This window comes from Muntiacus reevesi, chromosome 7, assembly GCF_963930625.1.
Source record: "Muntiacus reevesi chromosome 7, mMunRee1.1, whole genome shotgun sequence".
Lineage (NCBI taxonomy): Eukaryota > Metazoa > Chordata > Mammalia > Artiodactyla > Cervidae > Muntiacus > Muntiacus reevesi.
In genome coordinates, this window is record NC_089255.1 from 42,045,143 (window position 1) to 42,172,875 (window position 127,733).

A 127,733-nucleotide genomic window follows, 5' to 3' on the forward strand; every position below is an offset into this window, starting at 1 on the left:
GAAGCTTCTGGGAAGAATTCACATTTACAATAGTTTTTAAAAATCTGGGTTTATTAAGTTTTAGAAAAATAAATACTGTGGTTGGTTCTACCCTCCCCATCCACTTTTCTCCCCTTACAAATTTGAGCTTAAGAGTTCAGGCTTCTAAAAAGCAGAAGAAAGCAAAATAGAACAATGTAGGTTTTATTATTCACATTTTCCCTTTCTAAGGGTAACATATTATCAAAATGGCAAACTTGATTCTCTTTCCTTGAAATGAAGATCCTATCTCCTAAAACTAATTTAAATAACTGTTCTTAAGAAATCAAATGAATTTAACAACCAGTACTTTCAATAAACTAGGAATTAAATGCCTATAAAATATATAACATGATTTTAAGGAGTCCTATTATAAACTCTGAAACCAAAATCTAAATATTTAATAGTTTAAATTTAATCTCTTTAAAAGTTTTTTAAAAGCTGTAAGCTATATTATAAATTGCCAGTTAAATTCCCACTCTAGTCTACAAAAATAATCTGCTGCACAAATATATAAATTTAAGGTAACTCTACTTGTGATCTTTCTTCCAGTCTTATAAGTTCAGTAAAACAAAAAGTAAGCACCTAGATATTAAATTAACTTTCATTTGAGCAGCATTTTGATTTTAAAGGGATTCTAAATGTAGTCTAAAACTTTCCAGAAGTCATATTTACACTCATTGTACAGCACTTTATATACATATAAATACAGATTTATAAGAAATAAACAAATTAACCTATACTTTTCATAATGTAAAAAATAAAGATAAAAATACAACATATGTGATCATATGGTAAGCCATCTATTTGAGAAATACGCTTGGTGTTCAGTTCTGATGGCAAAAGCCTTGAATAACTTAAAGCATATCACATAAAAACACCACAGGTGCTTAGTTTATTTAGATCTTAACCTAGGCCAGGCTACAGTTTTAAGTGTTAAAGTCAGTGCTGCATAAATAGTTGAGTTTAGTACTGTCTGCACTGGAGAAAAATGATTATGGAAGGTATGACAGCAGATATCAAATGTTTTTAAATATAACTATAGGGAGGGATTAAAATTAATTCTTTTCCGGGGGGAAATCAGGAATTTCTGATAGTAGAGCTTTTGTTAGCAGTTTGCTTTGCCTTTTGTTCCTGCCCATAAGGTAGTGTTTGATTTTGCTGTGATACCTCTTATAAAAAAATTGATGGACTTGACTTTCCTGGAATACAGCAGAGTGAATTTTTGTGATCTAATTACCCTTCCACAAAAACAAATAGGTGGCTGTGATAAGGTCTGTTTGTGTCCCACACACAAAGTTCTTTACCAACCAATTCCTGGCTGCAGTAGGCTAGAAGCAGGGATTTTATCTGGGGGAAAAAGTTATTCAAAATGTTTACTGTTCTATAATGTTCTAGTCTTGAGACTGATTGGAAAATCCTATTTGGTGCTCCTTTACCTCAGAAGGCATGCCAGTTCTTATTACAGTAAGAAATTCTTATGATCAGATTCAAGGTACAGAGGAATAGGAAGCATGGAAATTTTGACCCACATTAAACAAACAAGCAAATAATAACTCTTCCGTAAGTTAAAAGAGGTTTTTAACTCTAAAAGCAAGGCCCTTTCCCCAGAAAAGTAAATTCATTAAAAATGTAGAAATAAAAATCCCATTATGGCTCTAAATATACAACAAATAAATAAGGTCACATATTTTATACATTTCAAATTTTTAAAGAGCCCTACAGTATTTCAGGAAGATGACTTAAAGTATTGTTCCCTGAGTTCTTGATGCAATTCCAAATATAAGTTCATGAACTCCAAGACCTTAAAGAGAGAAAAATCGGCATGGCTTGCTTCCTCTCTCTTTTAGGATTAGCTGTTTACTCCAAAGCAGTTTGTTCAGTGCTTACCCTATAGTTCAAATGCTTTAAGAATGTGGCTTTATCCATTTCTTAGAAGACAAACTCCCAAAGAAACTTCTAAGAAGGAAAAAAAAAAAAAAAAAAAGACTGTTTAAAGAAAGTAAAGTTTTAACATTAGTTTACAGTGCAGTTGAGTAAATGAGTTTTATATCTATAAGACATCAAGAGTGGTAATACTGTCATAGGTATTAGAAGGTAGAGTTCTATGAATTCTGCCTTTTCTGACCTCAGTGGTTATTGACTCTAGTTTCTGTTACCAAACAAAAAGTCTAACAATTAAAAAAACCCAAACTACTAGAAACAGAATGACTCTTCCATATTTAAGTGTATGAGAAGACATACATTTGGTTTTAAAATAAAGATCAAAACAACCAATTAATAATATCTCAATTTAAGAAAATCTGCAATTTACATAACAACTTGTACATAATAGTAATTTTGAAAAACTCATTCAAAACTGGGGTTTTAAAATTCTTGAATTGTTTTCATATCACCTTCTTGATGGTTATTAGAATATTTTTTAAAAATTCAAAACTTGGGAATAGTTCAGTGAAATAGATATTTGTTTGCAACTTCCATTACAGTCTATTTAGAAAAACTAATTACAGTGAATAGAGACTTTAATTCTGTTCCTGGAAGTTTTAGGTTAGGCTTAACTCTAAGCCACTAAAGGTTTCTAAGAAAACAACAACAGTTGAGAGAACATCTGAAATGTCCCATCCATTTCAGTAAAGTGCACAATTAGGAGTGTTCATCCTTTGGCTTGGCTATGACCTCAAGGGAGGTGTAGAAGTCAGTGGTGCTGGTGTCAGATTCCTGACTATATTACTGAGGCTGGCAATCTTCTCCTCTAGGAGGTAATTTTTCTTCTCTGCTGTTTTTTGTCGCTGTTCGGTCATTTCCAGAGCTTTCAACAACTGGGCATTTTCCACATACAAATCCTTCACTATTGCATCTGCTTTCGTATTCTTGCAGAGCTAGAAACAGAACCAGAAACATCTTGACTCCATTTCTGTTATTCTTTTAAAAGATCTGACATAAGGACAGTTGTTTATAAAGGCAAATGGCTTCTATCAGTTATATTCTTTTATTTTACAACACAGCTTTAATATCAGACCTGGTACCAGGGATACAAGTAAAACATCCACTTATTCCAGGCTGTTTCTTTGCATAATTTGTTTGTAGAAGTCACTAATAAAAGAACAAATTGACATTTGAGGGTTCAAAAGTGAAGGTGTTTTCAGCCTAGGTATTATTTCTTTATTCATTCTCTAAAAATATCACAATACTTTTATAATTTAAATTTCTGAGGTTGTGAACTGCATCTACAAGTATGAAGGTTTAAGGTAATAAAGAAAACTTAAGGCTTGGCTAACTAATTTACATAATAGCATTTCAAAGAGCAATGCTAAAGACTATCACATGGAAGCCCAAAACCTAGGTGACTAGCAAGTTTAACATAAAACTAACATTATTAAAAAAAAAAAAAAAAACTAACATTTTCTATTAAACTGTTTTAGTGTATAACTTTTCCTCTTTCCCTTCTATTAAAAAACACTTCAGTGACTCTTATCCAGTACACAACAAAATCCAAACTCCTGTGACTTAGCACTAAGACCCTCCACTGTCTACTTTTCCCTTCTCTCATTTCTTTTGCTTCTCCCAGAATAGGATGAACTGTTAATGCCAAAGTGTTTGTAGGTGTCCACATCCCATGTTACCCATTTTCTTTGTTTTTGAACTGCTACTGGAAGTACTGCCAAATGGTCAGTACCATGTAGGTGAACTACACTCCACATGGGCAGGGATTTTGCTGTATTTCTAGTACTTGGAACAGAACCTGGCATGTAGTGACTATGTGTTGAATAAATGAATAAGGGACTGAATCAATAAATGTACGTACAGGACTTTCTCTTTCTCTCCATTCTGTGTATTAAGATTTAGGACACAGGAAAGTTCCTGTCCACCATTCCCTTGGGATTATTCTTCTCGGATTCTACATGTCTAAAAATCCAGGTTGGGCAGTTTCCACCCTCCTACCCCTTGCCACAGTTTGTCTCAATCTCAGGTTCCAGAGAGGTTATAAAATTCCCTAGAAAGTAATCCTTTCTGTTATGTCTCTTCAGTGGATGCACAAATAATTTATAAGCACCAGGCCACACTTGCTGCCAAGAAGAGAAAAAGATTAGCCTACTTGGTGATCCTGAATTTGAGAGTCCAGATTCTGATTCAAAACACAGCCTTTTGGGGTCTGGCTATAGCCACAAGTTAGATTTTGAGGCTGTCATAGTTGTTGCAAACAAGAAAGCTAAAGTTACACTTATTACCCCCCCCCCCATTTTTTTTTTAACAAATATAAAATTTCTGTTTATTTGGGGCAAAAAAAAAAAAATCTATAAAAATTCAATTTGGATTGAACCTCATTAGAAATGCTTTAGGTCCACGAGTCACTGTTAGCAAATATACATTTAAAAAACTGTAGACAAACATATGACTCAAAAGAACTTGAAAAAACAATGTAGAATACAGAATTTATATTTTTGAAGGGGTATGGGAAACAGTGACTCCTAAATTCTTCTAATTTAGGAGTTTATAATAGAGTTTGTCTTTATTAGACAATAAAAGTAAGTTAGTAGCAATAAAGGAAAGTAAAATGGGAGTTAAAGCAGAAGGTGAGATGGGTGGGTAGAGATGACCTGGGAAGCTCACTTGTTCTTTGAGCTGATTCACTTTCTCCTGAAGAAGCCTTTTCACCAGTTTCAATTTCTGTTCAACTTCCAACATTCGTTCCTCCATGACAGTTACCAGGTATTCCTGGTTTCCCTGAAGGAAAAGAAAAAAAATTGTACTGTTATTTGAAAATCATGCCATGGGAAAGCACCAGTAGTTAATTTTCCCCATAAGATGCCTAGAGAAAGGACAGCGAATGTTTGCTTTTGAATAGCAAGGGTGGATTTCTGATGAAATGGGAGTTCTGAACACTGCATGGGTTGCACAGGTTAGAAAGGTAACCCTATCAGAGAAAGAATCAAAGATAAAAAAAAAAAAGAATCTTACCTGTGCTACCACCTTCCCCCGAGATAAAGCAAAAGTCTTAAAACCAATACTTAAGATCTCTGTGTACTTATTATAGTAAAATAGGTATCCAAAGTAAATTAAAAGATGGTTATCAACCTTTTATCTGTGATTTGGGTCTTTGCAATACTCTGGGACTTTCAACAACAAAATGAATAAAAACTGAGTTTATTCAGGATCACCTAACATTTCCAATCAGCTTGCAGTATGTCTGTCTGTTTTATTTTCGAAATGGCTGGTTACTGAGAGGGTGTTAGTGTTTCTAGTAGCCTCTTCCCACTAGTTCTTCTAATTATTGGTTTCCCAATTTGACTTGTCAATGTGGAGCAAATACCTGAATTGGAGGATGGACTTATCATTAGAACATATTTAAAACTGAAAATTTTCTCCCCATAAAGAGCTCTTAGATGAAACAATAGGGCAGAAAAAGGATGCTGGCTTCTCCTCCTCTCCTTATACAACAGTGATGGATTAAGATGTGTGTGGGTTTTGGAGTGCAGAGGGACCTAGAACAAGATTTAGAGTGCAACTGACTGCCCCTTCTCCCAGTCTACCAAAATGTTCACATAAAGAATTTCAGACTTTAAAAGGTTCTTCAAATGTTTAAGCAAGACTCAGGTGTTAGTAGCTGATGGCATAACCTGTCCTTAAAAATATACCTCAAAGTGTCCTTTAAAAAACACAAAGAATGACCAAATGTGAGGTGAAAGCCAACATTTGTTTGTGTGTTAAATAACAGCATTTATTCAAACATAAAAGAAACAACTAAGCCATGCAACTAATTTAAAGATAAAAACTGTAGTAGGCAAAAGATGAATGCAGAAGTTTCAAGAAACCACGTCCTAAGAGCATCTAAAAATCCTAATATTTTAAAAGGTATAAAATTCAAACATAAATGGAAAATGCCAGATTTTCACTTGCCTTAAAAAAAAAGAAAAAGCAAAACAAAGCAAAAAACTTGATAATTAATTCAAAGAACATGGGGCATGGCAAAAGAGTGGGGAAAGAGGAAAAACAAAAGCAGTCATATATTTAAAATTTATTTTATTTCATCAAAAATTTCCTTTTTCCTGTCAAAAAAGTATTATACATCTTATATAAAACAGTATAAATAATCCTGATTTTCTTTAAATTCCATATATAAAAGCAGTATCTTTTGTTAAAAATATTTACAATGTATGGAATGAGATAATATATAGAATACATCCTTTCAAGAATCTCAAATCCACACTCTTTAGATGGTATAAATAATTAAGTGCAACAGGCTGAAATTTGTGAATTTGATTCACAAAATTCACATCCTTTCAAGAATCTCAAATTCATTCTCTTTAAGTATAACAAGCTGAAATTTGTGAATTTGATTCACATAAATAAGAAACGTAATACTGCAAAGGCTTAATAATAATAATAAAACTTAAAAGAGCACTTGTTTCCAAAACATTTCTCAGCTTATATGTCTATATTTGTGTGGTGTGTGTGGGTGTGTGCATTTGAGTATCTGCCATGGAAAGAAATGCCATCAATAACAGCCCAGTTTTCACAGGTGCCCAATCCTTCTGTAGGAATCTGCGTGCACTGCTCGCTGCTCCGGTAGCAAGGCCTAGAGAAAGAAGGCAAGTGGTACACTTCACCCTGATGTCAAGATTATGCTTTTGGGGGGAATCTAAATTCACACATTTATAATGCAAACAATTTTTAAAAGCACACTTCAATACTACATATGCAAGCAGAGCAACACAAGGCAGACGAAATCACATCACTCCACACACAGAGACAACATGCAGATTCTAACAACATTCTGTATTCTTAAAATCGGTGTCAGCTCAGTTACCAGAAACAGAGAGAGCCTGCCAGCACCTTCTCGTGAGAGCAATAAGCAGTCCACTCTGCCATCTGGCTGGAGATATTCTCTCTTTTTAAATACAAAATCTTAACAGTTTTTGTCTATCTAGTCCTCAAGTAATTGAAGTAAAGGGACACTTTTTACTTTTAAACACTGGTAGGTGGGTTGGGAGGAGCATGTTTTAAAAGTAGTATATATGAGAGAGTAATGAGTAGGATCTTAGTTCGATCATTTGATTTAAAATGTCCATTAAAAACTGAGGTCAAGTTTTATGATTCACTTCTATAATGAAGAGTTGAAGCATCTGTCCAATACCTACCATCACAATGTTACTTCTGGAATTAACTTTTAGTATTTGGAAATTGAATGTAGGAAGCTTCCAAAAACATGGATTTTAAGCCTTTGTTAGAAAGAACAGATGATGACTACATCATGCAAAAGATAGATATATACTAGTAGGCAAAGAAAACAAAATTGCTCCAATGTACAATTATGGTGTCAATATGACTTTGCAAAGCAACTGTGACCAGATTACAGAAAGAGTTGGAAAATTCCTTGTCAAATGTCACCTGAGAGGCAAGGTAAATTTTGAAAACAGAAGAAGAGTTATCCAACCTAGAATTAATTAATCTAGAATTCTGCAAATTAAGGAGTGTTTTTAATTTTATTCCTAATTCTGAGGAAGAATTAAGAGACTTCTGAAAGAAGAGAATCATGAATGAAGCACTAAAAAGAAAATTTAACTATTTGAAAACTTAGGTAATGTAAGATTGTGTCTGGAGGTGAGCTAGGATAATGCTAATTCAAAGGGAAGAGGAAGATCTTTATTTTCTTAAAAATAGTTTTTCAAACTAGATCATTTAAAAAATAAGCTAAATGAATTATGTCAACTTAAAAAAGTCACCGATGACACATTCTACTTTAATAGTTGTGAAAAGTCCCCATTTGTGAATTCCAAGGAACTTAGCAGGCCACACCCCTCTAGTACAAGAAAACCCAGGATGCTTTGTTAGTAATACATATCCTATAGTTGCGCTTGAATTCTGTAACATTTTTGGCATCAGACAAGAATGTTAGGTCAATTGCACAGTATGCTCAAGTGAGCCTGACACTTCATCATCACTTAGCAACTTGCATGAGACCCAGAACTCTTAATTACCCAGCTTAGCAGCTGAGAGCTCAAAAGTAGCACTGCAAAAACCAAGACCAAAGCCCAAACAGCACTGCACTTCTGTGGATTTGTAATACAGGTAAGGTGTAACTGACAAAAGACAGATTCTTCATCCCCACCTTTGAACTGGTGTAACTTCCAAATAGGTAGAATTAAACTAGGTGATCTGTGTTTACTATTAGAAAAAGATCATCATACCTGTGGTGTGTTGGTTTCAGAAGTCCTATTTTCAAGTTCCTCCTGCAGGCACTGGTTTATCCTTTCTGCCTGCAGCAGCTGGTGTTGAAGCTGCAGAAAATGCTCCCTGGGAACCACTGGACAGGCCTGCTGCTGGAGCAGCTGCAGTTCCCAAGCATGAGGGGATGGGCTAAGCATCATAGTGGACCTCAGGTGCTGCATCTGGAGAATAAGAGCAAAGCCCTAGTCAGCTACCATGCCTTCAGTCACAGAGCTGCCTTGAAAGTAGCAGGCAGAGAGAAAGGAAGTCTACGGATTCATTAGTGGCCTCTCAGACTTACTGATAACTTGAAAACAGGCAGCACATGATCCCAAGTAAAAATAAAAAATCATTTTGCTTAGGAGGTAATACATTTAATGAATAAGCAGGCCTTAAAAGTTTTAGACTTACACTGTACTTCCTCAAGCGACAATAAAACATGAGGTACATGGTGCACGTATGTCTGGATTTTCCTTTTTTCTTCCTACACTAGAACATTTAATTATCCCTCTTTAAAAAAAAAAAAGGTGGAATAGGCAAAGGGTAGAAAGAGGTTATGCTTTAGAGTTTTGCCACTTACCATTCATAAAGATTCTTTTAAAAAAAAAATTTATTTTTACTTATTTGGCTGCATAGAGTCTTAGTTGTGGCATGTGGGATCTAGTTCCCTAACCAGGGATTGAACCCCGCCCCCTTGTATCAGGAGCACAGAGTCTTAGCCACTGGACCACCAGAGAATTCCCCATAAAGATTCTTAAAAGCAGTTCAATGACTACTTTTTTCCTAAGTTAGCAATTTGTTTTGAGAATCTCATCTTGCATATCAAATTATTTTAATCTATCTTAGTTTATCAGACAGGCAATTCTAGGACATAAGGTGATATTCCAGAATATTTGGGAATCGAAGTACATGGAATGAAAGGATTTATTCAAGACAATGAGGAAATGGTATGTGTATCACATGCCAATCAAATGTGGGGCAAGGGAAAGAAGACACTGCATTTGGTCAGTGAAGCATACCACTTCACCTCTGTGGACACATTCAGCAGACACAGAGCTCAATGGAAGACATGCAACAAATATAACCAAGTACTAAACTCATGAGGAAGCATCCGCAGGCATGTGAGAAGGGAAAAAGGCCCTCTAAGACAAAACTAGAATTAAATGTTATCATGAAACTTCAGAGCCACTATCCATTTCCTTAAATTTAAATTTCTGAGGTGGGGTATTACCCATTTTGAAATATTTCTAGTTATAGATTTAGAAAACCCACCACTTTATGATCCCCTGATTTTCTATCAGTGGGATGATTTTCTTCACCACGTCCTTAAATACTGAAGAAAATCCTAATGGAAATGTAAACAGATAAATTCCAGAGTTAAATGAATTTGAATATTGGCTCTTAAGTATGTATTAACTGTCATAGTAGTAGAAATGATTACATGAATAAGGGGTTTAATGAGATGTCTCCATGCTATGAAATTCATTGAAAGAGAATGTTCTACCTTCACACACTATCTCAGGCAGAGAACTGCACCCTTCTCTGCTAGTTCCAACCACAGAGTTCTAGGTACAGGTTAGCCACAGATAAAACAAAAAAGAGAATTGCAGGAGTTATAAAAGAGAAAGAAAATATGAGTTATAAAGAGAAAGAACAGCACAAAACAGGGTATACTACATACCTTAACACATATGCTGTAGTCAGTAGGAACTTAAAAAGACCAACATTTACAGTTCTCTGTATATATATTTTACAGATATTAAAATGTCAAACAGCTCTTAATTTGGCAGCCACTTCCTCATCTATTGTAATTTGGTTGGTTTATGAGCTTGCTTCTTTACCTCCATTCATTCCAATATAATAATTCAGAAGACTTCAAGTGCAGTATGGAATAGACCTGATGTTAAATACCTTGGCTTGTGGAGATGCAGGATATAAACCATAAAGCATTTTTGTTGTTCAAGTGTCTGAACTATTGGCTATCAGAGGTACACATCAGACTGTAAGAACTGCTAACAGTCTGTAACTTTTTTTTTAAGGTGTTCAAAACAAATTGTTTATAGAACTTTGCCTCATATAGTTGAAAAAACCATGGAGTGGGAGGCAAATTCTTCCATTTCCTGGTCTAATAATTTGGGATCTTTAATTGCCCTGGGGTAAGGGTATGTGTTATATTAATCAGTGATTTTAAGCTATCCTATAGGGATGAGAAGAAATTCCTTCCCCCAAGAGAGTGCATACATCAGATAGAATCACCTAGAAAGCTTTCCCTAAACTCGATACCAAAGATTCTGATGTAGGAATATCTCCCTGCCTGCCTATTGCCCCTCCCCCAAACCTGATGAGAATCCATGCTGGAGTGAGAAGAATGTACCTATCCCCTGATGAGCTGGGCAAAAAAAAATGGTGTGAAAAACCACTGAACGTCCTCAAATTTGGCCTAATCTTTAGATACCACAGTATAAATAAAAATCCAATTTATAGGTCCAGTGGGAAGGGGAAATGAAGAGTTATTGCTTAATGGTTAGAGTTTCTGTTTGGGGTGATGAAAAGGTTTTAGAAGTAGTGGTGACAATTGTAGAACATTGTGAATGTAATTAATGCCACTGAATGCCACTTAACAAAATTTGCCATTTTAATCATTCATCTATATATATTTCTATGTATATATACACACTTAGTATAAATTAAAACACGTCATATACCCAAATCGCTGAATTAGATACTTTAAATGAATGAATTGTGTAGTGTGTGAATTACATTTAATAAAGTTGCTAAAGAATTGAATTATATGTCTGCACAGAGTTCACAGCTCAGTCTTATTTCAATGGAAGTTTCATTAGAATAGTGTATGAGATGTTCTTTACAGTGTTCCAATTAAAAATTCACGCTTTTTCTTTTTTCAGCTCCAGTGCCAAGAACACTCAATCTCCCTCATCCATTACCAAATATTTACTACCAGATCAGGGGAAAAAGTAATGAGGGGAAATTGCTTATGATGACTAATCATGTGACATATGATTGGGAGAGAAGGGGGCATACGAGGCCAAAGAGAGCAGGTGGGAGAAGGCACAGCCTGTTGGAAGAGCATTGGAGAGGATCTAACAGTGATTAAGTATACCCTGTTACTTTCCAGTTGGGTACTAGACATGTCATGTGTGGCTTCAGATCTCTCATTCATTAGAGTATATAATTATTTCATCAGAAAAGCGTATCTACATCTAAACACAGACTGCAGCTCAAAGTTTTAATAAACACATTTATTATATGCAGAAGGAAAAGCAAAAATGGTCTGGATTTCATTCTTTATAGTGTCACTAATCTCCCTATTAGTAGATAAATCAGAGAACATAAAATTGACAGAAATCTTAGTGGTCATTTAAATGTTAATGCGATATGTTTGCCCATATTTCATATTTAAAAACCAAGCATCTATTGAAACTTATCTTTGTATATGTCCAGCTTCATGAAAGAAAATACTTATATATCTCTCTTCCTATAATTCTGGCTTTAAAATATTTGTATACACAGAACTTTTAAGAGCACAGAAAGATTTTCTACCCATACCTCTCTACCTTATATAATGTTACAGGTCATTAAATGCTGGACTAACTAATATTTTTATTACCCAAAGTAAAGTACCTCAATGAAATTTTTACTTATTAAGGGAGATTTTACATAAATTGTTTTACATCCTATAATTGCACTCGGTGTTCAGAAAGCAATCTATTAGACTAGAAACTCAATGTCCAAGAGGACAAGTTTTACAAATCCACTTTTATATTTAACAGATGTACCTCTCCCAAGGCAGTGCTGAGTTACAAATGTAGAAATGAACAATGGCAACACTTGAAAATTAAATGTCTAAATGCTAATGCTCTTAAACTCCCTGAATGGACTTCCTAACTGAATAGGTTATAACAGAGCACATCACATCTATAAAACACTACACTGGGGGAGGTATCAGGAAACTATTAAAATCACAGCATTGGTGAAAGAGCTCTGAACCTCTTGGTCAGTACTGTACAGAGTCCCTGCCACTTGAATTTGTTGAGGCACAGGTCCTTGCATTTTAGGATGGCCAACATTATTATTATTATTATTATTATTCCTTCTTCTGTGAAGCAGTATGTATATATTCCTACAGCTGTGTAATTAGCAAAAATATCTATCAAACTTGGTAAGACAAACCAAAGAATCCAGCTTGGCAATGTACTTAGATTTTCACTGTTTTCATAATAGGAATTTAATGCTATGCTAGCCTCTCTCAACAAATGGGTCATTCATGGATTAAAATATTCTTCATAGCTAAGGTCATTTGCCTTAAAAACTTACCTCCATTAGCTGTTCATCCAGTTTTACTTGTTTCTTTTTCAGGCCTTCATTTTCCAGATGAATTGTTTCTAATTCTCGTTCAAGGGATTTTATCTGACTAACCTGTTGAAAAACATAAAACTCCCTTAAAAAAAAAGAAAACAACCTGAATTGCTCTACTTTTTTTGACAAATTTACACTAGTCAGAAATCTCTACTCTTGGAAGAAAGCTGAGTTCATTCATCAAGGGAAAAGAACAAATAATTCAGTGCACTGATTATATTTAAGTAGTCTAGCTTTAATCACCACTCCTCACATAGAACAGAGTCCTAAGGCAGGTAGTTTTCAAATTTCAGTGCCACTCACTGTACAAAATACATTTTATCTTGCAACCCAGTATATCCACACACCCCCACATGTACATATACATGCATAATCAGTTGTAAGTATATATCACTAAAAGAAAACTTCCATGTAATAATACTTATCCCTACTATAAGCCACGCACTCTGATATTTTATAGTATATTTTATTAAAGATGTCACAACATTGTAAAGAAACTATAATAAAAATGTTTTTAAATGCTGGTATTTCACTAAACTGATATCATGATCATCTACTATGGATCTGTAGTAGGGAAAAATGTCTGAAAACAGAGTATACAAAACCTGATTTATTTAACTTTTTCCTCAATTTTAAAGAGAAATTTGAAAATTTTATGAGGATCCACTTTTGGAATTCTCTTTGGTACAGGATTTTATGAGAATCTAATGAGCTAGAGGACACTCAAGGATTCAGAATATTGCTAAGTAGAAAACATATGATACAATTCTAGAATGCTAATCTTGGCCTCCATCAAAAGAGCTGAGAAGAGGAGTAAGAACTGTTAAATGGAATTCAGTATACACTTTCCAGGCACACTTAAATTCATTGTTATTTTAAAACCTATCATTAGACTTTCCCCTTGGTGAGCAGCTGGATGAAACCCAACGTCTTTCTGAAAAGTTTACTTGAATATAACCTAGACTTTAAATGACATAATTACGGAACCATAATTTTATTTGCACTGGGAAACTAAAAAATTTGTGTGACTTACTTTATTGTGGTTGTCTGGAACTGAACCCGGAATATCTCCAAGGTGTGCCTGTAGTGAAAACTCTTTTGAGTGTTAGTTTAGAAAAAGAAAGGAAGGAAAACAAGTAACAAGAACTCCCACAATAACACCGGTCTAGAACTCAAACTTCATGGAACAAAGAATACAAAGCAAATGGAATCGTGTTACAGAGGTTTAACCATGTGGTAGCCAGCCAGCCTCTAAGCGGGTCCCCGGTGATCCCTATCTCACACCCTTGCCTGGTTCCCTGCCCCCACTATACCTGAGTTAGTCTGTGTGACCTATAGAATACAGAAGTGATGTTGTGTGACTTCTGAGATTGGTTTATAAAACATATTACAGTTTCCATCATGGTCTTCTGGAATCTCTCTCTTTTATCACTCGTTGACACATCCTGAGAAAAGGCCCCGGTAGTGAGGAACTGAGCCTCTGGTAATCAGTCAGCAAAAAACAGAAGCCTCTTCCTAACACGTTATCTGAATAAATCTGGAAGTGGATGATCTCTAGCATCAGTGAAGCCTTCGGATATTGCAGCCTCAGCTAATATCTAAACAGCAACCTCAGGAAAGACCCTGAGCCAAAATCATTCCATTAAGCTGCTTCCAAATTCTTGACCTATAGAAACTGAGACATGAATGTTTTGTCTTTTTATTATACAGCAATAGTTAGGCAAATTAAAATGTTCCTAATATTCAGGTATATATGTTTTACTAATTTACAAAGGCTTATATGCTAATGAAGATGATTAACCATCTTCTTTATGAAAACTTAAATTGCTCCTTTTTAGCAGTCACTCAATCAAAAAGGACTATGATACTGCTTTGACAAGATGACAAAAGTGCAGATAAAAGGAAGAATCAAAATATGCCATTAGTCATTTCCTTGGAAGCACACAGGGGAAGAAACATACATTTAGGGATGCATCAGAATCAGCATATAGGCACGTGGTATTAACTCAAAAACTCACCTTCCTATTCGTAGGAGATCGCTCCTTTTGAAACTGTTCACATTCTCTCTTTAAGCTCAACTTCTCCTGCTCTGTGGGCTTCACAGTACCTGATGAGTTTAGATATTTTTGGTGCTTAGGAGAAGGAAGGTTGGATTCCAGCTGACGGACCTAACAAGAACCAGCATAAGGGGAAGAAATGCTAATATAACCACCCAGTCAGGAAAAACAAAAAGCTAACATAACGAAAGTTTTTATTCAGCACTTGGGTTTTGTTGTATTAAAAAAGCTTTTTCCAGTCAAGTCTGCCAATTTTTGAAGCTTACTTTTTTGAATTTCAAAAGATCCTTCCTAGGTTAATCTATTTTTAGCCTGATCCAACACTATAAGCATCAGACAGGCAAGAGGGGACTTCTGGCTCAGCCAAAGCACTGGGAGTCAACAGCACTGTGGCCGCCAAGCAAGCAGACGTCATCTGTGGGCACCTGTGTGCCTACATGAGCGTAACTTTTAGGAGTGCAGGGGGTGACAGTTCCTCTGACTCTGTACAGGACTGCTCACACCTGAACAGTGCCTTTACATCAGCTACGTTCCATGAAGACAGCGACCATGTGTAGTCTTGTTCACCACTGCAACTTTAGTGATGGCAGAGTTTCTGGCACAGCGTGGCAGTTCTAGTGAATATCTGGGACTCCTAAGAGTTCTTTCTCAAAAGAGAGATTTATGCATAGGTTACAAATAGTTGCTCATTTATATTGATGTATGGCAGAAACTAACACAATACTGTAAAGGAATTATCCTTCAATTAAAAATAAAAAAAAAAATTGCTTGACTACTCAGCAGAGGTAAAGAATTTAAACATCAGCTGAAAAAAAATGATCTTTAAATACCATTCTAACCTTGAAATGCTGCGTCTTTAAAGAGGGGCAACTTTTCCTCTTACAAGGAGTTAAAACAACAAGATTTGAGTTTAGTTTTGCCATTTTTGTACTACCAGTCTTGGTGGCTAGCCTATTTGAATGAGGAATATATGGTTAACATAATTTCCATTTATAAAATCACAGATTTAATATAGAACTGCTTATACAAAAAAATAGTATATAAACATATCATGATAAAATTATATTGCAAGTAAACGATAAATTATACATTCTTAAAATAAGTCTGCCACACCAGAATACTCAAATCCTTACCCTAGAATCACTGCAATCATATCAAACATTGACTTATAAACCTAGGCTACCACGTGCAACTTTTCAAGTTACCTTCTCCCGGGAGAGTATGAGTTCCGGTTTGGTGTTCTGTACCATGGTTGGGACTCTGTCATTCTCTCGCCAAAGTAACTGTTGTTCCTCATTCATCAGGTGATCCAGCTTGTCCCAGGACAGACTTTGCTGTTGGTTATGGAATCCTGATGGATGGGTGCCTATTTCTGGGGCCCAGTTCTTAAGAGAGAGTTAACAGAAAAGCCTTAAAAAACAAGCTGATTTCTTTTTTGAGTGTCTTCTAATGTGAGTGAGCATTGGTATATATAGATAAAAGTAAAACAATATTCTTGAGTTTTTATTTTTAAAAAAGGTTTGGAAATTCTGTTTTAAATGGTCTTTGGCAAAACAGCTCTATCAAATCTAATAGCAAAGCTGATTGTAGGGCAAGTCCCAGTTCCATATAGGACCCAAGCACATAGAGACTAGTGTCCTTAAAGATTACCTCATTCTTATGAAGTTATGCTTTGAATCCATATAAGCATTCTTTTGGTTAACATAGGACACAAAGAGAACTCTGAAATGCACGGCTAACTTGAAAGGGTTCACATGCCAAACTCTACTTTCATTTTCACATATGCAATCATATCCTTTTTTAGAATCCAAAGCACGTATCATCCATATAATTGAGGCTTGAACTCAGGAATATGCTTTAAGCTACCACAGTGATTTTTTTTTTTGATCCTGAAAGGTGCTTTAAAATTTTTTTTTTAGGTATCACAACTAGATAAGCCTTTTGCTTTTCAGGCCAAAACATGAAAAAGAAAAAAAATAGTACAGTCTCATTTTGAAAAATATTTCAGCCCAAAAGTCATTTTTTAAAATGGAAACAACTATTATTAAAAAAAAAACACACAGCTAAAAAAAGTATTAGCAAGAGATAAAGTAGCTGAATTTAGCACCAATTTTTATGGTAGGACAGAATCTTAACATCTACCCAAGGCTGACATACATCAATTCAGTTCAGTCACTTTGTCATGTCTGATTCTTTGCAACCCCATGGACCGCAGCACACCAGCCTCCCTGTTTATCACCAACTCCTGTGAGTTTACCCAAACTCATGTCCATTGAGTCGTTGATGCCATCCAACCATCTCATCTTCTGTCGTCCCCTTGTCCTGCCTTCAATCTTTCCCAGCATCAGGGTCTTTTCCAATGAGACAGCTCTTTGCATCAGGTGGCCAAAGTATTAGAGTTTCAGCTTCAGTATCAGTCCTTCCAATGAATATTCAGGACTGATCTCCTTTAGGATGGACTGGTTTTGGATCTCCTCGCAGTCCAAGGGACTCTCAAGAGTCTTCTCCAATATCACAGTTCAAAAGCATCAGTTCTTCAGTGCTCAGCTTTCTTTATCGTTCAACTCTCACATCCATACATGACTACTGGAAAAACCATAGCCTTGACTAGACAGACCTTTGCTGGCAAAGTAATGTCTCTGCTTTTTAATATGATGTCTACATATATTGTTCTTAATTTATTTGCAAACAGATGAAGCAGCATTGTGATATATTAAAATAAGGCACTTTCTATAATATCAAAATGTTTTTACCCATGGTCTTTTGATTTGCACAATATAAAAAATTACCTTGTCACTATGGTTCCATTTATGTGAAGTTCAGAAACAAGTATCCCTAACCTATGGTGGCAGAAGGTAGAGAAGTCGTTCCCTTGGGGCTGTCAACTGAAGAGGACACAAGAGAGCCTACTGGGTGCTGGAAATGTTCTTTATTTTGAGCTAGAAGGTGGTTACACAAACACAAACATACATACACACATTTCTAGGTAAAATACACATTTATATATAGATGCATATATATGTGTAAAAATAAGTTATAAACTGAAATGTGTGCATTTTACTATATAAAGTTATACCTCAATAAAGAAAAGAAATTACCTTGTCACTGGCATTCTGAAGTTGCTTGTGTAGAGACATCACTTCTTGCTTTAAAGCCTCCTTTTCCTGCTGAGTCACCCGTAGATCAGATTTAATTCGGGACATTTGTAGGTTTACATTCTGAAGGGTGTCTTCTAAGTTCTGAACCTATGTTAGGAGAACAAATAACAAATCTTCATGGTCTCACCTATAGCATCTGCATGTATGAATGAACTAAGACAAAGAACTCCAAAGTCTCTTCTGTTTCTACTTACTATATCCAGCTCTTTTCAGTTGCTCAGGGCAAACCAGGATATTATGTATCTTTACAGGATGTTACGTTATATTTAAGAGAATAATGAAATATACCTTGAGCAAGGTATTGCTGGTCCAGTCATCTGGTATATTACCAAGTGATATCTTACAGAACCAGGCAGTACCAGCTGGCATCACAATAGATAATTTTACTGAATTTTGTAGAAATTACATTTTAGACTGTCGTGTTGTTTTGCAAAGGACCTCTCAGTTGAAAATAAAACCATATCTTTGTAGAACCCTACTCCATGCTAATATCTCATTTATATTTCAATTTTTCAAAATTTAAATTGGTAAATGGTATGTCAATAGATATCTTTAACTATAATAGGGCATGAACTTGTCTTAGAAATCCTAATTCTAAATTAGAAATAAGAAGTCATTTTTGTGCACTATTCTTAAGCTTTCATAAATAAGTAATCTCACAATGATGAGATAATCTCATGGTTAATTCATAATAATGAACTTTGGGGGAAACACTGTTCAAATTATTTTATTATACTGTAACATGTGTCAAATATTAGTTAAATTGAATCATTCTAAGGCCCTTTTAGACCACATCCACTTAGAACATTGTTTCCTGGAGTTCTTCTGGAAGATATAGGAAAAAATTAACTATGTGGATGAAACAAGAACTGTCCACCTACTTTTTCCTGTGAAGCCACTAGTTGTGACTTTAAGCTTTCACTTTGGTGTTCCCAAGACTTCTGTTCTTGCTTCATAGTAGCAATTCTGTGCTCTAAAAGACTTGATTTTGCCAACTGTTTCAGGAAAAGAAAAGAGGTAACAGCATTTTTGTAAACATGTCTAGCCTCAACTCATATGCCTCCATTTACACCTAGAAGATCAAGTACCATCTCTTTACATAGTAGATTGGGGCACGGTAAAAGACAAATGTTTCCTTGACTCTCTTTTCTACTTTAATTTTGAAGAGTCTCTTTTCTTTGGGGATTTCCATTTCTCTTTCTCATTGCCTCATGTTTTATGGGTGAGACATGAAGGGCTGGAAGGCAATTAGAAATCCCAAGAATGTGCCACAACAGGAAAACAGTGCCTATTAAGGCAGATGTAACAAAAGCAGTGTTTCTGGACTTGGCATGGAAAATATAGTAGGAAAAAAAGTGACTATGTAATGGGCTTCAGATTGTTAATTTCTGATTATTATATTCATATTATATTCATATATATTCATATATATATATTATATTCATAATATTCATATTATATGTAAGTAAGCTAGTGATATATTTAATATATTTAGCAATAATTATTAAAATGAGACAGTCTTTATATTACTATATTTAATAATATATATATTAAACAACTAGACTCCTGTTAAACTCATGGCTTCAGTAATCTACAGATTTAATGTGATCCCTATCAAATTACTGATGACTTTTTCACACAGAACTAGAACAAATAATCCTAAAATTTTTATGGATTATAAATACACATGTGGTATACATATACACCATGGTATATTATTCAGCCATAAAAAAATGAAATAATGCCATTTGCTGCAACAGGGATGGGTCAAGAGATTATCATACCACGTGAATAAGTCAGACAGACAAAGACAAATATTACATGATATCACTTATATGTGAAATAAAAAAAAATAATACAAATGAACTTATTACTACAAAACAGAAATAGACTCACACATAGAAAACACACGGTTACCAAAAGGGAAGAGTAGGGGAGGGATAAATTAGGAGTATGGGACTAACAGATATATACCACTATATATAAAATAAATAAGGATTTACTATATAGCACAGGGAATTATATTCAATATCTTGTAATAATCTATAATGGAAAAGAATACAAAAAAAGAAGTACACACACACACACAGCCAAATCACTTTGTTGTATACCTGAAACTAACACAGTATTGTAAATCAACTATACTTCAATAAAAGAAAAAAACTAATGGCTTCAGGAGCTCTACGGTCACAAAATGCCAGCAAAATGCTGTTCCAGGAGACCTTTAGGCTAACACAATGGGCCCATATGCCACTGGCATTAGAGAAATGTTCATTACGGTACATACCATATGATGATGGTAAAGTCTTATTTTTATTACCTTATCAACACAGATATTTAATTCTTCACTTAGAGCTTCCTTTTCTTTCAGCAGTTTTTCGTTGTGGCTTAGAATACTAGAAATTTTTTGCTGGAAGTCAGAGAGATCAGGACATCTGCAGAGCTGCAAGGGATAAACAAATGAGCCCACCATCACATCTCATGAATGTATTTATAGACAGGACATTTTCATGGCTGCTGCCATTTCCCTATCTATTTCCAAGGACATATAAACTCCAGGGGACTATAATTAACTTTGACGAAAATGTTCCCTGCTTCTCTCAATTCTCCAATTGACTGCCTAAATGTCTGCTCAGGCAAAATCTACCAGACATTGTTAAGTAATGGTCCCAGCCTTCTGTTTTACCTTCAGGATAAAATAAATAACATATTGCCATTCTGTCATCAATTTAACTTGGGTACATATGACAAAACATTTTCCTCATTCTTTTTTAACTAGAAAAAACCCTTTTTTCAATCAAGAATACAGAATTGGCATCAACCACATATAATGTATGAACCAACACAAAGGCAAGTTTAAAGATAAATCAATTCAGTCTTTTTCAGCTCATTTTACATACCCTTCACTTTGGGAGATGCTTAAATTGACTGGCTTAGGAAAATGTTGCTGGTATGGACATACTTGCTTCTTCCTCTGCATTTTATGGAATCACGATAAACCAAAAACTTTTTGTTCCTTTTCATCACCAACTTTAGCACGACTGACACTCAGGGCCAGGTAATTCCTTGTCATGGGGGACTGTCCTATGCACTGTAGGATGGTTGACAACATCCCAGGCATTACCTATTAGATTCCAGTAGCACAACTCCCTGCTTCGTATACCCAGTGTGGAAACCAAATGCGACCCCAGATACTGCTAAACATCTTGGTGTGCGGGAGCAGTCTCCACCCCCCACAAACGCTGCCTTAAAGAGACTGATTGTTTCTTACACTGTTAGAGTTTATATGTTTTCCGTTTCCCTCTGCTTCACCTGGCTTTCAATTTTCAGTTATTTACTGTCATGATTTTATGGCCACTTTTAACATTTTACCTGAAGGTCTTTTGGAACAGTATAACAAAACAGACGTTAAAGATTGACTCTTGTCTTCAACTGGCAACAAATTCAACATCATTTACAAATCTAAACAAGTCAGAAAGATGAAGGAAAACCTATGTACCTGGGCATTGGTTAATAAAGGACTTTTCTCCTTTACTCACTATCTTGCCTCCCTATCCCCAGACCCTCACAAAGCCTGGTACCATTTTGGATGTCTACAGACTGTCATGTGACTACTGCTGATGCTATTCATGTTTCTTTTCAGTGCAATAAATAATACAAACAAAACTGTTTTGTGAACAAGAAATTATTATGTCATACAGAGCAGCATATGCTTTCTAGGTCCAACCTGTATGGCAGCAACAATGGGCTGACACCATCCTACTCCTGTGATCCAAGAGTCCTGGGACCATGAACAACTTCCTACCAAAAGCAAAAGGGCTCACATGCAAGAAAAATGTGCCAAAATGAGGTCCTGATCATGCTGCTTTACTCTCAACTCTGCTCCTTTTCTTTTTATCCCTAGCTTGGCAAAATCACAGCACATACATTTCCCATGCTTGGGCATGGGATCCATCATTATCATCTGAAAGGCTGAACAACAGAAAAAGAAAAAGGAGAAAAGTATGCCCAAGTTAATTAGGATAGATTTGGTAATAACAGTCCGGGAATACTTATATAACACAGAAGGGTCTTTTAACTGGAGTGTTTATATGGACTGACAGCCTCTGCTATGGCAGGACAACTATACCTTTCATAGCAACATCTGACTGGACAAGGTTCTTATAAAGCACCTATTAGGTACCTGTACTCTATTAGGCACTGGAAGAGACACGCATTCCGAGTCTACAATCTTATTAGGAAATCAAGACTTATGGGTGTCAACTAGGGATCAACGCAAACATAACACGCCCAATGGTACAGACTATATTTCAGCATTCAGAGAAGGACACCTTTATGCTCATAGGTTGGATAGATACAAAAGGATTTTATAATCTAAAGATATCATGGTATTAAGGTAATCCTTCAGTGAAACAAATAAAATGGAAAAACTAAATTCTCCTATTATATATCAAGATTGCATAAACTGAGAAATTCAGGTACTCACTGAAAAGTTCAGAATAAAGAATAAATTGGACAGTGTTCAGCATATAAATTTTAAGGTGGACTTAAAATTATACTTAAAATTAGGTCTTTGCTTGAAACTTTGAAATATGTTTTTTAAAGCCAAATTTATAGGTGAGACCACATCCCTCATAATGCTCTAGAATCTATTCTGCCCAAGATAAATGCCTCAAACTCACTATGAGAAAAAGGGAGAACCTGGGTCTCACAAATCTGGGTGAATAGTTATTAAAGTTATTAGCAAGAAAGTCACCAGTGTTTTAGGCAAATTTATATTACCTAAACACCTGGCTGGGCGAAGGAAGAGCAACACATTTCTTGAACTGAAGTGGCTGGGATTCATTTATAGTAGTATTAATAGAATGTCAGCCTACAACACACATAAGTTATATAACTAGAACAACATTTGGAGAATTAGTGATAGGAGCTCTTATAAATTAGACTTGTATTGCAAGCCCTGAACTTCACTAAGCAAGAAGCTAGTTAACAGCATTCAGTAAAAGGGACTCTCAATAGCAAAAAAAAACCCCAGACAATCTGGTACATGTTATTCTATGACTCCCACACGTATCTCCTTGCCCCCATGTAAGCTGCATATAGTCTTACTTGTTTCATTTTCTCCAATTCATCTTTTAGAAGGAGGTTTTCCTGTTCCACAATGTGAGTCTGTATTTTAACTTCAGAAAGTTCTGCCTCCAAAGAAGACACTAAAGTGGAAGACTAAGAAAAAAATTTAAAAGTCAAAATAACATACTCATTTAGCCCAGGGAAACTTAATAAGGTCATAAAAGGCAGCATTAAGGAAAAATTAGTACATACTCAATGACACACTGTTTTAAGATCATTTGTCCTTATACTCAATGGAACTAACCAAAACTATCTTTTAAAAAACTTCCCACTAAAATGGTATAAACATGATTTCTTAAGTTTGCATTTGAAGATTCTCCACTGGAAAGTTACTATCTTTCTCTGGGGGGCAGATGCTTTGAGACCAGACAAACTGTGTTTTCCCTTAAGCATTTGCTTATTAATTTTAGTGTCTAGGAGTGGATTTTATCGACAACAATTACTACTTTGGTATTTGCCTAATGAAGACTTGCTATTTCCTTCCTTCTACATTTATTAATTGGAATTCTATTGTAAGGACAATCTGTTATTTCTCTCCCCTTTATTAACCTATTCCATTATAACATATGGACCTATAGATATTCATTTTATTCTGTATTTTATAATTGTGCTTATTTTGTGCTATGCTTTATTTTGTTGATCAAAGTATTTCACCTTTGGCCATTAGGAGCTTCTTCAGGTTGTGTCCTGTCCTTTTGACATGCCCCATTTTTTTTCGGGGCACCTTTTTCTTTCTGGCACCATGAGATGTTCCAGGCTTATCTTGAATTGACTCTTCACCAGCCTTAAGATCAATCATCTCTTCAAGAAGCCCGGGTTTCTCATATAGGAGAACAGTGTTCAGAAACCAGTATTGGGGTGCTCCATTCATATACACACATCTACATTTCTGTATCTGCCTATATACTGAACAAATAATGAGTTTATTCTATTAACTCAAATTCCAATCCAACATCAGAAGGTTCATTTTAGCCTTCCCAGTTTTCCCACTTCCAACCTTCCTGTCCCAAAATGAGAAACTCAGTTCTTACTATCTACAATATATTTATTTATTTGTTCAGTTCTGGTATACAGAGAGTAGTTCCAGAATCACTAACATACACCCACATGAGAAACACATTTAGTGACTATTGTAGCATTTATGTACACTTCCTTTTGTCTTAACCTTACCATGTACAGTCAAAATACTAATTTCTAAATTACTTATTTTCTTCCACATCATGGTTATGTTATCCACTCATAATACTGTTAGGTTCATTTGTTAGTGTTTGTGTTCCATTTAGTTCCCCCCTCCCCTGATCTTTCTTTTCTGGATTGGTTTTGCTTGTTTATTTGAGGGGATATGTGAAGAGTATGTGAAACATGACTATGGTTCTAAGCATCATAAAAAGGTTCTCAGAAGTGTCACTGCCTTCCTCATCCCTGCGATCACATTCCCATTCCTCTCTTGCATTCCTTTCCCATTTGCCCCCTATACGGAAGCATCTCTTTAGTTACCTGGTTTATCATTCCTGTATTTCTTTTCTAAAAATTCTGTATTTCTTTTACACAAATACATGTGTATTATCTAATATCCCCTTCTTTCTTACATGGTTGGAGACATACTAGAGAGACGCTTAGATATGCTTTTCAGCTTTTCCTTTTTCACCTATTTCTAGTATGTCCTGGAAATAATTTCATACCAAGAGATCTTTCTCATTCATTCTTTTTCTTTTTTTAAAACCTGTATAATACTACTCCATGGTGTGACTCCATCACATTTATCCAACAACTCTATGTGTGGGCATCTAGGCTGTTTCCAATATTCTGCAGTTACAAACAATGCTGCAGTGAATAACCAACCCTGTGCATGTGAATTTTCATATTTTTGGAGAAATATCTTTAGGGTAAATTCCTAGAAGTAAGATTGCTAGCATAAAAGTAAGTACATATATAATTTTGTTAGATATTGTCAAATTTCCTTCCAGAAATATAGTACTAGTTTACATCCCACCAGCAATGTATGAAAGTGCCTGTTTTTCCAAACTTTTGCCAACAGAATATGTTGTTATATTTTTAAATTGTTGTCAATCTCACAGGTGAGAAATGAGGTATCAGTGTTGCTTTATTTGCATTTCTCTAATTCTGAGTAACTTTGAATATTTTTTCATAGGTTTGAGAGCCATTTTTTTCTCTTTTTCTTTGTGTGTGGCTATTTTGTTCATGCATTTTTCCCATTTTGCTATCAGATTTTGATCCTAAGTTCTTTGATTTTTAAGAGTTCTTTACATAGTAGGAATATTAGCCCCACTCTTTGTGGTATGGGATGCAAATATTTTTCCCCCCAGTTTATGAGCTGTCTTTTGACTTTAATTCTGAATGTCTACTGAGTTGTCCAGGCATCACTTATTAAAAAGTCCACCTGTACCCCAGTGACTTGAGAAGTCATCTTTGTTATATACTAAGTTTTCATTTGTATCTGGGTCTAGTTCTAGACTTTCTATTCATCTCTCTACTCATGTGCCAACACTACACTGTTTTAATTATTAGAACTTAAATGTATAAGAAATTAAACATAAGCATTTCTTTTTTTAATTGGGATTTCCTCCAGAAAGGCTAAAGAGTAGCTGTAGACCATACCTGCAATTTACAGTGTTCCAGTTCTTCTCTGAGATTAGACTTTTCTTGTTCCCATTCCTCACACGCACTGTGTCCTGGCTCTTTGTCCTTCTGGCTTAGCATTTCTGCCAGACGTTGATTAAGTTCTTGTAGCTCTTTCTGATTCTGAGAATTCTTTTGGCTAAGCTCCATATTTTCCAAATCCAACTGTTGGTTTTTGGTTTTTAATTCTGAAATCTAATTAAAATTGAAACAAGTGTTTAAAATTTGTTATCCTACTTCTGCTAAAAAAGCTTATTTAGCGATTAGTTGTTTTTACCCTCTCTATGTAGATAAAGTTTATACACACACACACACACACACACACACACACACACACATTTAATAGCAGAAACAATACATACTCATTATTACAAAGTCAATTAGATACTCTTGTCCAATCCCACTCAATAGGAATAACCACTGTTCACAGATGGATGCATCCCCCTCCAGATTGTTTTCAATGCATATACAAACCCATATGACGGCTTCTCTGATAGCTGAGTTGGTAAAGAATCTGCCTGCAATGCAGGAGACCTGGGTTCGATCCCTGGGTTGGGAAGATCCTCTGGAGAGGGGAAAGGCTACCCACTTCAGTATTCTGGCCTGGAGAATTCCATGAACTGTACAGTCCATGGGGTTGCAAAGAGTCGGACATGGCTGAGTGACTTTCACTTTCACAGACACATGTACACATAGTGTTTTTCTTCTTTAGATCGAAAATTTGCATAATTTCAGATATTTGGATACTCTGCTTTCTCCACTTATAATATCTTATAGACTCTTATCTTTCCAAATCAGTGCATTCAGAAACTGCCATATGCTATATGTTTATGTGGCTGTGAGGTATTCCATGTAGCAAGACATTCCATATTGCATTTATCCATTCTCATACTGACAAAAAAACAATCTTTTGGAAAGTTCATTTATACACAGTGACATTTTGTATTTAGCATCTCATTTTTGGAAGTGGGGCTACTGGGTTAGAAGGTATGCATATATATTATTGTTATGATTGACATCCCCAAAATGTGTTCTTCATAGCACTACCAACTTATAGTCCTATCAACAATGTATAAGTATATTCATTTTCTCACTCCCTTTTAATACTTGACGAGATAAATCTTTAATTTTTACTGATCTGATATGCAAAAAAAGGAAACATTTAATTTGCCCTTCCCTAATGAATAATAAGGCTAACTTTCTTTTTATATGTGCTCTTTTTTCTGACTTGACCATTCATATCAATTATCCATTTTCAATTGGGTTTTGCAAGTTGTAAGAGTACAAAATATATTTTGGATGTTAACACTTTGTCTATTTCAAATACTAAAAATACTCTTTTCCCAGGATGTCCTTGTCTTTTGACTGTTTCAGACTGATTCTCAAATGGCCTTTCTTCACACAATTGCACATTGTTGAGATTATACAAATTGGGCATTGAATGGCACACACTATCTAAACTAAATCATAATTCTGTGAAAATATACATGGACTAACTAGTATTCTATATCTGTAAAATTCTATTCTTAACCTACTGCTTTTAATCATGCTGAAGAAAGAGGAAGGGGTTAACCTAAATGAAAACCACATGAGGAGCTGCAATCATTGAGACAGTATAATACTGGCACAAAAACAGATAAATAGACCAATGGAACAAGATAGAAAGCCCAGAAATAAACCCAGGCACCTATGGACATCTTATCTTTGAAAAAGGAGTCAAGAATATACAATGGAGAGAAGACAGCCTCTTCAATAAGTGGTGCTGGGAAAATTGGACAGCTACATGTAAAAGAATGAAATTAGAACACTTCCTGACACCATATACAAAAGTACACTCAAAATGGATTAGACTTAAATGTAAGGCCAGAAACTATAAAACTCTGAGAGGAAAACACAGGCAGTACATTCTTTGACATAAATCATAGCAAAATTCTCTCTGACTCACCTCCTAGATTAATGGAAATAAAAACAAAAGTAAATAAATGGGACCTAACAAAACTTAAAAGCCTTTGCACGGCAAAGGAAACTATAAACAAGATGAAAAGACAACCCTCAGAATGGGAGAAAATAATCGCAAATGAAGCAACTGACAAAGGGTTAATCTCCAAAATATATAAGCAACTCATATAGCTTAATATCAGAAAAACAAATCAAAGCAAATCAGAAAGCCCAATCAAAAAATGGGCAGAAGCCCTAAACAGACATTTCTCCAAAAAAGACACACAGATGGCTAATAAACACATGAAAAGATGCTCAACATCACTCATTATTACAAATGCAAATCAAAACTACAATGAGTTATCACCTCACACCAGTCAGAATGGTCATCATCAAAAAATATACAAACAATAAATTCTGGAGAGGATGTAGAGAAAGGGGAACCCTTATGCACTGTTGGTGGGAATATAAACTGATACAGCCATTATGGAACACAGTATGGAGATTCCGTAAAAGACTAAATCTACCATATGACCTAGCAATCCCACTATTGGGCATATACCCTGAGAAAACTAACATTCTCAAAGACACATGTATCCCAATGTTCACTGCAGCACTTTACAATAGCCATGGAAGCAACCTGGATGTCCACTGACAGATGAATGGATAAAGAAGTTGCGGTACATTGACACAATGGAATATAACTCTGACATAAAAAGGAGCAAATCTGAGTCAGTTGTAGCGAGGTGGATGAACCTAGAGCCTCTTATACAGAGTGAAGTCAGAAAGAGAAAGACAAATGTTGTGCATTAACACATATATATGGAAACTAGAAAAATGGTACTGATGAACTTAGTAGAGAATGGACTTGTAGACACAGCAGGAGAAGGTGAGGGTGTGATGAACTGAGAAAATAGCATTGACATATATACACTATTATGTGTAAAACAGATAGTTAGTGGGAAGTTGCTAAATAACAGGGACCCAGCCTGGTACTCTGTGATGATCTAGAGATATGGGATAGCGGGAGGGAAGGGAGGCTCAGGAAGGAAGGGATGTATATGTATATATAAAATTATGACGGATTCATGTTGCTGTATGTCAAAAACCAACACAAAATTGTAAAGCGATTTCCCATCAATTAAAAAAAGAGAATGGACCAAACACATAAGGGATAGAGCTAGTTTTTCATAGGTTTGGTTTAGAGATTATCATCTCCCCATTTCCACTGATTATACGGCTTGTATTAAACACCCAGAGTCTAGAAATAATGTATACACATTTTGAAAATAATAAATATATTTTCAAAAAATAGAAACTGAATTTAGAATTAGCATGAGGTAAGTTTCCATTTTGAAACTCAGAATTACAACCTTACCATTATTGTTAAAGAAAAAAAAATTTTAGAATCAGGAAACATTGAGAAATACCTCTTACCTGTTTCTTTAAATTTTCAACCATCTTCTGAACTGCAGCTTTTTCCTGTTGTACAGTTTCTATTTTTTGCCTAAAGGGACAATAAAAATATAACTTAAGAGTTAGGCTTTAAACACTGAATTACAACAGTTTTAGTCCTTGCAAAAATGCCTTCAGCATATTTAAGTATATATCTTACCACATTTCTTCCTGAGATCCACTTAATTTCCCTAATTTCAGGTTAGAAATGCTGTCTTCTTCATTTAAAGTAGTAATTTCATTTCTCAAAATAGAATTTTCCTCTTGAAGCTTCTCAGATTCATATCTGCAGTACAGAGATTTTTAAAAAATAGTTATTAAAAGGCCATCATCTGGCATCTTTGGAAAACACTTTCTAGTAACTTCCAATTAAACCCATATTCCATACCAGTTAAAAAGAAAAGCCTAAATTAGTAGTCTCTTCATACTTGGAAATCAAGCTATGACAGACTGACTCATTTCTTTTGGGAAGTAAGAATTTTACTAAAAGACATTAAGGAAGTGTGACTAAAACACTTAAGCACTGAGACAGAAAAAAGACTCAGTACCCATCGCACTTGCTGACTTTCTCATACTGCTTTGAGCAAATAACTCTGTATTTCAGTCTCAAGTCCTGCCTGCTCCTCAAAGACAAAAGCCGTATCACGAAGCTTTATGAGCTTTAGTTTTAAACCCCAAGGTTACCTAGAGAAAGAAAATTCACTACATAAATGAAAGGGACATATCAAAATATGTACACTAATGGTTACCTTCTAATTTCTTTCATCTCATTATGATTTTTGGAACTAAGAACAGTCTAAAATAAAAAGAGGAAAGACTACACCTAGAATTGTTTTTTTTTTTTTCATATCATTAAGACATTTCAGACATGATGTAAATTCTACAATTTTTTGAACCAAATTTGTTAGAAGACTATTGCTATCATATTTTATAAAGTCAAGTGAGCAGTGGTTCAAATTAGTATATTTGTCTCTGTTCTTTCAGCACATTAAAATCTGATAGCTCCTCAAAAAATTGTATGTTCTAAGGTGAATTTCCAATATCTATAGAATATCAGCATGCACTTTAAGTGATGTAAGTGACAAACCATAAGCCATGAAACACAACATTTTCCCCATATTAGTATAAGAAGAAAGTTCTTATCTACCAAGTGAGTTAATAATACACAAAAGGCATTCATTCTCATATAACTTGTTTCATCAAAATGATGAAAATAACATTTAGCCAAAGGAAAAAAGTCTGCCCATCCAAATGAAGTGCTAGAAAAGAGTTAAAGACGACATACAATGAGGACGCACATGGTTAAACAGTGAACACTCTCCGTTATGAACTTTCAGTCCCCAAATGAACAACATTTATTTCCCATAGAGGAAGGAGTGCCTCCTAGGCTGGGTTATTCTACTTGTTAATACAACACAGAAGCAGAAGGGAGTCTAAAGTACTGCTCTCTTTTTGAAGACTAACAGGTTAGTTTCTCTAGGCACAGCAAGCAGCAGAAGTTAGATCTGGTGAGGTGCTCTGTGAGGCTCCGTGAAGTGTAGAAGGTACATACATTACCTCAGAAGCTCAACTTTCTGCTGCATCTCACTGCATGTGATTTGCAGGTCATGCATCATTGCCTTCAGCTCTTCCTCCTTTTCTCCTTGAGAAGGTACATCTTTTTGCTTGACTAAAGCAGTGACTCTTTCCCTCAACTTTCTAGTCAGCTCCTGCAGCTTTTTTTTCTCCCGTTCTAACTCCGCGATGGTGGCCTGGTGCTGAAAATGCTTGTCTTGAAGGCCGAGGAGAGCAGTGTTTTCCTCCAGTATAACTCGGTTCTGTGCTCCAGGCTTGTCTCGATGTGTCTGGAGTGTTCCATGTAGCCAGGCAATTTCATGTGCTTTTACTTTCTCTAAGAGCTGTGTATTCTCCTGTTCTAGGTACTGGTTTTCTTGATACAAATGTTCTTCTATAATATGGTGCACACTCATAACATTTGGTACCTGCTCATCTAGTGTTTGGTTTCGTTCAAAGACCTTTTCATCAGGTCCGACTTCCAGGTTATCCAAATGGGCTTCCCATAAGGAGAAGCAGTCACACTGCAGTGCTGCTCTTTCTCGTAGCTTCTCAATCTTGCCTTGAAGTCTCAAAACCAGAACATGCAGTTCCTCGTTTTCTCTTTTGATCTCATTGTAACTCTTTTCCAGGCTAAGGAATGTGTCAGTCATTTCTTCAACCTTCTTTAGCTCATCCTGTAATCTGAACATTTCTGAAGTGAGTTCTTTGTTACTTTCTAGTGCTTCGTCGTAGCGCGTCTCCATCATCCTCAGCTCTTCCTGAAGACATTCATTTTCTCTACTGGCATCTTCGTATAACAGTTTATACTTGGGGGAAGCTTCAGGAATTCTTTCAAGCATCTTCAGTTTCTTTTTTAGCACAGAAACATCAAACAGCAGGTCCTGTTTCTTTTCAGACGCTCGATCGCAGTCTGCTCGTAAGATCATTAACTGCTCCCGAAGCTGGCCGACCTGGCTCTTCAGGTCCCAGGTTTCAGTTCTGGTCTCCTCACTATTTTCAAGCTCGGAAAAACTCTCTATTGATGCTTCAGACTCCTCTACTCTGACCTGTCTCTGACCAGAGCTCGCCCCTGTACTTTCAAGGTCACGGACCTCATCGCCTTGTAGGTCATTGAGAATACACTGCATGGTTCCACCTTCTGCTTGACTGAGTTGGTTTGGCTGTAAAAATGGCTCTGTTTGTTCCACTGAATTTCCAAAGAGCCCAGTGGCTGGTTCATCTAAACAAGAAGACATTATTGACTCTGGTTCTAATTTTTGCAGCTTCTGCTGCAACCTAGAAATTTCAGTTGCCATTTTCACATTTTCCTTCACTGCTCGTTCATGGGCTCTTTGCAGGCTTAAGAGAACATCTCCATTCTCTTCCAACAGCTGTTCTCCTTGCTGAAGCAGGGACATGTCGCCATTTTCTTCTGCCTCCTCCCCTCCTATCACCTGACAGCTATTCTGAAGCCTGGAGGGAGGAGGCACTACCTGCTCCATCTCCTTGATTTTTTTCTGGAGCCTGGATATTTCTGTGCTCATCTCAGCCCTCTCTCGATCTGCTTTCTCACAGGTTGCTCTGTGGACACTCTCCAGGACCAGAAGCTTGGACATCATTTCCTGCGTCTCCTGGTCATGTTCCCTTTGCAGCCGTTCAAGCCTCTGGCTGGCCAGCTGCGCTGAGGTGCCCGCCTGGCACGGGACCTGCTCACGGTCCTTCAGCTCTCTTTCGTGATTGCTCTTCAGCTCAAGTATCTGGTTGGACAGGAGACTTTGCTGACTTTCAGACACGTTTCTCAGATCTTCCAGGTCCTGTAGCAGCTGCTCTCTCTCAACAACCATACTATTCAAATGCTCCTTGTATGTCTTCTCCAGCATCTCTCTCTCCTGGGTGAGGACCAAAGAGGTTGCTTTCTCCCTCTGCAGAGTCTCTTTGAGCTGCTCCTGGGCTTCCGCACATTCCTGGGTGAGCTCGTCCTTCTCGAACTCCCACTGGGACCTCTCCTCACACTGCTGGTCCAGGAGCTCCTTCAGCTGTTGGCGGTAGTGCGCCTCCAGACTCCGCAGGGCGTGTTCATATCTCTCAGTGACTTTCTGACAGTCAGCCTGAAACTGGCCTTCTATCTGAGAGGTTCTTCTATTATACTCAGTTTCCATTTTTTCCCTAAATGTGGTCAACATACAGCATTACTGAAACTGTCATCAACTCTAGAAGCAAACAAAAAACATTTTCCCATGCATAGAAGCAGCCAAGCAAACAATTTAAATATTTTCTAAAAAATGGTCTTCACTTATTTCTATACTCAGAAGGGATCTCATTTCTGAGCACCAACACTGGCAGCCAGAATTAATTTAAAAGACTCACTTACCTCTCTCTGCATTTAAAAAGAAGATTTAAAAACCAAATTCTCTGGCATACTCCCAGATATTTATGGATTTTTAGCCAAAAACTTACAGAGCTTTCTCATTAAATGTTCAAATACATATTACCCTAAACCCTAAATGGGAAATACATAAAATTCTTTTGTTTTAATTACGTATACCCTGGTGCCTCAGATGGTAAAGAAATCTGACTGCAATGTAGGAGATCCAGGTTTGATCCCTGGGTTAGGAAGACCCCTGGGAGAAGGAAATGGTAACCCACTCCAGTATTCTTGCCTGGAGAATTCCATGGATAGAGGAGCCTGACAGGCTATAGTCTGTGGGGTCACAAAGAGTCAGACAAGACTGAGTGACTCTCTGTCTGTCTATATGTAGTTATATAAACCATACATATATGTTTTGCTTTCTATTTAATGAAGTACCACCAAGTTAAAGTATGAAGCACCAAAGCCCTCAAAAGCACCTGAGGTTTCACATGAGGAAAGTAAGCACAAAACAGTGTTTCATAACTCTGGGAGGAAATGTAACTTTGCCCAGAATCTAATCACTTATAAAAGGCCTTTCTAAGAAAACAACAGGACTAAACAAAAAAGAAATCACATTTGTGATAATCTTATCCTCATCTGGTACCTTAAAAAGTACATGTCTGATAAAAAAAAAAAAACAACTTTTCTCTTAAAAAAAAAGTTTCAATAATCCCAAGGTAGGCTTATATCTAAACAAGGACAAAACAAGTTGAAAAACTAAAAAAAGAATTCTAGTCAGTATGGGCTCTTACACCTTCTGATTTTTCAAAGTCGCCTTTACTGACTGGGACTTGCGGTGCCCCTGAGGACTGGTGTCCCCTCCTCTACTTTTCCCACTTTCTTACCTTCCCTCATGTAGTTCCCTTTGGTGTTTTTCCAAGAGCTCTTTTTGCAATTCCTCTTTCTCAAGAATGTGTTTCTCCACCAGGCTTTTCAGCTGCTCCTGGTGAGCTTGTTCTAGTTTCTGAGTCAAGCCCCTCACCTTCTCCTCTGTCCAGGCGCCATTTTGAACAAGTTTTTCCCTCTCTCTGTTAAAGCCTTCCTCCACCTGCTCCAGCCTAGCCCTGAGGGCCATCTCATGTTCCAGCCGCAGCTCCTCCTGCACATGAGTCTTTTCCTCATCCCATTTCATCTGCAGCTGTTTTTTCTCCTCCTCATGTCTGCAGATAGCCATGTGTTGTGCCTCCTTGAGTACTTCTGTCTGGCCCTGAAGTTCTGCAATTTTATTTTTAAGGTCACTTATTTGTTCTTCTAAGATGTGTACTTCATTCTCACACTTGAGCTTCATGTTCTCCTGCTCCTTTTCAAAGGCAACTTTGGTTTCATCTAGCTGCTTTTCATAATAGTTCACCTAAAGCCAGAAAGTGAAACCACCACAGTGTTATTCAACTCAAGGCCATGGAAAGGCGATGGGGCAGTAAAGACTTTTTTCTTACAAGACAATTCTCAGTTTTCCTATTTTTGTTTTAAAGTAACAATTCAAAACACATTAAATATTTTCTAGTCAAGCATGGTTTGATTTCCTTTGTAAATTGGTTGAATGTTATTTGTTTCTAAACAACTCTGTTAAAACTAACTAGACCTTCACACAGACACTTTATTTCTTCACAGGCATCCTTTCCAACTGCAAACTGAAAGTCTTAACATAGATAATTATATTCAAGTATTTATTTGACACCTGTCAGGTACTCTGCAGGCCTCATGGGAACACAAGTTGGATAAGACATTGCTCCCTCTCTAGACATGGTTATGACAAATATAAAGAAAGTGTACTACCAGTCAGAATAAAACATATAAAAACATGTATAGGAAAAATACCTACAATGTAAGGAGGTGAAAATCATGTTTGGTTGGGAGAATTCAGGGATATAAGAGGTAGCATTTAATGTAAACTCTGAAGGTTAAGTAGACTTTCAAGAGGTAGAAAGAAATAATAACATAGCATGTAATAGCATGAGCAAAAGAGGACAGTTTGATGAAGAGCAGCAAACTACCTGGTTTGGCTGGAAGATAAAGTAACTCAAAGGAATGATAAAAGAGAAGACTGGAAATATAACCTAAAGTAACATGGTAAATGGTTTTGAAAACCAAAATTGAGAACTTGTACCTAATTTAGGAGGTAATGCTATATCAAAGGACTTTTTAAAGGTTTTTTTTAATGAGTTGGAAATAATGTAATGACCTTTAAGCTCCATGCTGGCTAGGACTGAAGATATTTCATTTTTAAGAATCTCTCTCCTACAAGGAACAGCCCTTAAAGGCCCCTTGGCCTGTGAAAGCATCCTGAGGAAGTGAGTTCCTGGTAGCCACCCAGACGCATGAGGAAATGTACAGAAAGTGCTGCTCTGGGAGAAAAAAGAATGGAGAGTGTCGTACATGCAAAAGCCTGTCAGAGCTCAAAGAAATCAGAGAACAGGATTGAGAAGAAAGTCTTACTTTATCTTCAAGCTCCAGTCTTAGGTGACACAAGTCCCTGTGATGTTGTTCTTTCATCTGTTCGATGACCAGCTCTGCCTCGATGCTCATATTCAGTGGATTGCATTCTTCAGAACCAAGCCCTGAAAACACATGGGATCTGTTGACCCGGCTGCAGGTTCTTTCAATAACACAACTGGTATTAATTACAGAATCCTAAATTGCAATAGATGATATCTACTAGGAAACAGCAGAATCCAAGAGTGGTCTCTTGTTTTCAAGCATGAGGGAAAATGAGGAAAAACAAAGACAACAGATTTTCCATGTACAGGCAGTGTGTCAAACCTTACTAGAAGTCAATAGGACAGGAAGTGGGAGCAGATGGGGAAAATGTTGCTTAAAAGTGACCTCCTGCTAATGAAAATGCTGCAGAGTGAGGCAGTATGATCAAACCAACCAGCCTTCCTGCCATCCAACAAACACTGGGTGCCAAATCAGCAGAAGGGAATGTGGCAGGAGGATGAATGGCCAGGATACTTACTATGCTTTGAGGTGTTAACTTCATGGATCAAGAAATCCAAGCCACCACTCAACATTACAGAAGACTGAGCACTATAATGCTAATTTCCTGTAGTGCAGGTGGGGCCTCATCTTAAATTATCAGCTAAAGTTATTTAAAAGAATGGAGCATAGGTTAGGAACCTGGATATAGGCAGATTCGGTAGAAAACTATCAACTCATTTCATAGGAGTTCACCTCTGCAACTGCCCACGATGGTGACTGAGACAAACATTGAAATGTGAAGCATACGCTGAGGGCTGAGCTAGTGCACAGATGAAATGATTACATCTAATACTAAGGCAGGGGATTAACATTAAGGCAGGGGAATTGACAATTAAGGCAATCTGGAATTGACAATCTTTGGGCTTTCTCTATATCTGTGATGGCATTCCCCATCTGAGAAGTGATACCTGGGGTGTAAACCATCCCAAGATGGCACAGTCTCATGTACTCCCAGCCCTTGCTCATCTACGGAAAAGCCCAGAAAAGCTTCTGAGATATATCAGTTGGGCTCCATCCTTTTACCATAGTATGGCTACAGAGTACAGACTTAGAGGAAAAGTATTCAAGCCTCTTCCTGTTCCCTCCTCACTCCCTTATTTACTGTAGAATAAATAGGTAAGGAGAAGAATAAACAACCATTGTGAGAACCTGTACTCCTGTTCCAAGTAGCAGTGGGGAAAACTATTTACAATGAAGAATTCATTATAAACCCTTTCTGAAATTCATATTCAACACACTGGAGGAAAGAGGCAGGATATGAGGAGGGAGGAAAAGAGCTGATAACGAACATAGGAGGGTTCCCAAACAGCTCTGCCTTCCAGCTGTATTACTCAAAATCCTCCCCAAGGCACAGGCACCAACATTTATTTATCTTATTTGTTGTTTTGCAGGCATTAGCACAATCAACGTAAGGAAATCAAATTCTGGGGTTTCTGGCTGGCTCACTCTCCAAAACATTGTCACACCAGTTAGGCACTGCTTTAGAAAGGGAGGATTCAGCAATAACTCAGTGACTGAATTCTAACACTCCCAAGGCCTGGATTTGCAGACTCATGGCCAGTTTTTTTTTAATATCCTTGTGGTTTGATTTTTCCATTTCTTTGTTGATGTGTATCAAAATCAGATGGAAATATTCTCATAAAGACTTCAAGGACAAATGAAAAAAACATACCACAAGTGAAACAACTCAAGAAAATAGCATTGCCAAAGTCTTTTATTGGGGGGTGGGGGGTGGGGTAGTGCTGTGGGGGTGGAGAAGGCAGGGTTGCCAACATTTTGCAATTTTACATTCAACCATGGTTTTAAAATCAAAGTCCTCAGCCCTTAAAAAGAATTCATTTGACTCAGTTCTAATGAGATGGATGAAACTGGAGCCCATTATACAGAGTGAAGTAAGCCAGAAAGATAAAGAACATTACAGTATACTAACACATATATACGGAATTTAGAAAGATGGTAACGATAACCCTATATGCAAAACAGAAAAAGAGACACAGAAGTACAGAACAGACTTTTGAACTCTGTGGGATAAGGTGAGGGTGGGATGTTTCGAAAGAACAGCATGTATATTATCTATGGTGAAACAGATTACCAGCCTAGGTGGGATGCATGAGTCAAGTGCTCGGGCCTGGTGGGTTGGGAGGACCCAGGGGAATCGGGTGAGGAGGGAGGTGGGAGGGGGGATCGGGATGGGGAATGCGTGTAACTCTATGGCTGATTCATATCAATGTATGACAAAACCCACTGAAAAATAAAAAAAATTTAAAAAAAAAAATAAAATCAAAAGTCAAAGGCACAAACTCTGAAAAGATGGTGTCTGAATGGCTTACCCTGGTCAGGCTCGATGCAACCACTGTTAATATCAAGTTCTTCTGACAGTGAGTTCTTCAAGGGAAGCCTGAATACTTTGCCTTGGGTACGATATTCTTGCAGTTCAGACTGGAGTTCGTCTACTTGGTCTTGTAATAGCTGGAGTTTGAAAACCAATATAAATCTTAGATGTGATGTCAAAAACAAGCAACGGAAGAAAAAACAGATAAACTGTACATCATCAAAATTAGAAACTTCTGTGCTTCAAAGGATACCAACAAGAAAGTAAAAAGACAACCCACAGCACGGAAAAAAAGAAAGTTTTTGCACCTTATATATCTGATAAGAGACTTGTATACAGAATATATAAAGAACTATTACAACTCAATAACAAAAAGACAAATAACACATTTAAATGTTCAGCAAAGGATCTGAAGAGATATATTGACAAGCACATGAAAAGATACTCAATGTTATTAGCCATCAGGGAAATGCAAATCAAAGCCACAATGAGATTCCACTTCATATCCACTAGGCTGGCTGAAATAAAAAGGACATAGAGTAACAACTGTTGGCAAGGACAGAGAGAAACTGGAACTCTCATACTGGTGGGAATGTAAAATGGTGCAAGTATTTTGCAAAAAATTTGGCAGTTCTTCAAAGGTTAAGCATACAGTCATCATATGATTCAATTCCACTCCTCAGTACATACCCAAGAGAAATGAAAGCATGTGTCCACACAAAAGCTCACACACAAATTATTCACAGCAGCCCATTATTCACAATATTTGAGATAACTCAATGTCCATCAACTAAGGGATGGATAAATAAAATGTGGTATGGCTATGTTATGGAATATTATGCAGCAATAGAAATAAAGTACTGATACATGGTACTACATGAATAGAGTTCAAAAACAATATGCTAAATGAAGGAAGCTAGTCACAAAGGTCGATATATTGTATAAATCCATTTATAGGAAATGTAAAAAATAGGCAAAACCAAACAGACAGCAAATAGAGTATTAGTTGCCTAGGGCTGGAGGTCATGGGAGAGATTACAGCTAGGTGGACTGGGAGTTTCTTTGCGGGTGATGAAAATGTTCTAAAATTTATTATAGTAATGGTTGTACAATTCTGTGAATATACTAAAAGAGACTGAATTGTATACCTTAAGTGGATGAATTGTATGGGTATGAAAAGCTATTAAAAAATAAATAAGTGGATGAATTTGGGGAATTTTTGGAGGTGGAGCTGACAGATTTTACTGATGAAATAACTGAAAGCATAGGAGATTAGAGACAAGAGCCAAAATTTGTACTTGTATTTACAAAATTTGTATTTGTAAGAGTGACAAATATTTCATTTCTTTTCTCAAAATTTGCGTGTTTATTTCCTGAGAAGGCAGACTATGAACAACCTCATAAGGAGGTGATTGTTTTCTTCATTTTTGCCCAAGTACTATGTTCATCTAAAGCAGGCTGAACTCAGTTATGTTCACCATGTTAAAATACACAAGAGTTTGTGGTTTTAAAAGAAAAAAAATCCCAGATTCCTGAGTTTAGAAGAGTTACTTTTCTAAAAAAATCAAAGATTCTTATTTATTAGGATGTTTTTGTGTCCTCTAGTAGTAATGACTTACTACTTAAAGACCTGAGTGGTTTCTGCTCTATTGGCATTTTGTAAATAAAGGAAGGAATGTATTCAGGAAAAATCCCCACAGAACAAAAGCAAATTATATCAGAGTAGGCCTGCACTCAGGAAAGGCTGGTTTTGGAATAAGCATATCAACATGACCACAGTTTCCTTCTCTTAGAATAAAACTTTATTTTCCTCTAATTGCTGGCAATTTCTGACCCAGATAAAACAAACAACTGCAGTTTGCAGGACTCTCTCATATGTCAGGATACTAAATAATAACATTAATAGCAAGCACCTAGGCTTGCTCAGGCTTGTGTCTCAGGCTCTGTTCTAAGCGCTTCACGTGTACTTCCTGACTCTCCACAACAACCCTATTTTGTGGGTTCATTTATTTTTGTCACCTTGAAGATGAGGAATTGAGATACCCACAGGTTACATTTACCAGTCACTTGGCTAGTAAATGGTGAAGCAGGATCTGAACCTAGGCACTCCTCCACTAAGTTAAATTCTCTTCAGTCACTCACCCGGCACTGCTGCTCATATTCATTTCTCATCTGTGTCAGCCTTTCTTCTTGCAGGAAGAATTCAGCACTGCTGGGATCAAGGTCACCAAACTAGAAAACGGGAAGTGCAAAGTTGTCATTTTTCCCAAGTGTCCTTTTTTGACCTATAAAATACCAAAGGCCCCAGTTTCTGGTGTTCACTCAATCTCTTAAGTATGAAAGGAATGTGACTTTTGAACAGAAACACCATCCACTGTATGATGGAAAGAACATTCTAGAGTGATGTGTTCAACTAAAGCAGAGATCCTTTCTCAGTGCCATGCAAAGTTTTCCTCGTATAAATTAAATCCCTGCAAAAGTTGACAACTTCCTTTAGTCACAAAAATAATTCCATAATAGACATTTTCTTAGTGGCACTGCTTCTGGTCTTTTGAGTAAACTACATTTTGGGGTTACCTTTCAGGAAATCACATTTAAACAGATTTACCTTTTCTGCCAAAACATTTTCCAAATTTCGCTGAAGTTTGTTTGTCAGACTCTCATACTCTGCCAACTTCTCTGCATTCTCCAGAAGCTCATTTTCTAGACGACTGTTTTCCTGAAGAAATTTGGGGAAATTACGTGGATTAAAAAGGGAGCTATTGTACCATTTTATATGATGCATAAATCAATGCTCTAGATTGAGAAAGTTTCAGTATGTTAGATGAGAAAAAGTAAATATTAAAAAAAACAATGTTTATCTTATAAGCCCAAAGCATGCCTCTTCTTTTTCTTGATCCTACAGAACCATGCTATCCAATAGCAGGCACTAGCAGTCCCAAGTAAAGAGCTGTGAGTATGAAATACTCACCAGATTTTGAGGATTTAGAACAAAAATGAAAAAAAAAAAAAAAAGCTCAATAATAGGTTTTCTATATTAATTACAAGGCAAAATGATAATATTTTAGAGATAACAGATTAAAATGATTTAACATTAAATTCATCTGTTTCTTTTTACCTTTTAATGTGGCTGTCTGAAAATTTGAAATTACATATATGACTTGCATTGTACTTCTATTTGACAGCTTTGCAATTGAAAATTTAATGACATGAAAAGTGTTCTCGTTAGGATGTCAAATAAAAGACTGATTGCACAATACCATGTTTATTTGACAGCAAAAGAGAACTAGAAAAACTACAAAAAGGAGAATATCTCCAACAATTTTCATTTAATGATGATATAGACATGGTTTATATTTAATTTACAATTTGATTTTGGTTTAAAGATATAAAAGCTGCTGCTGCTGCCAAGTCGCCTCAGTCATGTCCGACTCTGTGCGACCCCATAGATGGCAGCCCACCAGGCTCCCCCTTTCCTGGGATTCTCCAGGCAAGAACACTGGAGTGGGTTGCCATTTCTGTCTCTGTCTCTAATGCATGAAAGTGAAAAGTGAAAGGGAAGTCGCTCAGTCGTGTCCGACTCTTAGAAACTCTATGGACTGCAGCCTACCAGGCTTCTCCGTCTATGGGATTTTCCAGGCAAGAGTACTGGAGTGGGTTGCCATTGCCTTCTCCGATATAAAAGCTATACATACAGCTTTTTCATAATTTATGTTTAAATTATTATAATAACATGTCAGCCTAGGTCCACAAAATGTGGGTTTTTTCCTATATATTTTCAAGGCATATCTTGCCAAAATATAGAGATGATATATTTCTTTTTAGAAAACTTTTTATTTTATATTAGGGTATAGCCAGTTAACAAAATGCTGTGGTAGTTTCAGGTAAACAGCAAAGGGACTCAGTCATACATATACATGTATCCATTCTCCACCAAGTTCTCCTCTTATCCAGGCTGCCACATAACATTGAGCAGAGTTCCATGTGCCATACAGTAGGTCCTTGTTAGTTATCTATTTTAAATCAGCAGTGTATACATGTCCATCCCAAACTCCCTAACTATTCTTTCTCTCCTATCCTTCCCACCAGCACCCATAAGGTCATTCTCAAAGTCTGTGAGTCTGTTTCTGTTTTGTAAGTTTATTTGTATTAATATCACTTCTTTTTAAAAAGATTCCACATATATGGGATGTCATAAGATATTTTTCCTTCTCTGTCTGATTTACTTCACTCAGTATGATACTTTCTAGGTCTATCCATGTTGCTGCAAATGGTACTACTTCATTCTTTTTAATGATTGAGTAATAGTCCATTGTATATATGTACCACATCTTCTTTATCCATTCCTCTGTCAATGGACATTTAAGCAGAGCCAATGTGTTTTAAATATATTCTTGTTCACACCCTTATACAGTTAACATGTAGTGAAAAAGCATGTGCTTGAAGTGTTTAAAAAAGAAAACTACCTTCCCCCCAAATGACAACTCTAGAATTCTAATCTTTCAAAGTATGTCTAAATTTAGATGCTAAAATAACCAGGAGGAATATATGTGAACTGGGCCTGTGTTGGTGCTTTGGAAACTGAGAAGTCAGCTTCTGCTGCTGACCACAGGGAACACACAACTGGGGCCATGGCAGGGGAGACAGATATGGATACAATTACCTAAGATGTGATAGAAAACATGCTATCTTCTGGCAAGAAAAAAAAGTAAGTGTAATGGGAACGAATAAGCAATTTGGCCTGCAGTGTCGGAGAAAGCAGTGAGGAGCCTGAAAGCCCACCGAGAAACTGAAATCACTGACAGCAGGTGCAGCAGAGGTCGGGCGTGGACTTGGGGCTTGCTGGCAAGACCTGAGGTTAGGAAGGTAGGAGCGTGAACCCCTTTTCAGGGCCCTTCAGTGCTGCCAAACTGCACTTTTACAAAGGGTATAGCATGATTTTTAAATGTTCTTCAGTAAGATGGCACCCCACTCCAGTACTCTTGCCTGGAAAATCCCATGGACAGAGGAGCCTGGTAGGCTGCAGTCCATGGGGTCGCAAAGAGTCGGACATGACTGAGCAAATTCACTTTCACTTTTCACTTTCACGCATTGGAGAAGGAAATGGCAACCCACTCCCGTGTTCTTGCCTGGAGAATCCCAGGGACAGGGGAGCCTGGTGGGCTGCCGTCTACGGGGTCGCACAGAGTTGGACATGACTGAAGCGACTTAGCAGCAGCAGTAAGATAACTCTGGTGACCAGGCGGAGGGAGGCTGGATAGATGGAAGAAAGGATGCACATAAGTCAGTTGAGAAATTGTGATGAATTCCAAACAGAGGCTGTGGAAATGGAGAAATGGGATAAATCTGAGAAGCCTTTCAGAGCATCAGCAGGACTCAGAAACTGAGAAGGCAGGATGACCAAGGACGGTGACTTCTATGGCTTACAGCACAGGGTGGTGATGGAGATTAGGGTGAAAATTCAGGAGAGGAAGCAGTTTGATGGTGAGAGAGGTAGAATTGGCTCAGTTTCTGATGTGTGGAGTTTCAGGAACCTTTCATAACCTCAACAAAACTAACCATTCCATAGGTTCTTATTACTTTCAGATACAGTATATGTAGCAACTCATTCAATCTCCACATGAATGCTATGAGGTAGGTATTATGATGGTCACTCTCCTGTACATTAGGAAACAGGCTTGAGTAACCTGATCAAGGTCTTCTGTAAGTAGTGGGATCCAGATTGGAACCAGGCAGCCTTGCGTTCAGACCCCTCCCAAGACCTGAGAGGGTCCCGCCCACCTTCAGCTCCAGCTGACACTGTACCACATAACCTGATGTCAGAGCTCCATAAAGAGAAGGATCACTTCCTCTACTGAGGCACAGGAAACAAGAGGAGGACGTCCAAGGGAAAAGGCAGATTTGGGAGCAGAGAAATAAAGTGGATGGTCTCTATGTGGCAGGGGAAAAAAAAGCCATCTGCTAAGGATGAGGAAGGGGACAGCATCAACCAGGTATCAAACAGGCCTGAGGACTCACTGCAACTTCAGCAGGTAAGAACAAGATATGCTGTTGGCAAACCAGAAGCCTGGACATCCCTGAAACCTGGATCCCAGTGGGGCTCTACTATGTCCGGGTGTTGACCCAGACTTAAGAGCCCTGTGCAGACTTGTCCTCTTACAGAGCTGTGGTTTTCCATGAGGTGTTCCCAGAAGGCACACAGACCATATAACTAAGAGGATAATTACCTTCAAAGAGAGGGCGAGGCGGTCCCGGATGTAATTCTCTTCTGTTTTTGCCTTTTCAATTTCTTGCTCAAGTTCCAAACGCTGCTTGCCCACCTGCTGCAGGATCTGCTCTCTCTCCTTTCGAAACTCATTCTTTAAGGCTGCTATTCGCTCCTTGTACTCTTCATCCAGTTTCCTGTGAGAAGGAAAGACTGACAGGCTGCCATCAAGTCCCTGAGAGGTCCCCCTGTAGAGTCACCAAAAATGGAAAGAGTATAGAGATGGGGAGCTCCTTGAGAAAGTATCCAGTGAGCCTTGCTTTCCTGTAGGCTTGGCCACACCTAAGTCACCCTGGCCAGGTGCGGCCAAGCAGGCAGGCAGGCAGGCAAACCCCACTGTTCGGGGCCAGGGTGGTGGGAAAGGAGGGCCCTGGCCCCACCCGTCACACCTGAGGTTGTACTCATTCCGCCGCTCTATGGCTGCGTGGTGATCGTCCACCTCTGAGGCCATTAGAGACTTCAGCTTCTCAGCTTTGTCCAGATCAGACCGTAGCTTCTCTTTTTCTCTGAGCATCTGATCAACTCTCTCCCTAGAACCAGAAAGAAACAAAGTTATAAGGGAGACTGTTACTAGGCAACAAGTAGACCCAAAAAAACTCTCCTCTGGCTTACTCCAATACAAAAACAAAACCAAGACAACCAGAACCTTCCCAAACACAAAGACATTCCACAGTCCTTTTCAAAAGCCTACATGCAGATCTAAGCTCTACCTCACTTTCACAGAAGTGAGATGATAGGTGATTAGCCACCACTGCCTTCAGAATGGAAGAATACACGCCACAGGCATCTGAAGGACTTGCTCAACAAGTAGGAAAGGGAACAGAGCAGGTGAGCTTTCTGCTCAACTCACAGCAAATGCCGAATCTCAGCCTTAAAACTGGCCAGAGCTGCCTGGTGAATGCTGTTCTTGGTGACCAAAAGTTCATTTTCAAGAGCCAGTGTCAACTCTGTCAAGTTGACATTTCCATCCAGGCTAAAATCCAAAGCCTAGAAATCAGAACAAGTTCAAGATAATCATAAGTTCCATCTTTAGAAAGCAGAAAATGTGAAGGTTATAAAGACCTGGGGAACTGAATTTATAATCTACAAACTGGATGTTTACATTTCTTTAATAATTGCTTCGGAACAATATTCAACCTACAGCATAACTAAGGTCTCTCTAAGGAAAACATGATTATTTACGTGTCTTTTAAAAATGCTGTCTGGCATTGTAAATAAACACAATGGCAAAACTCTAATCTTTACCAACCAGAGATCAGTTAAGAAATTTCTTGTCAATAATTTAGGGGTTAAAAACATGAAGTCAGCAACACTCCTGGTTAAAGGGGGTAGGAAAAGTTATCTCTTATGTCTGAGATCTTGTGAACAGAAGAATCATTAAGGAGAAATCAAATCAAATCACAAACAGAATTTTTCAACCCTTCCCAACTTGTCATTTGCCTCCCACTTCAGTTGCCACACCTTCAGGATCTCCTGGCTGTTCTCAATGCCTTCTTCCTGCCAGGTGTCAAGTATCCTCTCCACTGATGCATAGCCCATCCCATCATCCAGGCAGGAGAAGACCCGGAAACCAATGGTACTCATCATTGCAGATGGGGTGGTGGTCCGTCGTCCACTCTCATCAAAAGACTAGAAGAAGAAAGAGACTTGAGCAAGCTCAGGCATTGCAACATGATGTTGGCCAAGACCAAACGCAGTCAGTCCACAAGGGGCACAGCCATGCTTCTCTCATTTATACTGCTAGGATAAAAAGCCATGCGCCCCTTTAATCTTCCTTTCCCAAGTCAGTCAAGAATGCAAAGCTGATCAACAGCTGACCTGGCAGAGAGAATCCTGCATACAGATGAGATGCATCTCTACTTTAACATCAGGTTCCTTCTGGCCCACAGCTAACAAGAAGGGGCATAATTAGTGGTCTTCCTACTATAATTTATGGTCATTTCTCAAACCCAACTTCCCCAGTGGTTTAGTCTTTCTTTTCTCCTCTTCTTTTGCTTCTCTTTCTCCTCAGTATTTTTCTTCAGACAGCAGATTAACTCACTAGAAATTATTCAAATGGATGTTAACTTTACTCCCAAAGAATCCACTTCCTATTTATTTCTTACCTGCATGGAGATGTGCCTTTTCAATTGTCTATATGGCGTAGATGCTGATGGTGTAAGAGGTTTTCCATTTTTGAACAAGCCATAGAAAAAATCTTCTACACTCATCATACCATCAGGATCAAGATTATGGAAGACTTCTTCAAGCATCTAGAAAAGGGTAACCATATATCTTAACTATTTCTCTCAAAAAACCCCCACGAAGTCCCAAGTACACTTCTAGTCCCAAGTGGCTCAGTGGGAAACAATTCACCTGCCAATGCAGGAGACGCCAGTTCGATCCCTCAGTCTAAGGAAATGGCAACCCATTCCAGTTATTCTTGCCTGGGAAATCCAATGTACAGGAGAGCCTGGCAGGCTACAGTCCGTGGAGTCACAAAGAATCGGACATGACTTAGTGATTAAACAACAAAGCCAGTAGATACTGGCACCACTCTTGATCCCAGGGCTCCAGAAATATGACATGTCCTTTTATTCTCACTTCACTAAATATATTCTCCTTTCTAGTAATATGTCCTCCCCCCTCACAGAAACTAAATAAAATTCATTTTCAACATCTTCATAACTTTATGCAACTTAGAAATTAACTCTTTTCTCTTTTGCTCATACTCTTAGAACAGGTTATCTTTAACGTTACTATGCATTATCTTGTGAGTTGAAGAATTACTGAAAAATATAAAGATATAGCTTCCCAGTGTTGTAACAGAAGAAAACAGACATTCATTAAGCCATTATATTATGGGGACTCCACATGATATTTTGCTTATATGAAATTTTGGAAACTAGCATAATTGGGTCTGGGACAGATTCCAATGATTTAAGAGCTTGGGTCTGAAACCCATGCCTTGGAATTTAGAACATTACTTGGAACCACACTGCGGTGTTTGGGGTTTTTAATTTTTTTTTAATGCTTTTGCACAGCAGAAATGAGGACTGGATAGGAAGAATTTCACGTGTGTGCAATAGAAGTGTTTCGAGAGATGTGAAGAGAAGGAAATTCTGCCTGACTATTGTGCCCCCTCTGACAGTAATCAAGTGGTCCTCATCTTACGGAGTCCCTTCTAGAGGCGTGCCTGGGAGATGGTTTGTTCCCTAACTCACAGAGGAATGGAAAAGGGAATAAAGCAACATGAATCACAGACACCACAAAATAGGGAGGGAAAGCAAAGCCCTCCATTCTCACAGTCAGCTTCCTATCTGGGGGGGCTGAAATTTTTCTATAGGACATGAGCCCAGTGTACAAAACAGAAATCACCTAAGGATCTTGTTAAAGTGCAGACTGATGTAGTTAAATCTGGGGCTGAGGCCTGGGAATTCTACATTTCTAAAAAGATGATGCCTAATTTGCTGAGTAGCAAGGAACTGAATAAGCAACAAACTTACCATTAGTGCCTGCAACTGGGTCCCTTCTAACAAAAGCCTCTTTGTAACAAATCCTCAAATTTTCAATATTTATTTCCTAACTCTGGACTATTGCTAGGACTCCTGTCATCTCCTCATTGTTGATTCTATCCCTCAGCTAAGTGCTTGCAGCATTTCTTTTATCTTGAATGCTTTTTTTCCAATTCATATCCAATGGGAAACATCTGTCTCTCTTCTTATTTTTCTACCACTTCCTCTGGAGAGGATTCCAAAACAAAACCATTTTAAAGGGTGGAAGTCTTCGGAAGAAGCAACAATTCCTATAGAGAATCATATGAAGAAACAGATGGAAAGATATTTTGGGCAAAATTCAGAGGTTGCCAAGCTCCGTTAGATTCTCTGTCTCATTTTTATCAAACAAAAGAACACTTTCTTAGAGGACTAGGCTTTCAGGACTGTCAAGCCAGAAGTCACAGTAAAATCCAGCAGTGATGACTGAAGTTAGCCAGCATATTTTGCCTTTAACCTTAGCTCCACATTGGTTGGCCCTGTGACCTTGGCCAAATCAACGTACAGCTTCCTGACTGCCTAAACACCCATCACCTGATCCATTCCAAGTGGTGGAGTAAAGAGTCCTGCCAGTTATTAGACCGGGGGAGGGGGGGGGGGCAGTGGTGAGTAAATGAATGTGGATTCAGAAGAGGACAGAGGGACTGGGTTGGACTGATAAGAATGCAAATCAGTGGGACACACCCTGCAGTCTCTGCAGGAGCTGAATCTAGAGCCCTGAGGACATTCTTCCTCCCTATCACCAGGTCTTTCCCAATGTGTAAGTTGGAAAATAGCCAGAGGGGCCAGGAAGGTGATATAAATGAATGGGGCAGGATGGTCTTGAGACATTTAAAAGGCTACTTGGAAGTCTTTTAAAGCAGTGAATGGAACATCTGAGTGCATGCCCTGTCCAAAGGGGCGAGCCGCTTCTCATTACCAGAAAAATGGAGCCAAGTCTTCTGATTTTCAGGGGAAAAAAGTCCCGATTTTAAAAAGTATAGCAAATAGTTCAATTTTTAAACATTGTGTAGACCCCATGGCCTTTGGATCACATCTGGCCTCTGGACTTCCCAGGTGGCTCAGTGGTAAAGACTCCTCCTGCCAAGCAGGAGACCCAGGTTTGATCCCTGGAGAAGGAAATGGCAGCCCACTCCAGCATTCCTGCCTGGAAATCCCACAGAGGAGCCTGGTGGGCTACAGTGCAGGGGGCTGCACGAGTCAGACATGACCTGGCAACTAAAAAACAGGGTGACAGTCTGCTTTCACTGCCCTACAGCCATCCTGGCTTCTGGAAGGCAGGGTACCAGCTTCAGCTATAAGGTAGTCAATCTAGTTTCCCTGATGATGGCAACAGGCGGCAGTGACCTCTTTCTTTATTTATAAAACATGGGGTGACTAAATCTAAAATTGCTTTCCGTTGTAAAATTCCAGGATTCCAAGCTGTGTGTTGGTGAGGTCATCATGAACTTTCAGCTCCTCAGTGGTCTAGAGCTAGCAGTACAAAAGCAGTACAGTATTTCATGATTTTGGCAGGGAGGAAAAACACTAAGTAAAAGCTACATTCAATTAGCAATCCTTCACTCATCCTCACAGCAGAGGAGAATAAATGTGCTGCTGCTTTTCCTGGAAACTCCCACCACAGAAGAAAATGCAGCTCCCCATAAACAGCTACAGTTTATTCCAAGATTTGTTCTTAGATAAATAATCCAAGTTTGTGCAATATTTCTTGGCAAAAACAACCCAAGGTTCTGTACACTGCACTGATTTATAATTTAGGAGGATGAATTTGATTTTATGACTCAACAGTCACCACTGATTAATAAACGACTGCGGAGCCATTAAAAGGCAGTCAGAGTGTGCAATGGTCACATACCCAGGGAGGAGGAGGAGGGAGAACTTTTCTGCAAGCTAGGCTGCTTGGAAGCTTTTGATAATAAATCTCATTCTGGTTTAGGAAAATAAAACCACTTATCCTCTGAGCAAGCAGATAACATGGTTTCGAATACCATTATAATAAAAGTTTCCCAAAGCTTGTACAACTGTTTAGCCCTAACCTCTAAGTCCCTTCAATCCTTATTTTCAACTCTTTGAAGACGTGTCTTGGAATTAATTACATTCTTTTGTTTCATGGCTGTTCATGCACCCAGTCCTGCCATCCCTCTTAATTTTTTAGACAATGTAAAGTTGAGAATTTTACCAAGTAAGAGCATCTTGGGGGCTTCTTTCTTGTACCTTTTCAAAACCATCAACCTACTTTTTTCCACTTCCTCATGACCAGATTATTGTGGTGACTCCTGGCTGGTGTCCTAATCTATGGCTCTCTTTATACCTATATACCCCATAAAAGAAGTTCAGACCACCCTTAGGAAGTAAGTTTTTCCAATATATTATGTAATCTGCTAAAGAAACCAGGGATAATAGGGAGATTGTCTCTCCAAAGACTAAACTTATCAGCCTGGGCTTCAAAGTATTCACCCAACTCAACTCTCCTGAACTCTGCCTTGTCCTGCCTCCACACCTTTCTCACATCTGACTCTGTGAATGCCACATCTACAAACAGACTGACATCATGGCTACAGTGAGCTGGTGTCTAATAATAATGTGGGGTAACATGCTTAGCACAGTGAGATACACACAGTTTGGGTTCAGTAATTATCAGCTATTGTCAGTTTTGGTTTTTTTTTCCCCACGACAAACATAAGTGCCTCAGAGACAGAAACGTGATGGCTGACTTGCCAGGAAAAAAAGAGCATGGAGTCTCTGTAACTTGCTGCAGGAAACCAAAACATGGCTGTTTCCAGCCTGTGGCCAGGTTAGCTTGTATCACAATTACTATTCCTGAATAAAAATGCAACGCAAAGCTCACCTCTCCATCGACATTCTGCAAACCATACTGCTCGCAGATGGAGACCAGCTTCTTTCGGTTTAGGTGACCATCACGAGTGATCCCCAAATCTTCACAAACCTCCTGCAGTTTCTCTTCTATCCAGTCTTGGGGAGCCAAAGACCCACTCTGTGAGGCTTTCAAATCATCTGGGTTCCAAAATCTTAACTGGCCTAAAAGAAAAGCATATATTATATTGTCCCTAAAAGAACTGCACAGAGAGAGCACCTATACTCAAAGAAAAATATGCTTTTTGAAAATGAGTGAGTGAGTGAGTGAAGTCGCTCAGTCATGTCCGACTCTTTGCGACCCCATGAACTGTAGTCTACCAGGCTCCTCCATCCATGTGATTCTCCAGGCAAGAGCACTGGAATGGGTTGCCATTTCCTTCTCCAGGGGGTCTTCCCGACCCAGGGATCGAACCCAGGTCTCAAGTGTTGATTTGATCCGGAAGTTCAAATGAAGTAGAACCATTGGTTCTTAGGCTGCAACAAAGGCCAACAGGCACTCTTTTGTTCACTGGCAGTTATACCCCTATAAGAAATATTCCGGTGCAGTTATGTCAAGGTTCTAGATTTGTTTTATTTCAAAGAAAAATGTGCACAGGCTTAGGCTTTGGTGTGACTGAAAGAAAAGGCTGGTTGAGGGCCATTCTAAAGAGCTTTATACACCCTACCTCAACTATAGCTACCAGACTTTATTGTCTCTACTTTCTTTCTAGTCTAAGCACTGTTTTACTGAGAAGGAAATAATTTCATGGTAAATATCATTAAATAATGATAAAAGTCTCAAGAGTAGCCTGTTTCTAAATCTTTACACATGAATATTCTGACCTATAAGCAAACTAACTTAAAAAAAATGGTTGCAAGTTATTAATTATCTGTATATTAAGGATAGTTAATTACCTGGTGGCTCAGCGGGTAACAAATCTGCCTGCAATGCAGGAGACCTGGGTTTGACCCCTGGCTCAGGAAGATCTTCTGGAGAACAGAATGGCTACCCACTCCAGTATTCTAACCTGGAGAATTCCATGGACAGAGGAGCCATGAGCTTCCATGGGGTCGCAGAGAGTCAGACACAATTGAGCAACTAAGCACATATTAAGGATAAATTCTACTTGAGGATACAAGGATCAGCCCACTTATTTAAAAATAAATATTTATTCTCTATGAAAATTTCTCACTTCTAGTTAAGATTTCTACTTTCACATCAGAGATTCTGTCAAGTCATTACTTAAACATGAGCTAATTATTGGCATGATACTGTGTGCCTGCAAGAACCTTGGAGGGCTTAGAAGAGTATTTAGTGCTACCCCTACTATTTATTTTAATAAACAGACATTAAGCCTATTACTGCTGTGTCTTTACAGGTTGGAGACCTAGAGAATTTGTAATTACACTTAAGTACAGTTAATCCAGGGTAGGCTGTGAAGTGGGCGGAGATCTGTCAGCTGAACCACAGTGCCATCTGCTGGTGAGGACATCACCATGAAACTTGAATCAGTAAACCGTTTAGGATGGTTTATAGATTAATGTGAAAGTCTACATAAGACAGTAATTAACCCATAAGTGAAATTCCACATCTCAGTTGCCATATCTTGCATGATGTTAAATGCAATGATTTAAAACTATGAGCTATCAATTGGGAATGAATTTTTTTGTTGTTGTACTTCAGGTTGCTTCTTAGTGGGCCTCCCGCAGGTAGGACTGTAAGGAAGGAGGGAAGGGCCTTGGGAAGGGGTTGCGGAGAATGTCCTGTGAATGTCCCAGGCTGGCCCGGCACACCCTCAGTTCCTACCTTCCGCTTCATACTCCTCGCTGCGCTGCGTCTTCCAGTGCTAGAGGAGGCAAGAGGAGGAGGTTAGTGTGCTTCAGAACTAACTGCTCTTCTAAGACCAGATACCTCTCTGGCTCTGATGTCATCATCTGAGTAAGTCGCATGATTCAGGACCTCTAATGCCTTTATCCAGGCAGGCTCTCCTCAATCAGTGAGCCAACAGAGAGCAGATGCCTAAGAAATACCATGCAGCCTTCTGCAGCATCTCACCAAGGATTTGCCTTGTGAGCTGATGTCACTTATTCAATAGCAAAACCTAGCACAACCAATAAAATCAGGCCAAAGCCAATATTCAGAATCCATCAACTGAGAAGAGTTTATACACATGCATTTATGAGTTCTTCAGTAAATGTTTAATAGGTGTGAGGTATTATGCTATGTCTTTGGAAAACAACCATGAACAGGAAAAGCATAGTTCTTCTCTCATGAGGTTTCTATGCTGGCAAAGTCATGCAGACAAGAAAAGAGAAAGCGCAATATTGTCGTGTATTGAGTGCTACTGTGGGGAGTTCAAGAATGGCTACCTAACTAGGATATCCTTCAGCCTCGGAAGTTCAGGGTAGACTTCCTGAAAGAAGCAAGATCTGACTGAGACCTGAGGGGTAAGCTGGAGACAGCCAAGGGGAAAGAAAGGAGCACTGACTGTTTGCTGACCCGTGAGACAAGAACGAGACAGGTGTGCTTGTGGCACGAGGAGACAGAAGTGCAGCCCCAAACAGGTAGGCTAGAAAGCTCACGTTAAAAATGTACATTATCAGTGAATTACTACATTAAAAACAGTGAATGGATCTGCACTGGATCATTTTGCCCCTTATCCTGCTATGTTCTACTGAGTCTTTTCCAAGTCACAGCACACAGGTGTAGCCTGTATATTACACAAAAGCACCCAGACCAGGGTACCCGTCAGAACCAAAATCCAGCCCTTGCTCCACAAGCCAAGCATGGCACAGATCTGCGTCCAACCAGTGGCCATGAGAAGGTACACAGTGATCTTTGGCCTCATCAGCAAGCTTCCTAATTACTCCTTAGGAGGTTCCACAACCATCGCAGTCAGGTAACCCTGTTGAGAAAAGTTTATCCCCTTTTAAAACCTGCTGCTGTTTCAGCAAAGATCCAGCTTTATGAGTGAAGCTCCTTTGATAACTACCATTGAAGCTACCTTTGCAAAGAGTCGACTCATTGGAAAAGACCCTGATACTAGGAAAGATTGCAGGCAAAAGGAGAAAGGGGCAGCAGAGAATGAGATGGCTAGACAGCATCACCAACTCAATGGACATGAATGTGAGCAAACTCCACAGTGGAGGACAGAGGAACCTGGCATGCTGCAGTCCCTGAGGTCGCAGAGTCGGACATGACTCAGTGACTGAACAACAGCCTTTGATAACACGTAAATAACCAGCCCACTCTCCTTGGTGGCTGAACCGCACAGGGGGAACTTACTTCTTAGATTCTCGAACTCAACAGGAAAACAAACCTAATTACTCTCATCTCCAGAGCTTGGATTTCTCATGGCAGATAGTGCGCAATCTAAAAGTCTTAGGTTAAATGTTGATTTCTTTTAGTAACTTGCTCAAGTTGATATGAGTTGAAGTTCCTGCAGCCAACTATTTTGCTATATCAACTAAGTTGATATGAGTTGAAGTTCCTGCAGCACATCTATTTTGCTCCTCTCTTCTTAACTGAAGGACAACCATCTACCAGGATTTCACAGCTCCATATTTCACTCAGAAAGATACTGCAGAGAGCACTGATTTAAAGAGCTCACCAGGATTCACCACACTAACCTGAAACCCCAAACTGACAGTGCTGAGATAAGTTATTCTCGCCATAGACAGACATTCAAAGGCTATAATTCAAAATATAAAAGCTCACTACAACTCACAGATTACAACTCAAAGTCACTAAAACAGATGATAAGTCTATGGCCTGTGGCACAATGTGATTTTTACTTGATTGTGATTACAATTTTATTGGCCCACATTTCCACACCGCAAACCTGACGAATGGATGATGTGTTAGGGGGTGGGGAAGGAGCAATGGAGGAAACAGACCTCCAGATTTTTCTTACACTATTGTTTCTAGGCAGAATTCAATTGTTTTTATTTGTAAAGTATACATTTTTATGCCCCCCCAATAAAAGCAGCCTGCCTGTCTATCCCTCCACATTTATTTCTCAACCAACAGACTAAATGACTTAAATGCTTATATTATTTGCAGCACCCAAAATGGTGAAAATTCATCATTCAGCATGTAAGTTGGAAACACCCTAAAATGAAATTTATTCAGTCCACCTGAAACAAATAAAGTAGGTTTCTAAACCCAGGCTTACCTACTGGGTTTGAGCTTGAACAAATTTCTTAATCTCTTTTGCCTCAGTTTCTCCATCTACAAAATGGGAATAAAGTAGTACATATTTCACAGAGCTGGGTAAAAATGCCTAGAATTGTGCCTGGCACTAAATAAGCAAACAAAATTTGATATTATTTTTCTTGGACATGTGTTTATGTAGTACATGTTAAATTTATATTTGCAGTTTCTTTTCATTCCCATGTTTAAACTTAAAAGATTAATTTGATTGCCCTTGGGAGGTATTGGTTATTTATATAAATTTGTAAGAAAAATACCAAGTCTCCAGCAGATATGCAAAGAATACAGACAATTCACATAAGAGGCAACCCAATTAAATATGGGAAAAGGTTCATTTCAGTAGCAATCAGAGATGCATAAATTAAAACCAAGCAATCATTGTGTTCCCATTAAATTAGCCAAGTATTTAAGATATGACTCCTATTACCAACAAGGTTATGATTTAAAATAGGCCTGTTTGGGAAAGAAAATAAAATAGACCTGTTGATGTTATTGGAAACAATACAAATGAATATTACTTTTTAGTAAAGGAAATGACTTTATGTATCAAAAGCCATGAAAATGTTCATGCTTTCTGATCCAATTTCATATGCTTTCTGATGGTAAAAGTAAAATATTGAAAACAATTTAAAAACAATGGGGCATAAAGTATAATAACACATCGTAATGCAGTCATTATATAATTATAAAACCATGTTGGAGCATGAAATACATCTGATGAAATGTTAAATGAAGGACCACAACAAAAATGCCATCAACACTATGCCACTGGAAAAAAAACATTTATACAATTAGACAAAGACTGGAAGGAAACAGAGACAATACATATATATTTAGTTGAGGGAATGTGGGAAACAATTTCATTTCCTTTACTGTTACAAATGTTGTTTATACCATATAAATAGGTACAACTTCACTACTTCTTTTGCCCACCTGCCCTTGAATTCTCACTGAATGAATTCCCTGTGACCTGGGGGTGGGGGGAAGGGAAACTTCTGCCCCCTGGGTATGTACCACTCTGCTAGTCAGCAAGGTCCTCCCGCGCTATGACTTGTGATCCAGAGACCAGGCTCAGTGGGAAGTCCAGGCGCTTCCAGGAGGGTAAAAGCCGCTGCTGCCAATGCCTCTTAAATTCAGCAGCAAGTAGGAAGATCAGGGACACTCATCTGAGACCTGCCTTGGGGACTGTGACCAGAGTCATCCAAAGAGGCCCTCTTCAGACAGCCTAATCAATAGCATCAGGTACAGCAATTTAAGTGATTTCACACAAACTCTTAGGGTGAGTGGTGACATGGTAAGGAATAACTTATTTTAACATCTCCAGGGGTAACGATTTTCCAAGTATTTCTCTACAGCCCTGTGTAAGAAGCACAGATCCAGCTAAGACCAGCCCTGTTAGAAGGGGAAGCAAACTTATCCTAAGGGCTACATTTTCATCCCAAGACCACTTCAAATGGAGATTGAGTTTACCACCCAGATGTTTTGCTATGCTTCTTCCCAGTCTCCCCCACAGATCTGTTCCTTTAAGGGGACATAAACACATTACATAGAGGCTGAATGTTTGTTATTAAATTGCAATTTCAGGCGGTGAGGGTGGGAGGGAGCAGAGACAATTCATTCACAGCTCATTTATTTTCATTCTCACTGCCTGGAACCAGTAGTTCCAATTTAAAAGCAGGGGGAGAGAGAGGGGAAGGCAGGTTAGAAGGTGGGGTGGCTGGGGGTGGGGGGTGGTGTTGGGATTAGATCTCTTGACTACAGGAATACCATGAATAAAAAGAGCCATCACTCTGGAACCAGGTCCTTTAATCGCTGATGCTTTCCCCAGCAGTAAAGCCTGGCAGGTGGCTTCCAGACACTGGTCTGCCCTGAGTGTTGAACACCTCTGCAAAAGTGGGAGAGGAAGGGGTGGCGATAGATGGGATGTGTTCTCCATACTAATTAACGAAAAAAGATTTTCAACTTCTTTCCTTGAAATTTTACAATAGCCTCTCACTGGAGAATGAATAGATATTAATAAATTAAAAACAAAACAAAACAAAACACGTCCTGTGGGATCCCAGCTATTCCTGACTCTGGAGGCAAAATGGTAGCTGGCGGAGACTGCCAGGGAGAAGCTCTGCCGCTCTGTCTGCAGAGTGGGGCTGACCACTCCCTCCCACAGGGACATGGAGGCGCTTGCCTGGGTCTTAGGAAATGTTAGCACTTGTTAATATTTCAGCAAGAACAATGATGTGGTAAAGGGTTTAGGCTCCAGAGACGGATTCTTCCCTTATGGGCTATGCAAGCCTGGGCCAGTTACTTAATCCCTGCGTGCCTCAGTTTCCCGAAGGGTAAGTGAATAACAGTACCTACCTCTGAGGATGGGCTAGTATTTGGAAAGCAGTTGAAACAGTGAATGCTACAAATTAAGTGCTGTGTCTGTTAAGTAAATGCTATAGTTATTATTCCTACGACCTGGGTGTGCAACGCTAGGACAAAGGCAGAGGAAAGAAATAGCAGACAGACCAGCATCAGCTTGAAGAACAAACCCAGAAGAGACTCTGTAGAAATGACCGCTTTGAGCGTGTTAGTTGTGATGAAGCAATCAACCTTTGATTCAGCAGAGGAGGGAGGCCTCCTTGGGGGGCCTCTGCACACTCTGAAGAGTGTCCCCACTGCTGGCTGGGCTCAGCAGGTCATGTGTGCTGGCCAACAGCCTCTGTGAGAGCGTTCAGAGGGGAGGTGGTCAGAAGCTGCCTGGCCCTAAAACGGCTGCTGCAGGAAGCAGCTCCCGCCACCCCACACACACACTTGAGCAGACAAAGGCAGTCCCGCACCCACCCCGTGGGCCGTGCAGCTCAGCCACGCTGGTCACTGCGGTCAGCTCTCAGGCTGTCCTACAGCTGGATGAGGCTGCCCCGCACACGCAGGCCAGACAGGGGGCCCTGCTCTCAGGAACGTGTCTTTTGGAGGGACACCTGCTTTGCTGGACTGCGGAGCAGATGGCCCGAGCTTCTGGGATCCCGGAGCTGCTAGCCCTGAGGCTGGGCCGGCATCAGCAGCCCGTGGGCCTGGTGTGGCCCCTGGCCACGATAGCCCAACCTCAGCCCCAGCAGCCATCTGCTCGAGTGCAGACCTCTGTGCCCCTCAGAATGTACGGCTAATTAAAACGATTATTGCGCACACACGGGGCTATTCTTTCCCAGCAAAGGTTGCTGAGCTGAGCCGATCTCAGCAGACTTAAGCAGATTTCTTTTTTTTTTTTGGGGGGGGGGGAAGGGGAAAGTCTTGCAAGCCCAGAGAGAAGAGAAAGGAAATTTATTAAAGTAACAAAGCTCCCCCGAAAAACTGAGCCATAGTATCCATTTTACAAGAACAGCACAGGAAGTCTCTACACAAAAACAGGATCAGTTTAGGAGAATATTTATGATGGAAACCTTAGCATTTTTAAAAGTGTGGCACCTATGGCCTATTTAACTAACAATTCTAAGTATTTATAAAGCCATGCTCTGGGCAGGTACTGGAAGCTAAGTGTGCCCAGCCAGGCTGCTACTATCCCTGCAGGGACACACTTTTGAGAACTTCATCTCTAGCTTTCCAGCATCTGAAGGTGAAGGGGTGATGAAGGGCGCCCTGACAGCCCCACACCCTAATTCTCTTAACCCAGGGACAAGCTGCTCAGTTGCAGGGCTATCACAACTAGAATGCAAATCAGTTCCTTTATCTATAAAAGCAATTAAAAGCTACAAGTAAGTGCTGGGGATAACAAGAATTAATGTATGATTTTTAAATGCATGCACATTTAGATAAGTCCTGCTGCAATGCCAAACAGCCTGAGGCACTGCCAGTGTGAAGAAATGCTGAATTTAAAGGAGTCTGAGCCTTAAGCCTTTTCTACCAAGTTTGGGGACTGGTTTCAGTTCACTGGATTTTAAAGTCCTTAAAGGAAAAGGATTCTTTCATACATCTGCTTGCGGTATCCTGCTCATCCGTGTCGCTCTCAGATAGTGGATACTGCTTTCTATTTGAAAAATACTTTCTAATGCTATAGTTGGACAAATATTACTATTATCACTTAAATTAACTTGTTAATTTTTTTTGAAGTGTTGTCGATTCTATTTTCTAGTTAGAAAATAAGTATTAGAAATTGTTGACCTGGCAAGAAGTGAGAATGAGGGCTGGATTCCAAAGGAACCTCCTCTGTGATGACTTATCAGAACAGCAAAACCTGAAAATCTGAAAGCTGTGTCTGTGTTACAATGAAAGCATCTTATTAGCTTTGAAGGGGTGTCTTTATATCACTTTTATGATCTATATTTGCATCTTGAATGTGTGTTTCATCTCTGAGAATAGCCAGATGATCTAATAATACTCAAGAAATATGAATGGAATCACTGGAATTCCATGAATAAGGAAACCTCTCCTGATAATCTCACATCATTTGATGGAAGCAAATGGCATGTAATGAAACTGCTTATTTTATCTTAGAACAAACAATTTAACAGGCAAGGAACTGAAAAATAGGTTTGACTACAAAAGCTCTTAGCAGAACTTCTCTAAGTTATAAGAAGTTTGCTCCAAAATTAAATATCTGCTCTATACAACACAAATGAATAATTCATGAAATTCGACTACAAAGTTATGCATATATGAAAATGAACATAAGGAGAATTTAAGTCACTTTCACACTTCTTGAAGAAGTTTGATTTTATGGAGGGTAGTAAAATCAGTGTTGGGGTTCTTCATTTCTGCTTTTGGTTTTAAACAACCACCACCACTCATCCTCCTACTCCCACAGTCCTGACACAAAAGCTTGATTTAACGTCCATTCTCGGCCGAATGAAGCAATTGGCTTTAACTTTTCTCTCAGGTCCTCACTTAAACTGCAAGGTTTTGACTTACACTCCTATTGTCTGCAATTGAAGAAATCATTGTTTAAAGCCTCTGGCTCATGATAAGAATCTTATTAGACCCGATTTATACCCTGTGGAGGAAAACAGTTAACAAGGTGTCCCGTGTTTTGAATGAGGGCAGAAAGCAAAGTGGCTCTGCTCCAACTGTATTAATTGTCAACCTTTTCTACTACATCTGAATAATACAGAATAGAACTAAGAATTAGTTTTGTTTTTCTCCCCCACTTCCAGCTACTCTTAGGAGAAAAGTGAATATAAAATTCAAGGTTAGTTCAGTAGCCACTGCATATGTGCATATGGGGGGGAGGTGGGTATGTACTCTTGGAATCTAAAAACTCACCTGTTTCTTCACAAAGTAAAGCAAAAACTACCACCACCAAAACCTTCTCATCAATCATACCTTACGTTGGAATCAAGAAAGTGCCCTTTGTTAGTCTGGATTAATTCAGAATAGAACGTCCAACTGAACTGCCTTGAGTGAAAATGATCCTACGAACAAAAAAAAGTCACCATTTTCCTTTCAATACCCCAGAGGAGAGGTAAGACTCCCAAGGGATCTATTTGTCAGATAAACTCACTAAATTGAAAGGTGACTGCACATCTCAACCTGATGGTGGAACCTACCATCACTTGTGAACTAGCACGTTTTGCCTTCAGGGTTTCTAAGTGAAATTCTAAAATATCATTTTAGTGTTAAAAAACTTAGCAAGATTACAGTGGTCTTTCCCTGTGCAATGGCTTTATGGCCTTGTAAAGTAAACTTGGTAGGGGAGGTATGCTTAACAGTTAGGCTAGGTGTTTTCTGCTTCATCAGGAAAGAATCAAATTGCCTCATTGAAACTGGGGGAGGGTAGGATGGAGATGATTAAAATGTTGACAATTTATGTTAGGGTTTTACCTTATGTGAACTGAAACAAAAGTCAAACACAACCCCAAACACCTCATAACAAGGTGTTATAACTCACAGAACTCAAGTATTCTATTCAAAGGATGAGGCCAAAATGTGATCCCATAGTCATAACATGGGTTCTCACCCAAGGCACAACACACAATGGTTGGTGCACCATGAATAGTCATGGGAGCAGTTTGGATCCTCGCATGTAACTTATATTAAAAAAATTTACGTGCTTGGAAGCAATCTCTACCATAACATCAGGCTTCCCTGGTAGCTCAGACCTTAAAGAATCTGCCTGCAATGCAAAAGATCCCTGGGTTGGGAAGATCCCCTGGAGTAGGAAATGGAAACCCACTCCAGTATTCTTGCCTGGAGGAGGAGAGGAGCCTGGCAGGCTACAGTCCATGGGGCTGTAAAGAGTCAGACACGACTGAGTGACTAACACACACACTACATCATCACTCTCATTTGCCAGCATCTCTGTTTTCTTGGGTGGGAGGAAAATGGTGAAGTTACAGGTAGACCTCAGAGAATTGTGGCTACTGAGAATTACCTATAATGTAATTGTACATATGGGAAAAGGCCTTCCAAATAAGGATGCAAAAAGCATACTGTGCATAACTAAACCAAGAGCCTAGGAATGAAATGTCCACCCTTAGCAATATCCCTACTCTGGAACAACCCTAGAGGGAAACTCTGTGTGCGTGTGTATGTGTGTGTGTATGTTAGTTGCTCAGCCATATCTGACTCTGCGACATCATGGGCTGGGGCCCCACTAGGCTCCCATGTCGATGGAATTCTCCAGGCAAGAATACTGGAGTGGGTTGCCATTTCCTTCTCCAGAGGATCTTCCCAACCCAAGGATTAAACCCGGCTCTCCTGCATTGCAGGCAGATTCTTTACCATCTGAACCACCAGGGAAACAGGGTAGGGATTATTGTTTATCCCTTCAGATGACTGTTTGCTAACATAGCTCTATAGGATGAGTTCCTAGAAGGAAACAAGCCACCCTGAGGTTATCATTTAGAGGTGACTTGTGACACCATGGCTTTACTGACTTTGCCAAAGCCTTCAACTGTGTGGATCACAATAAACTGTGGAAAATTCTGACAGAGATGGGAATACCAGACCACCTGACCTGCCTCTTGAGAAATCTGTATGCAGGTCAGAAGGCAACAGTTAGAACTGGACATGGAACAACAGACTGGTGTCAAGACTGTATATTGTCACCCTGCTTATTTAACTTATATGCAGTGTACATCATGAGAAATGCTGGGCTGGAGGAAGCACAAGCTGGAATCAAGATTGCTGGGAGAAATATCAATAACCTCAGATATGCAGATGACACCACCCTTATGGCAGAAAGAGAAGAAGAACTAAAGAGCCTCTAGATGAAAGTGAAAGAGGAGAATGAAAAAGTTGGCTGAAAGCTCAACATTCAGAAAACCAAGATCATGGCATCTGGCCCCATCACTTCATGGCAAATAGATGGGGAAACAGTGGAAAGAGTGGCTGGCTTTATTTTGGGGGACTCCAAATTCACTGCAGATTATGATTGCAGCTATGAAATTAAAAGACGCTTACTCCTTGAAAGGAAAGTTATGATCAATCTATTCAGCCTATTAAAAAGGAGAGACATTACTTTGCCAACAAAGGTCCATCTAGTCAAGGCTATGGTTTTTCTAGTAGTCATGCATGGATGGGAGGGTTGGACTATAAAGCAAGCTGAGTGCTGAAGAACTGATGTTTTTGAACTGTGGTGTTGGAGAAGACTCTTGAGAGTCCCTTGGACGGTAGGGAGATCCAACCAGTCCATCCTAAAGGAGATCAGTCCTGAGTGTTCATTGGAAGGACTGATGCTGAAGCTGAAACTCCAATACTTTGGCCACCTGATTCGAAGAGCTGACTCATTTGAAAAGACCCTGATGCTGGGAAAGATTGAGGGCAGGAGGAGAAGGGGACACCAGAGGATGAGATGGTTGGATGGCATCACCAACTCAATGGACATGAGTTTGGGTAAACTCCAGGAGTTGGTGATGGACAGGGAGGCCTGGTATGCTGCGGTCCATGGGGTCACAAAGAGTCAGACATGACTGAGCAACTGAACTGAACTGTGACACCATTCCATTCTACTGCCCACCTCTCCAAACTCCTTAAATAAAGGGGATATTTACTTGATTCATCCTAGAGCTGATAACTATTCTCCTGTTAGGTAATAACAGCCAGACTTCCTCATTATTGAACTTCTGATAACAGATTCGGGTTCTGTGGTCGTCATCAAAAAAAAAAAGAAAAAGAAAACTCTCAAGTCACTTTAGAAGGAAAAGTGAGGATTGTCTAAGGACAGGAAAAACTTCAGTCTAAGGGCAAGCCAGGAACCCCTGAGCCAGGGCCCAGGAGTCAAAGAAACCTACAGCCAAACCAAGCAGGCCTGTCTCTAGCTCCCCATCTGACTGCTCCTCATGAAATAGTCATGTCACAGGAGACCCAGCCTGCTCCTGCCTTTAATACTGCAAAGCCACATGGAAATATGAATCCCTGATAACAAACACACCCAAGGAAGAAATTCTTAACACCCAAGGGCAGGAGACAAAAGGGCCAGAGGCAATCAAGAGGAAGAAAAAAGAAACCAGTAGTACAATAAAGAACTGCTGACAGAATGGCTATCATCAAAAAATCCACAAACAACAAATGATGGAGAGGGTGTGGAGAGAAGGTAAGCCTCCTACACTGTCGGTGGGAATGTAAATTGGTACAGCCACGATTGAGAACAGTATGGAGGTTCCTTAAAAAAACTGAAAATAGAGCTGCCATAAGATCCAGCAATTCCAACCCTGAGCATATATTTGAAGAAAAACATCTGAAAGGAAACACGCACCCCAGTGTTCACTGCAGCACTGTTTAAAACACCCAGGACACAGAAGCAACCTAAATGTCCATAGACAGAGGAAATGATAAAGAAGATGTGGTACATATGTACAATGGAATATTACTCGGCCATTAAAAAGGATAAAATAATGCCATTTGCAGCAACATGGATGGACCTGGAGAGTGTCATACTGACACTCACTGAGTGAAGTAAGTCAGACAGGGAAGGAGAACTATCCTATGACATCCCATATAGGTGGAATCTAAAAAGAAATGATACAAATGAACTTACAAAACAGAAAGAGACTCACAGGCTTAGAAAACCAACTTATGGTTGCCATGGGGAAGGGACAGTTAGGGACTTTGGGAAGAACATGTACACACTGCTATATTTACAATGGATAACCAATGGGGGACCTAATGTATAGTACATGGAACTCTGCTCAATTTTATGTGCCAGCCTGGATGGGAGCGGGGTTTAGGGGAGAATGGATACATGTATATGTATGGCCGAGTCCCTTCACTGTTCACCTAAAACTCCATTGTTAACTCCATTGTTAATCAGCTATACCTCAATACAAAATAAAAAATTTAGTTTGGATTGAGATGCAATAAATTCCATTTATTCATGCAGAAATCTGCAATCTGGCTGTTTGTATAAAAAAAAAAAAAGACCTCCTGACAGATATTGAACTTGGAAGGGAAGAATAAATAAATCCCACAGATCATTGAGAACATTGCCCTCCCCGTCTTCCCCACCTGAGGGCCACTCTAGAATAGGGAAGATGTCCCAATACTCCGAGGAGCCCTAGATAGCTTCTGTAGAAGAGACAAGGGTGTCTAGAGCAAGCCAGTGCTGCCCAGAGCATGAACTGAGTTGACCAACAGAGTGGCTTTCGATTGCTGAAATGACTACAGAAACTGGTCAGGAAACCGGAGTGCCGCCTTGACACAACCGGATGCAATTAAGACCAATGGTGACGAAACTAGGCTGCAGATCGTGAGGGCAGTGCATGTGATCCACAGCCAAGGTTAGTGCATGAGGCGTCTCACTGCCAACAGGAACATCAAAAACCTCACACATCATGCTGTAAACATTGTGATGAATCGATCTGAAAACCAACAGGCTCCATTCAGTTCACAAAACACTTCATTTTTAAACAAGAAAGCAGCTGGATGAACTCTGAGCCCACTTTTAGCAATAAATAAAGAGGGAGGTAAAAACGTGTTATCTGATTTGCTACAGGTTTTCTGGTTGGGCTGTAACAGACTCTCGAAGTCAAGGCAGGAGAGTCCTTGGGGAGAGCAGACAGAGACAGATGACTTTCTCCAGCCCTCTATTTGCTGCTCTTTGATGGTGGGCTGTTACACCAAAGCTTCTACATAGTGTCAAAAGGTCACACCTAAGATGTTTCTAGAGGAGTTAGGGAAGCTGAAGTTTATCAGGGGTGAAATGATTCTCCCTTGTACTAAGATATAAGCAGCAAGATTTTGCCCAGACTCTGGCCTCAACCCTTAACTTTATTTACACATAAAGCCAAAGTTGCACTTTTTAAACAGTAAATCTCACTGGAAATCAGTAGCTGAAATTAAATAAAGACATAAGAAATATCCTGCCAGCAACAAAATCAGTTCTGCCCAAGAACTTTCTGGGTATCCCCAGGTGATAACTAGAAAACTCGCCTCACAAAAAAATAAGTAACCATTTAATTTCTTAGCACCAAATAACAGTACCTCAGTACTGAAAACAGTTGGAGAAAGGAGATACTAGACTTAAAAGTGTTTTTCAAATAAGAAAATCTTCCCCTATCAAGTGTGAAGCCCTATTTTAACCAATTATTTTTTTCACAGAGAAATGTCTCAGATACATTCCACACTAGTTAGGGCTATGAAACAGGTTTAATGTTGTAATTTTGATACCCTTCCTGACAGCAAGATAAATATTACGAACACTGCAGGAACTGAAGTATGCAAATTACTTGCTTACCGGAAATAGTAAACGGAACACTTGTGAGTGTGAGTCTATGTGTTTTACTGTGGAAAGGGCCCTATCTAAATTCTCAAAGTGACCCAAGAGAGGGTCTGAAGCCTACTGAACCAAGATGGGTAGAGGTCTCTGCCCCAGACCCATGGGCCCCCAGTGCGGTGATGTTTCAGTAGCATCCTCGTTGCTTCTCACGGTCTTTATGTTTTTAGCCATCACTTCTCACCCACACTATTCACACCACTTTTGTGGTTTCTATTTGTCTTACCCCCTCTAATTGCTTTTCTTTCTCTCTTCTCACTCGCATTTCTGCCACTGCTCCTTCACTTCTATTGTGAGGACAGGTATCACTTGATTCTAAAAAGCAGTGTGATCCTCTTCTGGTTAGCAGACCAGTCACATGTCTTCTAAATTGCAGCACGTGGGGTTGGTCTCATTTCTGCTCAATACTGGGACTCTCTCTGGTTACCTTTGGGTTTGTGGGTATTCTCGAAAGTTGAAGATGTCGGGTATCTGTTTGCTGGGGACATTATTGGAGCAAGCTTCTCCTAGATATCAGCAGGCTGAACATCGAAGTTAAATGGCAACAAACACATGCTCCCTGCTTAACCTATGATCTACAGATGGCTTTAAGGAAGTTGAGGCTCTTTTGTCTCTTTTCCAGCTTATATGAGCATCTGAAATATCTGCATCCCCAGACTAAGCTGGGATTTGCAAGAAATATTTAGAGCTTGCTCAGCATGGCACTTTCAATCATGTTCTATAAATGGGACACTGGTAAATGAGCCATAAAGAAAAAAAAAAGAAAATGCTACTGCTTCTCTATTGGTAGATTATAGCAAAATGTAAAATGAAAAGAGGGAGATGAGGGAAGCAGAGGGATCTCTGATTGCTGGGGAGTCAGATGAGCCTGGGGGCGACAGAACTGGTGAGAATCCTGGCAATTGCTGAGCCCTGTGACAAGGATAGGGCTTTTGCAACAAAGTTGCAAAGCTGCTTTACCCCACCACAGAAGATAAGATGCTGGCTCCTGAAATGCCTGAAAACTGCTTTCACTTCTTACCTGTCACTGCAGCTGTTTTATAGTTTGCGGGGAGGGAGCTGATTAGCTTTTTACATAACTAAAAATGACAGTGCCATGGAGGAGAGAGATATTCCCAAGAAGAGCTAGAAGTGGCAGACCTCAGATAATATAAAAAAAACTGAATTAAAAACTGTATATACATAAAACATGCACAGAAACATCAGCTCTTCAAAAGCTGAAACAGAGATGAAACATATAAACAATAGAAAAAGCAGTTATAGATACCCAAAAGGCAAGTAATAAGATTAGCATATAGTTGAAAAAAAGTGGCTGAGAAAAGCCATAAACCCCTCAGTCCTCCTGCGTTTGCACTACAAGGGTGTGGGTACCCACAGGTCTCCACACCTGTGGTCCAGATGGATGTGTCTCTCCAATTTCTTACCTCGCTGCGCTCACTGGCTGGGATGTGTGAAGGCTGTGCTTCTTCATCGAGTGGCTCGATGACGGTCACCTCTGCAAACTCCTCCACGGATTCTTGAAATTCAGGTAAAGATCTGCGTCCATAACGCTTCCCACCTCTAACATATTTGGGCTGAGCTTCGAGAGTGCAGTCTGGGCAAGGAGACAAGAGTTGAGGCCACATTACAAGACAATCTCAGTCCCTATCTGACACTCCCAGCCTTCGGACACAGCCTCTTATATACCAGCCCCAAAATAAACCACCACCATTTGCCAGCTGCAGTGGATGTGGGCGTCCATGAGCCAGCAGGTCAGATGCAGAACATAGCTTCTAATTCCGAAAGATTTATAGTGCCCTGAGTAGATCTCAGCATATGGTGGGAGAGATGCAGAGCCCACAGCGAAGAATTTGCTTTTAACTATGGAATTAAGATCAGGACAAAGCAAGCAGTCATATTTGTTCTTCTGTTTATCAAGCTCTGCTCACAGACAGAGGGGAAGGTAGAGGGACGGATGATACCACCAAAGAGACACATTGGAAAATGATGATAAAATGAACACTCTGTCAGCACTGTAAAGGTAGCATTCACACCAATTAGTCTGGAACACACCCCTCTTGTACCTCAGTGACTCCTTTGTTAACCATCCCACTTTCTGATCCATCAGACAAGCAAGACGAGAGAACAAAGAAACTGACACAGTGCATCCTAATCAATTAATGACAGCTCATTGCTTACACAAAACTTGGCATCAAAATCTCATTATAAAATTAAAAGCTGTGGAATAAAACAGCAAATGCAAAACTGCATTAAGAAAATGATATATTCTTTTCTCTTCATGAGCTTTGTGTATTGCAAAATAAAAAAGAATGTGCATATAAGGGGAGAGTCACCTCCTGGCCTTGAAGAAGGGCTTCAGCATTCTGCAGGACATGTCTCAGGTTCAACCTTCACCATCATCCCCACCTTCACCACCACCAAAACCATCACCACACCACCACCATCACCACACACTAATCTTCCTCTACAATGGTAGCTTTAAAGCAATAATACTTCACTCATTACGAATGTCAAATTAGAGATAGACTTTTTTTTTTTTAGCATCTTGAACACAATTAGGAGAATAAAATTTTCCATTAAATATAAGACTGGCAATACTTAGATTTCAGTTCTTATCACCCAAACAGACACACTGTCTCTCTGTGTTCTGTTTGAACATGACAGTTTTAACAAGGTATGTCTGAACTCAGACATGTAGATTTTTAGGTAAGGGCTGTACACATATCAACAAAATTAGGGTAGATGATTAGACAAGAACTAAGAAAATAAAACCCTACTCCTTAACATGAAAATGTTAAGGGGTAGCCGTTACTTTGAAGCTTCCCTGGGAGGACTGGTGATCCTATGTGACTGACTGTCCTCACTCCCCCAGGCCCTTTTCCTGGGATAAGCTCTGATTTCACGAATGTGCTCAGAAACATCCTGAAAATACTCAGCAAAGCTCAGAGTGAAGTATTTATGCTTGTTCTATAAATTCTAGCGATATTTATACCCAGCTTTTTCAAAGTCCCAGCCAAGTCACTTTATTAGGTTGAGTGATTCTCTTACACAAAGTGTTCAAGCATACAAAATTTATACTGAAAGGCGCATGCATATCTGAAGGTACCTTTTATCAGAAGAGATTGTGTCAGCTTGTGAGCATTCAGGAGCGGCCCAGACACCCGAGCTACTTGTTGGCAGCTGACACCCACAGATGCTAGTCAGATAAGAGGCAATGTAGAACCATCCTTAATTTATTACATATTCTTAAATTTTAGTGGAGGACAACAAGATACACCATTTAGTGATGATGGGGGCTTAGAAAAAATTAAAGGGAAAATGTAAAACATCGGAAAATGGAACATGGGATTTTTCCACTGTGAGGAGATAGTCACGGTCTGGGGAAGGAAGTGACAAAGAACTCTTAATATACGCTGTGCTTTTTCACAGGAAAAAAAGCAATGGGACAAAGCCACTGTTTGAAACAAAAACCAAAAAAGTCCCACTGTGATTTAATCTAAAACCCATCTGTGGATAAAATGGTTCCCTAGTTAGTGAAAGTGTTAGTCTCTCAGTTGCGTCTGACTCTTTGTGACCCCGTGGACTGCAGCCCGCCAGGCTCCTCTGTCCATGGGATTCTCCAGGCAAGAATACTGGGGTGGGCTGCCATTCCCTTTTCCAGGGGATTTTCCTGACCCAGGGATCGAACCCAGGTTTCCTTTATTACAGGCAGATTCTTTACCATCTGAGCCCCCAGGGAAGCCCTAGTTATTTACCACTAAGTATCTCATGCTGTGTAGGGAGCAGGGTTAGGTTTGAAACAGTTCTTTTCCTACACAATGAAAGGTAATACGTAGATTGTGAAACACTAGGATCCTTTGGTGTTTTATTTATCTACTTACTTATTTTTGCATTGCCAGAAACTTTAATTTTTAAGTTAATTTTATATTTTAATTATACAAACCAATTCTGAGTAAACGCTAAGTTAATATCTTTCACCGACTGTACCTACATCACAAAGTTAATTTCTAGAGAAATCTATTAAAATATAAAATCTTTTAGGAATAAAGATATTAACACAGCAAAGGAAAAATGAAGTATTAAAGTTTCCTCATAAAAAATTTCACAAATCATACAATAAAGTATCAGACTAATCACATTAATTAAAAATAGTTACATTTTAGACTTACATACCCACATATTCTTTTTCTGTTTAGAGCATCAACCTCATCGTACTTACAAAATAAGAAGGGGAAGAAAGACATTAAATGTAAGGAGGTCTAGAGAGAACATTCATGCCAACAGTCACTGCTGTGTTAAGGGTTTGAAAACGCCAATATTCTCCTTATTCATCTCAAGCAGGGCTTTACACTTTACAAGTGTTCAGCAGCAGTCCACCAAAAAGGAGGCCTTAGTGGGGGTTTCAAGACATTCTTGCTCACTGAAACTAAAGAACACCTTGCCCCTTCCTTACCATGCCCAAGAAAGACTTGCCAAACCACAGCCCTGGGGCAAAGTTTCTTTAGGAGCACATCTAGATGTGATGCACGTAATCTTTTCTATGTCAGATAATACACGGTCATTTAACCTATTAAGAAATGAAATTATGTACATATAGCTTCCTTTAACCTAAGTGTAAGTAACTGCTCCAATCATGAGCTCCAAGGAGGGACATAAAATATCAGTGGGGGCGCAGGGGGTGGGGGAAATAAAGGACTGCTGTTACTTTCAGTGTTTCAGTTCCTTGAATGTGTATTTATGCTTCTACCTGGAGTGTCAAGCTTGTGAGCCATTTTCCCTTCTTTCCTGTTTTCCATTTCCCCTATTTGGCATCGCTACATAAAAGTACAAGTGAGCTTTGAAGGAAAGCAGACAAGCCCACACTGCCTAGAGGAGTCTGGGACTCCTGGAGCTTCTGGAGAGCTCACGATGAGATGTAACAAGAGAAAACTCCAGAGCTGTGACAATGTTCACTTTCCAGGATCAGGATGAACCACAGTGCATACCTTTAATGTGACCAGAAGATCTTGTGCTCACAATAAAAGAAAGATTGAAATACAAAGTTAATGAGAATGACCACTTGGAACAGGCTAGCTGCAGGCAGGGAAAACAACCAACAGCCACCCACCCTCACTCCCTTCTCCCTCTGAGCAGGGCAGTGTTCATTCTGTGCTCTCCCCCAAAACTGCCCCAGACACCTGTGTGATGCGAATGGCCACTTGGAACACTCAGTTCTTGCAATGGCCAAAGACAAAGCAATGAGGACCCAAGAGTAAGCTGAAATGGTTACCCAAAAGCCTAAACACTATTTATTCCATCAATACTTTTCATGAAAAACACAAGCTTAGGACCTGGGATGAAGTACCATCCACAGAAAAGTATTAGTCACACAGTCATGTCTGACTCTCTGTGACCCAATGGACTGTAACCATCAGGCTCCTTTGTCCATTGAAATCTCCAGGCAAGAATACTGGAGTGGGTTGCCATTTCCTTCTCCAGGGGATCTTCCTGACCCAGGGATTGAACTCAGGTCTCCTGCATTGCAGACAGATTCTTTACCATCTGAGCCACCAGGGAAGCGCAGCAGCCACAGTACATACATGGGAAGTTAAAGGAGAGTTTCAGAGACGGACTCTAGTATTAAATACCAGACACCAGCCGTGGCAGAGCATTCTGTTGTAGTTGTTGAGGGATAAGATGGCTATTTTATCACTTTTTGATTCAAACTTCCCTTTTCCCTGAAATGACCTGAGGATATTTCCAGGATGAAGAAGAAAGCTATGCCTTTGTGGTGCTGACCTCCTCATTTTGGAATTTCTCCTGCAATCCCTGGCTTCCTGCCTCCTTAACCTAGGAATTCATTCCCAGAGACCCCATCCCTTCTAATGGACCTGGGGACAGGGGGATTGTCTGAGACCCTCTAGACTACATTTCTGCTGACCTCACGGAATTCCTGAAATCACTCTTTTGAAAATAAAGCAGGTGTAAACCTCAGGACAAGCCTCCCCCTACCACCCCACCCCACAAAGCTTCCCGGGAAGAGGCAGTCGTGCAACAAATGAGCACCCCCACCTCCACCGTGCATCCCACCTCCTCGCCCACTCTGACACATTACTGCATAGGGATCACACAGTCAGAGAGCAAATGCACATCCGATACTAAGGAAGAGAAAAGGGAAGAGGAGAAGCAAAGTGGAGAACCACCCAGAGAGAGGAGACACAGAGACAGAAAGAGAACCAACAGCAAAGGAAGCGGGAGAGGGACAGAAGCAGGGCGGAGAGTGAGAGGCCGACGGAGGGCTGGGAGAGCGGAAGCGGGAAGAATTGATGGGCTGGGGTCCAACAGGCAGAGGAAGAATGAGTGAGAGGCCAAGAAGAAGAGGAAAGGAGGGTAGAGGAAAGCGGGAGAGGTGGGGGGAAAAAAGGACTGGAGAGGGAGATGTTCCAAGGAAGGGAGGGGGGAAAAAAGACAGCTGGAAAGCCTTGGGACATTATATCCATCCCTTCTGCCTCCCAGCGCAACCCCACCTCTGTGGAGACCATCTGCAGGCAGGGTTCTCACGCCCCAGTTTTGTGTCCACACAGCCCTTTCCAAGGCAGCTGCTTCCTGAGCCCTAGTACCCCACTCCCCAATCACGCCTCTCCTCCAGCATCTTCACACAAGATGCAGCTTTAGTGTCCTCCCCGGATGCAAACCTGGAGAAGGAAATGGCAACCCACTCCAGTCTTTCTGTTTGGGAAATCCCTGGACAGAGGAGATTGGCAGGCTACAGTCCACAGGGTTGTAAAGAGTCAGACATAACTTAGCAACTAAACAGCTGAATGCAGACAAAATTTTAGGAGCAGTCTCCACAAGTTCTTAGCAGTTCAGTCTCCACAAGTTCCACTCAGCTCTTAGCAATCCGAGTGATGTTTCCTGCGGGAACACAGGGGCTTCTGTGCACAAATGTAATGGGGTGGCTCTGATTAGCTTTGTCTGGAAGGGAAATGTCAAGGGAAAGGTTAGCACTCTCCCCAAGGGTGCTGAGGATGGTGGATAGGTGTGGTCTAGCAACCCCCAGGGTGGACTGGTCTGACCAGATGATCTATCTAAGCACTAAAGCAGGTGAAGACCTGTCAACAGGAAAAACTCTTTGAGTTGAAAATGATGATAAGATTGTTCCCCAACCTTCTCCTGGGAGGCTCAGCCTTATAATTCCTGTTAGAAGGCCCTGCTGCTTGAGCCATTTGGGGGAAGAAGCCAGAGATTCACAGATCATCCAACTGAATCCTCCCCATTCTTCAAGGCTCAACTCAAAACTGACTTCTTTCAAGCCTGGTATAACTTTCATGGGACCTTTTTTCTCCTGTGAATTCAGTGCAACCCATATATTGATTGCTCCATGCTTAACACTGACCATGGTTATATTTTTCTATAAACATTCTACTTGTTAGATTTACCTACCCAGCCAGACTGCATGCTTTCCAGGGCAGCAGTGCTTCATGGAAAGAGCCCATGGGCTTTGGAGTCAAAGAGACCTGGACCCATAGTCCTTATTGAAGTGAGGAGTTCCTAACATCCTGAGGTTTGGGGGAAGCCACAGGAGCTTTGTGGGGCAAGGGCACTATCTGTCAGGTAGCTTCTGCCTGGGATTGGGTCCTCCCACCCACGATCCTGGGGGTCAGCGGTGGCCTGGAGCCCATGCAGCAGAGTCAGGGAAAGCCTCACAGCCCCAGTCCTGCAGCACATTCCTTCTCCTCATGTGTTGTGACAGGTTAAGATTACTGGCAAACGCAGAGTGACGGCATCCTGTCTGTCTCAGAAACTGAAGCCGCCTTCATCTCATTCGTGCCCTGATTTTCTCCTCCTTGTCATCCCCTTTCCCTTCACCACAGCGCTGACATGAAGGCATGTGTGTTAAATCACTTCAGTTGTGTCCAACTCTTTGTGACCCCATGGACTGTAGCCCACCAGGCTCCTCTGTCCGTGGGGATTCTCCAGGCAAGAATACTGGAGTGGGTTGCCATGCCCTCCTCCAGGGGATCTTCCTGACCAAGGGATCAAACCTGAGCCTCTTACATCTTCTGCACTGGCAGATTGGTTCTCTACCACTAGCACCACTGACATGAAAGGACACACCAGTTCTCTAGGACTCCCTGTCATTTTCATGTCCCTGATTTGGAAACCATCACATACACTGGAACTGAAATAAACTTAGGTCAGCACAACTTCCAAACAAACTGTTTCATTAGCAAAATTCTCACCAAACTTATTTGTTTAATTTTAAATAACAGTAATGTCCTTTTTGCACATATACACACACATATATATTTTAAGTGCCTTCTTGCTCCTTGGAAAGTCATAACAATAAGTATCCTTCTAGAAGACAACTGAATAGCTGCCTAGTCTTTGATTATACAGGTACAACATCTTGCCTAACCAAAATACACTGTCAAAAATTTCTGCTTGAGGGCTTCCCTGGTGCTTTAGTGGTAAAGAATCTGCCTTCCAGTGCAGGAGACATGGGTTTGATCCCGGAAGGTCCCACATGCCTCAGGGCAACTAAGCTCATGAGGCACAACTACTGAGCCTGTGCTCCGCAACAAGAGAATCCACTGCAATGAGAAGCCCGTACACCACAACTAGAGTAGCCCCCGCTCTCTGCAACCACAGAAAAGTAATTGTAGCAATGAAGACCTAGTGTAACCAAAAATAAATACATAAAATTACTTTCAAAAAAATTTCTGCTCAAGATATATATAATGAGTATTTTAACTATTTTAAATGACTCTTACACACACATAATTATTTCTATAGCATAAAATCTGAATCTGGCATTGATTGGCCAAAAACACTTTTGTAGTTTTTGATGCTTATTGTTTTATAAAAATCCAGGAATGTCCCACTATTTTACATGACCACCAGTGGATGTGAACATTTCTAGTTCCCTCTGATCTCAGGAAATGAGTCCTCACACTGTCTTTTGATGGTGGTGGTGGTTAACGGTAGTGCCTTTATGTTGCTTTTAATTTTTGAAGAAACTTTTTTGGTCCTCACTGATAGCATCCCATATATACCAAGGGAGCCAGGGGCTAAGTTCTTAACTGAAGAGAGGACAAGAGGACACTCCTGCTGGCCATCTGTGCATATCTTCTAAAAACAGGGCCCTCAGCCAGAGTTTAGGGCCTGGCCCACGGCCCCTGAATACAGCTGCAAACACAAATCTTCAATCCCTGCAAACTGGGATCTAGCCTGCTGTCTGCTTCAATGCACACTTGCCAAGTAAACGAGGAGGTATTTGTTTATTATAGTCACAGCTTCTCCAAAATACAAGGAAAATAATTAGAAATAGGGAAGTTTCTGGAGTGAAGAATGTTTATTACCAACAAAACCAAAAAACAAAAACCCAATCATCTGCCTTATTTTTCTAACGGTTTAGCTTTTCCAAACCTGAGATTTCCCTCACCAGATAAACAAAGGAAAGATATTTACATTAACAGTATGAGGGGAGGAAGCACTTGCTGCGTCATGCTAACATCTACCACAGAACAGAAACCTACTGCAAGATGCATCAGACAAGGACAAAAGTCTCTGGAGAACAGATCCGGCCAGTGTAGCCATGTAACTATGCAGCTTACATGGACCATGTCAGCATCTCCGTTACCCAAATCCTATAATCCATAAATAATAATTAAGGTGTCCCTCTCTCACTCTAGGAAAATAACTTGAAAATTAAGCTGCACACATAGATGTGGGGGAGCTCTGCCACCAGTGATGTTAATCAGTTTGGAATCCACAAAGGACTCCCTACATCCCCAACCCATTTTTCTGACTTCATCTGAATTTTAGTACCTTCATTGCATTGTTGAGGTTTTAGGGGGAAAAACTCTCTGTTAAGAGTTTTAGAATCATAAACATCAGAGTTAAAAAGATGCTGCAAATCATCTATACCTTCTAATTTTAAAAATAAAGACAGTGTACCTCAGAGATGTTAGAAATGGCAGAACCCAAGACTGTGGAAATCATGACTTAACTCCATCTCCTCTGAAATCTTATTATAGCTCTGTTTTTCTATTCTTTATATATAGCTGTCTTTTATTAGAAGAATAGAAAAGTATGAACTGTACTGGGTATTTACTGTCAAGAAGTTGACCTTTGTAGTGTCAATTTATTTTGGGTGAAATTTTACAGAAACACAGAGCTAGTTTTTTCATACATGTAGATGTCATTTAGATATTAGGAGACAACACAGCTGAATCCTGGAGTTGAATGGATTTTAAGTATTTTCTAGTATAATTACCTTCACATATGAGGTAACCAAAGACCTCAGAGGTTTTAATCTATCAGTCCAGTTCAGTTCAGTTCAGTCGCTCAGTCGTGTCCGACTCTTTGTGACCCCATGAATCGCAGCACACCAGGCCTCCCTGTCCATCACCAACTCCCGGAGTTTACTCAAACTCATGCCCATCGAGTCGGTGATGCCATCCAGCCATCTCATCCTCTGCCGTCCCCTTCTCCTCCTGCTCCCAATCCCTCCCAGCATCACGGTCTTTTCCAACGAGTCAACTCTTCGCATGAGGTGGCCAAAGTATTGGAGTTTAATGTATAAGGCCACCCAATTAGGGGAGCATGGGGTGGCAGAGAGTTGGTCACCACTGAACACACATCCCAGTATTACATAATTCCTGGTTCAAGGGTCTCCCTACCATATCAGGCTGGATTTTCCATATTATAGTCAGGTGCAGCACTGGATATTTTTAATTTATAAACATCTTGGATGTTACAAAATATCAGTTCATGACTCATTCAGTGTCAAAGGCTGTGCACTATGGCCCTCCTATTTTTACTAATTTAAGAATAATTTTTCCTCTCAAAGTCCAGTAGGTCCATTGATTTCAAAACGTAAGACAAAAAGACCACAGCCCTGGCCCCTTACGGTGGAAGATGAACTAAGTGGTGAACAGCCAAGTGATGCTGAGGACATAGACACCCCTGTCACTAACGATTAGGTGAAACTTGCTCTTCTCTGCTCCTTCCTTCTGCTGCTGGCCACTTGTCAAAATCTTTTTGGCCAAGGTGCACTGACTGAGCCTGCATTGCCCCCAGCTCATCCATCTGATGGTGAACACCCTTAAACCAAAGCCTCCTGGACTCCCATCCCTTGGTGATAACAGTGTTAGCATCTTCCTCTGCCCCTATCTGTGAGACTTCAACTAATCCACATCCCTCTTTGAATCTCAGTTTGCTCACGGATAAAATGGCAGCATTCACTCTAGCCCTGCAGTCATACAGTCTATGACTTAAGGGATTGCTATGTTGATAACAGTTCAAACCAGTCAATCCTAAAGGAAATCGGTCCTGAATATTCATTGGAAGGACTGATGCTGATGCTGAAATTCCAATACTTTGGCCACCTGATGCAAAGAACTGACCCACTGGAAAATACCCTGATGCTGGGAAAGATTGAAGGTGGGAGGAGAAGGGGACAACAGAGGATGAGATGGCTGGATGGCATCACTGACTCAATGGACATGAGTTTGAGCAAGCTCCGGGAGTTGGTGACGGACAGGGAAGCCTAGCGTGCTGCAGTCCATGGGGTCACAAAGAGTTGGACATGACTGAGTGACTGAATTGAACCGTGTTCGTAAAGGGGAAAGAGGGGGTGAACCCAGGGGGCCTCTTGATATACAGCATTTAAGTCCTGATCCTTCTTTCTCTGTCTCTCTCTAGCCAAGCCAGGCAGCCTGTAGGGGTGGAGTCACATATTTGAGTGGGTGGAAGAATGTTTGAGTGAAAAGAAATGCTTGATCCCCAGAAATGACTGGAAGGCCCAGGGAGTGACAGGCAAAAGTCAGAAAAAAGCAGAGATGCTCAGGAACAAATAAGGAATGACTCAGCCTCAAATGAGATAAAACACTCTTAAGGCAAGGCTCAATTCTAGATTTTATCCTTCCAGGTCAAATGTTTGGGAAGTCACATACATGCTGGAGGAAATGCTGTCAGTAAGTATTTTGATGCTTTAGTACACTGACTTGGGGCAGCTCTGTAACAAAGGTTTGCTATAGTCCACCCAAAGGATGGAAAACACAGTCAACTATTAAAAACCCCTCTGGAAGACTTGTCCAAATGATGCCTCCTCCTGCCCAGCAGTGAGGCGCACATATAAATATGAAACAACTGACTGCAGTTGAACTTACAAACCTTTCTTTCAAACTGTTACCAAGCTCAACCAGACACTGTCTACCTCCTCATCCTACGATTCAGATCCCAAGATGGTACAGATCTACAGGGAATCCTTCACATTTGTGGTCTGTATATTTATTATGACAATTTTCTGGCAGGTATCAAGAACAGGTTTTGAAGAAAGAGCAGCAAAAGGACGAGAAGCAGAGCAGCCTATTCCAAACTGACATAAACACCCATTATGGGCAAAGAGAAGAACATTGAGCTTAAGTGTATGTTACCTATGCTCGCATGAACAATAGATGGGGTGATGTCATGATAGTTCTAGTTAGGGTCCCTAGATCTTACACTATTTTTATCAAGATGACAACCTTAAATAAGTAAAACTACTAATAAAATGTGAGAACCCGTAAGAACAAAAGTCCAGGTTCCAGCACTGGGTGACCTACAGAAATTCTATTTTTAGTCTGGAAAACCTCTAGGATGCAATAAACTCCCTCCCAGGCTCGTTGGGGGCTTGTGGAGAGCTCTGGCAAGCCTCAGAAATAATAATAACCTTAATAAAAAGGCGGAGACTCAATCCAAACCCAAAACACTGCTAACCGCAGAGTTCATACATATGACACAAATCTGGAGCATTTCAGAAGGTCTTTTGAACTGGATCACCAGTGAGGATAAGACAAGAGTTCCCACCTGTGCTTCCAAGTAGGTCACACTGAATGACTGCTTGTAGCAACAAAATGTTAATGATCTCTCCTCACTCTCAAAACTGGACTATATTTTTAGTGTTCTCTTTTTTAAAGTCAGCTTTATTGAGGTATAATTTACATAGAGTAAGTTTCACCTTTTTAGAGAGCAATTCTGTGGGTTAGAAAAAAACTTATAAAATTTGTGGCCACCATCACAATAAAGACATAAAAATGGTTTTGTCACCCCCAAAATTCCCTTGTGTGACCCTTTATAATGAACCTCTAACCCTAGCTTCTGATTTTTAAAAAACCAGACTGTATTATTATATAAATTTCAACACTGTTTACACTTTCCCTTAAATATTTACCATATGTCACTGATCCTAAGATATTACCCCCAACACACACACTCCTAGATTTGAACATTCTCAAATTATGATGTGTCTTATAATCAAGGGCATTTTACCATTTTAACTGAGAAAAAATTTTCTTTTTAGGAGTATATAAAATAAGATGTGCCATAATCTATAGTGCCTTAAAAAAAAAATCAATGAAGTATAACATTAAGTTTTCATTGAATACTTAGAATGTGCTAAGCATCCTACCGGGTATTAAAAGTACAAATATGAACAACATGGACCATAAAGAACTATCACTCGAGAGGAGAGAGAAAAGTAATTATGATGTGGTCCTGTCTGTAACACAGGGCTATCCACTCACTGGGACTAAATAAAATTATCCACCCTTCTTTCAGACAAAATTCTGCCCCAGTTCATATTGTTTCATGTTTACAGGCAATGAGGAGGGAAGAAGGACCATTCAGTTCCACTCTGCTCATTCCAGGAATGAGTTACAACCACACCATCTGACAGATCTCCTGGGAACAATCCAGTGTTTCTTCCCTAATTCACTGCTGCGGTAGAGAAGACTCTTCCCAGGGTGCGACAGCTGCACGCCTTTTACGACCACGTCAAAAGACAAGTCACTCCAAATAACTGCTCAGTCTGAGGGAGGCAGATACTTCGAAGCTTTCACACACTGCCTCAAAGTCCCCAGATTCTCCCCTGGACAAATTTTAAAGCAAAAGGAAAAGAAGAAAACTTAGCGTCCTTACCTGGTTCTTGAAAGTGCTCTTCATTTGATAGAGTTCTAGACAAGATAAGTATTAATGCTTCCTTAAACTGGTCAAAATGCACCTGAAAATAGACAATTCAAAATAAATTAAAAATGTTTTCCATAGCCTTAAGGAAGCTAACCCATGTACAAGTTTCCAGAACCATTTGTTAGCATCCTGACAGCCTTGAAGTGAATCCTAGAACCTGTTTTTGTTCCTGCTTCTTCTTTTCTCTAAAGCATTAAAGGGAAAATGGGAAGATCATTTTACACACCAGAGCCACCAACACCAATATCAACATTTGTCCAACCCTGAGGGGGAAAATTACACAGCAAAATCCTCTTTATAAACTCAGAAGAAGATAGGTTTTGAACTCAGTTCCTTTTATTTTTCTGAACAAGACCAGAAGAGAAAGATGTTAGGTTAGACCCTAGAAAAAATTTCCAAGTAAATGACCCTTTTAAACAATGTGCCAAAAATGCTTTCATCTCTTAAGATATTCTAAAAGGTAAACTACCTTTCGAGGATGACTTGAAATACAGTCTTGCCTCAGGCAAGTAGATGATATTTATCTCCCAAGGCCCCTAATTCTATAAACAAGTAGAAATCAATAGCATACACAAAGGATAAAAGAACCTTGGGAAGCATTCTCCCGAGTTCTTAAAAACACAATTACCTTGACTGAAGTAGGACGGAACCTGAGTTTTACTTAAGTAAATACTCAGAATTGGTTATTGACACTTTATCTAATGTTTTGCAAGTACAATTTTGCACCAGTATCCTTATCAGTTTCCTTGGCACATAAGGGAGAGTCCCTCTTCTTGGTGTGGTCCACAAAGGGAACTGTTGGTATCATTTGGAACTTTCATTATTAAAAAGAAAAAAGGGGGGGAGGTTTGTACAATTCTTGAAAAAAAAAACAAACAAAGTCAGAACTGGTATATTAAAGGAGTAAAATGGTTTTCTTTATAGCCAAATATATTATTCTATAACTTAAATTCACATGATCTCACCATGGGGCAGAAGTCAGAGATGGTATTTCTTCTTACCATAATTATAGCTTAATAACATGACACCTATTTATACAGAAGCCCATATGTAAATACAAAGTTGATAAATTCATAATGTGTGCTGCTGTGGGTCTCTTTGGGACATCATTACAAAACACTGCCTAGGAGTTTAAACATAGGTGACAGATAAAAACCACTTCTGAATTAAATGTGGAAAAGCAGCAAACCTCATTAGTTATCTAAACAATAAAGGACAACAAATCATATGTCTCATTCATGCAAATCAATGCAAAGGAGAGGAATCCACTGAGATTCATGTGTCATAAAACTGTATATGCTTGCAATTTACCACACTCCCCCAAAGTGCATGTGATTTCTCTACCACATTCATTTTGATTACTTGAAATTGCTTTCTAAATCATATTCCTTTAGATCACACAGACTAAAAATCAGCATATTTATGGAGCCAGAGCAGAAGTCTATTGAGGAAGGGCGGGCATCTGCTCAGGAGCCAGTGAAGGATTAAAAGATCATAGAACTATAAACTGTGCTCATTAGGTTTCATAGCTGACAAATCACATAAATAACTGGGAGAGGAAAGAAGGCCAGCTTCTGCCAGTGTCAGATGTGCTTCAGGCACTGTGGCATCCAGCTTCAGTTAACCAGGGGCAATACCATCTTCCCAACCAACCAGCTCACAAACATCACAAACCCAAGCCCCTCCTACTCAGGGCACCTCCCAAACTGGCTCTACTACTTCCTACCATGATCATGCCTTCCTCTCAGGGTGGGCAGGAGAAGGGTGAGGACTGAAGGCTCTATGTGCCAGAGCCAGCTGGCCCGAGGTTCTGACTCTGGCTCAGCCACTTGCCTGCTTCTGTGAAATGGCTCAATTACTAAACCTCAAGCTTTCGTCTGCTCCTCTTGAAAAGTGGGGCTATGGAACAACTAATTTTTATGATTCATTCAGCAGATATTTACTGGGCCACTGCTATGTGCCAGGGCCTAGGGTATGACAGAGCCTCCATATTCTCAGGAACGGTTACAGGGAGTCAGGCAGGTACTTTGCCAAAAGCATTGCATGTATTGTATGTTATGTATGCTACCGTAACCTCCCTGATAACAGCTTTAGGGAGATAAAATGAGAGTTACATAAAGTGTCTCAAACTTCCTGGGACTTGCGCAGTTCAGTTCAGTCACCTAGTCGTGTCCATCTCTTTGCAACCCCATGGACTGCTGCACCCCTGCCGCTTCCCTGTCCATCACCAACTCCCAGAGCTTGCTAGGTACTCAGTAAGTGGTAGTAGCCACTCCAATAGGACCAGTAATGGGGTGACTATTTTTACCACTTTCACAGAGAAATGGCCATGTTTTCCAAGCAACGCGACTGACCATGAGAGTGACCCAGCCAGTCAAGTGCAGGGTGGGGTGAGAGCAGGAGATCCGGGAGCCTGCCTCCCCCAGGATCTGCACAGCTGCCCAGCACCAGAAAAGCAGATCTGGTCCGCTGTGTTCGGGGACCTCCCACTCCATGATTCTACTCTCTCTCAGGGAATCAGTAGGCATGACCAAAGGAAACTGGAGTCCCTCGTTGCCACAGTTAGTTAATGAGCTGAAGAGAAGGAGGCTCCTGTTTCAAAAGGGTGGTTCCTGTTTTGAGACTTTCACATCCTTTATACCTGACTCTGCGCGCCTCCGCTGGGTCTTCTCAAGGTGGCAGTTTTGATAGAAGTCATTGGAAAGAGCCCTTCAGAATTTCGTCCTAACGTAGTTCGACCCAGTGAGCACTAGCCACACAGATGACTCAGGGGTCTCTGCATCTCAAATTTACTCCCCAACCCCCACTGCTAAATGGGAAAGAGAGTCAGTTACCAGAAAGTTATTTTAATGCAAGTCCTGGGGGCATTACTGTAGGCTCATTCTATCCTGCACATTTAGCCAGCTGACTCTCACAACATCCAGGAGAGACAGACCCCAATAAGTATGTTATGAGTCTGTTTGATAGTGTCTCATAAGACCCTTCTGTTCTCTATGTCTGTCTTTTGCTCCTGTGATTAGATGAATTTTACTGCCCTATCTCAAGGCAGGCATTGCTCCGCTAAATTGAAAGGAGGGAGGCTCAGAGAAGGCGTGTCCTTTCCCAAGGCCACTGGTCTTGAAGTGATAGAGTACCAGGAGAACTCAGGCCTTCTGCCTGGACTCATCAAAGTCCAGCTCCCTGCCCGTCCCAGCCCCCGCTTCACTCCTGGTCTGACCTCTCGGGGAGATCCCTCTGTTGCTCCAGGTCACATCCTCAACTTTACACAATGTCACCAGGTATAAAGCCAGATACCGAGGCTTCAGGACACAAAGCCTGTCCTGAAGGATATGAAGGCAAGAGTATACATAACCTCTGCCCTCAAGTGGTTTACCAGCTACAGTCCAGATTCTAGAGGGTGGGAGGGGGGACAAGACAAGAAAGTCGATTAGCAATTACAAGGCTGAAACTGGCAAATGTTTTGAGACACAAAATAATGAAAAGAAAAAATAATTCCACTGTATGTGCGTGATTTTATCTCTTTCTCTCTCTCTCTCTCTCACAACTTCTTTATCCATGGACATGTAGGTTACTTCCATGTCCTGGCTATTGTAAACAGTGCTGCAGTGAACACTGGGGTACATGTGTCTTCTTGAATTACGGTTTTCTCAGGGTATACGCCCAGTGGTGGGATTGCTGGGTCTTATAGTAGTTTTATCCCTAGTTTTTTTAAAGGAATTTCCAGACTGTTCTCCATCATGGCTGTTATCAATTTACATCCCCACCAAGAGTGCAGAAGTGTTCCCTTTTTATTCAACCATATAAAGGAACAAATGTGAATCAGTGGAACTGAGGCAGATGAATCTAGAGCTTGTTATACAGAGTGAAGTAAGTCAGAAAGAGAAAAACAAATATCGTATATTAACACATACATGCGGAATCTAGAAAAATGGTACTGATGAACCTATTTGCAGGGCAGGAATAGAGACGCAGATACAGAACAGACTTGTAGACATAGTTGGGGGCGGGGGGGAAGAGGCTGGGACGAATTGAGAAAGCAAGACCGACATGTATACTGTGTAAAACAGCTAGTGGGAAGCTGCTATACAACACTGGGAGCCCAGACTGGCACTGTGTGGTGACCTAGAGGTGTGGGTGGAAGTTAGAGGGAGGCTCAAGGGGAAGGGGACATACGTACAGTTATGACTGAGTCATGGTGCCGTATGGCAGAAACCAACACAACACTGTAAAACAATTATCCTCCAATTAAACAAACAAACAAATAAATAAACAATCAGCAGCTCTAAAAAAAAAAGCTGGTAGGGGGATCTGATAAAAGAGTATGTCCTAGTAGGCCAACAGGGAAAAGAAGGACAGTTTTTTGACATCTGACTTCTCCAAGATATTCACAGGTAGAGCTTAAAAGTTTCCAAAATGGACTTAGGATGTATTGCATCAGCTACATTTCAGAAGGAAAAAAGTTTATAAAAGACTAAATATGATTATTACTTTGGCCACCTCATGCGAAGAGTTGACTCACTGGAAAATATCTTGATGCTAGGAGGGATTGGGGGCAGGAGGAGAAGGGGACGACAGAGGATGCGATGGCTGGATGGCATCACCGACTTGATGGACATGAGTTTGAGTAAACTCTGGGAGTTGGTGATGGACAGGGAGGCCTGGCGTGCTGCGATCCATGGGGTCACAAAGAGTCTGACACGACTGAGCAACTGAACTGAACTGAAACATGATTATTAACTCAGGGGTTCTTCATAATCCAACATTGTCTGGGCACAACTCAGAACCAAAAAACGTCTATTGTGAAGAAATGCGCATCCAAGGGCTCACTCAACTCAGTCCCTGTAATTTTTAAGTACCATTTTTATCCTCCCAGGGAGCTTCACTATTGTGTCCTGTTAAAATTTACAAGTCTTCAGAAATAGTCAATGTAATTAAGTCTCACATGGTAACCAGCTTTGATAGCCATGCATACCTCGGTAGGTACCCCCTTATTTGAATAATAATTGCTGCTACTCATTTTACAAGCATCCCTATATCTTGTATGCCTCAAAGGACAGTTTGCAGCAATGGGGAAATTACATGACTGACTAAAAACACACATGACATTCAAACTAAATAGGAAACTAGTGAAGCCTGATATTTTCTGTCGTGTGTCACCAATATTTAATAGAAATTTACTTCATCTTTCTTCCTCTCCAAATTTCATGGGAATGCTTTTTGAGAAACACAATTTGCCTCTCTGAAAAAAAGAATTTAAGCATGGCATAACAAACAGATGCTATTTCAAACCACACACACAAAACCCTGCAACAGGAAACAGAATGAGGAACTTAAATTGCATAAAATTATCTCGTGCAATCATGGAGATCAGATGCACACAGGTTTCCCCATGTGAGCAGGCAGCACTTCAAACAGACCCGAGATGAGAGGGCTTAAGCCAGCATTCAACATAGTGCACTTATTAGACCAAAGGCCTATGTGAATCTCATCATACTTAGGAGGTTTGCATCTATTAATACAAGAAGAAATCAAAGAAAGGAGTTTCAAAACATTAAGTGTTAGCTGAAATGGGTATAGAAATATGGACTCACCAGAAGGTTGATGTAGAGGAAAAAACCATTGACAGCGTTATGCAAAAAGAAATGACACAGAAGAACAAAGAGACCTGGTTTCGTAATGAAAGATTCAGTTACAAAATATTTTCTTCTAAATACAGCACTTGGGCTACTGCAGCTTAAAAGTCATTTACCAAAAACAACGTGGAGAGAGGCCAAGGCCATTTTAAAAGGTGGGTTTGTAAAACCTAAAGCAATCATATAGTTTTACTCCAAGACAGTTCCAAGGAGTTCTGCCTACAGATGGAAATAGATACAAACCACTGCCACTCAAGGGAGTTGCTAGCGATTCCACTCTCCACTTGAATGAGCTTTCTCAGAAAACCATTCCTGGGAAGTTATCATATATCAAAAACCTACGGGATAGAGAGAGTGTAAAGAGAGACATAGGACACAGTAGTTACCTCCTTGCCTGGTTCCAAAATAAGCTTCTGACACATACAATCTAAGTCAACTTCATCACAATCTAATAAGGAGGATATTACTTTTTCCATTATACAGATGAAGAAACTGAGGCTCAAAGTATTTAAGACAATGGGTATACATGGCTAAAGAGCAGCAGGAATCAGTACCTGAATTCAGGTCTGATTTAAAGACTGCTTCTACAGCATATGGTCTCCATGTGGTGGGGGTGAGGGGTGGGAGGCGGAGGGTTGAGAGGTGGAAGGTGGGGGGTGAGGGATGGGAGGTGGGGGGTGAGGGCGAGTTGCAGGGGATAGAGAATGAGACCCATATTTGTATACGTGGAGTCTGAGGAGAGATGCATTCAAACTCAGGGACTGGAAAATCTGGGTTCCCATCCCAGGACTGCCTAAAATGAGTTGCCTAACCTTGGACAAATCATCATCCTTTTTCCAAGTTCTGGGCTCTAGGTTTCTCTGTCATATAGATGAACACTGAAGTGTAAAATCTGTGCTGGACACTGAAGAACTTTAAGTCCCCACCATCCAAACAAGAAGCTACTCATAGAAGTATAAATGGAATACTGTAGAAACCTAATGACCATTCCTGATCATATCACTATTTTCTCTGGTGAGACTGATGGCCATAACTGAAATAGAGTAGGTAGAAAAGAATAGCTATTTAGCACTTGCTCCTGCCTCTTGTTGAGAATGGAAGGTCTTTCCAACAGGTTTCCCTTTGCTCTTACTTTATGCCAGATTAATGCTTCGCGAGGGTCACAGTACACAATACCAAAGGCAACTTTGCGGTGAGGTTGATAAGAAAGTATTAATAAAGAAAAGTAGCAAGTCCTGTAATCTCTTAATTAGGTCTTCTTGTCTATAAATGTGAATTATAGATCCTTAGGAGTTCAAATCAACCCCAGATGACATGGTTGTAAAGGAATGGAGTGATGGTTTACATAGAGTCACAAGACCAAAAGAGAACCAGAAAATATCCTTCAGAAGTACAAATTATCACCACCAGAAAGTACTGCTGTACTTCTGATCCACTTTTCAAATGGTTAAAACGTGTATTGTTCTTTTTTTTTTTTTCCAGTGGGTTTTGTCATACATTGATATGAATCAACCATAGAGTTACACGTATTCCCCATCCTGATCCCCCCTCCCACCTCCCTCTTCACCCCATTCCTCTGGGTCTTCCCAGCCCACCAGGCCCGAGCATTTGACTCATGCATCCCACCTGGGCTGGTGATCTGTTTCACCATAGATAATATACATGCTGGTCTTTCGAAACATCCCACCCTCACCTTCTCCCACAGAGTTCAAAAGTCTGTTCTGTACTTCTGTGTCTCTTTTTCTGTTTTGCATATAGGGTTATCGTTACCATCTTTCTAAATTCCGTATATATGTGTTAGTATACTGTAATGTTCTTTATCTTTCTGACTTAAGCCAGAAAGATAAAACGTGTATTGTTCTTGTTGTTCAATCACTAAGTTTTGTCTGACTCTTTGTGACCCCATGGACTGCAGCATGCCAAGCTCCTCCATCCTTCACTATCTCCTGGAGTTTGCTCAAATTCATGTCTGTTGAGTCAGTGATGCTATCTAACCATCTCATCCTCTGCTACCCGCAGTGAAAGAAATCTTTAAAAGCTTAATGAAGTGGAAACAAACAAACCAGCAGATCACCATATAAAATTAAACAAGATGTTTATAAAAGAACTCCAAGCACTTGAAAATGAAAAGTGGGAAAACTGAGTAGAATTATATATTTGTACAGTTATCAAATTTTAATACAAAAATTCCAAAGTGCCTTTGATGACCAAAGTCCACATACGTTTGGTACTCTTTGGAAAGCAGGGATAAGTTCTGCTACCACATGGTTTGTTCTGATTCTAGAGAGTGTCAAGGATGTGAGATGTTAATTCTTTATCATCCAGATTCATATTAAAGAGGACATCAGGGAAACTGAGGTGGCAGCTTTGTCTTAAAGTTAATATGTTCCATGAGGAAAAGAAAATGTATTTTTAAAACTGGAACTAACTAAAGGCTTCAACAAAAGCAAGGTAAATTATCATCTTTATGTTCTGATTTCTAATAAAGGAGGTAGAGAGGTATGTGGAAATCCTTCATTTAAAAGACAATAAACAGGAAGCACCTACAACTGGAATCAACTGCTTAGATGAAAACTTGGTTTAATAAGTGAACTAATATGGTTCTCTTTCTTAAATGTTTGTAGCACTTACTCCCAGTACTATTCACCTACTAGGAATGTTACCTAATCAGTCTGTAAGTTCCTCAGTATCTTGAGGAATCCCTTGTCTTGGGGTCTGACCCACCTGACAGGTGCTTACCTGATAACAAAGATACAAGCAGAGCTCTTTTGATAACCTAGTAGGAATCACCTACCAGCAATGTCCTCTTTCCTTTAAACCACTGATGCACAATCTCTGGGCATTTCAAACACTTAAAAGATAACTACCAAGTGGCAAGCTAAGTTGTTTCAGTCATGTACAACTCTTTGTGACTTACAGACCATCGCCTGTTAGGTTCCTCTGTCCATGGGATTCTCCATGCAAGAAGGCTGGAGTGGGTTGCCATTTCCTCCTCCAGGGGATATTCCCAACCCAGAGATTGAACCTATGTCTCCTGGATTGGCAGGCAGATTCTTTACCACAAGCGCCACCTGTGAAGCCCACCCGGTCAGGGGAATATGGCTTCAAGTTATAAAGCAAGAGTTAAGAGGGCAATATGAGGGCCAATTAATAAAATATATAAAAATGGCAAGTTGATTTAAGTTCGTTTCCTTAATAACTATCAAAAGAAACATTAGGCTTTAAAAAAAAAAGAGAGAACAAGAAGTTACAAAAGATGAATCTTAAGATAAAAAAGAAACAGATAATATTCATATTCTTAGGTGAGGGGGGAAATGCTTTTTATCATATTTCTTTTTCAAGAAAAAAGATTAATTCAGCCTAATTCCAAAGGAGGCAAACTTATTTTGTTTTGTTTAAAAATTATACTTGGAATTCTCTGGCGATTCAGTGGGTAGGACTCTGCACTTTCACTGTCAAGAGCCTGGGTTCAATCCCTAATCAGGATACTAAGATCCTGCAAGTCAGGCGGTGCAGCCAAAAAAAAGGGAGTAAATGCATCAGTTCTTTAAAAAAGAAATTATATTTGTTATGATATAAAAGACAAAATTAAAACCACAAGCATGCAGGAAGCTGATGGATATTAATGTACTCAAAAGCCAAATTTGTGGAAAAGTCTACAATAAACATAAGTTGCACCCATACCACAAGGCCATTAGAATGCTGACATATGGGACACATACAATACATATTTGTCAAATTAATGAGTAGATGAATATACTTAGGTACATTCATGAATATATTCATGAACATACATAGGTCACGCTATTATTCTTTCTCCTTTTTTATTAAGCCAAACTGCTAACTCTGACATATTTTTCTATAAATACCATCTAAAGAGGGGGAAGATGCTGGCATTAGAAACAATTTATAATTTTATAATTCTACAACTTAAGATCCCTATTTAATATATCATGATAGTAGAACTTAGAATTCTCCAGTGAAGTCTAAGGAATTTTTTTCCTTACAATTTAAAACTGTAGACCATATAGAGTATCTTAACAGCATATGGCGCAGTTCATGTGATCATCTGAGAATAATTCAGTTTCATAAAAAATGCAAATTTAACAGTAGTGCATTAATTCATGCCAACTCTGCTCTCAAGACAACCACCAGGGACCTTCTCCATGAAATCAATATGCATACATCTATTTAACTTTTATCACTGGATAAGTAAATATCACGCTATAGACCACTTAGGTATTCATTATTCACAGGCCAAGAGCAAATTTAAAGTGGGTTGGTAGTGTCAAGCTGTTAACGAATCAATCAATAACTGGTCCGCTGTTTTAGTCCGCCAAATGAGGGCAAAGATGCACAACATCTGGAGAGTGGGCTGTCAATCTGCTGCCAAGGAGCAATCTGTTTACAGCAGAGGGTTCTGTGTTTCACTGGCTCTCAAGGAAACCTGAAGTCATATTCTGTCTTCTCTGGCTTTAATGAGCAAGATACTATCCCTCAGATACTGAAAGGACTCAGATCCCCAAGAACCACAGTGGGAAATGAGATTCTGTTGGCTTCTGATAGTGTCTGAGATGGAGAAAGAACAAGAAAACAGTTGAGTTCCTTACATGATGAGGAGCAAGTGGTTTAATTCTCAAAGCTCCCATTTTGGTTGCTTTCAAAGCAAGATTTTTGCTTTTTTTTTTTTTTTTTTTTCAGGGATCACATGTATTTATAAGCAGCGAATCATCCCCCAAAGTTACCAAATATGGTTTCACTTTTGCAAAAATCTCATACTTTCTTTAAGTATGAGTCCTGTTAGATGCCACCTTCATGGTGGCGGAGCCCTGCTAAATGCCACCTTCATGGTGTCAAGCCCCCAAGAACATCATCCCCTGTACATTAACTTCAGGATGCTCACCACTCCTATTTCCCATCACAGAGAGCCAATACACTGCCCTGTGTCTGAGGCCACGTGCCCAATGTTTCAGTTAAGAGACAGCGAAAATGAAATGAAGAAAAGGAAGTTTGGTCACTAGAATAAAGCTGAACTTCACAGTTGCTTCCTCGATTTATACCAGGTGACAAAAACAAACATCGACAAAGTGTCAGCAATGGCAGCAACAGAGCTCGAAAAGTATTGCCCATTTTTCCTTCTCATCCATTCAAAAAACCAATAGCAAGATTCAACCCAAAGCCAAACAAATGATGCTTTAAATTTTAACTATGAGAATGGAAGACACTAGCAGGTCATGACATCCTTCCCACTAACAGTAAGAGGAACCCCCTTTCACCTCTTACTCATCTCTGTGACCTGATCTACAGGGAGAACATGACTATTTGTTCTCAGAGGTAAAACTTAACATCAGCACACATGCACATCCCTGCTGGAAGCAAGCTGTGCTGGGTTTTAAAAGAATCTGCACAGTATTTATTTACCCTCCTGTCTTATTTCCTGGGTGAAAGGTTTAATTAATACTCTACCCTACAAACAGTCCTCACAAGAAATAGTTTTAGGTTTATAGTTTATAAACACCCTAACAGTGAGCTGCTCTTCCTGGGACGGCAGTTTTCTCACTGTAGGTTCCTTCACTTCAATGGAAATCTCAGCTCCCTCCCTTGATGAGTGCGGAGTCCATAAAATGGGCCACAAAGAGTTGGAGAACATCCTCGGTACCTTTTTGTCTTCTCATCTAAGATGCTCAGTGTACACTTTCACCAGAGCACAAATTAAAGCAGGCCCTGGTCACCGCAGCAAACCGCACTGCTCTGTCGCTCCCATTGCATCCCCACCTCCCGCTCCCCGCTGTTTATCAGGTTGACAGCCAAGAGCACACAACCCAGAATGTTAGAAACGAGTTGCAGCGCCTGCGGTTTGCGGCCCCGCCCTCCCCACCTGCGCCCGCACAGAAACCACGCCCACTTCCCACGCCCGCCTCTCCGCGGGCCTTACCCGGCCCAGGAGGTTGTCCTGAAGCAGCGTCTCCTGCAGCACCGGGGCCACCTCCTCCAAGCTCAACATGTGGCAGAGGTCGGTGAGCTCCTCCTGGCCCAGGGACCCGGTGCCCGTCGTGTCAAAACTGTCAAACAGCTCCTTGAGTCGGGCCTCATGCTGGTCCTGCTCTGCCTCATCCATCCCATCGCCCGCAGCGCTCACCTGCGCGGGACAGAGACAAGGCGGGTCACGGCGGCGCTGGAACCCTGCCGCCCCTCCGCAGGCCCCCCACGCCTGCCCGCCCCTTGGGAACGCTGGGGGTGACCTGGGCCCCGCGTTCCGGTCCATCGGGCCTTGTGAGGGTCAGCGGGGGAGGCAGGTAACACCGCACACCTCCCGTGAAGCCTCTGGGCCTCCAGGACCCAGTGCAGGCGGGGGAGCTCCCGCACACTCACACCAGGGGTACACCCGCGAGGTCGGGGCCTGGCGGGGTAAGAAGGGTCACCACAAGGATCCTGGGCAGAAAGGCGCCTTTTCTCTCCTGCCCAGCCTCAGGCAGGCAGCCACTGTGTCAAACTCAAGACTGAGAGTGGTCAAGCCACTCCTGCCATCCAGTCCTTCCAACTGAAATGATTGTTAGTGACAACAGACTGCAGGACCAGAGCGTCCAGGCAATACAGCAAGCTCCAGAAGAACTGCCAGATGTTGCAGTCTGCCAAACGGTTTCATTTCTCTCCCTTCAGCCTAGCTGCCCCCTTTGTAGTCAGACCGGAGGGCGGCAGCGAAGAGGCACTGGGTGAACATGTCTGATATAAAACCACCCCTGCTTACATGAGACCCAATGCCTCATACATGAGTTCCTCAAAAAATGCCAACTCAATTAACTTCACTTCTGCAATTACGTGAGGTGTGACAGGAAGAGTATTCCCTGAAGCTTGCTTTAGCCCCAGGGAGCTTTAGGTAATGCCTAGTTGCCTAGAAAAAGAGGAAAACACCACTTCAGCCTTTTAGAAAGACAGTGAGATTCGAAAGAACCACAGACCACATGTGAATCATGCAGAATCTTAGGACCCTCTAAAATCTAGACCATCTCACCTCTGTACTCCTGGTGAAGAGGTCTTCCATCTCTCTGACCCACCCCAATTCCAGCCTTTCCATTTTTCCATCTTTCACAGGATTCATGAAAACACAGAGTCATCAATAACTCTCAGAATTATTTTTGTTAAAATATATATCGTAAAATTCTAGGTCCTCTTCCAGTTGAAGAATGAAACTTGGTTTTTCGCTTGCATAATCATTCACTTTTATTGTGTTGGGATTTCCAATGAAAGCATGAAACATTTGCATCTGAAGGTACCTTCACCATGATGCAATAGAAACCAAACATGGCAGACATATATTCCCTTGAGAGGGTGACCTCAGCCATCTCAAACACGACTTGCAGCATTAGCCTCTTGACTATAAAAAGCAGCACCCAATAAATAAATAAATAAAGTATTTATCTTGCCAATATAATTTTTCTTGGGATAAAAAAGATAACATGGAATCCACTCTATTAACAGAATTTTGAGTGTGCGGTACCATATTGTTCACTATATATGCACCCTTATACCGCAGCTCTCTAGAACTTTTCCATCCTGCATGACTGAAACTCTACACTCACTCCCCAGTAACCCTCCATTTCTCCTCTGCTAGCCCTTGGCATACCAATATTCTACTTTTAAAAGCACACATTTAAGTAAACCAAGTCCTGGATCAGAAAACTGTAACTTAGAGGTGATGTTACAGTGCAGATTTTTACAATCACGGGGACCACACACATTAAGGTGTTGCACACAGCCAGACCTGAAAATAAACAAGCCTTCCAGAATACATCAGTGCTGCTCTAGGCTGTGTTGCCTTCTTTCCTCAGACAACTGTTCAAAATATGACAAGCTAACACAGAGCGAACAACCATCCCAAGGGTCTCAGCAGAACTGAGTGAACTCAGAAGATGGATCAAACAGCTGGGCTGCTCATTAAAGGGATAGAGGTAATGTTCTGCTCCAGGCTCCTGGTCTCCAAGGTCTCCTCTCCTAATTATCAGTTTCTCTATTATGGTGCTGCTAGCTCTGGCTGCCTTCCCAGGGCTGGTCTGTTGGCTTAACTAATCAGCACGTAAATGTTTACAAAATAACTTGACATAAACATCAAAACACCAGAAAGGAACAACCAAGGTGTTAGGCAAAGCTATAACCCACTCCAGTATTCTTGCCTGGAAAATCCCATGGACGGAGAAGCCTTGCGGACTATAGTCCATGCGGCTGCAAGAGAGTTGGACACAACTGAGCAACTGAGCACAAAAGTTAGGAATTTAGACAATGCCAAGGCTTGGCTAATGAAACTCACTTAGCTAGCGTCTGCCCACCTCATCATCAACTAAGATCTGTTGAGAATCCCCAAGACCCTCAGGTATTTTCAAGGTTGCCACAGCTCTCAGACTTAGTCTCTGAGTTTTACAGTCCCCCAGGCTAGAATTTTTAAAAATTTATTTATTTTTAATTTTTTTGGCCATTTTTTTGGGGGGGGGAGGCATCTTCTTTTTTTCCATCTTTTTTTATCCCAAGAAAAATTATATTGGCAAGATACACTTTTTTTTTTTTTTAAGGTGCTGCTTTCTATAGTCGAGGGGCTAGTTCCCGTGGCACGTGGGATCTCAGTTCCCCAAGCAGGGATCGAACCCAAGTGCCCTGCAGTGGAAGTGTGGAGTCTTAACCACTGAACTGTCAGGAAAGTCCCTAGGCTAGAATCTGATCAATTTCATAAAAGTTAGACTATTCTGCTTCTTCCTGATTTTGCATATTTTTTTAAAATGCAAAAGTGAAAGAACCCCAACACTTCCCCTTCTAAAAATTACTTTTAAGGGGTGGAAACTTGTCCATCTAAACCAATGAAAGAGGACCATAAAAATCACAACAGTTATGTGTATTTGAGTTTATTCACCCATTGGCAACTGTAACCATATGTGTTTTCTAGTCTTCGAGTCTGTTTCTGTTTTGTAAATAAATTCATTTGTACTTCAATTTAAAAAGAAAAAACACCTCACAATGTACTAAGAAGTCTCAATCTTATTCATGGCTTTGAATGGTTTTGATGTTTATGTCACACTCTGGAGTTATTTTGTTTATCAGTTTGAACTGATAAACTATCACACCCTACTCTTTACAAGGTCACTGGATTTTCACTAATTCAAACCTTTCATCTCATAGCAATTTTCCTTTTTTATCTCTTTATTTCATCTCCCTCCTTCTCAAGAACTGTGCTCAGTAACACATTCTTTTGACTTAACAGGAAAAACAGCCCCACCCCTGCAGAACAAATGATCATATGGAAACATCCAAAAGATGTTACATATGGTGACAAGTTGTCAGTACTCTTCTGGCACAAAAGGCGTTTTTACTGGTTGATATTATTCCCCAAATGTTCATCAGTTATTTCATGTGCAAGAATTATTTTTCTCCCCATTTGGCAGAAATTTCTTTAACGGCAAGGTCCATGATTTCAGTTTCTTTTCTAGCTTCCCAATGCTTAGTACAGTCTATTCTTCATACCAGGGACTCAGTAAACATCATGGAGTTAGTAAATGAGATACCTTGCAAGGAAACTTACCCTGAATGAACATTATAGAAATGAGCATATGAAGACTGTGAAACATCCATTTCTTCCACAAGAAGACATAACCAAGCATAAGTTGAAGGCAAGCACTCACTGCCAACTGCACCATGGAAACCATACTAAGTTTGATTCTATAAGTAATTAAGGATTCACAAACTTCAACTGCAATTTTGTTGTTGTTACAGGATATGATTTTGGAGGAAAATCTGAACTAAAATACTTTCCCAAGTTCCCTTGTCTAGAGAATGAGAATAATAATACCCAGGTTGTTTTGAGTGTTAAACATGGCAAGCAAGAGCAGCTAATCCCAGAGGAAATTGGTACAAGAGGGTAATTGAGAAAACAACCAAGAAAATACATGCAATTTACAAAGGAGAGGTAAACTGAAGAGGGGTAACTTATATACATCAACTGGCCAGAGTCCTGCCTTCCAAAAATCAAAACAGGAGCTGTGGAATACCCTAGAAAGCAAGAACAGGTGGGGGGACGTATTATGCATATAAGCAATATCATATGACTAAATGGTACTGCAGTAGGTAATGTTCAGGGCTTCCTCAATCTTCAAAGGCAGATTATTGATAAATTTAATGTCAAAAAAAAACAAAAAAAACCAAACAAACCCAGAAAGGCTGAACTATAGTTGAGAGCTCAGAAGATTTTTTTGTTTTTCTTTTTAATTTCTGAGAATTTACTATAAGTCTGGCCCTGAGTATTTCACATAAATGATCTCATTTAATCCTCCTAATTCTTTAAAGTAGATATCATATTCCCATTTAATATGTAGAAACTGGGGTCTGGCAAAGTTAAGCTACTTGTCCGATGATTTAACACTAAAAATGGCCATGGGCCCGGGACTTGAACTCTGGTATGACTCTAAATTATACTATCTGTCAACCTTACACATGCACACAGAACACATGAATGGGACCTCTGGTACGGTATCATTGACAAATCTCTCATCTCCACTTTTATGTACTAACCAGCTATATGGTACCAAGCACTAGAAACCATTATGGAATACCTGGTGGCCACAAACTCCTCCAAATTGGAATGAGGAAGAGTGGGATTCCTTCCTCCCTACATCCTTTGATTCATTTATTGAATAACTATGGGTTAGATAGCATCACCAACTCAATGGACATGAATCTGAGCAAACTCTGGGAGACAGTGAAGCCTGGCATACTGCAGTCCAAGGGGTCACAGAGAGTCAGGAACAACTTAGTGACTGAACACCACCAACCACAGAGCCTATGAGGCTCAAAGGATGCACAGAACAAGCATCCTCTATTTTCTAAAGTAGCTTTGGAATTTATGGCAAAGAAGAAATACATTTTTACACAAAAATGTTCACGAAGAGTCCTGTGTCTTCAATAACGGGCATAAGTCCAGAAACAGATAATTGTTAATACTTAAGTATGTCTAATCTGTGTAATCCAATGCTTCCCAGAGTGAGAGCCCAGTTGACACTCACCAGTGACAGGAATCTTAGTTAGAGATGAAGGAAGTTGGGTTTTGAGTAATAAATCGTCCCTCAAATTTCCAAGGACAATTTCAGTTTTATAAAGCCTGCCACAAGCTTGGACCTCTACCATATACATTTTCAATCAAATTGCCAGAAACCTCTATGACACCTTTAGAATTAAACAGCCAGTGTGGGTAATATTTTGGAGTTCTAACCAGGGATGGTTAAATAAGAGGCAGATGCACCAAGCCATTAATCATAACATTTACCACCCAACAACCAGCCAAAATGAGAACGATTCAGAGTATTTTCCTTCCAAATAACTCAAAACAAGGATGCCAGGATTTGCTGTCCCTGACAGGGATGTCCATCAGAAACCGCTATCACTGTGCTCCCCTTGGCAACCCCAGCCGATGAAATCACAGTGCCCTCTGGGATTGGAAAAGAGTGAGGTGGAGGTGTGGGTGGGACAATGAAGTCCCTAATATAAGGCCAGCATGAAGTAGATCGGTGAACTTGTGAACTTTCCAGCATCCAAGGTATAGAAAGGAGCTTGTAAAAATGGTCAGACCAACCAAAGGGAACGTCTGCTCTGGCCAAAAGGAGTGAAAAGGGGACAAAGTCTGGCAAGAGAAAACCAAATAATAAATGAGCACAATGCCAGAGTCCCTAGCCCAGGCCTTTTATTTCACCTCCAGATGGTTCAGCAGCTGAACAGCTACAAGGAATTCTGGATGGCCCTCTTGGCTCAGCAGCTTTCCCTGAGTATCATAATAGATGCTTTTGGATCTGTGTTCAGACATAGCTGTTGGGGGTCCACGCCCAGGCAGTGACCACTAAGTGACTAATTTAGTTATTTTATAACAAAAGTGATGAACATGGACCAGCTCTGCTTTGGCTAAGCTTTTCATTCATGCCTTTTGCTTTCACTGTTTGGCATGTCAGAGCCTCATAATACCAATGGTCAAACTAGAATGTTTCTTTTTCTTCACTCTTTTCTGCAAACACTTTAATTTGTTGCAAAGATTTCCATTTTGGACCAATTTCAGCATAAAATGACACAGTGACAAGAATAAATTTAAGTTTAGCAAGAAGCTTAACAGAAAAAGCAATATACCCCCATCCCCCATTTACGTGTTGATGTAGAATATTTCTGCCAAAAACTGCTGCTCATCAAACCGATTACTGTCAGAGAGTCTCTCTCAGCTCGGATAGCACCTCACTTCTAGCTGGATACTAAAAGCACAAGAGTATCAGCAAGAATAAAATCAGAATGTAAAAATACAACACAAAAACTTAAATGTCACCACACAGTGGGAAAAAATCACATCAAATTTGAAAGAAAATAACAAACTTTGCTAACTATACTTAAAAAAAATTTAAGGGTATCCCACTAGCATTTATTCTAAAACATAACAGGCCTTAGTATTTTACTTTCCTGAAATGATTTAACAAACCCAAGTTTTTGTTAAACCTAATAGCTAGGTGGATTACCCAATCAAGTCTTAACTCAGGATGGCTGGAGTTAACTCATTAGCCTGGCACAGCGGTAGCTTCAATAAGCTGTAATCAGATACTAAGTAAAATTTCAGAAGTACAAAACAGAGGTTCATGTTTGTTACTCTCCTAAAAGAGATAGCTTGTAACAACTTTCACTTCTTGAGCCACTTTTACTTAAATTAATGTCTGCAGCTCTGACTATGGCTCCCTGGAGTATAGCGCTTGTCTTCTCATATCTATAAACAATATTTTCCTAGCTTTGTTTTTTAAGTGAGCTTTAGATTATAAATAGTTTGTCATTTTTCCATCTAAAAGCTTGAACAAATGGTAATTGCTGTTATGAACTGCAATAAAAATGTGTCCTGATTTCAAATAAAGTTGCTCACTAGCATATTCCCATCTTTCAAATTTATATTTTATTTGTGAATAGGACAAAAATATCTTCTTGCAAGCTTCAGTAAATCTCTCCACAAGCCCCTGCCCAACAGATGTAAGTTCAATAGCCAGAATTCAAACCACATAATTTATTGGCTTACAAATGAATTGACATCTATAAAAATAAACCTCCTGAAAAGGCTGCAGGCTGTTTGAATCTTTCTAAAATGCTCTGACTAAATGTGCCAACCCTTTATCAATATAAGGCTGATAAAATGTATTTTCATTATCAGCATAAAACAGAAGCATCAAGATCAGTGAAATGTTAGTTTAAAAAGTCATTTGCAGTGACATTAAAAACAATTTATTTGAACATTTGACATATGATAAAAATGTTGGCCTATTAAGATTGTCTGTTCAAAATTCATTGGAGCCCTATTCTCCGCCTCTGTGACAGTTAACATCTTTTGATATTAAGGCTCATCACATATCTAAAATGAAAAAAGGACAAGAAAAAAGACACCCATGGCATTCTGAGCATGTGCCTATAAAAATGACTGATCCTGACATTTGACTGCAAAGATCATGCCTGTGATGGCTTCCTTTCCATTGCCCCCTATAAAGCCTCTTCCTGCCTCGGCAATACCTTTGCTGATGTCCAACCCATTTGGAACATCCGTAACTCCTACCCTTTATCTACACTGCAATTCAGAAGGCTTTCCTCTAAGGAATCACCAGAAACCAGCTGAAAATAAACAAATCTGCCAAGAAACTCCCCAGCAGTTCACTTCACCTCTCTGAGGACACTGACAACAGCTAGGAGACCACAATAAACTGTTTTGTCAGCCAGCCTGTCATGTCACTGTTACAGACAGTCTGGGAATTTTCACAGCCCTCTTCAACTCCAGAGCATAAACCTGATGATATTTCAGGTCAATTACCAACACGCTAACCACCAAAGAGGACTCAAAATTAAACTGACACTGAAACAAACAATCATGTCCTTGCAGACTGTCAAGCCTCAGGAAACAAGTCAACATATAAATTTATGTTAATATATTTTAGGGGTCTGGATTGAGAACCCTCGCTGGTCTCAGAAGCTTAGCCTGAGTGCCTCTGTGGACTTAAGTGGGATTCTAATCCTAAAAAAGCTATCACCTCAGTCACGACAGACAATGACGGTGATTCATTCATTTTGATTTCACAAATCCAGGAGTTAATTTCTATGGCAAGCTTATGTCAGGAGTTCCTCAACACCAGGAAGGGATCTGGCCCAGTCAAGTAAAGAAAGCTGAAGATCCCATAATAGCTAAGCTGTCTAGAAACAAGGTACATAGCACAATCTTTCCAGCTCCCATTTCATTTACACTTAAGCCTGGGTTTGTCAGGGTTGAGGCTGGGAAATCGCCCCTTCCTATCTCTATCTCTTTGAACTACACAGAAAGAGCTTTCAGCAGTCAACTGTCTCCATCAGCCTTGTCCTTTTGTCAGGGACCGGTCTGATAGCTGCAGAAGCCCACCCTCTGGAACCCCGGAAGCTTCTCCGGCTACACACCACACTTGATCCCGTGGGTCTGGCGGTCAAGGGTTTCAGGCAATAAACCGAGCGTCATTTTGTTCTTCCCGTTTTCTCAGCAGTCGCACGGGGAAAGTCTTTCTCTATGCACTGATCACTCACACCTTCTAAAATTCCCACTGTGCCAAACAGCTCTCCGCGACTCAGTCCAGACTAACACCTCGGGGTCCCCCAGGCAGGTTTCCCTTCAATTTCTCAGTCACAGTGCTGCCTGGCTACAGAACAACCACCCTTCCTCCTCCCTCCAGGATTCAAGTCCGGTCCTGGACCTGCACACAGTAGCCGCTTTCAGCCGGCAGTGCGGGCAGGGACCCTGCGGGGTGCGGAGGTGCCCAGCGCCGGCTGAGCTGCGGGGCCGGCGGAGGGCGAGGTGAGGCCGGAGCGCGGGTGCGCCGCCCAGGTGCCTCCCAACTCGAGACGGAGATGCGCCCCCGACCCGCCTGCCTAGCGCTACCCCCGGACACCTCGGGCACCCCATTGTGTCTCGAAGCAGCAGCTCCCTCGGCCCCCGCCGACCTCGCTTACCTTCTGTCGGCCTCTCCGTTGCGCCCGCACAGCCGGCCGCTGCCTCCAGTGCTCTGCAAAGCGGGGAGGGACGCTTTGTTAGGGCTCCAGAAGCCGGACAATACTTCGCAGCCGGCGCCGGGGTTCTGGGCGGGCGTCCTTCAAAAGGACGCGAATGGGGACCAGCGCGAGCGTCATTTCCATATGTAAGGGGCCAGCACTCACAAAAGCGCTGCTCCCGGGGACTGCGGCGCGCATCCTCCCCGCCCGCCGACCCGCCCCCGCCGCCCACGCTCCGGGACGGGCCCCTCCTCCGCCTCCCACGCCGCCCCCTCCCCGCCTGGTTCTCCGCTAACGCCCGGGTCCGAGCCGGCTGCCTGGCCACCCGGTTCCTCGCTGCCGACAGCCACCACCCGGCCGCAGCCCCGGAGGGGGATCCCCAGCCTGTCCGGATGTCGGGGCCACCCGGGCGCGCAGGGCCTCGCCGACGGCTCGGGGGCAGCACGAGGCCTCCAAGCACCCCCAGGCCGCGGGACCCGGGTCCCCGGGAGCTGGCTGCACGCTCACCGCGTCCCGGAGCTCAGGCGCCCGGCGCCGCCGCGGGTACCATGGCCGCGGGGGCACTCGGGACTCGGAGGCGGCGGCGGCGGTGGCAGCTGGACGGCCGCACCCAGCGCGCTCGGCTCCCGGCTCCGCCGCGGCCACCCGAAGCCTTGGACGGCGAGGAGGAAGGGCCAGGCCCGCGCGGGGAGGAGGAGCCAGGCCGACGCCTGCCCGGGCGCGACTCCTCCTCCGCGGCCCGCGCAGCTGGGGCCGCTGAGGGAGGAGCGCGCGGCGCCGCCCGGGCCCTCTCGGAGTCAGTCCGCCACCCTCCCTCCACGGGGACTGCTCCTCGTGTGGCCGAAGCCCGGAGGTGCTCGGTCCCGACCGCTGGGGCGGACGCCGCGGAGATTTGAACTCGGAAAGTCCGGGGCCTGCTGGGACGCGGGTGGGGGAGGTCAGCGACCTGAAGTCGACCCTCTGCCCCTTCCTTCCTTCCAGAAACTCGTGCACACGCCCCTCCGTGCCGAGGACGCCCGGCCAGCAAAGTCTCCGGGTCGGGGAAGGGGCCCGCCTCCAGCCCGTGGGACCGTAAGATGGGGATTCAGGTGCCTCTTGTGCCCCAGGAGGCCTTGGATTTCTCGGCCCTCGAGCGCCCATTGGCGGTCATTGGAAGAGGATCCCGGGAGGCTGAAGAGCTCCAGGCTTGACCCTGAACCCTAGCCAGTGAGCGCGACCCTCCTACCAGTCTAGACTGGCTTCCGCACCTGCCCACCATGTCCTTCTGTGGCTACATCCAACCCTGTGTCACTAGCCACACCCGAGGGAAAATCCCTGGAGTCAGAAACTCTCAGGCCTGTGATTGCTCGGTATCTACCGCCTCCTCCCTCCTACCCTTACCCAGGGGCTCCCCCACAGTCTCTGCTTCTCACTTCCCCCGTCTCTACACTTCTGATCTGGAGGCAAACCCGACTCCGGTCCGGGCTTAGAGGCGTTGGCTGTGGGCCGGAGGTGAGACCATTTTTCTCTCTGGGCTGCAGAGTTAAATGCGTTACTCTTGAGGAAGGAGCCGCCTGACTTAGCCTGGTTGGATTTACCTGGTGGCTCAGACGGTAAAGCGTCTGCCTACAATGTGAGAGACCTGGGTTCTATCCCTGGGTCGGGAAAACCCTCTGGAGAAGGAAATAGCAACCCACTCCAGTACTCTTGCCTGGAAAATCCCGTGGACGGAGGAGCCTGGTAGTCTACAATCCATGGGATCGCAAAGAGTTGGACACGATTGAGCGGCTAAATTTTCACCAGCCTGGTTATTTCAGCTGGAAACTGGAGAATGTTCCCTTGCTACTGAAAGAACAAGGGGTAGACAGGAAGAAACTAGCATTTTCTGAGAATTCAGTGTGCTGGAAACTTGACAAATGATTTTACATAATCCTCACAGCACCTTTAGGAGCCAAACATTATTCCATCCATTTGCAAATGAGGAAACCAGGCCTCAGAGAAGTTAAGGAGTTTGCTCAAGACCACACAGCTAGTTGGCAGAGCTAGGATTTAAAAGCAGGTCACGTTTGTGACAAAATTGCACAGAACTAAATATACACTCATAGGAACAGGTGAGCATAAAACTGGTGGCATTTGAATAAGGCCCTAGGATTGTTTTGATGTCATTTTCCAGGTTGTGACATTATATTACAATTATGCAAAATGTTATCATTGGGGAAAATTGGGGAAAAGGTCTATAAGGAACCTCTCTGTATTATTTCTTACAACTTAATATAATTGACAGATAACTGAAAATAAAGTTTGGGGTTTGTTTTATGCAGATCAGCTTTATTTTAGAAACCAAATGCTATTCTCTCAACACATGCACATGGGAATAAGAAAAAGGAGAGGTTCATGCTCCTCTCTCCCCACTCTTTAACAGTCTTGGGCAAACATGCACATACACACACTCATGTATGCATGATTGTTCAGTCCAGGAATAATTACACAACATACATACACACTGCTTGTTATGGGAAGAGCTAACCTGTTATCAGAATCCTTACATAAATGTCATGTTATAAATAAGAGAATATGTTCACTGGGGACTAAAACAGCCAACAGTCCTAGAAGGTAAGAATGAAGAGTGTTTTGGGTTTTTACCAGAATGAAATAATGCCATTTGCAGCAACATGAATGGACCTAGGGATTATCATACTAAGTGAAGTAAATCAGAAAGAGAAGGACAAATATCATATAATATCATTTATATGTGGAATCTAAAATAAGACACAAATGAACATATCTATGAAACAAACAACCTCACAGGCATAGAGAACAGACTAGTGGTTGCCAAGGGGGAGGTAGGTGGATGAGGGAAGGATTGGGAGTTTGGGATTAACAGATGCAAACTAATATATATAGGATGGATACGCAAGAAGGTCCTAAGTATAGCACATGGAACTATATTAAATATCCTGTGATAAACCATAATGGAAAAGAATATGAAAAAGAATATATGTACATATGTAACATATATATGTGTGTGTATGTATAACTGAAACTCTTTGCTCTACAGCAGAAATTAACACATTATAAATCAACTATGAGATAAAATAAGATTTTAAAAAGATTTTTTTTTTCTTGTTTCATCTAGTTTCTGCCATGAGAGTTTCACCATACAAGTTCTTTCCCCAGGCATCACTTTTTTTTTTCCAGGCACCACTTTTTAACTTGCAAGAATCCTTAAGGATGAGACTGTCATTCATTTCCAGCAGTGATTCTTGGGGTCGAGGAGATGTTCCCTATGGAGAAAACTCAGAATTGGTGCGGATTGTGTCATTTCAAAACCACAAGATACTCTTTCACTAGGGGAGTAAATTGAGTGGAGTTAATGCTGAAAATTACACACAATTTCCAGCTTCACTATAAAGGAGGGGAAAGTGTGCAGCATGGCTACTTGGTGGTGTAGCTTTGCAATTACAATCCTGCCAGTGAGGATCACTTAATGTAGATCATTAATGTAGATCATTTAACGAAGATCACAATGTACCTGCAATTTAGGTTGCACAGGGTGAAAGGTTAGTCTTAGTCCAGACTGAGTCACTAAAAGAAAGCAGGGAATTACCTCAGAAGGTATCACTTGAGTTTTTCTCTGTTAAACAAAAAATAAAGATAAGAGCAGAAATAGTGGCCAAATATCAACTCTACATTATATGCAATGTAAGAAAAAAATGAAAAGAAAAATATGTATTTACCCAGAGTTAATACCCTTCACATTCCTTATCCCTTGCAGTTTATCTGCCACTGATATCAGGTCTCACTTTAAGAAGAGCCTTGTTCAGGGACCTAGTGTCCTTAAAGTTTTTGTAGTCAACACTTCCCGATGGCTCTCTGCTACATTTTCCAGTCCTGGATTGGCTTTCTTAGATTGTTAAAAAACTGTAAAAAGTTAACTAAAAAAATAGTCCAGGGAAAAGAAAGTTATTCTTTGTGTCTTCCTGCAGTAACTCTGTAATGATTAATTTAGAGTCAAGATAACAGAAGTTAATTAAAAGAGGGAGTGGGGGTGGGAGATTCAAACTTAGTAAATGTCCTGGAATCTGCAGAGTTATCTTTTTCTGATTAAGGAAAGGCTACAGCTCTAACCAAACTGTGTACTCTCCCTCAAAGTCATAGTTGGCTTTATGTTATTTCATAATCACAGAATAGTAAAAACAAACAAAAAACCTAAACTAAAACTCTCCTAAACTAAAACTCCCAGCTCCTTCTACGCTTAGTGTCTTTTTTATTTCTCTGATGGTTTGAACTAATCAGGACAGTGTTTGTGTAAGCAGTAGAGCTGCATCGGGGAGGGCCAAGTACATAAAGCAGATTATCAGTAATAATCCAACACAGGGACTGCCTGGGTGAAAAGGACATCACCCTCTCCCCAAAGGCCTAAGGACATGGGTGGTGAAAGGAGGAAGGGGAAAATCTGGGTTCCAGACTCATGAGTCAAAGACCACGAGTTTGCATGACAAAATATTGATGGTAAGAACCCAAGAATATGCCCGAAAGAAACAAGAGATACACAGGAGAGGGATGGGAAAGGGACAGAAAGCAAACAGATTTGCATTTCCTAATTTGTACCTTAGGAATTAGGATGCTCTCTTTATCTTCCCTCATTCAGCAAAATTGACATTTCTAACTGGAGGACAATTGCTTTGCAATGTTGTGTTGCTGTGTTTCGCCACACAACGATGTGAATCAGCCAGAAGTATACACATACCCCCTCTCTCTTGAGCCTTCCTGCCACCCCACCCTACCCTTCCCACCCTTCTAAGTTGTCACAGAGAACTCTGTTGAGCTTCCTATGTTACACAGCAACTTCCCATTACTTATCTATTTTTACATATGGTAATGTATATCTTTCAATGTTACTCTCTCAGTTCATCCCACACTCTCCTTTCCCCACTGTGTCCACAAATCTGTTCTCTATGTCTGTGCCTCCATTGCTGCCCTGCAGATAAGTTCATTAGTACCATTTTTCTAGATTCCATATATATGTGTGAATATTTGTTTACTTACTTCACTCTGTCCAACAGGCTCTAGGTTCAGCCACCTCAGTTTAAATGACTCAAATTTCTTCCTTTTTGTGGCTGAGTAATATTCCATTGTATGTATATATGTATCACAACTTCTTGATCCATTCATTTGTCAGTGGACATCTAGGTTGCTTCCATATCCTGGCTATTGTAAAGATTATTTTTTTAAAGTAAGCATTAAACACCTATTCCATGTCCACTACTCTCCCGGGAGTCAAGAGGTGTTCAGAAGAAACCTCAGCCTTGGTCCTTACCCTTGAGGAATGTGTTACTGTGCCTGGGGAAGGCAAAACTATGCACATAGGAGAGAGTGAGGGAACTCTGTGCCATGGTGCTGGATTCTAGTCAGGTCCTAGAGCTGGGGACACACAGGTATATAGCAGAGCAGAGCAGAGAGGAGTGATTTCCCTAAAACATGTCTTCTATCAAGTTGTTCAGCCCATTGCCTTTCATATCAGGTCCTAGATCTTCCTCCTGATATTCAAGACCCTACTCGATCCATGCAAATATATGTCCCTTCACTGTCTCCAGACAAGGGAGCCTCCTCCCACTGTGCTCCTAAGTGCCTCTGCAGCTCCCCTCTGCTACGCGTTCTGCCCAGATTATCAGTTTGAAGACATATTTGATGCCCTGTCTCTGTCCACTGTTCTTTGCTTGACCCAGCAGTTCATGCACAGCAGGAAGTAGTTATTGAACATGTATCCTTGGGAGCCCACAGATTAAACTTTGAGGTGTTTTCCAAATACTTGGACCTCACGTGGAGAAGAGATGTCTCCCGTGTGTGCATGGTGGGATAGGGAGGCTGGTCTTCACTTTTGAAAAATATCTTTTTTCATGTATCTGGGATCTGGAAATATTCTACTGTTCTAAAGATGTAAGGTCTAAAGACTGACACAGTTTCCTTCAAAGTAGAAGAGATTAAAATTCTAATTTAAGAACCATTGGTATTCCTTCACCCTCACACTCTTTTAAACATTCGGTCATCATGACCTGAAATCTCTACCTTTTTTTTTTTTTTTCTTTAAAGAAAGAGACCTTTGAATGGAAAATGATATAACATTTTCCCCCAAGCAAGAGTACTTTAAGTTTTCTAGATTTGAGGCACACACAAAAGAAATGAGAATCAAGAAATGTTAAAAAAAAAAGTTTTTAAATAAATAAAACAGTTCTGTTGAAAGAAGATGAGCTACAAGTGTAATTCAAAAATTTCTAGTAGTCATATTTTTTAAAGTAAAAATGAGCAAGTAAAATGTTTATATTTTATTAGCTCAATATACACTCAATATTATCATTTTAACATGTAGTCAATATAAAAATTATGAATGATATGTTTTACATAAGTGGCTGCACTAAGTTTGAAATCTAGTGTGTATTTTGCAGCTCGTCTCCACTCAGACTAGCTGCCTACGGCTGGTGGTTGCTGTTTCAGGGAGTGCAATGTTAGAACAAGAAGAGGGTTCTTATTCATCCCACCCAGCACCTTGTTGTTATGAGGAGCCTGTGTTCAGGAGGGCTTGGTGATTTGCTCAAGCTCATGTATCAGTCTCCTGGGCTGGGCTCATCCATATCCACACTTGCCCATCTATGCAGGTTTATGGGTGATGCAAACCACCTTCTTGGAATGAAACAGTTTAAAAATATTCTTAAAAACCACCACCCTCTAAAACCTTTGGACGCCTAAGAGTATTTTAAAAAACAAAATTTGAGAAGAAAATAGCCCAGTGTGCCCTATTCTAACACTTAGAGATGACAACCGTGTAGGCCATTTGTCAACACCTGTCCCAGCACCGACCTGTTTTCTGCTCAGCTGTACCCACACCTGCGGGGACTCTGAGAGGGAGGGCTGGAGGCCCAGAAGGTAATCACTGCTGTGTGTGCTTGTCCTCCAGGGATGAGTGGGAGGGGTGCGCTCCATCCTCCAGCCTTCATCCTGCCCACATCAGCTCCTGCCGGCATCCCAAGGAGCTGTGTTGTTTTCCATGATTAATCTCAAAGGCTTTGAAACAACTGGGTGACCTTTGTCTTCCACTCTGCACATTTTGCAGTGTTTTATATTTGGAACCAAGTCAAAGCTGAATGCAGGGAAAATGACCATTTCAAACACAGAAAATGAGACCAATAGGAAGAGAGTGTCACCTCCAATAATGAGGACATTTGGGAGTAAACCAAATAATGAGGGCATCTTTTGCACCTGGATTGATGAGAGAGCAATTAGATCCTTCATTACCAAAAACAATATAAATCTTTGATTTGCATTTTGTTTTCAATTTGGACCAAATGTGCATGGTTCTCTAAAGGTATAATCTAGACCTCTTCACACCAGAATACTGAGGTCAATGTGATGATAAATCTTATGACAGTGAGTTCCAGGAGTCATATTTCAGTCTGCAAAAAAAAAAAAAAAAAAAAAAAATGCCATCTTGGAGATGAGGTTTTGGGATTATGATGAGATGTTCAGATGCCATGATCAAAGCTTTAACAAAAAAAGCACTTTGTCTGATTTCTGTATTATTGAGAAGTTTTCTACTGCCTCCCCCCCCCCCACCCCCCATCATGCAACCTATTTCTGGATCCCCCAAAGTACAAATAAAAGGGGATCGGGGGACTAGAAATCAGTAGGGAAAAAAATGAGTGCCTGTTATGTGTATTTGGTCACAGAGCAAAGTGTGTGTGTGTGTGTATGTGTGTGTGTGTGTGTGTGAGAGAGAGAGAGAGAGAGAGAGAGAATAGGTAGGTAGATGTGCCTGTTTGTCCTTCCAAATGCCCCCTTTGCCTCCTCTACTTGCTCTATTCCCTAAGAAGCCAACCAGGATGTGCTGTATTAAGGGTCTCCTCTGCACCTAGCATCCTGTTAGGTTTGGCTGATGGCAAATGATTGGATGGAGGAAAGATCATGAGGTTGGGGTATTTACTCAGCCTGCGGCCACCTCTAGGGTCTCTGTAGGCTGGCTGCATCCCTTAAGATCACAGCCATCTCTACACAATGCTGTCACCAGTTCTGCCAGTGAAGCCAAGGGTTGGTAACGGCGCCCTCTGGTATCAGCTTCCAGGCAGGTACCACCCTTGCTTCTGTGCACTCAGCTCACCCCTTTGTAAGTAGCCCCGTTATTAACTGTTCTCCAAATACCTAATTTTAGTTTATCCACTATTTCCTTCTGAGACTTTGATTAATAAAGGAAGTATGCATACATACATTCCTTGTTCCAGACAAAAACAAAAACTGTCTTCCCTCTATTTGCACAAATGCCTTGAAGTTTTCTACTGCCCAGAATTTTAGGTCAGTTCCCCAAAAGCAGACCCTGAGATAAGGATTTGTGTGCATGAGTCTTATTAAAGATAAATGCTCTAGGAGAAGCCTGTAGGGCAGGGCTAAGGAGGAAAGGAAGAACAAGACAGGGAGAGCAGAAGAGAAGTCAGCCAAGGGTACAACTGCAGGCAAATTCCCAGCCTCAGCCAAATCCTGAGTGAAGTTCTGGAGCATAAACTGCACCTCAGAGTTAGCCCTGACTTGAGTCAGAGGTGCTGGGTTTTCCACCTCCTGCAGCAGTCAGCCAGAGACCCAAGGGCATCCAGGCAGAGCACCACCAACTTATACTTCACACACATCCTTTGTAATGTGAAAGCATTCAGAGAGGGGAGACATACTGTTTATTAATTGGCTTAATAATGGAGTTACTGGTGGAGAGGAAAGAATTGCCTCCAGATACCAAAAAAGCTCACAGCAGATGCTACAGGGACACATCCTTTGAAAAAACACTGCATATAGACAGACAGTACTTTCTTTCAATGGATTTGGATAATATACTTTAATATTGGTAAAAAAAAAAAAAAAAAATCATATCAGGGCTCTTAGTCTTCTTAAGCAAAGTCATCATTGTAGGAATCTTAGTTACCAGATGCAGGTAGTAGTTCTATGGTGTGTGTGCATGTGGTTGGGAGGGGGCTATATCAACACTTGCCATTTTCCTCTGAAGCTTCTAACACTTGGAAATTTGTCATAGAAGCTTTTCTCATCTGCAGTTCAAACACTTTTTTTCAGCAGGAATTTAGCTGAAGTTGAAATCACCATCTGGCATCTCATATTGAACCAGGTTCTCTGTGTGCCAAGAACCTCTTCTCTTGGCAGTGATGTTGACTGTGATCTTTCAAAAATGTTTCTTGGGTTGGCAGTCTTGACTGAGCAGAGCAAGCAGCCTGTCTTGGAATTTAGGGAGAGATATGCTGAGCAAGTTGTTGCTCCAGGAAGAAAAGCACAAGGTGAAAAGTTGAACCTTAGGTTTTGAAACCCCAGAAGTCATATCTTCTGTTACTGAGCTAAAACTAGCTAGGAGGAAAAAGAAAGTCTCAGCTATATGATTAGTCGTAGCAAAATGTTTCATAAGACCTAGGAAAGGAATATTCCATTTGAAACAGCAAATGCTATTTAAGCACCTTCCAGGTGCAAAGTCAGAGCCTCTGTGCTGTGGGAACAAAAGGATGACTAAAAAGGGGCATCCACTCCTTAGTGATTCACCATCCAGAGGCTGGGAAGTGCTTGGGTGGAAATAAGGCAGACTATACTAAGGAGCAGAGCTGACACTGTCTGCCCTCCTCTTGGGTGTTCAGGGATCCCTTCCCCCATTTCTGTGCCCCTCCATCAGCTGACAGGTTTTGCTTCCACTGGGCTGCACCTACAACTCTTCTTTAGTGGCTGCCCCTGGGTACAAGGTACATATTTGGAGAGCAGCAAGTGCTGGGGAGCCTAATTCTAGCAGTGAGTGCTCAATGTGGGAATAAAAAAGCCCAATTCCCTTTGCCTTAGAGAAGGACTTCAGTTAATGTCCCACCAGATCAGGCTGAGCGACTGCTCCTGGACTTCTTGCCTAGTCTCACCCAGTCTCACACATGTTCTGTCTCTTCTCTTTCCTGGTCCCATTTCCCTCATTCACTTGCCAGTCTCTGTCTTCTGGAACACCCTCGAAGTAAAACCTGTCTCTACAAACCTTCCTCTCAGGATCATCTTCTGGGAACCTGACTGAGGACAAGGATATAATGATATAAACAAAATGTTACGAGAGCAGGAAGGAGTGACTGATTTTGCCTGGTGCTCGAGCACCTTTCCATAAAAGGAGGGGTATTTGAACTCGGCCTTGAAGGGTTATTTGGATTTCACCAGACAGATGGAATTGAGGGAGGTCATAATAAATCTGGGGAAAATGCATACATGTGCAGGGATAATGAAGGTAATGGTGGGGTGTGAAAGGTGATGAGACCACCAAGGTAAGCTGGGAGTAAAGGAAGAAGAGTCTTGAATGTCATTAAAAAGTTTGGGCTTTTAAAATACTGTTCATCTTAGATTTCTGAGCAGGGGAGAAATGATACACTTCTCTTTTAGAAAATAATTGAGTGGAAATGTAAAGGATGGGTTGAAGGGATAAGAGGCAAACAACAGAAGTCAGTTTGGGGATCACTGCAATATTTCACAAGGGGATGATAAGTGGCTGACTTAGAGCAGTGGGCATGGAAATAGAAAGGAAAGGATGGATCTAGAGATCAAAGCGAATGGACTTGTAAACTAACTGGATGTAGGTGGGAAAATGAGAGCAATCAAAAGTGGTCAAAGTGTTGCATTGGATCAGAGGGTGAAGGATGGTATGGTACCATCAGCAAAGTAAAAGAATCAAGAAGAATCCAGATGGGAAAGAAATCAATGAGTTCATTTTTGGATATGCTGAAATTGAAGGAGACACTAGAGAACCCTAATAACTCAAAGACATTTGAATGAAATCGGAAAGTAATCTGAGAATAAAGAACAAACACATATTCGGAGACTCATTAAGTTCTAGTTCAAGGTTAGACCAAAGAGACACTTTTAAAAATTAGCTTTCTGGATAGGAATCAAAACAAGAAAATCAATGACAGAAACTTGGACACCTTTTAGGAATAAGAACACTTGAAATTCACTTGTGACAAAAGTGCAATGCTTTGGTTTCAGTATGATTTTACTTTGCTGATTAAAATTAAAGTGAGGAGTCTATACAATCTAAAAATTAGATCTGATATATCAAATTTGTATGGCTGTGTCTATGGACTGTGAAATTCTATGAATGATGGAAACAGAGTCTTATGATAATGGTGCTGAAAGAAGAAAAATAGTGCTTTGAGCATCCACAGCCCATTACCCAATGGGAAACAATGCTGGTGGAGGGGCTGCTGGAGTAAATAGTTCCACTAACCGACAGTGGCCATTTCCTGGCCTTTAATTATTGCTGCTCATTTGCTTATGGCCTTGCATTGATTTTTTAAAAATTAATCAGTTTGTCCACGTGGGAACTGCCATTCCTGTGTTGCATTGACATTTCAGGCAGCACACAATTAGAAGAAAAAACACAAGTCCAAACTCTTTAAGAATGTTTCCAAAAAAATGCTTCAGTGTGAGGAAAAGTCTACTGTATATAAGATACATTGTTTCAAAAGCTAAGTGAATTTTATGGTAGCAGATAGGCCTGGGTACCCTGCAACAATGTTGCATTTAAACTCCTTTCTTTGAGAGCATTTCCCATCACTTCATGGGAAATAGACAGGGAAACAGTGGAAGCAGTGTCAGACTTTATTTTTTGGGGCTCCAAAATCACTGCAGATGGTGATTGCAGCCATGAAATTAAGACGCTTACTCCTTGGAAGGAAAGTTATGACCAACCTAGATATATTAAAAAGCTGAGACATTACTTTGCCAACAAAGGTCCGTCTAGTCAAGGCTATGGTTTTTCCAGTAGTCATGTATCGATGTGAGAGATGGACTGTGAAGAAAGTTGAGCGCCAAAGAATTGATGCTTTTTAACTGTGGTGTTGGAGAAGACTCTTGAGAGTCCCTTGGACTGCAAGGAGATCCAACCAGTCCATCCTAAAGGAGATCAGTCCTGGGTGTTCATTGAAAGGACTGATGTTGAAGCTGAAACTCCAATACTTTGACCACCTCATGTGAAGAGTTGACTCATTGGAAAAGACCCTGATACAGGGAGGGATTGGGGGCAGGAGGAGAAGGGGATGACAGAGGATGAGATGACTGGAAGGCATCACCGACTCGATGGACATGAGTTTGAGTAAACTGCAGGAGTTGGTGATGGACAGGGAGGCCTGGTGGGTTGCAATTCATGAGCGACTGAACTGAACTGAACTGAACTGAGTACTTAAGAACAACACTTCCTCCTCTCCTTCATGAAAGTGAAAGTGAAAGTGATGTCGCTCAGTCATGTCTGACTCTTTGCGACCCCTTGGACTTAGCCTACCATGCTCCTCCATCCATGGGATTTTCCAGGCAAGAATACTGGAGTGGGTTGCCATTTCCTTCACCAGAGGATCTTCCCAACCCAGGGATTGAACCCGGGTCCTCCGCATTGTAGGCAGATGCTTTACGGTCTGAGCTACTGTAAATTTCAGAAGCCAAGTTACCCAAGGAAATAAGAAAGAGGAAGATTCAGTAGAAAATATAGAGGAAGGAGGGCATTTGTTGTGTTTATTCATTCAATTTCTCTTCCTTCCTCCCGGCTCAGACCCCCTTCCTCTCTCTCCCACTTTCAGGAATATTTGAGGACCTACTGTGTGCTGGGACTGTACTAAGAGTCAGAGAAACCATACCGAACAAGGGAAACACACATGATCTCTATCCTCGGGGAATTTACATCTGTCATGCTTGATTTCAGATTCTACATGTCAGTAAAAGATAATAGCACTTATTCTTCACTCCTATGCTCTCTCACCTTCGCATTGCATATTAATGTATGTTAGGTTCACCCATTTGTCAAGCTCATGTGCGAGGCATGACCTAGCTAGACTGCCTCCATTTGAAATCCAACTCTCTCACTTAGTAGTTGTGTACAATTGGTCAAGTGACTTGACCTTTTGAACCTCCGCTGCTTCATCTATAAAAATATCGATAATAACAGCACAAGACCTCATAAGACAGTTGTGAGCATTTTAAGAATTAACTCATTTAGAATCTGAATGGGCTCTGGTACATGGTGAACAAGTAACCGATGTTATCCATTGTTATTTTTAGCACACACAGGAAAGTAAATAGTTGAAACAGACCATATCTTTCAAAGAGCTTACAGTCTTGCAGGTGGAGACAGACAGATACACAGATAAAGGCAAATAATGTGTGGTGAGTGAAATGATGAAGAAAGTATGTTTAGACTATGGTGGTGGATCACAAAGAAGGGAGTGGTGAATTCTTTTGGTCAACTCTTTTGAGACGGATGTAATATCAATCCAAAGTAGTGTCTTATTTCCCTGACCCTTAGGTAAATGATCCTTTCCTATTAAATGCCTGTTTTGCTTGCTTTATTTGCCCCTAGTTATTCCACTGTGATAATTATATAAGCACAAATGAAAGCTTTTCACGAGGGGACACTGTGGTCCCTCTTTATTTACACTCCGAATAAAGGAGCTTGCCAGAGTTGGTGAGACCAGACTACATTTTTCTGATTTCTTATGTTCAGTGGCATGTTTCTTATAGAAATCAGACTTGCTTGTGTGAAGGGAAATTGGGCTTTTTCTCATGCCAGGAGGTGGTCTCATTCTTTTTGCCAGTGACTGACTAAGACATGGCCATAAGATTTAATTTTGACCAATGGGACCCAAGGGAAGTTGAGAGGGATTCTGGAAAACATTTTCTCAATATTGTGAGGCTAGTGGAAGGAAGCATCATTATTCTTCTCCAGATGTCATTGGAATGGCATGTGATGGCTGACATTGCTGCAGCCATTCTGTGATAATGACGGAAATAAAGTGGGCCCCTAAAAACCCCCTTGTACAGCTGGATTTACAGACTTGGGCCTTGATCCACCTCCAGACTTCTTGTTGGGTGAGGAAATATCCCCCCGTCCTTTTACTGTTTCAGCTAATTTCAGATGGGTTTTCTGTTCACGTTAACTCCCTGTGGAAGCTTGTTCCTGAGTTCTTGGGAGTACCTCCCTGCAGGAAGATTGTACGCTCTCTCCCTTTCAAGCCCAGGCATGGCCATATGCCTTGCTTTGACCAATGTAATATGAGGAGCATGCTGTGGGTATTTCTGGGCATTTCTTGAAGCCTATGTGTGGCTTGCGTTGCTTCCTTACCCGTGCCCCCATGATCAGGGAAGCACGCTGAGATGGAGCCTCTGCCAGCCTGGTTCCTCAATGAATACAATAAGTAAGTCTCCTGTGACAAGTTGTGGCATGAACAAGAAATAAACCTTATCAGACTTCCCTGGTTGTGCAGTGGCTAAGACTCTGGGCTCCCAATGCAGTGGGCCCAGGTTCAACTCCTGGTGGAGAACTAGATCCCACTTGCTGTAACTAAGAGTTTGCATGTTGAAACTAAAGATTCTGCAGGCAGCAACTAAGGATCAAAGACTCCATGTGCTGCAACCAAGACCCAGTGCAGCCAAATAAATGAAAATACATATTTTTTAAAGCAATTAAAAGAGTATATATACATATATGAAATAAACCTTGTCACTGAGCTGCTGAAACATAGTGTTACTGTTGTTACCACAGATAAACCCAGCCTAATTAAACTGGTAAGCATCCTAAATACTGCAGTGACTAAAAACAATGAGGTTAAAGCAAGAGCTTGAGATACAGACCTTTAACCCCAGGGAAACCAACGGTAACCAGAAAGAATGGGCTCCCCTCTGCCTGCTCCGCACAGTTCCTGGTTAGTGAGATGAGCCTCAGAATGGTAAGTAATTTAATCTAAATACCGCTTTAAAAATGTCTTCACTTCAATGCATTATTCAGAGTAAATTAATCACAATGTATTAAGTGTCTCTTTAGCATCCCTGACACTTGCCTCATCACTTTGCCCATCAACTTTTTTTTTTTTATAATGACCTCACTATGCACTCCCCTAACAATCTCCCCTACCTAGACATCTGCCCAGGGGCTTTTGGTAATAGGCCAAAGATCATATAGCTGGAATTTTGCAGCACAAATAAGACGTGAAGGTGATGTGTCGGTGGGAGACAGGAAAATGATGACCATGATATTACTAGTTCATATTTGTGTAGCACTTGTTCTACATCAGATGTCATTCAAAGCACTTTATACATAGTAACTCACATAATCCTCATCTTATGAAGCAGGTATTATCATTATCTCTCCTCTATAGAGGAGGAAACAGAGGCACAGAGAGGTTAAATGTCTTGTCCAAGGTCATGTAAACTAAAATGTAATGATACTTGAGTTCTATTGTAGGCAATCTGGCTCCAGAGTCCTGTTCTAAAAATAATGCTTTACCAAGAGTGGGTGGGGAGGAGTACTCTTTTAGGGGCACCAGTTCATGGAGAAGCACAAGGTTAAGAGACCAGTTGAGTTTCACCTGACTTCTCTGACCAGGGATTGATCCCAACCATGCCCTCATCAATGAAACATGGAGTCCTAACCACTGGACTGCCAGAGAATTCCAGGGTGTTGTTTTGCAATTTGCAAAAGCACATCTACATCCTGGTTTCCTCAGCAACATGATCGTGCTGCTGGTAGCTCTGTCCTCTGCAAGGTAACTGAGGCATGCAGAGATCCTGGTATTGAACTTGCCTGCAAAACCACCTGCTGAGTGTGGTTGGGGCTGCTGTTGCATTCTACAGACAGATACCCAGAGGGTGCAGAAGTCTTGAGTATGTGGGGAGTTATGTAAAGGTATGAAATGACATCTGGGGATTTCTCTAGGAGTCGATTGGAGGGTATGAATTGTAAGGTGACAGGACTAGGGGAAGGCTGTCTGGAGAGTCACTTCTGAGGCCTGCAGGCACAATAGCAACTGAGGTGCACCCAATGCCCTAGGACGGATGACTGGATAAGCCATTGGGATCAACTGTGATTTAAGAGAGTTAAGGGGGCATTTTCCTGAGCACTGAAAGGGGCACACAAATGTGCAGAGGACTAGGGAGGGGAGAACAAAGTGCTGGGATCTAAAATTGTTTCAGAAAAAATTTTGGAAATGTAGCTCAGGAAAGAGAACTTAGTTTGGGGAGCTGCAATGAGTTGTCAGAAAGCCCCTTAGGCTGTATCTCTAAATTATACTTGAAATTTGAACACTTCTTACCATCCCCACTGTGGTCACTGCTAACACCTACTAAGGGCCACCTAGGGGTGTCTCTACAAGACTCCTGGCAATCTACCTGATCTCCCTGCCTCCATTCTGGTCCCTTCCATGTGCCTCACAGAAAACAAAGTTATCTTTTAAAAAATTCAGTCAATTCCTGTGGTTTCTTTCCATTCTTAGAGTAAACTCCAAATCTTGACTCCATAATCAACCTGCCTAATACCTGGAACTCATCTCTCACCAGCACCCCCACACTCAGGCCACACCCCCCCTCCCCCCGGGGCCACATTTTTGACAAACAGACACACCAAGCTCCTTCCTGCATTAGCTGCTCTCTTCACCTGCAATGCCTTCCCCTCTGTTCTTTGCATAGCTGGCTCCTTTGGTTACCCTGTTCTTGATCCATACATCATCTTCTCTGATTTCCTGACCACTCTGGCCCTCACACTCTCTGTCACCCTCCATGCCACCGGCAGCTTCCCTCTCACTCGCAGCACTCATCACTATGTGAAATGGTCTTGTTTGATTATTTGCTTGTTTATAGGGCTGCTGGGGCTATTAGCAGTCTCCCCTATTAGCCTGAATGGGCTTTGTCTGACTCCATCATGACCGTATCCCCAGCAGCTAGATCAATTCCCAGTGCACTGAGGCTCCATAAATTAAGAAATAAGTAATTTACATTTAATTTCCATTAGTAATACATTTCAAACAATTTATTTATATGTCCCAGTGGGGAAAAGAAGAAAAATTAATTTTATTTACATTTAATTGAATATTGATGCATTCTTCAGATGATGGCAATGGGATAGCCATATTTGAACACAATTTTGTGGGGATGATCTACTAGTAGAAAATTTGAAATTACATATGGCTCAGAATAAATTAGTTTTACATAGAAAATTAAAAAACCCAGGAGCTACGACTGATAGGTTCCTATTTTTAAATATTATGAAAATATAAAACTTAAATATTATGAAAATGTAAAATATAAGCTACAGTGTTTCTATAATAAAGACTTTAAAGTTAGTAAGGGCAAAGAATAAAATGTCAAAATCTACCTAACCATATTTCCTTTACTGATTTTTTTTGAATAATGCAATGGAAATGAATGTTTATTTGAGGTCTGTTAAAATATTAACATTATACTTTATTAATCACATTTGACTACTTGTCTTATTTCTGGATTTGGTACAACATTTTTAAAGATTGTTAATGGAGAGCCCTCTGGGATATAATCATTTTCAATCCACATATGACTAAATTTGGTCATATCTGCTGATTGTGCAAAGAGTTCTTCCTGAGAAGTAAATATTAAAGCTGACTGGTTTTGAAAAAAGAACCCTTTGGAGCACCTCTTCTTTTTTCCATTTTTAGACACCTCTGTTAGCTTCTTTAACACTTGGATGGAAGTGTTTTTAAAGGAGCTTGTGAAGATTTGGAAAAGATTTTATTTTTAATATCCCAGATTGCATCCTCTGCATTGAGTTAGTTTTGTTGCATGTGCTCCATCTGTCTTGGAGATATGGAAAATTCAGTAGGAGAAAAATGGAAGGGTAAAACTGCTTCCCTAGCTTTACAAAATGTCTAAAAATGACTTCACATGTAAAAGCTAGAGTATGGATTCCTCCACTTCAAACTTCCCTACACTAACCAGGTGCCTGGCACTGTGCCTTCTTAAGTGGGGAAAGGAAAAATTGTTTAGTTATTCCCTGGTTAGAAAGCTTGCAAGGTTGAATGCCTTTTGCACAATCTCTATTTTGCACAACTTCAGTAAAATCTCTTATCATTTTAGGTGACTTTAATGAAACACATGAATTGCCTCTTACTATGAATATCCCTAAATAAGAATATAATCTATTTACTTGCTGGGTACAGCTGACCTAGGAATTCTGATATCTTTCTTTAATGTTTCAGGCTTAGTATTGGATAAAAACCTTGAAAAACAAAGCATTGCTTAGCCTATCCCCAGCTGCACCTGCCAGTGAAAGAAGCTGAAATCTCACTCTTCACTGGACAATACATCAAATTTCAAGCTTCTATTATCTTTGTCAAAAGCCATTAGAGAATACTTAGTAAAGATTTTGTTTCTCTGAAAATTGGCCTATTATATTTGTAACTGGAGTACTTCATGGGTTGGGTGTCTAGGACATCTAAGTGCTTTTTTCCATCCTACTATTGTTTAGCATGATATTTACATGTTTACTGAGAGTCTTGTAGGCTTAGAACATGGACTTCTGGAGACAGGATCTTTTATGATGTGTGTAGCATCAAATAAAATATGGATTCTTCAGTATCTTCTCAAAAGGGACTTTAATCTGAAGCTATAAAGTGACACTTCTTTGGTGTGCATTTATCTGCAAATAATTTTTTGAACAGAATCAAACCTTCAGCAAGCAAAATACACAAACTCATAATGAACCTACTAAATTGAAATGATGCTAGAATTAGCTTGTTAATTTGGGGAGGATTGTTATTTTAGAATTATTGTAAGTAAAGTATTTTTGAGCAAAAGGCAACTGTTGGAGAAGGTGATACTTAAACATCATGTGATATTTAAAGCTGGCTTTGCAGTCTCCAAATCATTGCCCAAGATGATAAACGTATCCATCAGTGCCTAACCCACATAATATCAAGTTTTCTCATGTCCTGTGACTCATCTGGGAGCTCTGTTCACTTGCTATCAATATCTCCTATCCTGTTACAAGACCTTGTCTTCACTTAGAACTGCTTCACCTCTGAAATCCTGAACTTGGAAATTCCACTGTGACCTCAGCGCTATACTCTTCCTCCCCATTCACCTTCATCCCACCCATCTTCAGTCCTACCAAAGCATTGGTCTTCAATCTTCTGTATAGTAGCCCCCAGTCTTCTTGGATTTAAGACACTCTTCTCACTAGACACAACCCCTCTATTCCTTTGACACGCTGGCACAGCCAATCAACAAATCCTCACTCTTGCACCCACCCCTTTATCTGTTTTCTTCAGCCCTTGAGCATTACAGGAGAAGATCACATAACACACAATTATGTAGTCAGGTGCTAACGCAAATTTTATTTCAAATCTCAATTGGGTACACAACACCATCTGGAGTTCTTTGATCATTCCTAGATGGTTCCCAGTATAATCTATCAGATCTGAGACATGTAGGACTGGATAACATGAATTACAAACACTTAAAATAATGCTAATTTCTTACTCAAAACATATAAAGCTTATTTTCTCCTCCTGTATTTTATGTGAGTCAAATTATCCCCATTTTTGTGTTTCCTCTTACTTTCATTTTCTTTCACAGTTTTACAAATAGATCACTTCTTGGAGTGATTAAAGAGTTTAGAGGAATATTAAAGAGTTTAAGATGATCACAGGATATTTACTATAGACCTACTAGGTGCCCATCACTGTTTTAGGCACTGGGGATAGAGCGGTGAGCAAAATAAACAACTCTGTCCTCATAGAGCCTATATTTTCGTAAAAAGGGACAGAAAATAGGAAATCAGTAAAGTTATGCTATGTCAGAAAGTGGCAGGTGGGACTGCAGAGTCCTGGGTTGGTGGTGCCTGCTGGGAGGCCCGCTGTGGAGAGGCTGCTCTGTGCAGACTGCCTGGGTTCAAATCCCAGGGCTGGTACTTACTACATATGTGACCCTAGGCAAGTTACCTAACCTCTCCATGACTCAGTTTCCCTGCCTGTAAAATGAAGAATTTCATAATGCAAACATCATGGAGTTTTTATGAGGATTAAAGGACTTAATACGCACATAACATTCCCCCTGGCAAGCACTAGATAACTGTCAATGATTTTACTGAGGTTTTGTTTTTTCCTTTTTTTGGCCACACGGCATGTGGGATCTTAGTTCCGTGAGCAGGAATTGAACCTGCACCCCCTGCATTAAGCATGAGGTCTTAATCACCAGACCACCAGGGATGCCCTAATGATCTTATTTTAAATTTAAATGATGTGACTGACGGGGAGTTAATATCCAAAATATACAAACAGCACATACAACTTAATGTTGAAAAACAAACAACCCAATCAAAAAATGGGCAGAAAACCCAAACACATTTCCTTGAAGACATACAGATGGCCAATAGGAATATGAAAAGATGTTTAACAGTGTTAAATATTAGAGAAATGCAAATCAAAACCATAATGAGGTATCACTTCACACTGTTCAGAATGGCTATCATCAAAAAGGCTACAAATAATAAATGCTGGAGAGGGGGTGGAGAAAATGGAACCCTCCTTCACTAAGGTGGGAAAGAAAATTGGTGCAGCTACTATGGAAAACATTATGGAGGTTCTTTAAAAAATTAAAACTATAACTACCATGTGACCCAGCAATCCCACTCCTGGGTATATATCCAGAAAAGATGAAAACTCTAATTCAAGAAGACAGTTGCACCCTGATGTTCACAGCACCACTATTTACAATAGCCAAGACATAGAAACACCAAGTGCTCATCAAGACAATTGGTTTAAGAATACATGGAATATTCTTCAGCCATAGGAGAATGAAATTTTACATTTGCAGCAACATGGACAGACCTAGAGAATATTAAACTTAGTGAAATAAATCAGACAAAGACAATTATTATATGATATCACTTATTTGTGGAATCTAAAAAACATTAAAAATGAATCTAAATACAAAGCCAAAATATACTCACAGATTTGGAAAACAAACTTGTGGTTACCAAAGGGGAAAGATTGGGGGGAGGGATAAATTAATAAGAGCATGGGACTACAGATTTAAACTACTATACATAAAATAGATAAGCAACAAGGATTTACTGTATAACAGGGAATTATATTCAATATATTGTCATAATATATAAAAGAAAATAATCTGAAAATATGTTTTCATGCAAAGGACATTTTTGGAAGCATAGCTTCCAAACATATAAAAAATTTTGATATGATAATGCATGTAATAATGCATTAATATCACATTAATTACTCAGACTCAGTGCCTAACTACTCAGGTCTAACTACCAGGGTTTTAAAGTTAGTTATAGATTTAATGATACTTGGAGAAACCTGCAATAACTGAAATGTGACACAGAAAACCAGTAATTTCTACTGGGGACAAAGCCATAGATAATGCTAATACTACTATAGCAATTTTCTCACATTAGTAATCGAAGACTATGATTTTAGTAACAGAAAAGTGAAATGGTGAAATAAAACGTGATGTAAAAAGGTGAAATAACAGAAAAAATGAAGATGAAACGTTTCTCCCGTAAAAATTTACAGACCCTTTGAGTTCCATCCCAGTTAGGTACATCTGCTTTAAAATGATGTCTGGCACTAGTGTCCTCTTTTCCCTTCCTCCCGCCACTGACCTAATCGTGTCCACAAGGAATCCCCACCCACACCTTAACTAACTCCTCCCCTTCTAAGCCAGCTCTTCCTCTAGCGTGCCCGCCTACTTAAGAAGAGCCAGCCTCCACTCAGTCACCTAAGCCGGGTGCCCCACATCACACCTCCCCCTTCCACACTCCGTCGTGGACCCGGCCCAACTCGGCGGTGGAGCTCAGCTTGGCCGCCCTCTCAACCCATCTCCACCTTCTGCTTTCTCCCTCAGATGACTGCAACTGCCACCTAACTGCTAACCTAGACTGGCCTCACCCATCCTTCTTCCGGGGGCGCAGATAGATCCATCTAGAACCTAAGTCTGGTCCTCCGCATTGTGAAACTTCTGCACATCTTGCTAGCAAGCTCCTGCAACCCTTGCTAGCAAGCTCGGTGCCTCGTCACCTCTTTTTCCTTTCGGCTGCCCCGCTGGGCAGCATGTGGGATCTTATTTTCCGGTGGGCCAACCCTCACCCCTCGCATTGGAAGTGCAGTCTTAACCACTGGACTGCCAGGGAAGTCCCGCCCCCTCAATTCTTGAGTTACCGAGGTTTAGAGCGGGGCCTCTAGCGCCTCAGCTCAAATCCTTGCTCTCCCTGCGCCGCACGTCAAGGTCTTTGAAAAATCCCTCTGCCCTCTGTGTCTCAGAGACCCCAGCTTTAAAATAGGGCCGCAAGAGCACTCGCCCACAGGGGTGTGCGGGCTAGGTGATACACACGTGGAATGTTCAGGGCAGGGCCACAGTGTACTGAAAAGTTCAACGGCCTCTTTCTTATTGCGTGTTCCCTTCGTGAGCAATGGCCTTTCTCCTGCTCTCTGCCCCGCCAACTGCTCCTTTAACACTCAGCTTGGGCATCTCCCCGTCCAGGAACCTTCCACCCGCGGGGCTGGGTGGGGCTGGGCCCTGGGCTCTAGGGCGCCCCCGCCCGCTCATCTCACCAAAACTCGCCACTTGGCTGCGTCCTGCGGGACAGCGCCCGGGCCTCCCTGAAAGGACTGCGGCTCCTTCCCTCCTAACCCAGGAGCTGGTCAGAACCAGGCGTAGGGTGGCTGTTCAGCAAGGATTTGGAGGCTGAATGGATGAACGAGCGACTACAAATCAAAGAACAAAGTGTGCAAGAAGAGCCAGCTCTCTTCCCCTCTCCTGACAGTTCGCTTTTCAAAGTATCGAACAATACGCAGGTTTATCTTACTACCTTTCTGAGTGGTCCTGTCTGCGTGGAGGCCTTTCCTGGCCAATTCTTCTGCCTGATAGCGTCGAGTTTCTGAGAAAGAAAGGGAAAAACTGTGGGTGTGTGGGTGTGCGGAGCGGGCAGGAAGGAAGCCCTCAGCCTGCTCTCAGGAAATGGCTATCTAGGGACACCAGAGGCTTAACAAAGAGGACTTCAGAAGGAGAAGCGAGAGCTAAAGTATATTTTTAAGAACAGAAGAGAACACCCTGCTGTGTCGAGTCCTGCCCGAGGGCATGGCCAACATGGCAATGGCCCTGACTGTAGTTAGAGCTGTCCTCATTCCTTTCTTTTTAAGCCTTACGAGAGAATTCATTTCTTGGGAAAAGATTATAGACAATACAGAAGGGTATAAAGCAAGAAAGCAAAACAGCCTTACCCACCTACCCCCAGTCCTACCCTCCATAGGTAACCTCTGCTTCTGGGCGGATTTAAAAATATACACAGCGACACAGGCAGTCACATGTCTTTATGGCTGAAGTCATGTTCAAAGAAGAAGAATTGCAGGTCCAGATTTGTTCAGAGAGAGACACTGGATGGAAATAGGGCAATAAACACACATCTTTCCCTGCTAATAGTGGAAGAAAGAAACTGTTTGAAATAGAACACATACGAGGAAGCCTTTTTATCCGAGAGGGCCTGTGGTGTGGGACCCGAGGGAAGAGCAGGCGTCGGAGGTCGAGTCCAGGCTCTGTTCTCCCTGATGGCTTCTCAGCAGGTGAGAAGTAGGTGGAACGCCCCACATTCAGAGTAGTGAGGAGGGCCTGGCATCTCAGGATGCTCAAAAAAGAGGCCGTCTCACCTGAGCCTGAGATCACGTGGTTGAGAAACTCCTGGATTGAAGGTCCAAGAGGGGAGGATGGAGGGCCGGCCAGTGGGGGGCCCGCTGGGAGCAGGAATCTCGGTCTGGCAACCTTCCCCACCCCCTCTCTTTAAAGCCACCATCACGCCACCATCACGCTTCCAACTTGGCCGGGCCAAACAAAGGCAACAGGAAACGCAACAGCTGTAGGCCTGGGCTTTGGAAAGCAGAAGCAACAGCTGTGCTGGGGGGAAGCCGGGAGCAGGAGGGCAACCGGCTGAGCCTAAGTAAAACCTGGCCTGACAGCTTGACAAAGGCCTCCTGTCGGCTGCAGCGAGAGGGGCTGACCTGGTGGCTCCTTGCCAGGCTCCCACCCTCTCCCTCCCTCTCCGCCTCCCCGACACCCGCTTCGGAGGGCCAGCCTGCCCTCAGTAAACACCCCTGCAATCTGCAGCTTTGCTTCTAGGCTTGTCTCACTGCCACCCCATCCTGGGATGTGAAGGTGGGCTGGCTGTAGTACCTTTATTTACAACATCTTCCAGCGATGAAAGCCAACCAGGTACCAGTACTGGTCTGTGTTCCTCAGTTTTCAGAGAGGCGGGGATGAGCTGAGCGCATCTTTGGCGAGGAAGAGGTGTGCCACTGGATCCTCCTATTTAAAAAGGAGCCCTTGCCACCGGGTGATGTCAGCACCAGGCATGGTGGGCCTCCTGACCTTCCACGCCACACCACCCAGAGCTTGCTTTCCTTCCCCTGGCATTGGGATATCTTCTCCAGCACCCTTCAACTTGGACTGATCAGGAGGAAGTTTCTCAGCTCTAAAAGATCATCAGACTCCTAAATGGATTGAAAAAGATCATAGTCAATTGAAAACACTAAAATGTCTGAGAAGGACATTAAGCACTCGTGGGCAGCAGAAAATATACACCAGGAAGAGTAAATTTTTCTAATATTTAATTTTAAAGTTAAAAAAAAAATGTTTCTGTTTGGTTTAAACAGATTGGTTCTGTCTAGATTTAAAACAGAGCTTGGCCAGCATCTCAATGTCTAGAGTCAAACTTGCTGGTTCAGAAGTGTCACTGTTGTTAGGCCTCCTCATAAGCTCACTGCTGCCCCCGCGTGTCTTATCTAAACATCACAACACAATTTTCTGGTCTGCAAATAAATGGTGGAAACCCTCCACCAGTCTGTTTTGCTCCCATGACAATAAACAGTACAGAATTAATGCTTGTGAGTAACAGCTGTATAAACCAGGTGAATTTTCAACAAGTCTTTAATTTTGGAAGACGTCATTATATAGTGTTTCTGTCTGTCTCTCTCTGTTTTTCAATTCATTGTGCCTTTGATGAAGTGATAAATTTAATCCTTAGAGGGAGTGGTTATGATTATATGAATGATGTTAGTCCTACTAATGATACCCCTTCCAGAAAAACCACATGACTTATTCACTGATGTGCATTAGATTTATTTTACAGCCTTCAACAGAAATCTTATATTCAGCATGATTGAAGGTTTGCCTCAAGAGTCTCTGATGTGAGATAATTTCTGATACATGGCTCAAACAAAACACACAACAAAGCGTAACCTCCTTGTGCTCACCTGGTCCCTTTGTCCTCAGTGGGGAGATTGGATCCCCATCTTGATGTGGACTAGGCTGCTTCTGTGGGTGTATTAAGCACCAATTCTTCCTGTTTCTGGCTTATCTATGTAGTTTATCTGAGTGACTTCTTGCTCCATAGAAACTAGGGTCACAAAGAATATCACATTGTCATGGGTGGAATTTGGAAAATGCCTTCCATCCTGAATAGATTAAGAGGCTGCTCCCTTCAGCAGAAAAGTTGCAATAGTCTCCTCCTCAGCGTGCATGGAGGGGATGGCTACTTGCTCCCAACACTCCTTCCAGAACCTTCCTTTGCTGCAATGGTAGCCTTGGTGTCACTTCTCAAAGTCACCTGCTGAAGCAGCCTTCTGTGGTTCCTGAGTGCTTATTTATGGATCGTATTGATTGTTCACTGTTCAGTCCAGGAATAGCTCTGAGGGAGAGTGCTCAGGTTTTACTTCCTTCAAAACAAACAAGTTTGGTCAAATTCAGTGCCCACATAGGACCTATTGGGGCAGATTCTCTTAGACCCAACCCCATGTCTAATCCCAAAGGAAAGTTGTGAGGGGTGTGGTCTGAACGGGCAGCCAGGATTACTGAAAAAGAGCTCTTGATGGACTGTTCCTCATGTTTTGTAATTCTGCCAGTCACTGATCCTGTGGACTAAGGTCAAGATCAGCTTTACCGCCCTGGAGGGGAAGGTTGAAACTATGGGATACAAACTGAGATGCAAGTACAGTGTTTCTGCACCTTTTAAATGACTCTGACCAAAGTCTACCCTGTATGGTGCATATGGAGATATTGAACTCTAAGAGCCAAGGTGCCAAGCAAGGTCTGCAAAGGCAGCTGAGAACCAGGCAGGAGGGGCTCCAGAATCTCTACAAGGAGGGAGCTCTGAGGGAATCATCTGACTGAACGTGGGAGCCGGAGGGATGTCCGGAGGTTGCACGTGCATTTAAGCACAAGGTTTCAACTGTGTCTTTATCAGAGGCGGCTCTGGGGGCTGTTGACGGAGCTGCTTACTGAACTGCATTGAAAAAGAACCAGCTGGTCAGTCCTCCAGTTTTTCAAAGAAAAGGCTCTTTCGATGTACAGAGACCTGGTGTGAAGTGTTTAATCAGTCTAGGTTGATGCCTTCAACAGAGCAAGCTATCTGTTGATGGTTTGACAATTTTAGACATTTCGGGAGCGGGGGGTGGTGCAATGCCACCAAGACTTGAGACTTAGCAGTTCAGCCTGGAGGGGTCCGTTTCCCTAAGTACCCTCCAGAGGGAAGCAGAGGAGGATCTGGAGCTCAAACTGACCTTTAGCTTTGTGCCCTAGCCTTTGTTACTGACCTCTGCTGGGTCCACCCTCCCTGCCAGCTGGCAGCATGCTGCTTGTATTGCTCTATGTGTGACCATAGAGCGGCAGGGGTGGGTCAGGCTAAGTACAAGTTTTTTTTTAAGCTACAGGATGAATATAGTAATATCTCCTTGGATTATTGATTTTTATTTAGAGGTTGGGGAAATGTTATAGCTCTATAAGAGAAATAATGATACAGAGTCTGAATTAGTTAGGACTGAATTCAGCTGGAAGCAGCAGAAAAATCTAAAGTGTCAGTTGCTTAAAGAAAATGGACATTTCAGAGGGATGGGATGAGGAGGGAGGTGGGAGGGGGGTTCAGGATGGGGAACACAAGTAAATCCATGGCTGATTCATGTCAATGTAGGTAAAAACCACTACAATATTGTAAAGTAATTAGCCTCCAACTAATAAAAATAAATGAAAAATAAAATAAAATAAAATGAGTGAGAAAAGCAAAAAAAAAAAAAAAAAAAGAAAGAAAGAAAGAAAGAAAGAAAATGGACGTTTCTTTCTTTCTTATATTCAGAAGTTTGACAGGTAGTCAGCTCAGAGCTGATAAGACCTTCTGCAGGGCAGGGATGTGGGCTCTCTGTTGCTGTTTGGCCTTGAGAAGCTTCCATCCTCAAAGGCATCTCATGGTCCAAAATAGCTGCTGGAGAAGGAGCCTTTGAATTTGTATTCCAGAGAGCAGGAAAAGCAAGTCCTTTAGGGACACTTCCAGAAGTCACATCGATCAGTCCTTTTATGTCACATAGCCACAACTATCTGCAAGGGAGATTTGGAGAAGTGATCTCTATTGGAGGCAGATGTGTGCCATCTGAAATTTGATAGTCCTTTGGTTGTATAAGAAGGGAAATTGAGATTGGGGGTCATTTTAAACAGACTCCCCGGTGATGCTGATGCTACTGGTCCACATAGACCGAATTTTGAGTAGCAAGGGATACGGAACTGCATGAGCTGGCCCCTGCCGACCCCACCTTGTCTCCCCTCTCTCCCCATCATCCCCGTGCTTCCTTCTGGTTGGAACTCTGCTCACAAGGCTCGTCATTAAGATCTCAGTTAAAATAGTTTCTCTATGACCCAATTTCAATTTGATAGCACTTAATCTGAATTTTTTATCATGTATTTATCTGTTCGTATGATGGGGATTTTTTGTCTTCCCCCTCTAGAATGTCAGCATCATGGGAGAAGGGAAGATATGTGTCTTCTCAACACTGAATCCCAGGCACTTTCAACAGCACTAAGAACATATCTAGGGAAATAGTACAGATGAACCTAGTTCCAGGGCAAATATAGAGACACAGATGCAGAGAATGGATGCATAGACACAGGT

General features: G+C 40.9%; 1 protein-coding gene across 7 annotated transcripts; it reads right to left on the minus strand.

Moving 5' to 3' along the window:
- Nucleotides 1-256: 256 nt before the first annotated feature.
- On the minus strand, nucleotides 257-100,612 carry NIN (ninein). 7 transcript variants are annotated; one of them, XM_065940219.1, is made up of 32 exons: nucleotides 100,469-100,612; nucleotides 99,923-99,975; nucleotides 90,849-91,052; nucleotides 79,233-79,314; nucleotides 66,713-66,882; nucleotides 52,199-52,238; nucleotides 50,384-50,574; nucleotides 46,108-46,254; nucleotides 45,464-45,631; nucleotides 44,853-44,989; nucleotides 44,392-44,532; nucleotides 43,965-44,139; nucleotides 40,346-40,456; nucleotides 39,880-39,969; nucleotides 37,736-37,874; nucleotides 35,364-35,485; nucleotides 33,773-34,278; nucleotides 30,539-32,683; nucleotides 29,142-29,267; nucleotides 28,964-29,033; nucleotides 25,568-25,783; nucleotides 22,928-23,041; nucleotides 20,139-20,261; nucleotides 18,700-18,813; nucleotides 17,759-17,905; nucleotides 15,866-16,045; nucleotides 14,622-14,771; nucleotides 13,637-13,684; nucleotides 12,562-12,663; nucleotides 8,208-8,408; nucleotides 4,630-4,743; nucleotides 257-2,897 (listed from the first exon to the last, which is right to left on the minus strand). In XM_065940219.1, the coding sequence occupies exons 3-32, from the start codon at nucleotides 91,029-91,031 to the stop codon at nucleotides 2,688-2,690; spliced, it is 6,462 nt and encodes a 2,153-aa protein (XP_065796291.1). In that variant the 5' UTR covers nucleotides 91,032-91,052; nucleotides 99,923-99,975; nucleotides 100,469-100,612; the 3' UTR covers nucleotides 257-2,687. The 7 variants fall into 7 exon arrangements, with proteins under 7 accessions (XP_065796291.1, XP_065796292.1, XP_065796293.1 ...); XM_065940220.1 differs by having other exon boundaries at nucleotides 4,617-4,743; XM_065940221.1 differs by lacking the exon at nucleotides 13,637-13,684.
- Nucleotides 100,613-127,733: the final 27,121 nt, after the last annotated feature.

Bases quoted from the DNA above. Each gene is read 5' to 3' on its own strand.
- NIN (XM_065940219.1), bottom strand. From the start codon at position 91,031: ATGGATGAGGCAGAGCAGGACCAGCATGAGGCCCGACTCAAGGAGCTG. The intron at 66,883-79,232 runs GTAAGGACGCTA...CTCCTTGCCCAG, and splicing joins AGAGCACTTTCAAGAACCAG to ACTGCACTCTCGAAGCTCAG. The intron at 25,784-28,963 runs GTAAGAGGTATT...AATTTTAATTAG, and splicing joins TTGAAAATTTAAAGAAACAG to ATTTCAGAATTAAAAACCAA.